Raw genomic sequence first — 144,179 nt, 5'->3', positions numbered from 1 at the left:
AATCACGTTACTCTTGTAATGACTATCCTTGCCAGAGACTTGAAACTAACATGTCTAACACAAACTCAGACATGTCAAACTAACACATCTTTAGGTCTCAGGCAAGGTGGCTCATCAAATGAGCATGAACCACCAAACATGCTCTTTTCATGAGTAACCTGAGTTCGAGTCTCAGTATGAGCTGAATCATTGGGAAGCAGTAACGTTAAAGGAAAAATCCACCTAAAAACAATATTTTTGTATTTTTTTCAATAATACAGTCCCAAAATGTTTTGCATGTCAGCTGTTAACTTTTCTTTCAAGATATTGGACTTTCAAGAAGTAAAGTGTCACTTGCCACATCATCATGATGATGCAAAATGCATCATATGACGCAAAAGACATATGGCATGTGACACTTTGCTTTTTGAAAATCCTATATCTTGTAAACCTGACTGCTGACATGCAAAACATTTTGGGATTGTATCAACAGTGGACTTTAAAAAAAAAAAACTAAATATTTTGGGTGGAGTTTTCCTTTAATAAGCCAGCAGCCAGCAGCCAGCAGCCAGCAGCCAGCAGCCAGCAGCCAGCAGCCAGCAGCCAGCAGCCAGCAGCCAGCAGCCAGCAGCCAGCAGCCAGCAGCCAGCAGCCAGCAGCCAGCAGCCAGCAGCCAGCAGCCAGCAGCCAGCAGCCAGCAAATCTCAGTCGTCCTTTACATGAACTTTTTGAATTTTTACTTATAATCAAATCAAAATCTATTCAAATTTCTAGGCTTTAGCTAAATGGGCTAACACAGTCTTGTGACATGCAGGAGATCTGTTTCAAACCTTTTCACTCACAAGAGAAATATTAAATAGGGAGCGGAAAGGCTATCCTAAAAGGGCTATGACCGGGGCTATTCAACTATATATTCTTATGGGGCCAAATTGTGTTTTTTGTGACACTCCTTTCTTACGTGTCCTGCGCAGCCTGTGATCATTATAGAGGTGAACAGAAGGCACGTCCATGTTCCAGACTGTCTTAGCTTTCAGGAACCGGGTCATAATAGCTTATAACCAAAAATTATTCAAACGCTAGAGCCAAATTCATAGAAAGAAAATCAATTCAACATGTCACATTGGCTCTAGAAGCTTCCGTTTACCACAGAGAGTGTTTGATTCCATCTGTTCTCCTCTACCTTTCCTGGCTGGGAAAGTACCAGAATGTTGTCTCTGGTTTTGAATCTGAATTTAGAGAACTTCTGCCCCTGAACAAGGCAGTAAACTCACTGTTCTTCGGGCCGTCATTGAAAATAAGAATTTGTTCTTAACTGACTTGCCTAGTTAAATAAAAGTAAACTAAAATGTGAAAAAATGAATTTGAAAACTAAATCTGAATGCATCTGATCATTTGAATGTATGAAACTTTGATACCCTTGAAATGCTACTTTGTCAAATTGATACACATACTATTAATGTCTACCATATTGAAACTGAATGTATAAATGTTGAATTTTAATATTCAATTCAATTGAAATAGAATTTAAAACGGAATGCAATATTCATTCAATTCAGTGTCAAATCTTGAAATACAAGTTCAATTTATGAATTCACTGATTACATTTGTGCATTACAAATTCAAAAATATTCAATTTAAATTAAATATCCTAATACAAATACAAAAGTATGGAATTCACACACAATTTCTGTTGACACTGAAATCGCTCCATATTCTGGACTTTAGCTCCAATCCATTTGCCTTCTTGAATTGCAGCACAGTATGTGTCAACACGAGAAACACTATACTGTGACGTTTTGCATGGGCATGCTTCTATAGGTCTAGCAATTCTGACAGGCTAGAATAGTGGCATATTATCACATACACAGTAGATTAGAAACCTTTGTTAGTTTCATGCTACTTGATCAAATAATGACTAAGTTTACTCCACTTCTTGTCAGTACTGTTCTATACTGCCTGAGTAGCAGAATATTTAGTTATTGATGTTATTTGTTATTTCAAAACCACCTGAATAACATGTAGACTTGATCAATCTGAAATATATATCACACACTCAACAGTTATCACCATGAATGATCACAGACTGGAAAGGCTTTAAATGAGCCATGGAGTAGGCTACAGTAGTACAAACTTTACCCATAGGAACACTTGTTTTTATACATTGTCTTTGTTTAATGCTTCAACCTGTTTATATCTGATTCACTTCCAGCCTGCCTTACTGCATCTGTTGTACCTACATCTTTCCAAGCCACACAACAAAAAATGGGGTCGAAGTTATAAATGAAATTATGCTGCGCTAGAAAACTGAGTGAAACTCAGAGAATGTTGTGGCTAACCTAAAGAGAGTGAGCTCTGTTTGTGGTTGCTGAAAAGAATGCTGTCCCATATGTATGTAATATAATGTTCTAGTTTACAATGTTTACTTAGTGTAGCACTTTGCTATTTCTTCAAATAGAGGCCTAATCTGAAACGGCATTTTAGTCCAACTTGTCCAACAAAACTGTATGAACACAATGAGCAGGAAAGATTGTGGGATTGTAGCGAGTGGGTGCTGAGGTCCACCAATTTGGCAACGCGCTATGGAAGGTCTGCACACAGTAGCCTACACTGAGCTGTTAAGTGTTCCCCGTACCAACTGCTCTGTGTGCCATTTGGTTACCCAATTCCTACAGAACCCACTTATACAGTGCTCATTCCTCTAGTGTGGTGGTCATGGAAGGAGAGGTTCTACACTAACTACAGGTCCTTTCGTATGGATTGCCGATATGATGAAATCCGTCATGAAATCCCTGTGTGTTTCTTCTTAGGATCAGTGACGAAATAACAACAGGTCTTTGTTCAATGACTGTAATATAATGCATGCTGAAACATTGAGACGCCCATTAAATTAGTCCTACGTAACTGAGTCCATGATCTAGACACACCATGCAATTAATTTCAAAGGTATATCAGGCTCTTTGCTATGGTCAGCTCTGAGCCTAGGACAAAGAAAAATATCATATTTGAGTGCATTTTGTCTACCGGTACAAAACCTCCTATTGACCGTTTGCATAAACCCACCCAGCTTACAGAAATTGTAATAACTACAGTAAGGCTTGAGGTATCGTAAGACTGACTACTGTAATGGATGTGCATGTGAACCTATAGACAGACTCGGAAAATAACTGCACTAAGTTTGTTTGTTTGTCTTTGAACATAATGCCAGCACTTTAGAAATAATAAAATAAAGAATTCTTTCAAAATGTAAGAGTGAAGGTTGGAGGACAGTCTTAAGTCTCTGGGAGCAACCTTTAAAGCCATGTTCTTAGAGCACTGACAATCAGAACAGGGAAGACCCACCTGCACTATGGGAGATGTGTCATCAATAACTGGGCTCCTGCTAATTCCTGCCTTGTTGCTTCCAGCTTTGCTATTGGTCCATGTGAGCTACCTACTCCAGAACGGAGGCCTGTGGCAGTGCCAACTCTGGCCCTCAGGGTTGCCTAGGCAACTGCATGTTCTCTGTGCACTTCTCTCAGCTACTGTAGATTTGACTGAGAACCTGATTGATCTAGGACCTGCTGTGTTTTTTACTCCTAAATGTCACGGTCAGGATGTGGATAGTTTAAGTTGATCCTAGAGCAGCACTTTGGGATAACTTAGCTTACTTGACAAATCTAGGCCTTTATGACAACCCACAGGGCATACACTGCTTGAATCAACGTTGTTTCCACATCATTTCAATGAAATGACATTGAACCAATTTGGAATAGACGTTAAATTGATGCTTGTCCCCAGTGGGAAGTGACTTTTGACATTTGTCGATGTCTGAGAGATTGAGTTCCATTAAGCTGGAACCTGGCCAAAATGGGACAGGAGAATGGGGTTGGTTTTAATGGGGGTGGAACTCTGTGACCACTTTATATTTGAAAAGATAATGATTAAAATGTATATGCGCCTTCTGACTCAAGCATCAATAATATATACAAGAGAAACACAAGATGCTACTTTTGATGTTGCATAAAGAACAAACAAATCTCCATTCCAAATATGTTTTTTCCTTCCACCGGCAGTTTTAGTTGAGGTTGACATTGTGTAGTTCACGAGTAAATTGATTTCTTTCAAATGCAATACTTTGAAGTCTGCCTTCTAATAAAACTCCTTACTTCAACATATATTCCAGTCTTCTTGTTTTATATTCCCTGTTTGTCGTTATTGTTCTTCTTTAAACTGGCCACTTCAACATGTACCAGTCCTTGTTGAACTGGTATCAACACGAATAGAGCAATTGGCATGGTAGTCCAATACAGTGTTCAGAAAACTCTGGAAACAAATAGAAAAGGTTTCTCAAAATGATTAGTAGTTACTCTAGGTCCCTCAAATTATAATCTAGACCTCGAAGCGGTTTCACTGCTTCTTTTATTATTCTTATTCCTTCCCTCTAATCAAGGTCTGATTTAGACCTGGGACACCAGGAAGGTGCAATTCATTATCAGGTAGAACAGAACCAGCAGTACTCCCCACCTCGATCATAGGGTAAGATAGGAATACCCCTGCTCAAGTGTATCACTTTTAGTCACACAACAGTATGGAAAATAAAAAGCTATTGGGACAAAGCCAAGGCCAATGGGGGACATGATCTCCAATCGAAAATCTCCATGATCTCCAATCGAAAATCAAATCAAGAGTCGGCTTTCTATTCCGCAACAAAGCCTCCTTCACTCACGCCGCCAAACTTACCCTAGTAAAACTGACTATCCTACCGATCCTCGACTTCGGCGATGTCATCTACAAAATTGCTTCCAACACTCTACTCAGCAAACTGGATGCAGTTTATCACAGTGCCATCCGTTTTGTCACTAAAGCACCTTATGCCACCCACCACTGCGACTTGTATGCTCTAGTCGGCTGGCCCTCGCTACATATTCGTCGCCAGACCTACTGGCTCCAGGTCATCTACAAGTCCATGCTAGGTAAAGCTCCGCCTTATCTCAGTTCACTGGTCACGATGGCAACACCCATCCGTAGCACGTGCTCCAGCAGGTGTATCTCACTGATCATCCCTAAAGCCAACACCTCATTTGGCCGCCTTTCGTTCCAGTTCTCTGCTGCCTGTGACTGGAACGAATTGCAAAAATCGCTGAAGTTGGAGACTTTTATCTCCCTCACCAACTTCAAACATCTGCTATCTGAGCAGCTAACCGATCGCTGCAGCTGTACATAGTCTATCGGTAAATAGCCCACCCATTTTTACCTACCTCATCCCCATACTGTTTTTATTTATTTAGTTTTCTGCTCTTTTGCACACCAATATCTCTACCTGTACATGACCATCTGATCATTTATCACTCCAGTGTTAATCTGCAAAATTGTAATTATTCGCCTACCTCCTCATGCCTTTTGCACACAATGTATATAGACTCCCCTTTTTTTTCTTTTTTTCTACTGTGTTATTGACTTGTTAATTGTTTACTCCATGTGTAACTCTGTTGTCTGTTCACACTGCTATGCTTTATCTTGGCCAGGTCGCAGTTGCAAATGAGAACTTGTTCTCAACTAGCCTACCTGGTTAAATAAAGGTGAAATAAAAAATGATTTAAAAAATAGGTTCTATCACCCAAACCAAAAAATAAGATAAGATTTTATAAGATAAGATAATAAGATATTGGTGAAATTACAAGAAATTTGTTCTAAAACAGCAAAATTCCCCACTGGGCATATGCTTTGTTGATTCAATGTTGTTATGACATTGAAACAACGTGGAATAAATAAAAAAAAAAATTGTCACATGCTTCGTAGACAACAGGTGTAGACTGACAGTGAAATGTTTACTTAGGTGTCCTTTTCCAATGCAGAGTTAAAGATAAGATACACACATATATATATATATATATATATATATATATATATATATATATATATATATATATATATATATATATATATATATAGGAATAAATACAAAGTGAATAAATACAAAGTGAATAGCAAGTAAAAATAACATGGCTATACCAGTGCCTTCAGAAAGTATTCACAACCCTTTCTCCACATTTTGTTGTGTTGCAGCCTGAATTTAAAATGTATTCAATTGAGATTTGTTGGTCCTACACACAAAGTGTGCCAAAGTGGAATAGTTTACATTTTTTTAAACAAATTAATTAAAAATGAAAAGCTGGAATGTCTTGAGTCAATAAGTATTCAACCACGTTGTTATGGCAAGCCTAAATAAGTTCAGGAGTAAAAGCACGAGATGACTACCTCATCGCTGTACTACACACATACAATTATCTGTAAGGTCCCTTAGTTGAGCAGTGAATTTCAAACACAGGTTCAACCACAAAGACCAAGGAGGTTTTCCAACGCCTCACAAAGAAATGCAACTATTGATAGATGGATTAAAAAAATTACAAGCAAACATCGAATAACCCTTTGAGCATAGTGACGTTATTAATTACACTTTTGATGGTGTATCAATAGACTCAGTCACTACAAAGATACAGAAGTCCTGGCCTCCCGAGTGGCGCAGCGGTTTAAGGCACTGCATAGCTGTGCTAGAAGCATCACTACAGACACTGGTTCATTCCCAGGCTGTGTCACAACCGGCAGTTATCGGGAGTCCCATAGGGCGGCACACATTGGCCCAGCATTGTCCGGGTTAGGGGAGGGTTGCCAGAGAGGAAGGAAACCGCTCAGTGATTTTACCATGAGGCCAATGGTGATGTTAAAACATTTAGAGTTTAATGGCTGTGATAGGAGAAAACTGAGGGTAAATCAACAACATTGTAATTACTCCATAATACTAACCTAATTGATAACCTAATAGAGTGAAAATAAGGAAGCTTGCACAGAATAAAAATATTCCAAAACATGCATCCTGTTTGCAACAAGGCACTAAAGTAATATTACAAAACACTTGGCAAAGCAATTCACTTTTTGTCCTAATACAAAGTGTTATGTTTTATTGGATTTGCCACAAACATATCTCCATATATTCAAGCATAGTGGTGGCTGCATCATGTTATGAGTATGCTTGTAATCGTTAAGGACTAGGGGAGTTTAAGGATCAAAAATTAACGGAATGGAGCTAAGCACAGGCAGAACACTAGAGGAAAACTTGATTCAGTCTGCTTTCCACCAGACACTGGGAGATGAATTCACCTTTCAGCAAGACAATAACCTAAATCACAAGGCCAAATCTATACTGACGCTGCTTACCAAGAAGACAGTTGTTTTAAAAAAAATGTGTAGTATTGTGTGTAGATGGGGGAGAAAAATATAAAATGAATTCATTTTGATTTCAGGTTGTAACACAACAATATGTGAAATAAGGGGTATGAATACTTTCTGAAGGTACTGTATATAGGGAGTGGAAAAACATGGCTAAATACAGGGAGTACTAGTACCGAGTTGATGTGCAGTGGTACGAGGTAATTAAGGTAACTATGAACTGTACATATACAGTAGGTAGGGGGTAAAGTGACTAGGCAATATGATAGATAATAGACAGTAGCAGCAGCGTAAGTGGCTCTGGGTGGCTCTGAGTCTTTGATAAATGTTGGGCCTTCCTCTGACACCGCCTGGTATAGAGGTCCTGGATGGCACGCCGTACGCACTACCCTCTGTAGCGCCTTGCGGTCGAATGCCAAGCAGTTGCCATACCAAGCGGTGATGCAGCCAGTCATGGTGCAGTTGAATAACTTTGAGGATCTGAGGGCCCATGACAAATCTTTTCAGCCTCAAATAACATAAAATGGTATTTCTCACATGCGCCAAATATAACACCTTACCGTGAAATGCTTACTTACAAGCCCTTAACCAACAATGCAAAAATGGTTTTATATTTACTAAATAAACTAAAGTTTAAAAAAAGTTACGCAATAAAATAACTGTAGTGAGGCTATACAGAGGGGGTACCGGTACCGAGTCAATGTGTGGGGGTACAGGTTATTCAAGGTAATACATACATGTAGGTAGAGGTAAAGTGACTATGCATAGATAATAAACAGTGAGTAGCAGCAGCATAAAAAAAACGGGTGGGGGGGGGAATCAATGCCAATAGTCCAGGTAGCCATTTGATTAGCTGTTCAGCAATCTTATGGCTTGGGGGTAGAAGCTGTTAATGAGCCTTTTGGACCTAGACTTGGCGCTCCGGTACCACTTGCCGTGCGATAGCAGGGAAAACAGTCCATGAATAGTGTGGTTGGAGACTTTGGTAATTTTTATGGCCTTCCTCTGAGGTCCTGGATGGCAGGAAGCTTGGCCCCAGTAATGTACTGGGCTGTACGCACTTCCCTCTGTAGCGCCTTGCGGTCGGATGCCGAGCAGTTGCCATCCAAGGCGGTGATGCAACCAGCCAGGATGCTCTCAATGGTGCAGCTGTAAAACTTTGAGAACCCATGACAAATCCTTTCAGTCTCCTGAAAATAGGTGTTGTCGTGCCTTCTTCACAAGTGCGTTACTTCATTCAGTTCAATGTGTGATTACTGTAGACTGGCATGACTTAGCTAGCTACAGTAGCTTACTGGGTCTCCAACCATTTTGATGATTCTGTTGTTAAATAAAATGTCTAACTATCAGGGCACAAGGCCAGACCCAGATGCAGAGACAGGAGGCAGATGGTTGGAGTCTTAGATGCTTATTGAACCAAAAAGGGGTAGGCAAGAGAATGGTCGTGGACAGACAAAAGGTCAAAACCAGTTCAGAGTCCAGGAGGTACAGAGTGGCAGGCAAGCTCGAGGTCAAGGCAGGCAGGTGAGTACAGAGTCCCGAAACAGGCAAGGGTCAAAACCGGGAGGACTAGCAAAAAGGGAATAGAAAAGGCATGAGCATGTGGAAAACATGCTGGTTGACTTGGACATACAAGACGAACTGGCACAGAGAGACAGGAAACACAGGGATAAATACACTGGGGAAGAAGAAAAAAACGACACCTGAAGGGGCTGGAGACAGTCACAAGGACAGGTGAAACAGATCAGGGTGTGACAGTACCCCCCTAGAGGCGCCACCTGGCTTCCTACCCGGGCGCATACTTGGCTGACCGGGGTGTCGACGGTGAAAATCAACAATGAGGGCCGGGGGGACAAAATGGCGCCGTAGAGAGAACACGTGTTTCAGCGAGCTCTCGTGGCATTCGTAAATGTATATTCTTACATTAATCTCCTAGCTTGAAAAAGTGGTAGAATTGGCTAAATAAGTTACCATATAATGAGTCTTGACGACTATTTCGCAAAAATCTCCGACAACATGCCCAATAGAACTACTAAGAAGTCGACCAAAACCACCACCCCTGTGGATGTGCATGAGGAGCTAGCTAACGTTAGCGAAGCTAACACCATTGCGGATCCAGGCACAATGGACCTGATGATTCAAAAGATGACTGATAACATTACTAAAGTGATCGATGCTAAGATAAGAACGGTCTTGGAAGCAATAGCAGGCCATTCAGCTGAAATACAGAGCGTTGTGAAACGTGTTGTTGAGGCGGAAGGGAGAATTGCTGCAGTGGAAACTTCAACTACATCTATGGACGCTAAGATAAAGGCACTTGAGGAACAGGTGCGCGAAATGGCGGAGCACATTGACGACTTGGATAATCGAGGACGCAGATGCAATATTCGTGTTGTGGGACTCCCGGAAAATTCTGAAGGGACACGTTCAGTAAAATTCTTTGAGGAATGGATCCCTGGCTACCTACAAATGGACACTAAGGCTGGTCGTGTGAAACTGGACAGAGCCCATCGCTCTCAAGCACCGATACCCGGTCCCAATCAGCGCCCACGGCCGGTGGTTATAAAGTTCCACAACTTCACCAACAAGCAGCGCGTCATGGATGCGGCTAGAAACATCGGCTCTGATGGTAGTCAACATAAAGGTCCAAAGGTCTCATTCTTCAATGATTATTCCACAGCGGTTGTATGAAGACGCAAAGCGTTTGATGAGGCGAAGGCTCGACTCAGGAGAATGAAGATGGACTACGCACTGTTATACCCGGCCACATTGAAGATTATGGTCAACGGATCACCTAAAAAGCTCTACACACCTGAAGAGGTTGCTGCGTTTATTGACTCTCTCGGGTAAATAACTTTAAGCTGCACCTCCACAGCATTGAATAACTTTGTTTATTTTTGGTTGAATCTGATCATGAAACAGTGGTGTGAGTCCTCCGTCCTACGTACTCCGGCTCAGTAATATTCGTATCTTTATTATTTTTCTTGCTAAAGTAATAGCCGCTATAGCTCAGGCTGAGATATGTGTGAATCCATATTGGTGCCCAGGCTTGGTTTTAGGTGGAAGAGCCTCAATCTTCTTCTATTGATTTTCTTTTCCATATATATAAAGGATGAGGCTATTGAGCGGCAATGCGGACTTAAGAGTCTACATTGGAGAGTTGAAATCCCCTGCATGTTAGCTAGTGGGAAAACCCCTTTTGGATTTTTACATGTTTAATTTTTGGGTTTAGTATAGTTCGAGTTCAGGGTTCATATTTTTTGTTTATGCTCAGTGAGATAGAGGAGAGTTCAACACATGGAAAAAGGTACCACCCCACTTTTACAGTAGGATCCAGTCTGGATATTGAATGGTCAAGATACAATGGCAGATAACAGACTGCGTGTATGTACGTGGAACATTAGAGGGAGCCATAACCCCATTAAAAGGAAGAAAGTACTGTCTTTTTTGAAAAAGAAAATATTGATATTGCCCTGTTGCAAGAAACTCATTTGGATGATAAGGAGCACCTGAAATTACAACAAGGAGGGTTTGGTCAAGTGTTTTTCTCATCATTTACATCCAGAAGTAGAGGTGTAGCAATTCTGGTGAAAAAGAACTTACCACTTAAGGTCTTGAATTGTGTGAAAGATAAATTTGGTCGCTTTGTTATAATTAATGGTACTTTACAAGGGCAGAACATTTCCATAATGAATATTTACTTCCCCCCTGCTCACCCCCCTGATTTCCTCACTAAGGCATTTCTAGACTTTTCAGAATTAAACTCAGACACTGCAGTGGTTGGAGGAGATTTTAACTGCTTGTTGAACCCCCTTATTGATAAGTTTCCCAGTGGTATAGCTTCACTCTCTCCTCAAGCTAAGTCACTTAAAGTTATTTGTGATGATCTGGGGTATGCGGATGTCTGGAGAGCTTTCCATCCCTCCAACAGAGAGTTCACTTTTTTTCTCTGCACCTCATGGATGTCAGACTAGAATAGATTATTTTTTTATGCCCAAGACGTCTTTGCAGTCTGTTTTATCCGCTAGGATAGGAAGCATAGTCATATCTGATCATGCTGAGGTGATCCTGGACATAAAACTCAACGGGGCATTCAATCGGTCAAGACATTGGAGGTTGAACACAACCATTCTTAAAGACCATACATTCACATCATATTTTACAACAGAGTTTAAAGCATTTTTCTCTATTAACTCTCAATCAACAGATAACCCCTCGCTCCTTTGGGAGACCTGTAAAGTGTATGCCAGGGGTCTGATTATGTCATACACAGCTACTAAGAGACGGAAAAAGCGGGAAAAGCAAAAATGTTAGAGGGTGAATTAGGAAATAAAGAGAAGGACTACATTAAAACGCCCACTCCTGCCCTATTAAAGGAAATATCAGTCATTAGATCAACGTTAGACTCTCTCCTAACACAGGACGCTGAAAAGAAAATGAGATTTGTCAGGCAAAAGCTATATGAACATGGCGATAAGCCAGGAAAGTACTTGGCATACCTAGCTAAAAAGAGGGCTGACTCTCAGTCAATTGCTACTATTACTGATTCTGATGGTAATCATTTATATGAAAATAAATTGATAAGTGACTCATTTAAGAAATTTTATACAAACCTTTATGCCTCAGAACTGCCAAAGGATGCACCCAAATTAATGGAGAACTTCTTTTGTAAGATTGAGCTCCCTACTATCTCCAAAGAGCAGAGGTCCCTCCTTAATGCCCCTATTACCAAGGAAGAGATAATGTTCGCAATTAAGAATCTGCAAAATGGTAAGGCCCCAGGACCAGACGGGTTTATAGTGAGTTCTATAAAGAGTTCCATGGCCTGATCCTTGAGCCATTGCGTGATATGTTTAACCACTCATTTTCAAATGACCAACTCCCTCAAACGCTGAGAGAAGCCAACATTTCACTTATTCTCAAAAAGGGAAAATGTCCAGAGTCTTGTTCCTCATACAGACCAATTTCCCTTCTGAATGTGGATAGAAAATTGCTTTCTAAAATTCTAGCCACAAGATTAGAGGACTCACTGCACTAATTGTGAAAGGAGACCAAACTGGCTTCATTAGGGGCCGTAAGTCATGCAACAACGTCAGGCGGCTTCTTAATGTAATTCAAGCCTACCAACAAAGTGCTGTGGATGGTCTTGTGCTCTCCCTAGATGCTGAGAAAGCATTTGATCGTGTGGAGTGGTCTTACCTATTATTTGCTCTAAATAAATTTGGTCTTGGGGACAACTTTATAAAATGGGTGAAAGTTTTATATGATGATCCTCAGGCTGCTGTCCTTAATAATGGGCTAAGGTCAAATAGCTTCTCTATACACAGAGGTACCAGACAGGGCTGTCCTTTATCCCCCCTCCTCTTTGCACTCGTTATGGAACCACTGGCCGAGGCCATCAGGGTAACGCCTGCTATACAGGGGCTGCTCATTGGTGATGTTCACCATAAAATAAGCTTGTATGCTGATGATGTCCTGATATTCATCTCTAGTCCCGAGACTTCAATTACATCTCTTATTAATATTATTGAATTATTCAGCGAATTCTCAGGCTACAAGATTAACCTTACTAAGTCAGAGGCTATGCCACTTGGTAGCCTACACTCTGTACCTAATACTTCTCCCCCCTTCCCTTTTAAATGGTCTCCCTCAGGTTTCATGTATCTGGGTATATTTGTAACTCCTAAATTCCAGCTAATGTACAAAGCCAATTTTGTTCCCTTGTTTGATACAATAAGACAGGATCTGGAGCGCTGGAACTCTCTCCCGATTTCTTGGTTGGGTAGAATATCCCTCTTGAAAATGAAAATTTTACCTAGACTACTTTACCCAATCCAAATGATCCCAGTATTACTCTCCAATAAGGTAATAAAGGATGTAAATGGATGGCTAAGTTCCTTTATATGGAGTAAACGCAAGCCAAGACTTAAGATGGCAATATTGCAGCTGCCAAGTTCTATGGGCGGCTTGGACCTGCCCAATATCAGGTTCCATCAATGGTGTGCCCACCTTTGTTATATTTCTGACTGGATCACAAATGATGACTCCTCTATTTGGTTAGACATTGAGACTTCTCTTTCAAAATACCCCTTACAGGGTCTTTTATTTTTCAGAAGTTTCAAGTCTGTAGAAGATCACTGCAATAATCCCGTTACACTTAACACCCTCAAAGTATGGAGGTCAGTTCAACGCTTCCTGGGAAGGTCCAAACTAACCTCTGCTCTTACCCCAATTCTTAACAACCCAGATTTCAGTCCAGGATTGCTGGATGCTGGCTTTAACTTATGGCTTAATAAGGGCATACGCAGGCTAAATGACTTATTTGCTGATAAGATTTTGTTGTCATTTGAGCAGATGGTCGAGAAATATCGACTCCCAAAGCGGGACTTTTTCCGCTTCCTACAAGTAAGACATTATATTCTGAAGAGCACCACCTTAATTGGTAACCCTGATGTGTCTGTCATTGAAAGAATGCTTTTTTTCCCACAAAGGAAAATGTCTGTAAGTCTGTTTTATGATACTTTAAGGTCCTTTTCTGTTGTCAACACACAGAGGGTGAAACAAGTGTGGGAGAAAGAATTGTCTGTTACTATTGACGAAGAGATGTGGGAGGACATTTGGAGATATGCAAAAACAATATCTATATGTAACCGTACTAGAGCAATCCAATTAAGAATAATCCACAGATTGCATATATCCCCAAATCGCAGACATGCTTTTAGCCCCACTTCCTCTTCCCCTCAGTGTCTTAAATGCAAAACTGATACAGGCACCCTAACACATTGTTTATGGTCATGTACCAAAATACAAAGATACTGGTCTGGTGTTCTGCAAGAAATTGAAAAGATCCTAGGGGTTGATCTAGAATTGGACCCAGTTTCTTTACTGTTAGGTCTCCCTAGTAGGAATGTTACTTCTGTCGGTAAAAGGAGGCTTTACAACATCCTTACCTTCGCAGCGAGGAAAAACATCCTTTTACAGTGGATTAGTGATTAGTGATAGAAGGTTCCTTCTATTAAAGATTGGCATAAGATACTATTTGAATGGGTGCCTCTGGAATATCTGACATGTACATTGCATTCTAAAACAGACCAGTTCTACAAAGTATGGGAACCTTATCTAAATTACCTAGAACCTGAGGTATCAGCTATTATGCTGCAAGGATTCTCTTAGAATGGCGGGGATCTATGTATTTCAGAACTACACTGTACGTTCCATGTGTGGAACCTAACCTCTTGGTTTAAACTGAGCTTTTTTGTTTAATTTCTGTTTGTAAGTTTGTTTAAAATGTATGTATTGAGAGACGCAATGATGGTGATGGGGTGAGAGAAGCACCGAGCGGGAAGAGGAAAATGGTGTACGTATGTATGGGTGTGTATATGTGTGCGTGTGCGTGCATGTATGTATGCGTATGTGTGTGTATATGCATGGGTATATGTATGTGTATATATATGCACGTAGATATGTGTAAGTGGGTGCTGTTTTTCTTGTTTTTGTTCTGTGTGCTTTGTCTCTGTTGTTGAATCTCTTAATATGGGTGAAAATTGTGAAATTCCAATAAAAATACTGTTACAAAAAAACAACAATGAGGGCCGGGTCTAGGATGTCTTTAGCAGGGACCCAGCACCTCTCCTCCGGGCCATAACCCTCCCAGTCAACCAGGTACTGGAAACCCCTGCCCCGTGTTCAAACACTCAGGAGGCGTCTCACCGTATATGCTGGCTGGCCATCGATGACCCAGGGGGGAGGGAGGGGCCTACAAACAGAAGAGAAAGGACTGTGAGACACGTGCTTAATCCTAGACGCATGGAAGGTAGGGTGAATACGGAGGGTACGGGGTAACACAAGACAGACAGCAGTGGAACTAAGGACTCTAATGATGGGAAAAGGACCAATGAAACAGGGGGACAGTTTGCGGGACTCCACCCGAAGGGGCAGGTCCCGAGTGGAAAGCCACACCCTTTTCCCAATGCGGTAGCGGGGAGCTGGGGTCCGATGACGGTCCGCTTGTCGACGATACCTGGAGTTGGTCTTGAGAATTGCCGCCCGAGCTCTTCTCCAGGTACGCCGACAGCGGCGGACAAACATCTGGGCCGAGGGTACGCTGACCTCCTGCTCTTGTTCCGGGAAGAGTGGAGGTTGATACCCCAAAAAGCACTCAAAAGGAGAGAGTCCTGTGACCGAACAGGGAAGAGTGTTCCGGCCTTACTCCACCCAGACCAGTTGTCGGCTCCAGGTAGTGTGGTTGGTTGAGACCAGGCATCTCAGGGTGGTTTCTAGGTCCTGGTTGGCTCGCTCCGCCTGGCCGTTGGATTGGGGATGAAATCCGGAATGCCTTCCAGAACTGAGGACCCCGGTCGGGACCATGTCCATGGATCAGGAAGACGTGCTGCACCATAAGCTGGGCCGTCTCCTTGGCAGAGGGTAGTTTGGGGAGAGGGATGAAGTGAGCGACCTTAGAGAATTGATCCACTACCGTCAGAATGACAGTGTTGTCATCAGACAGAGGGAGCCCAGTGTCAAAGTCCAGAGAAATATGGGACCAGGTAGTGGCTGAAGGAGGCCAGAAGGAGCTTGCCGTGGAGTCTTGTTCTGAGCACACACTCTGTGCACGCGGTGACGAAGGCAGAGATATCAGGAACCATTGTGGTCCACCAGAAACGTTGTCGGATGAAGGCTAGGTACGACGGGAACCTGGATGACAGGTCAGCCTTGAGGAATGAGCCCATTCCAGGACCCAGACTGAGTTAGGAACAAATAACCGTTTAGCTGGGCCCCCTTCAGATTCAGGCTGGGAACGTTGGGCCTTGCGAACCAAGGTTTCAATACCCCAATCCACTGAAGCAGCAAGGCGTGAGGTAGGAAGAATAGTTTCGGAGACAGAGGGTGTGGCAGAGGAACTGTATATGCGGGAGAGGGCATTCGGCTTCACGTTTTTGGACCCTGGGTGGTAGGAAATGGTGAAGTTGAATCTGGTGAAAAACAAAGCCCACCGGGCCTGCCTGGAGTTAAGGCGCTTGGTTGAACGGAGATATTCCAAAGTTTTATGGTCGGTCCAGACCACGAAGGGCTGTTTTGCTCCTTCTAGCGAATGCCTCCACTCCTCCAGTGCCAACTTGACAGCCAGGAGTTCTCTGTTGTCAATGTCATAGTTCCTCTCTGCCGGACTGAGACGATGAGACAGGAAGGCACAAGGATGGAGCTTCTGGTCCTGTGCAGATCACTGGGACAGGATGGCCCCCACTTCAACATCAGAAGCATCAATCTCTACCACAAATTGACGGGATGGATCCGGATGGACAAAGATGGGTGCTGTGGTGAACCGATGTTGCAGGTCCACGAAGGTTTTATCAACCGCTGGAGACCATGTGAACGGAACTTTGGGAGAGGTGAGTGCTGAGAGGGAGGCCGCCAGAGGGCTATCGTCCCGAATGAAAAGGCGGTAGAAATTAGCGAACCCCAGGAAATGTTGCAACTGCACCCTGGACGTAGGCTGAGGCCCCCCCACCACCGCTTTCACTTTATCCTGATCCATTTGGACATTCCCATCCGCGATGACATATCCCAGAAAGGAGATTGTTGAGCGGTGAAACTCACATTTCTCATCCTTCACAAACAATTGGTTCTCCAGGAGACACTGAAGGACTTCTCTGACATGAAGAACGTGATCTTGGGCAGACTGGGAAAAAAACTGGATGTTGTCCAGGTAAACGACCACGAAACGGTTTTGCATGTCCTGGAGCACATTGTTTACCAGAGCCTGAAAAACAGTGGGGCATTGGTGAGTCCAAACGGCATGACCTGGTACTCATAATGTCCACTGGCTGTATTAAAGGCTGTCTTCCACTCATCTCCTTTGCGTATCCGAACCAAGTGGTAGGCATTCCGAAGGTCCAGTTTGGAAAAAATGGTGGCTCCCTGGAGATGTTCGAAGGCCGAGGAGTGGTAGGGGATAAGGATTCTAGATCTTTATATCATTAAGACCCCTGTAGTCAATGCACGGACGCAGGGTCTTGTACTTCTTCTCCACAAAGAAAAACCATGCACTGGCAGGAGATGCAGACGGACGGATGCCTCCAGTAGCCAGAGATTCCTCAACATACACCTCCATGGCCTTGGTCTCTGGGCCGGATAGAGAATATAGACGACAACGAGGTGGTGTGGTACCTGGGATGAGATCAATGGCACAATCATAAGGACGGTGCAGAGGAAAAGAAGTAGGCCGTGCCTCGAGGAGGTCATGGTACTGGCTTTGCTCAGGTCCTGAGGGGAACATCTCAAGGACAGCTGTGTGCCGTTTTAAGGCAATGAGAATAACGAAACGGACTCCAACCCTGGATGGAGCCCGTGGTCCAGTCAATAATAGGATTGTTTCTGGAGCCAAGAAAATCCCAAAACCACAGGAACATGGGGTAAATCGATGAGGAGGAGCTGTATAGTCTCACTATGGTTTCTTGATACCCAAATATGAATGGGCACAGTGCTATGGGTGACTCTTCCAATAGAACGGCCATCCAGTGCCCTTGCATTCATGGGGACAGAGAGAGCTTGAGTGGGAATACCCAATTCAGAAACCATGGTAGCATCCATAAAACGTTCATCAGCCCCAGAGTTAATGAGCACTCGGAGAGACTTAGATTGGTCTCCTCACAGCAAAAGCACAAATAAAGGTGTGGGTGATAGGAATTAAGGAATTCCCAGTCTGGCTAACCAGAGTACTTGTACCGACCAGATACAGAGGTTTCCTAATAGGGCAGTTAGCTATATAATGTCATGCCTCACCACAGTACAGACAACAGTTAGAACTCAACCTTCGTGAGCGTTCCCTAACCGATAACCGAGCTCTTCCCATTTGCATTGACTCAGGAGTATCCAACTCACCCGTCGATGATGATTCACGAGGGGACTCAGGTGTCGTCGGATCCTTTCAGAAAAACTGCCTTTGGAAACTTCTGGATTTCTTCGAAGGTGAGCCAGCCCTAGCGAATGAACGAGTGTGCCCGAGGCCAGACTTCTTCTCACTCTAGCGTTCCCTTAGACGTCCATCAATTCTAATGGTGAGAGCGATGAGGGAGTCGAGGTCCACCGGTAATTCCCGAGCAGCTAGCTCATCTTTAACCACCTCAGATAGTCTGTGAAGAAAGGTATCGAAAGAGACTCCGGGTTCCAGGCACTCTAGGCGGCCAACATACGAAAATCAACCATTTAGTCTGCCACACTACGGGAGTTTTGACGTAATTTAAGAAGCTTACTGGCAACCTCCTTTCCGGATACCGGAGAATCAAATACCTTTCTCACCTCTGCCATGAATTCCTCCAGATGACGACAAAGGGTGGATTATTGCTCCCAAAAAGCCATGGCCCAGGAGAGCACCCTTCCCGACATTAGCGTAATAATATACGCTATCTTCAATCGGTCCGAAGGGAATGAAGATAGCTGTAACTCAAAAATAAGAGAGCACTGAGAAAGAAAACCCTGACAGGTACCAAAATTCCCAGAATGTCTCTCCGGAGGAGGTAAGCAGGGTTCTTGGGGAACCGGTGTAGGCTGTACCAACTCACCGCTAAAAGGAAAAAAATGTACCGGGAGATTGGGGATTCTCAGGGATGGCAGACAGCCTATGAGTTAACTCCATAATTAGCTCCATGGTACCCTTAAACCCTTGGTCGTGGCATTCCGTCAGGGAATTAAGCCCTTCCAACAGGTCCTGTAGTAGCTCCTCATGCCTGCCAATAGTGGCTCCCTGCAGGGAGACAGCGTGGCAGAGCTAGTCCAAGTCTGCTGGGTCTGTCATGGCCAGTACGTACTATCAGGGCACAAGGCGAGACCCAGATGCAGACACAGGAGGCAGATGGTTGGAGTCTTAGATGTTTACGGCCTGCAACGGAAACATGCGGTCTCTCCTTCACTGCAGCCGAAGTGAGTAAGACATTTAAACGTGTTAACCCTCGCAAGGCTGCAGGCCCAGACGGCATCCCCAGCCGCGCCCTCAGAGCATGCGCAGACCAGCTGGCCGGTGTGTTTACGGACATATTCAATCAATCCCTATACCAGTCTGCTGTTCCCACATGCTTCAAGAGGGCCACCATTGTTCCTGTTCCCAAGAAAGCTAAGGTAACTGAGCTAAACGACTACCGCCCCGTAGCACTCACATCCGTCATCATGAAGTGCTTTGAGAGACTAGTCAAGGACCATATCACCTCCACCCTACCTGACACCCTTGACCCACTCCAATTTGCTTACCGCCCAAATAGGTCCACAGACGATGCAATCTCAACCACACTGCACACTGCCCTAACCCATCTGGACAAGAGGAATACCTATGTGAGAATGCTGTTCATCGACTACAGCTCGGCATTCAACACCATAGTACCCTCCAAGCTCGTCATCAAGCTCGAGACCCTGGGTCTCGACCCCGCCCTGTGCAACTGGGTACTGGACTTCCTGACGGGCCGCCCCCAGGTGGTGAGGGTAGGCAACAACATCTCCTCCCCGCTGATCCTCAACACTGGGGCCCCACAAGGGTGCGTTCTGAGCCCTCTCCTGTACTCCCTGTTCACCCACGACTGCGTGGCCATGCACGCCTCCAACTCAATCATCAAGTTTGCGGACGACACAACAGTGGTAGGCTTGATTACCAACAACGACGAGACGGCCTACAGGGAGGAGGTGAGGGCCCTCGGAGTGTGGTGTCAGGAAAATAACCTCACACTCAACGTCAACAAAACTAAGGAGATGATTGTGGACTTCAGGAAACAGCAGAGGGAACACCCCCATCCACATCGATGGAACAGTAGTGGAGAGGGTAGCAAGTTTTAAGTTCCTCGGCATACACATCACAGACAAACTGAATTGGTCCACTCACACAGACAGCATCGTGAGGAAGGCGCAGCAGCGCCTCTTCAACCTCAGGAGGCTGAAGAAATTCGGCTTGTCACCAAAAGCACTCACAAACTTCTACAGATGCACAATCGAGAGCATCCTGGCGGGCTGTATCACCGCCTGGTATGGCAACTGCACCGCCCTCAACCGTAAGGCTCTCCAGAGGGTAGTGAGGTCTGCACAACGCATCACCGGGGGCAAACTACCTGCCCTCCAGGACACCTACACCACCCGATGCTACAGGAAGGCCATAAAGATCATCAAGGACATCAACCACCCGAGCCACTGCCTGTTCACCCCGCTGTCATCCAGAAGGCGAGGTCAGTACAGGTGCATCAAAGCTGGGACCGAGAGACTGAAAAACAGCTTCTATCTCAAGGCCATCAGACTGTTAAACAGCCACCACTAACATTGAGTGGCTACTGCCAACACACTGTCAATGACACTGACTCTACTCCAGCCACTTTAATCATGGGAATTGATGGGAAATGATGTAAATATATCACTAGCCACTTTAAACAATGCTACCTTATATAATGTTACTTACCCTACATTGTTCATCTCATATGCATACGTTGATACTGTACTCTATATCATCGACTGCATCCTTATGTAATACATGTATCACTAGCCACTTTAACTATGCCACTTGGTTTACATACTTATCTCATATGTATATACTGTACTCGATATCATCTACTGTATCTTGCCTATGCTGCTCTGTACCATCACTCATTCATATATCCTTATGTACATATTCTTTATCCCCTTACACTGTGTATAAGACAGTAGTTTTTTTGGAATTGTTAGTTAGATTACTTGTTCGTTATTACTGCATTGTCGGAACTAGAAGCACAAGCATTTCGCTACACTCGCATTAACATCTGCTAACCATGTGTATGTGACAAATAAAATTTGATTTGATTTGATTTGATTTGATTTGATTTATTGATCCAAAAAGGGGTAGGCAAGAGAATGGTCGTGGACAGACAAAAGGTCAAAACCAGTTCAGAATCCAGGAGGTACAGAGTGGAAGGCAGGCTCGAGGTCAAGGCAGGCAGAATAGTCAGGCAGGTGGGTACAGAGTCCAGAAACAGGCAAGGGTCAAAACTGGGAGGACTAGCAAAAAGAGAAAAGGCAGGCGCACAGGAAAACCACACTGGTAGAAATACAAGACGAACTGGCACAGAGAGACAGGAAACACAGGGATAAATACACTGGGGAAAACAAGCGATACCTGGAGGGAATGGAGACAATCACAAGGACAGGTGAAACAGATCAGGGTGTGACACTAACAGCATTTTATCTGTAACTTCCATCCTTCTACCAATATATGTGGATTGTTTTTCTGGCTCTTACAGACTCAAGGTTGGTTTGCTCCATCAGAAGCTCCTGTCTGATTTGGACCACAGATTATTTTGTATTCATTATACAAAATTATCAACAACTTTACATCCCTACATCAAAACATTATACTGAATACATACATATATAGAAATATATATTAAAACATTTTTTTAAAATATGATAATTCCAGTGCAATTGTATTCACTCAGAAAAACATCTCATTATAATGATTCAGGAATATGTTATTATTTTTGTTATTCACTCTGGATAAGTCTTTACAAAATTGTTAAATTCAATAAAAAATATTTGGTATGGAATTCTGTAATCATTGTTTATGTATAAAGTATTTGGCAACAACAATAAAAAAAACATGGGTAGTGTTCAGAAAGGTAAATAAGTATTCTGCAAGGTTTTTCCAAAAATCTATCACAGATTTACATTCATAGAACAAGTGAGTCAGATTTTCACCGAAAATGCAGATATCATCAATATCAACAAATTTGGACAAAGAATTACAAGGATATATCTTATGTAGAATCTTAAAGTGCACATCCTTAAATTTGTTTGGTATACAATATTTGTAAGGGATCAAGAAAGCTTTTTTTCCAGACAATGTCAGGAATAAGCATGTTCCAGAAATGTTTTCCTCCAGGTGTAAATTGATTCTGTGAATGCAAAATGTGTCTTATGTATTTGCTACAAGATTTCTCAAGTACGCCCACGCCTTCCAAACTGAGTTCTGGATAAACTCTGTGATCATCACCACAGTAAAGCAAAACTCACTAAGATGAGTTTTCATTCGTGTAGTTAGACCACTAGGAATGGCTTTGATCACAGAAATAAACTCTCTGAAAGGTATTGGAAACCCATTCAATGTTATAAATTGTTTATATGAAAGAATATTACCCCTGTTGTTGATAAACATCAAGAACAAAGTTAATATTATTATCATGCCAGCTAGGGTAGAACAATGATGTATTCCTTACAGTTATGGTATGTCTGAATTATTCCACAAAATGTGGGGACAAATTGTGCCGGAAACACATTTTCCAGGACATTAGAGCTTGCTGGTGAAACCTAGCCAATTTATCGGGTAATCTTTCGGGAATGTAATTATTTTTCAGTCAAAATTGAAGACCTCCCAATTTATTAAACATTGTTTGGAATGAAATAACAAATTGATTCAAACATCTATTCAACCAATTGATCTTGAAAGTGTTATTTATGTGAACAAAATCCAACACTTCCAGACTTCCTTCAGATCTTTGATTTGAGAGGACTGACTTTTTTAGTTTGTGAGACTTATTTTTCCAGGTGAAGTCAAGAAATGTCTTGTTGATCTCTTTACAGGTAGAGGGATTTACAAATAAAGATCACGAGGGGTATGCAAAGCGAAGACAGTCCCTCTGCCTTGGACAGAAGCCCTCTCCCAAGTATAGAAATATCCCTTTGTAGCCAATTATTAAATATATTCTTGGGTTTCTTCGATTGACATAGGTAAATCGCGACCTGAGTGGAAATCATCCTCAATTACAGGGATATAATTCTGAATGTGGCAAATGTAGCTTTCACAACCATCTTCCTGAAATTGTGAGTTGTAAAACCTTCATAAAAGGAATTGACCAATGTTGATATTGTAATGGGATCCTTGCATAATACATAATTCGTTTTGAGTGCCGTTAGATTTTCTTTTGTAGCTGAAACAAGTTATTAGTTCATTTCTTGCTACATTGATAGCCAATATTAGACTGTTAACCACCTAACCCTCAAAGTTGCTTGGACAAGTGAGAAAACAGTCCCTCTCACAGCGACGCCATCTTGGCTTGAGATCATTTCTTCTTCTTCTTCTTCTTCTTCTTCTTCTTCTGTGAGTTTTATGATGGACTACAACCCAAAAAGGTGTATTGCCACCACCAACATTACCAAAACAAACAAAACTCCCACTTCTTCCTTCTTTTAATTCTCCATATCTCCCTTCTCAGGCTCTAGGACCCGAGAGGGTGGTATGGCTTGTTCCAATATTCCATGTAACTCCTTCGCTGAGAAATCTTTCAGCCCCAGGAACCGCTCCGCCGCATCCACTATGGTTTCTATCCTCCTGGACCTTCTCTCCACCTTGGCAGAGCCATTAATTACCATAGCTATAAAGGCCACAAAGTCCAAACCTTTAAAATGTCAGGATCCTGCTGATGAAAGGCCATCCCTGCAGCCTGCAGTGTAGGCCTATCCACCACCATGGACTCTTCTGGTGCACCATTCAAACTCCCAACCCAACCCGGCTGCTGCATATGAAATGCTCTGTTCAACCCTGACTTTGGCCACCTCATTCTCCTTCACCCTTGTGGGGCATTTGAAAGACGTGGCTTCATGGTTCGCAACGCAATTGCAACATGTCACATTTTTATCACTTTTAAAACACATAATATGATATTTTCAACTTGGACATCTCGGCTTATCCCTTCTGCAAACACTTGATACATGACCAAAAGCTTTACAATGATCACACTGCATTGGGATAAATGCTCTGACTCTGTAGTTAATATACCCTAACTGTATTTTTTATTTTTTATAACCTATATTTAACTAGGCAAGTCAGTTAAGAACAAATTCTTATTTACAATGACAGTCTAACCCAGCCAAACCCTAACCCAGACGATGCTGGGCCAATTGTGCGGCACCCTATGGGACTCCCAATCACAGCCGGTTGTGATACAGCCTGGAATCAAACCAGGGTCTGTAGTGACGCCTCTAGCACTGAGATGCAATGACTTAGATCACTGCGCCACTCGGGAGAGACTCCATATCAAAAAACAAAAGAACAGATAGATACTTCACTTGTTCACCATTCACCACACAATTCATCCGACATGCTTCAATCACTCCAGAATATTTTTCATCTCTTCAAAATTGACTTCCCACGAGACGTCAGATATAACCCCCTTGAGGAGGCCTGACACACACGACACTTCAAACTTGTCAAATCGGTTAAGACACAATGCACGTTCCCTCTGATCCGCAGAAGCACAAAAAATCAAAACAAGCCCACATCTCGTGATCCTTACAACCTTCACTTTACCCAGCAATCTCTCCACCAGTTTGAATAACTCAAATGGTTTATTTAAGAGTGGTACTATGCTCAGCTGCTCCTCATTAAGAAACAGTACTCGATACGAAGGATCATTCTCATCACTGTACACTACTTTGCTTTGTTTTCCATTCTTTTGGGTAATACTTCAATTCTCCTTGATTCTACAGCAATTGTATTCAGAATCCACTTCATCATCCGATTCCGCCATTTTTCCATCGGCTCTAGGGTTTATGATCGACAGTAATGTTATCCTGTCCCGCTCTTCTAGTCACCTTTCCCCAGTAATCTGACTGCCAAGGCCTTTTGAGATCATTTAATGTTGGATCATTGATTTACACTTCCAAATTTGAAATCATTGAAGTCACGTCACATGTGAGTCTTAGGCCGATTACTCTTGTCTGAATTGAACAAGCAAGCCAATCGCTCTGGGATGGATTATTCTGCCTTGCAGATTAATTTTGTGCGTCACTTCCTTATTGTATTTCGCAAATTCGAGCGCGGTATGATTTCGTTTCATGTGGAAAGGAAAGGCTAGAACCAGCCCGTGTATATTTCGTAAAGTTCTGTTTTAGCTGAAATAATTATATCTGCTGTTAATTTCAAAATGAGTGAAGACCCTGACTCTCCTCCCGAAAGGGAAATGAAGGTAAGGCAAACTATTGTAGCTACGTAGCTAGCAAGTTAACAAGCTTGTAGCATTAGCTTGCTAGCTAGCCTGTCAACCAGCTAGTGTTTCTGCTAGTTAGTTAGATAGCGATTTGGGGATAACCTTCCAACTGAAGCAACGTTACGTTATTGTCTGTTTCTTACTGCCCAATTCTCATAATGTTACTAGCTAGTAGTTATCCTATATTTTAGTCAAAGATGGCTAGCTAAACCAGAATCAACTAGCTAACAACAAAGTCAGGAACATCAAACAACTAAACGATGTATGGATTAACAACAGTGTATAGCTAGCTAGCTGTATACATTTGGGTGTCTAACACTGACTTTCTTCAACAGTAACTAGCTATGTCAGATCATTAGCTACCTACAAGCTAACTAGTTAGTTACATCCATTTATGAATGCTATTGTGCTCTACCTAAATAATATTGTTTTCGCTATTAGTAGCATTTATTCTAGGAGGCATTCATTCAGCTGCTAGCTATCCCAACGTAATTTATTTCCAAATCCACCTCGTCTTGTCAACAATATCTTGTTGTTAACATAGTCAAAATGGGCTTTACAGATATTAACCCTTGTGTTGTTTAATGGGTAAAAAAAAGAAGACCGCCACTATGTTTAACAGCAGAGAAACCACCAGGGTAGGGCTGGGCAATATGGCCAAAATATTATATCACGGTATTTATATATATATTTTTTAAAAGGATGGTATGAAGGTATTTTTAGTTTTTGAATAATACAAGTTTTACATTTGCTTTATGGGTAGTGAGTGATCCTAGGGTGGCAACACATACATTCTAAGTGATTTCATTGAGTCTTGCTCCATTCTGATGGTTTTATACTGTTCAATTCAACTTCAACCAAAACAAATTTCAGCATTTTTGCATTTCCTGCACTATATTGCAGTGGTGAAAAAAGTACCCAATTGTCATTCTTGAGTAAAAGTAAAGATATGTTAATAGAAAATTACCCAGTAAAAGTCTAAAAGTATTTGGTTTTAAATATACTTAACTATCAAAAGTAAATGTAATTGATAAAATGTACTTAAGTATCAGAAGTAAAAGTTTAAATAATTTCAAATTCCTTATTAAGCAAACCAGATGGCACCATTGTCATTTTTTTTACCCCCCTTTTTTCTCCCCAATTTTGTGGTATCCAATTGGTAGTAGTTACAGTATTGTCTCATCGCTGCAACTCCCGTACGGACTCGGGAGAGACGAAGGTCAAGAGCCATGCGTCCTCCGAAACACAACCTAGCAGCACTGCTTCTTGACACGATGCACATCCAACCCGGAAGCCAGCCGCACCAATGTGTCAGAGGAAACACTATACACCTGGCGACCTGGTCAGCGTGCACTGCACCCAACCCACCACAGGAGTCACGAGTGCGTGATGAGACAAGGATATCCCTGCCGGCCAAACCCTCCCTAACCTGGGCGACGCTGGACCAATTGTGCATTGCCCCATGGGCCTCCCGGTTGAGGCCGGCTGCGACAGAGCCTGGGCTCGAATCCAGAATCTCTGGTGGCACAGCAAGCGATGCGGTGTCTTAGACCACTGCGCCACCCGGGAGGCCGGCACCATTTTTTAAATTTACGGATAGCCAGGGGCACACTTCAGCACTCAGACATAATTTACAAACGAAGAATTTGTTTCGTGAGTCCTCCAGATCAGAGGCAGTAGATGACCAGGGATTTTCTCTTGACAAGTGCGTGTATTGGACCATTTTCCTGTCCTGCTAAGCATTCAAAATGTAATGAGTACTTTCAGGCGTCAGTAAAAATGTATGGAGTAAAAGGTACAGTATTTTCTTTGGAATGTGGTGAAGTAAAGTACAGATACCAACAACAAAAAATATTAAGTAGTACTTTACTTTTACTTAAGCATTGTTTACTAATGGGGAATGCAGTCAGAGGCTATCAAGGTGCTTCTGATGACAGTCCCCCCAGTACTCTCTTTGCTGAAGAAATAAGTGCACAATTCAGTGCCCAACAAGTCTTAGATCTGATTTTTTTTAGATGTCCAGGAGGAACAAAAGAACAATGATTTAGATGTGCAGGTGGTATCTGAAGAAGAAGATGGGGAAGAATACAACCCAGAGTGCAATGCATCATCTTCAGATGAAGAAATCCCCCAAGCTGAAAGAGAGAAGTTTCTGTCAAAGAAAAACAAAATAACATGGTCCTTGTCACCAAATGACAACCAGGGCAGGATGGCAGCACAACATGGCATAAGGATGAAAAGGATGGATGAGATTGACCTGCATGCCTACATAGGGCTGCTAGTCTTAGTGGGTGTGTATAGGTCCCAAGGTGAGGCTACATGTAGTCTCTGGAATGCAGAGAGTGGAAAGGTGAATTTTTGTGCCATGATGCCACTGAAAGTCTTTCACACTTTCTCAAGAGTGCTGCGATTTGATAACCATGAGTCAAGACCTGCAAGACATGTGAGAGACAAACTGGTGGCCAAAAGAGAGGTCTGGGAGAAGTGGGTGGAGCGTCTGCCATACCTCTACAACCTTGGGCCTGAAGTAACAGCGGATGAGTAACTGATTCCATTGAGGTACATTTTTATTTTCATATCTGTAATGTAAGTGATTTTGACAGTTAATTTGATTATGTATTGCTGTAATATCATTGATTTATGTGATTGTTTTCTGTGACACTGATACTAAATACTGATAGTAATCTCTTTGTCAAAAGGTCACTGTCCTTTCCGGCAGTATATGCCCAGCAAGCAAGCAAAGTATCGCATCAAGATGTGGGTGGCCTGTGACGCACAATCCATCTACGCTTGGAAGACGCAAGTCTACACAGAGAAGCTGACCAGTGGAGGCCTGGAGAAGAACCAGGGGATGCGGGCTGTGCTTGATGTGACTGATGGACTGAAGGGGCACAATATCACATGACAATTTCTTCAACTCTAATGAACTCAGCCAGCAGCTCCTGAAGAGGAAGATCACCGTGGTTGGCACAGTTAGAAAGAACAAGCCTGAGCTCCACCCTACACTCCTCTCAACAAGGGGGAGAGAGGCCATCTCATCAAAGTTTGCCTTCACCCCACCACCACTCTAGTTTCTTACCTCCCAAAGAGGAACAAGAATGTGGTCCTCCTGAGCACACTGCACAAAATGGCTGAGATCAGTGATTGTGAGGACAGGAAGCCAGCTATCATCCTGGACTACAACCACAACAAAGGAGGCGTGGACAACATGGACAAGGTGATTGAACTTACAGCTGCAGCAGGATAACTGCCCGCTGGCCCCTGGTCATCTTCCATAACATAATTGATGTGTCCTCATACAATGCCTTCATGATATGGAGCAAGATCAACCCTACCTGAATGCCTGATAAGCGGAACAAGAGGAGGGTGTTCCTGGAGCAGCTGGGAAAGGCACTTGTAACCCCACACATTCACTGAAGGGAGCACCTCCTCCCCACAGCAGCCTCTGCAGCGTTTGTGAAAGCTCTTCAGGGGTCTGAATCTTGTCCTGATCCACCTGAGGCTGGGGTGGGCAAGAGGAGGAGATTTCTGTTTTGCATCTATCTTATTTATTGTTGTTTATGCACTTTTTGGCTGGGGGCAATGGTTTAAAAAATGGGAGAAGACAAGTATTTTGTAGTTGAATTCCTCATTGTACAGTATACAAGAATATATTACTATTTTGCCAAAAAAGTTCAAGACTGTTATTGTTTCCCTTCAATAAAATGCATTCAAAACTACTTTCTGCACATTTCTGCTACTTTCTTAGGCCATACTAGTGCTATCTCTTGTTAAAAATTTAGGTTTACACCTATGCAGTACCTTTAGCAATAATAATTATGATCCTCTACTTTAGTAAAAAAAAAAAAATTATGACAGATGTATTGTAATAAAATCAAGTGGTGTCCACTGATTTTAAATAAATTCTTTCTGCATTGTGAAGAGGGAAAACCCAGATTCACAAAGTTTGAATTGTTTCTTCATGCAAAATAGATTTGGGGTTTAAAATTCAGTTAAAATGCTTTATTTTAGGGGATTAGTGAAGGCGGGTCTTTTTTTTACCCTTAGGACAAGGGGAGTATACAGAATGTTAAGATTAGACAAGGGTTAAACGAGTAGCCTACATGAGACTAAATTCAGTGCCATCACAGTCATGAAGTTTTCTATTATTTTATGCAGGATTTTCAGTTCCGGCAAATGAAGAAAACCCGTGTCTTTGATTCACCTGATGACCTGCCGAAGGATAGGTCAAGTCTGCTCGCCATCTCCAACAAATTTGGGCTGACATTTGTCGGACTAGACAGAAAGATCAAGGTGTACCTCACGGGGGACATCCTAGCTTCAGACAAAGTTGATGGAAACTCCAATGAAATAGGTACGATTTTCTGTACATTGGTCATTCTGCCTCGTACAGTTTTCCTAAGCAATGACAGTTATGGCGTGCCTTGGCCAATGTAACTTGACTTTACCTTTTTCTCTCAATCTTACTCTTTCTCAGTTGAGGGGATAGCAGCCTTAGCTGATGTTCATGTGGAGTTGCCTGTGCACAACCTGGGACTCAGCAGTGATGAGCTCACCCTGTCAGTCAGTGGCATGTCAGAAGCATCAGGCCTGTCACTGGCCTTCTATGACGTCCGCACCTTCATCAACAAGGTGATTAACTCTCATAACAACCTCCCACTGCTAATGGAGTGGTACGGTTTCGTCATGGTGAAACAGAGTTCAGAGTCCATGCTTTGATATTGTTTGAAAGCACATCAAGACTAGTCACCCCAACTTCTTCAGTTCCATATTTTTCCCACACACCTAATCCCCTCACTTCTATGGCTGCCCCCTCTCTCCAGGCCCGACCGCAGAAGTTGCCATTTGCGACTCTGCAACTGAGAGCCGGCCTGGGCATTATTGTGCAGGACCTCAAATGGAACCCGGTGCAGGTGTCCATGCTGGCCACCTGTCTGTCTGACGGCAGCATGATGGTGCTGGAGGTCACAGACAGCATCACAGTGCAGGCCCAGCTACCCGCCACAGCGGGCATCACCTGTGGTAAGTGTGACATAGTGTAATAACTTTGAGGAATACATTTTTCATGTAATTGGAATTTTATACAATTTGTTTTCAATTTCTGTCATCTTCTCCCTTAATACAGTATGCTGGAGTCCCAAAGGAAAGCAAGTAGCAGCAGGAAAAATGAATGCAACAGTCAGTCAGTATACTCCAGTAAGTCTGTACCAACAACTCTCAGTATAATACATTAACGACGTTAGACACACTTATTATTCCTGTGAAGTCTGGAGTGAATGATGTATTTTGCCCACAGGAGGTTGGTGGCACCTTAATGACTGGAGCTGAAATAGTGGAATGGTATAAAGTACATCAAACGCGTGGTTTCCAGGTGTTTGATGCCATTCCATTTGCTCCGTTCCTGTGATTTATATTGATTATGCCCTGGTCTAACGCTGCTCTCCTGAACAGGGGCTTCAGGAGAAGAAAGTGATCCCCTGCCCATGCTTCTACAGCTCTGATAACCCTGTCAAAGGTAAACTTGACACAGATCAGGCTGGCCTGAAGTAATAAACCTGAAATTGAACATTTCAGTGCCTTTTATTTTCCTGCCTGATAACCTCAATTATATGTTTTCTTTGTGTTGTCCTTTCTCTGTCAGTGCTGGATGTGCAGTGGCTGAGTACGTTTGTGTTTGCTGTGGCATATGCAGCAGCCGACGGCTGTCCAGAAACACCTCCTGAACTGGTGGTGATCTCCCTCCCTGTGAGTAGTACCAGATGTCATGCATCTGAATGATGATGAGATCATTTTGCAGTGCTAATTGTTCATTGTTCTAATACTAATAGGGTCATTTCACTCTGACTGAAATGTTTTCTCTCCTAAATGATAATTTATGGGTTTGCCTTTTTCATTATTACTGAAACCATTTTGACAATTAACATTTTGATATGTCAGACAAAGACAGAGAAGAGGGAGGAGAGGTACCTGAACTTCAACGACCCGGTGTACGGCACCTGCACAGAGAGACAGCACCACTACTTCCTCAGCCACATAGAGGACTGGTGAGACGCTCCTCACTCTGTATTCTGCCCTGCCTGTCTGCAGATATTTTTTATTTTCTTGTTTGTAGAAAGTGGCTTTTGTATGCAAACTCAGTTGGTATAAGCTCCGTTCCATTTCCCTCTGGCTCTCAACTTCAATGTTCGAGGAACAGCTGTGAGGTTGGTGAATCACTTATGCTTATTTTTTCTTCTTTCAGGGATGTTGTTCTTGCCGCATCAGCAGCCTCCATTGAAGTCAGTGTCATCGCCAAGCAAGAAGATAAGGTAATATTTGTCAATCAGGCTTGATTCTAACTCTGGGCCTTAGAAACTAAAGCAGTTCAAGGTCGATGTGGATTTCAGATATCTTTGTGCAAACATAGTCTCATCCATTGGACAAGACATCACCTTAGCATCTCCTGATAAATGATTATGGAGTAGTAAAGCCCTAATCAAAGGCCAACTGATATTGATCAATTGAGCCCCTGAGTGTCTGTTGTCATGTAACCTCTCTGTGCAATGTGCTTTTGTGTTGTTCAGACCAACTGGGAGCTGTGGCTGCTGGAGGATGCCAGCAGGGGAGAGCTGCCTGTCTCTCAGAATAACGACGACACGCTGCCCCTGGGCATGGCCATCGACTACACCAGCCAGCAGGAGATCCACATCAGTGAGTGGTTGCTGCTCTCTCCCCTTCCAGCTTTCCACATTCTTCTGACCTCATTCCAAACTGGTCACTTTCTCCTTGATGGATTTGTAATTCTCCCCTCACTGAATGAAAGGACTTTGCCATATTGTTACCAGTTCATTCAGATCTAAGAGTGTGGCGTAGGCAGAAAGGGTCAAGCAAAAGAAGCTGGTGAACCATTTGGAATCAGCTGATATGTTTGTCAACAATGTAGGGCTGACCCCATTTCGTCGACTGGTCGATAGGCTGATGGTCGACCAAGATTTCTTTACTCGAGCAGTATCAACAAAAAAAAAAGCAAGACACCTGTCTGAGTGGACTGATCCATTGTGGAAGCCGTGGGGTTGGCCCAGTCCATCAGTCTAAGACATGTGCTACTGAAATTGTATATTGTTATACTATGTAAGAACAATGTTGCAACACAAATACAAATTATATTATTTTATAACAGATGTGCTTTCTCCCGCGTTGGATAGAGGTCGCTGTCTGCGGTTCTGAAACACATCGGTGCACTTGAATTGGCACCTTTTCCTAGACCTTGTTGAAATGTGCATAATAGCACATTTAACCAGCATATTGGTGTGGAGAACAATGCGCCGGAGGCAACAACAGAGCTAGGAGATGAGAAAACAGCCCTTGTCTTAATTGTTTAAGAAAAGCGAGGAGAGATGTAACACCAACTTAATTAGGTCTAGAATCAAAATCGCGTAACCGTGAAATGTGCCTGGATTTATATCATCATCATCCATATACACTACCTTTCATATCATCATCCATATACACTATCATTCATTACAGTTCCTATATCATCCATGTTCACTACCGTTCCTAGATTATCATCCATGTTCACTACCGTTCCTAGATTATCATCCATGTTCACTACCGTTCCTATATCATCATCATCCATATACACTACCGTTCATTACAGTTCCTATATCATCGATGTTCACTACCGTTCCTAGATTATCATCCATGTTCACTACCGTTCCTAGATTATCATCATCCATGTTCACTACCGTTCCTAGATTATCATCATCCATGTTCACTACCGTTCCTAGATTATCATCATCCATGTTCACTACCGTTCCTAGATTATCATCATCCATGTTCACTACCGTTCCTATATCATCATCCATGTTCACTACCGTTCCTAGATTATCATCATCCATGTTCACTACCGTTCCTAGATTATCATCATCCATGTTCACTACCGTTCCTAGATTATCATCATCCATGTTCACTACCGTTCCTATATCATCATCCATGTTCACTACCGTTCCTATATCATCATCCATGTACACTACCGTTCCTATGTCATCATCCATGTACACTACCGTTCCTATATCATCATCCATGTACACTACCGTTCCTATATCATCATCCATGTTCACTACCGTTCCTATATCATCATCCATGTTCACTACCGTTCCTATATCATCATCCATATACACTACCGTTCAAAAGTTTGGGGTCACTTAGAAATGTCCTTGTTTTTGAAAGAAAAGCACATTTTTTGTTCATTAAAATAACATCAAATTGATCAGAAATGCGGTGTAGACTTTGTTAATGTTGTAAATGGCAATTGTAGCTGGAAACTGCAGATTAAAAAAAAGGAATATCTACATTGACATTGAGGCCAATTTTTAGCAACCATCACTCCTGTGTTCCAATGGCACGTTGTGTTAGCTATTCCAAGTTTATCATTTTAAAAGGCTAATTGATCATTAGAAAATTTTGCAATTATGTTAGCATAGCTGAAAACTGTTGTCCTGATATAAAGAAGCAATAAAACTGGCCTTCTTTAGACTAGTTGAGTATCTGGAGCATCAGCATTTGTGGGTTTGATTACAAGCTCCAAATGGCCAGAAACAAATACCTTTCTTCTGAAACTTGTCAGTCTATTCTTGTTCTGAGAAATGAAAGCTTTCCATGTGAGAAATTTCCAAGAAACTGAAGATCTTGTACAACTCTGTGTACTACTCCCTTCACAGAACAGCGCAAACTGGCCTTAACCAGAATAGAAAGAGTGGGAGGGTCCGGTGCATAACTGAGCAAGAGGACAAACAAGTACATTAGTGTCTAGTTTGAGAAACAGACGCCTCACAAGTCCTCAACTGGCAGCTTCATTAAATCGTACCTGCAAAACACCAGTCTCAACGTCAACAGTGAAGAGGCGACTCCTGGATGCTGACCTTCTAGGCAGACCAAGATCTTTATTTTAGTCTGGGACAGCCCTACAACCATTCCAGGACAGGTTATAGTGGAGTACTCTTGTGATGGTTAGTGTCTATTAATTCCCCATGACATATATCACCAGTAGTAGCCTACATTTACCATTAATTCCCAAAATTTCTAATCTACAATGTTTGTTTGGTTATGGTAATTTCTCTTCGTGCATTCAATATTAACCGTATACAAAACATTAAGGACACCTGCTCTTTCCATGATAGACTGACCAAGTGAATCCTGGTGAAAGCTATGATCCCTTATTGATGTAACCTGTTCAATTTTCTTCAATCAGTGTAGATGAAGGGGAATAAGGAAGGATTTTTAAGCCTTAAGACAATTGAAACATGGATTGTGTATATGTGCCATTCAGATGGTGAGTGGGGAAGACCAAATATTTAAGTGCCTTTTGAACGGGGTATGATAGTAGGTGCCAGGCGCTCCGGTTTGTGTCAAGAACTGTACCGCTGCTGGGTTTTTCACGCTCAACAGTTACCCGTGTGTATCCACAATGCTCCACCACCCAAAGGACATCCAGCCAACTTGATACAATTGTGGGAAGCATTGGAGTCAATATGGGCCAGCATCCCTGTGGAACGCTTTCGACACCTTGACCAATTGAGGTATGGGGGGCTGCAACTCAATATTAGGAATGAATTCCTAATCTTTGGTATACTCAGTGTTATTATTATTACTACTAATACTACTACAGTAGTTTACCGTTCTGATTGTAGGAAAGTAAAGTATTCAGACCACTTGACTTTTTTCACATTTTTGTATGAAAATTTGAAGTGTACACCCTTATTCTAAAATGGATTCAATTGCTGGTTTTCCCTCAATCTACACATAATACCCCAAAATGACAAAGCAAAAGCAGGTTTTTAGAAATGTTTGCAAATGTGAAAAACAAATCACATGTTTAAAAAAATTAAATAGATTACACCCCGTTTTCTCCCCAATTTCCTGGTATCGCTTTAGTAGCTACTATCTTGTCTCATCGCTACACCTAAGAGACTAAGGTTGAAAGTCTTGCGTCCTCCGATACCCAACCAAGCCGCACTGCTTCTTAACACAGCGCGCATCCAACCCGGAAGCCAGCCGCACCAATGTGTCGGAGGAAACACTGTGCACCTGGCAACCTTGGTTAGCACGCACTGAGCTAATTTCAGGTCTCCAGAGATGTTTGATCAGGTTCAAGTCTGGGCTCTGGCTGAGCCACTCAAGGACATTCAGAGACTTGTCCCGAAGTTACTCCTGCGTTGTCTTGTCTGTGTGATTAGGGTCGTTGTCCTGTTGGAAGGGAACCTTCGTCCCAGTCTGAGGTCCTGAGCAGGTTTTCATCAAGGATCTTTCTCTACTTTTACTTTTTACATTGATCTTTCCCTTGATCCTGACTAGTCTCCAAGTCTCTGCCGTTGAAAAAATCCCCACAGCATGATGCTGTCACCACCATGCTTCACTGTAGGGATGGTGCCAGGTTTCTTCCAGATGTGATGCTTGGCATTCAGGTCAGAGTTCAAGAGAATCTTGTTTCTCGTGGTCAGAGTCCTTTAGGTGCCTTTTGGCAAACTCCAAGCAGGCTGTCATGTGTCTTTTACTGAGGAGTGGCTCCCGTGTGGCCACTCTACCATAAAGGCCTGATTGGTGCAATGCTGCAGTGATGGTTGTCCTTCTGGACAGTTCTCCCATCCCCACAGAGGAACTTTGGAGCTTTGTCAGTGACCATCAGGTTCTTAGTCACTTCCCTGACCAAGGCCCTTCTCCCCCGATTGTTCAGTTTGGCCGGGCGGCCAGCTCTAGGAAGAGTCTTCTATTTTAAGAATGATGGAGGCCACTGTGTTCTTGGGGACCTTCGATGTTGAGGACATTTTTTGGTACCCTTCCCCAAATCTGTACCTCGACACAATCCTGTCTCGGAGCTCTACGGACAATTCCCTCATGGCTTGGTTTTTGCTCTGTTTTTGCTCTGATGTGCACTGTCAACTGGGGGACCTTATATAGACTGGTGTGTGCCTTTCCAAATCATGTCTTGTCAATTGAATTTACCACAGGTGGACTCCAATCAAGTTGTAGAAACATCTCAAGGATGATCAGTGGAAACACCTGATCTCAATTTAGAGTCTCATAGCAAAGTGTGAATACTTATGTAAATAAGGTATTTCTGTTTTCTTTTCTTAACCTGTTTACGCTTTGTTGTTATGGGGTATTGTGTGTAGATTGATGATAATGATTTTTTTTAAACCAATTTTAGAATAAGGCTGTAAATGTAATAAAATGTGGAAAAAGTCAAGGTTTCTGAATGCTTTCCCGAAAGCACTGTATAGTTGATTTTATTAAAACACATATGGTTTGTCTGTATATGGAAAAAATATACATTTTAAAATTTCTACCAATCGATTGGTCGAAAGAAAACACTACTCGTCTGTGAAGTTTTTTTTTTTTAAGCACTGCAATGTTCCGCTCCTCAGTGTCAGTCAGTAGCATTTGGTATGCGGCGCTGGTTTGCACGTTCTTTTTGGCAGCTTTTTGGCAGCTGTCAGATGAATAGTGATAAGCTACTGTCTACTGTCTCGGTATCTACTGGTATCTGGTATCTGATGTTGCTGTCTGGGCTCCCTGCTTAAAAGACTCCACCAGCAAACCAAACTATCAATTTGAGTAGCATTTTTAAGTGATTGTATTCTGATCAAACCCTGTCTCGAGAGACCTAGGCTGTATTGGATAGAAAGAGAGGGGATGGAGGCCCACGTTCATTACAATGACTCGGACGAATGAGAGAACATCAACAAACAACAGAACCAGACAAGCATGTCTGAGAATGCTGATGAGGTTTACCTTGAGCTTTACAAACTGTTCTCTCTGGAGAGCAGTCTCAGGCAAGCAGACTCATTATTTGTCTCATCACACTGGCTTTAGTGCTGGTTTTTCTCCAAGTGCTCTGGGCTTTGTTTCTTACTAAGAATTCAAGGTCTCTCACGTCTCACAGCAATATAGCAATTCATATGCTCTGTCCTTGTACTTGTCTCGGCTTTTGTTAATGTCCTGGGTACTTGTGTGTGGGTGTGCATCTTCCATGAGCTTCAGTGTGTGTGTGTCTGTCTGGCTGGGTGTTTGCCTTTTTTGTTTCAGTTAAAGTGTGTGTATTCCTGTGTGTTTCTCTCTTGCTACCAATAGTTATACTTAGTTAGTTATACTGGGCGGCAGGGTAGCCTACCGGAAGGTTGCAAGTTCAAACCCCCGAGCTGACAAGGTACAAATCTGTTCCTAGGCCGTCATTGAAAATAAGAATTTGTTCTTAACTGACTTGCCTAGTTAGATAAAGGTAAAATAAAAAAATATATATAAACAAAATACTGTACTTGATGTCTCTTTTCCTCGCTATGTCACTACAGCCGATGAGAAGACTTTGCCCCCGGCGCCCACTCTGTTGCTGCTGTCTACAGACGGAGTGCTGTGCCCCTTTTCACTGCTCAACTTCAACCCTGGGGTCAAGCAGCTGGTCGCTGCCCCCACCAGCCTGGCCCTGGACGGAGAGAGACTGCCCCCTGCAGGTCTGGAGGACCTCCAGCTTCTTCACATTTAATATTGTGTATTTTTTTTCTATCTCACTGAATACATTTGTCTTATGAAACTTGCAATACCTATACTACTATCATACTGTAAAGTATTTATAATAGTGTTTTGATAGGATCCACTAAAAGCAGCTCTCCTCTCTGCATTGCAGGATCTGCAGCTCCCCCACCCCCTTACCCTACCTCCTCTCTCCCATCAGCCCCGGCGGCGTTCCCTCCGCTCCGCCTCCCCTTGGCCACCACACCAAACCCTCCTCCCCCTGCCTCCTCCCCTGCCTCTGTTTCACTGTTCACCGCAGCCCCAGCTCCAGCCTCCTCATCCGGCTTCTCGTTCTCCATGCCCCCCTCTTCCACTGCTCCCCCCGCCTTCTTTCTGGGGGGCTCTACGGCCTTCAGCGCGAGCCCAGCCTTGGGCACCCCGGGTAGCTTCTCCTTCTCCTCCAAGCCCCTGACAGAGACTCCAGCCGCAGCTTTGGCCTTCTCCGTCAGTGCCCCCAAACTTCCAGTGGTCGAAATGGCTCCAGTTCCGGCCCCCACTCCAAAGCCCATCCCCCAGCGCCTGGCCACCACCTCCCCCATCATGGTGCTCCGAGGCACCCCCGAGCCAACCACTCCCGCTGTGAAGATGAACCTCAATGACAGGTGAGCGGTTGATATAAGTACCTGAATAACTTTGACTGTTTACATTTCACTTAGAACAGGTATGAGTAACTGACGGCCCCCCTTCTGTAGGCTTGCTGACCAATTTCAACTCAGTTAAAAACAACTCCGTTAGGGTCTCAACTTACTGTTGAGAGTTCAAGTAATAGAATACACAAGGTGCAGTTTTGAAATTTGTTTGTGCATCAGCAGTAACTTAATTAGCCCATGTCGGCAAATTTAGTTTTATTTAATTTATTTACTTATTTATTTACTGTTAAGTTAGTCTAGTGGCCCGCTATCTAAACTTGTAGTAAGCATGGATGAATTACCGACTGGGGTGGGGCCCATTGATCATCAGTTAACATCCACCCTATTGCAAAATGTGCAGATTTGCATGAAATTAGTTATCAAATTGCTAAATCTTCTCTCCGCCCCATCGCAAAAATCTTTCAAATATACTTTCTATCCTCTTTGATGTCATGAGGAGTGTCACAGAAATATTTTGTTCGCTAGGTGGTGGTGGGGGGGGGCTGAATTTGCTATTTTATTAGGATCCACATTAGCTCTTGCAAAAGGAGCAGCTACTCTTCCTGGGGTCTACATAAAACAGGAAGCATGACATAATACAAAACATTAATACACAAGCACAGCTCAAGGACAGAACTACATAAAAAAAGTATAAAGGCACACAGCCTACATATCAGTACATACACACAAACTATCTAGGTCAAAGAGGGGAGAGGCGTTGTGAGGTGTTGCTTTATCTGTTTTTGAAACAAGGTTTGCTGTTTATTTGGGCAGTATAAGATGGAATGGAGTTCCATGCATTAATGACTCTATGTATGCTTTTTGAATTTGTTCTGGATTTGGGGGCTGTGAAAAGACCCCTGGTGGCATGTCTGGTGGGGTAAGTTTGTGTGTCAGAGCTGTTTGTAAGTCAACACATTTAATGTTTCTTATTAAAAGAAGTGATGCAGTCAGTCTTGTATTTATATCAGCCCTCTGATTACAATGAAGAGCAAGACGTGCCACTCTGTTCTGGGCCAGCTGGAGCTTAACTACGCCTTTCCTTGCAGCATTTGACCCCATGACTGGACAATAATCAAGAAAAGACAAAACTACAGTCTGCAGAACTTGCTTTTTGGAGTATGGTGTCAAAAAAGCAGAGCATCTATTTTTATTACGGACAGACCTCTCCCCATTTTTACAACCATATGTTTTGACCTTGACAGTTTACAATCTAAGGTAATGGCAAGTAATTTAGTCTCAACTTGTTCATCAGCCACACCGTTCATTACCAGATTCAGCTGAGGTTTAGAACTTAGGGAATTGATTTGTACCAAATACAATGCTCTTAGTTTTAGAGATGTTCAAGACCAGTTCATTACTGGCCACCCATTCCAAAACAGACTGCAGCTCTTTAAGGGTTTCAATTACTTCATTAGCTGTGATTTCAGATGTGTATATGGTTGAACATCGGTGTATTTGGTTGAACATCAGCATACATGGACACACATGTTGTTTTAATGCCAGTGGCAGGTCATTGGTAAAAATAGAAAAGAATAGAGGGCCTAGAGAGCTGCCCTGCGGTACACCACACTTTATATGTTTGACATTAGAGAAGCTTCCATTAAAGAAAACCCTTTGAGTTATATTTTGTAGATTGCCATATCCTGGATTCAGAGCTGAGGTTGAAAAGCCATAAAACACAAGTTTTTTTTTCAACAACCGGTTATGGTCAATAATATCAAAGGCTGCACTGAAATCAAACATTACAGCTCCCACAAGCTTATTATCAATTTCTTTCAACAAAACATCTGCCATTTGTGTCAGTGCAGTACATGTTGAGTGCCCTTTATTAGCATACTGAACGTCTGTTCTTCATTTGTTAACAGAGAAATAGCATTGTATTTGGTCAAACACCATTTAAAAAAAAAAAAAGAGTTTGCTAAGAGCTGGCAGCAAACTTATAGGTCTGCTGTTAAAACCAGTAAAGGCCCCTTTACCACTCTTGTGTAGCGGCATTACTTTGGCTTCCCTCCAGGCCTGAGGCTGAAGACTTTTCTCTAGGCTCAGATTAAAGATATGACAGATAGGAGTGGATATAGAGTCAGCTACCATCCTCATTTGCTTTCCATCTAAGTTGTCAACGCCAGGAGGTTTGCCATTATTGATCGATAACAATAATTTTCCCACCTCCCACACTAACTTTACAAAATTCAAACTTGCGATGCATGTTTTTTTTTGTTGTTGCATGAATACGATGGCTCACTGTTCATTTGCCCACTTTGCCAATGAAATAATCATTAAATTAATTGGCAACATCAAATGGCTTTTTGTTTGGGCCTGATTCGATGAAAGATGGAGTTAAATTTCTCTTTCTGCCCATTTCATTTAAAGTGCTCAAGTTTTTTTCCCCATCATTCTTTGTCATTGATCTTGGCTTCATGATACAGTTTCTTCTTCTTCTTTTTGTTGAGTTTAGTGACATCTTTTCTCAATTTGCAGTAAGTCAGCCAGTCAGATGTGCAGCCAGACTTATTATCCGCTTCTTTTGCCCCATCTCCTTCAACCATACAGTTTTTCATTTCCTGATCAATCCATGGAGCCTTAACCCTTCTAACAGTCAGTTTCTTAACAGGTGCATCTTTAATAATATTTGGAGAAGCAATTTCATAAATTCATCAAGTGCAGCGTCTGGATGTGGGTACGCAGACCCACGAGCCACTGCCGGCCCCTCATGATGAGTTCTGTGTTTTATGGCCCCTACCCCCATCAAAGTTGTCCATCCCTGACTTAGATGTTTGTTGGCTGGATTAGCTAGATATGCTTATGTTTCTGTCCCTCAGATTCCTGGCAGTAGAGACCCTTGCTGCAGCTCCAGCCTCCCAGCCCTTCTCCTTCAACTCCACACCCAAAGCTGCCTTCTCTGAGCCCAGCAGCCATTCCGCTCCTCTGCCCATAGTCACCAAGTCTGCAGCCATGCCAGGTAAGGAGAATAATAAGCTTTGTTTATACAGCATAATTCATACAGCTGTACAGTGCCTTCAGAAAGTATTCATACCCCTTGACTTATTCCACATTTTGTTGCAGCCTGAATTCAAAATTTATTAAATATAAACATGTTTTCACCCATATACACACACAACACCCCATAATGAAAAAGTGAAAACATGTTTTTAGAAATGTTAGCAAATTTATTGAAAATTAAATGTAATTTACGTACATTTGGCAGTGATTACACCTTTGAGTTGTCTTGGGTATGTCTATCAGCTTTGCACATCTGGATTTGGGGACTTTCTCCCATTTTTTTCCCTTGCAGATTTCCTCAAGCTCTGTTGAGTTCGATAGCGAGCGGCGGTGAACAGCAATCTTCAATTCTTTCCGTAGATTTTCAATGGGAATCAAGTCCGGGCTTTGGCTGGGTCACTTAAGGTCTTTCACATTCTTGTTCTGAAGCCATTCCAGCGTTGCTTCGGCTGTATGCTTGAGGTCATTGTCCAGTTGGAACATGGATCTACGCCCCCGGTCATTTTTACACTGAAGCAGGTTCTCATCAAGGATTTGGCTCTATTCACTGTTCCCTCTATTCTTACCAGTCTCCCAGTGCCTGCCGCTGAAAAGCATCCCGTAGCACGATACTGCCACCACCATGATTCACGATAGGGATGGTGTTAGACAGGTGATGAGCTGTGACAGGTTATCTCCAGAAATAGAGCTTTGCATTCAGGCCAAATGGTTTATAGAAAATCTCATCAGACCACAGAATCTTTGGCCTTATGCTCTGAGTCTTTCACATGCCTTTTTGAAAACTCCAGGTATGCTGTCATGTGCCTTTTTCTCAGGAGTGGCTTCTGTCCGGCCACTCTCCCATAAAGCCCAAAATGGTGAAGTGCTGTAGAGACTCTTGTCCTTCTGGCAGATTCTCCCATCTCTGCCAAGGATAGCTGTAGTTCTGTCAGAGTGGTCATTGGGTTCTTGCTCACCTCCCTGACCAAGGTCATTCTTGCCTGGTTGCTCAGTTTGGTCGGATGGCCATCTTTAGGCAGAGTCTGGGTAGTTCCATATTTTCAATTTCCCAATGCTAAAGAACACTGTGCTCTTGGAAACTTTCAGCACTCTAGAAATTGTTTCATAACTATCCCCAGATATGCCTCATTGCAATTCTACCTTGATGATCTACGCACAATTCCCCTGACCTCATGGCTTGGTTTTTGCTCTGACATGCACTGTCAACTGTGGGACCTTATATAGACAGGTGTGTGCCTTTCCAAATCATGTCCAGTTAATTGAATTGTCCACAGGTGGACTCCAAGTTGTAGAAACATCTCAAGGCTGATCAAATGAAATTGCATGCACCTGTGCTCAATTTGGAGTGTTATACGGTTGAATTCGGAAGTTTACATACACTTAGGTTGGAGTCATTAAAACTTGTTTTTCAACCACTCCACAAATTTCTTGTGAACAAACTATAATTTTGGCAAGTCTGTTGTGTCATGCACAAAGTAGATGTCCTAAGTAATTTTTCCAACAATTGTTTACAGACAGATTATTTAACTTACAACTCACTGTATCACAATTCCAGTTTGTCAGAAGTTTATATACACTAAGTTGACTGTGCCATTAAACAGTTTGAAAATTCCAGAAAATGATGCCATGGCTTTAGAAGCTTCTGATAGGCTAATTGACATCATTTGAGTCAATTGGAGGTGTACCTGTGGATGTATTTCAAGGCCTACTTTCAAACTCAGAGCCTCGTTGCTTGACATCATGGGAAAATCAAAATAAATCAGTCAAGACTTCAGAAAATAAATTGTAGACCTCCACAAGTCTGGGTCATCCTTGGGAGCAATTTTCAAACTCCTGAAGCTACCACGTTCATCTGTACAAACAATAGTACGCAAGTATAAACACCATGGGACCACGCAGCCGTCATACTGACAGCGTTCTGTCTCCTAGAGATGAACGTACTTTGGTGCGAAAGTGCAAATCAATCTCAGAACAACAGCAAAGGACCTTGTGAAGATGCTGGAGGAAATGGGTACAAAAGTATCTATATCCACAGTAAAACGAGTCCTATATCGACATAACGAAAGGCCGCTCAGCAAGGAAGAAGCCACTGCTCCAAAACCGCCATAAAAAAGCCAGACTACGGATTGCAACTGCACATGAGGACAAAGATAGTACTATTAGAAGAAGTGTCCTCTGGTCTGATGAAACAAAAATAGAACTGTTTGGCCATAATGACCATCGTTATGTTTGGAGGAAAAGGGGGGAGACTTGCAAGCCGAAGAACACCATCTCCGCCTTGGAAGCACAGGGGGTGGCACATTATGTTGTGGGGGTGCTTTGCTGTAGGAGGGACTGGTGCACTTCACAAAATAGATGCCATCATGAGGAAGAGAAATTATGTGGATATATTGAAGCATCATGTCAAGACATCAGTCAGGAAGTTAAAGCTTGGTCACAAATGGGTCTTCCAAATGACCCCAAGCATACTTCCAAAGTTGTGGCGAAATGGCTTAAGGACAACAAAGTCAAGGTATTGAAGCCCTGACCTCAATCCCATCGAACATTTGTGGGCAATGCTACCAAATACCTATTGAGTGTATGTAAACTTCTGACCCACTGGGAATGTGATGAAATAAATCATTCTCTCTACTATTACTATTTCGCATTCTTAAAATAAAGTGGTGATCCAAACTGACCGAAGACAGGGAATTTGTACTTACATTAAATATCAGGAATTGTGAAAAACTGAGTTTAAATGTATTTGGGTAAGGTGTATGTAAACTTCCGACTTTAACTGTACATTTGCACCCCAAAAATGTGACATGTTTTCACTTTGACATTATGGGGTATTGTGTGTGTGTGTGTGTGGTGGGTGAGATTAAATAAATTAATGTTAATCTATTTTGAATTCAGGCTGTAACATAACAGAATGTGGTGAAAAGTCAAGGGGTATGAATCATTTCTGAAGGCACTGTACTTATTTTTTCAACATTAGCATCTTTATTGTTTTGGTTTGTGATATTGTTGATATCCATTCTGTCTTTCTGTTTCAGGCCCAGTCCAAACCGGTACACCCCCCACGGTTGTACAGAAATGTTCCCCAGCCACCCAGACAAGTGCAACCACAACACAGGTACTAAAACATAATCTGCCTTTTCAAATAAATAAGATATTAGACCAGCAATCAATGTCTTGTAGTACAGGTCATAATAGTAGAGACAAATGCAGTGTCTCGAGACATCTGTCTGTTTGCCGTCCTCTAGGCAGCGCTGAGTGTGAATGCCCTGGAAAGGCAGCTGCAGCAGAGGAAGGGCTCAGACCCAGTCATGGCTGGAATACTGGAGGAGGTAACAGATTAATCCAGTAGTATTTCTCTCAAACTACTGCTACTTAATAACATTTTTATTTGATTATGAATCCTATTTATTATCATAACCACACACATTCAGTGGAGTTAACCCACAAAGGAATCGAACCCAGCACCATGCTCCAACCAATTTACGCAATATGGGTCTTGCTATTAATAATGTGTGACGTTGGTATAAACATTTCAAAATGCTTTGAAACAACAACAAAACATTTTTTTTATGCAGTTCCACTTGTGTACTTGGGGGAATATATTTGCAAATTGGCCCATAATTCCACCTTTACAACATGGGCCTAGGACTATACATCCTTTAAGCAGGGTTCATACAGACAAGGACTTTTAGTGATTATTTTTTATCAAGCTCTTAATTTATGTTTTCAAGGACTTCAATGTTATACAATTGTATAATTTATATAATTGTACATATAGGGCCTAATATAGACCCCCCCCAAAAAAAGGCATGCAAAAAGCAGGCCTTACCAATGCGTTGATATTCAAATTATTATTACATTACGAAATATGTGAAAATATTGTCGACTTCACTAAATACACTGAAAGAAAATGCAATATGCAACCATTTCTAAGATTTTACTGAGTTACAGTTCATATAAGGAAATCAGTAAATAGTCCTAATGTATTTATTTCAATCTATGGACTGGGAATATACAGTGCATTTGGAAAGTATTCAGACCATTGACTTTTTCCACATTTGTTACATTACAGCCTTATTCTAAAATGTATTAAATAGGTTGTTTTCTTTCATCAATCTACACACAATACCCAATAAAGATGTATTTTTATTTTATTTTTAATATTAGCAAATTTATATGACATTTACATAAGTATTCAGACCCTTTAACTCAGTACTTTGTTGAAGCACCATTGGCAGCAATTACAGCACACCTGTATTTGGGGAGTTTCTCTCATTATTTTCTGCAGATCCCCTCAAGCTCTGTCAGGTTGGAATGGGAGCGTCTCTGCACAGCTATTTTCAGGTCTCTCCAGAGATGTTAAATCGTGTTCAAGTCCAGGCTCTAGCTGGGCTACTCAAGGACATTCAGAGACTTGTCCCGAAGCCACTACTGTGTTGTCTTGGCTGTTTAGGGTCGTTGTCCTGACCTCCTGTCAGAGGTCCTGAGCGCTCTGGAGCAGGTTTTCATCAAGGATCTCTCTGTACTTTGCTCCATTTGTCTTTCCCTCGATCCTGACTAGTCTCCCAGCCCCTGCCACTGAAAAACTTTCCCAGAGCATAATGCTGTCACCACCATGCTTCACAGTATGGATGGTGCCAGGTTTCAGACAGACGTGATGCTTGGCATTCAGGCCAAAGAGTTCAATTTTGATTTCATCAGACCAGATAATCTTGTTTCTTATGGTCAGAGTCCTTTAGGTGCCTTTTGGCAAGCGTTGAGCGTATTGCCAAATTGCCTAAAATGACATTAGAGGTGATTTATGATAGAGAAATTAAATTCTCTGGCGACAGCACTGGTAGACATTCCTGCAGTCAGCATGCCAATTGCATACTCCCTCAACTTAAGACATCTGTGTCATTGTGTTGTGACAAAACTGCACATTTTCAGAGTGGCCTTTTTATTGACCCCAGCACAAAGTGTACCTGTGTAATGATCATGCTGTTTAATCAGCTTCTTTATATGCCACACCTGTCAGGTGGATGGATTATCTTGGCAATGGAGAAATGCTCACTAACAGGAATGTAAACAAATTTGTATTCAAAATTTGAGACCTTTTGTGCGTATGGGATATTTTATTTAATCTAATGAAACATGGGAGCAACATTATACTTGTTGCATTTTATATTGTTGTTGAGCGTAAATTGGATTTGTGCCGATTTTTCTGTAGCCTATGTGGCCAACGCAGGCACACATAATAAAACCATGACTTGCTGTAGCATTAATCTCACCATTTGAATCTCACCATTGCTGTTTTTATAATGAGAAAGTGACCAAAAACCAGGTTCCTTTTTTAATGGAAGGATTTGTATGTATGGCCAAGTTGAAGCCAACATTAATGTTGTCCTCATAATAACCACATGGTTTTACTGCAACAGAGTAGCGCAACACCCTTCATATGAAGCGTTTTTATTATGAGAAAGTGATGTTGTTGTCCTCATAATAACCACATGGTTTTACTGCAACAGAGTAGCACAACACCCTTGGGAAACAAATGAAAGTGGTCACATCTCTCACAAAAACGGATCAAAACTGAAAACAAGGACAATTATAAGGGAGCAGGAGAACTTATAAATTGGTTACAGTAATTACAAGGACTTTTCAAACACCTATCTGAGGACATGTCTGATTTTCAAGGTCAGCCTTTTGGAGTACTTGAATTTCTGAGCTCCAAGTTCAGGTAGGCTACTTCAAGCCCCTTGTATTGTTTCTAAAAATGACTGGTGTAACATGGACACCAAAATGTATTTGTCATGTTATTTAATTACCATCATTTTGTGAAGAAGCCCACTAGACAATGTAATTATATCCAGGGTAATTAAGCATTGTGTTGTGCAAAAGTCTATTCTACACAATTGCGCACAGTAGACTCGTCGTCCTATCCAAGGCACAAGAACGCATGAAAACATGAACTCGTTACCTTGATGTTAAGTCTAACGAGACCTGACTGTAAATAAAGCAAACAACAGATGTTCAAGATCAGTTCATAAGGGATATTAGCTCCAACGTGGATCCAGGCACAACTGTCCTCACCAGCGTAAAGAATGAGACTGCAAAATATTCTGGACATTCCTCATTAACACCTTTTTTCCAGCACTTGGGCTGTTGCGTTGCATGCGCTATCACATCAGCTGTTTGTCACTTGACTATCAATGAGAAAATATCTTCCTGGATAAGATGAATTTGTGTGAAAATAGCTCTACACCAAATGCGCGTCCAACAAATATTGTGCATAATTATTGAAGAACCACGTTCATGACGGTGTTGATTTCGGTTTTAAGTATGATGGTAAGGTGACTCGTTTAGAAGACACTCGTTCAATGGCTAATTTGACTGATTAATGCCTAATATAATGATAAACGACAACTTGCACTGCCATAATTGCAAGGACTGGAGAGTAATGTTTTATCACGTGATTTTAGACACATCCGTCAAGACACCAACCATGAGAAAGGGTTAAACAGGTTTTAAATCAACACTTACATTTGATTGAATGTAGCTGGCTCCCCCTTATATCTTAATGTATTGACATAAAAAATAAAATGGCAGATTATCAACAGCTGTAAGAAGTTGTTCAGTGTAGGAAATCCTCACATGTACCCGAGTTTACAGAAAGACCCATATGGTTCATCAATGTAGCTTCATGCAGGTTGTGTTCCTCTCAGATCGCCCACTTCCAGAAGGAGTTGGATGACCTGAAGGCACGCAGCCACAAGGCAGACTTCAGAGTGGGCACCACAGAGGAGATGAAGGAGCTGAGGAAGGAGTCTGAGGACCTCCACGTCTTCACCCTGGAGATCAAAGACACCACTGAGGTACAGTACGGATTTAATTTCATTTGATTAGATGTTATTATCTCAGACATAAGGCCCGCGTGAGTCAGAATATGAACCTCTCTGTAGTTGCCATTGTTAATTAATGTACCCAGTCGTGTCAAATTCAATCAGCTGCATTCAGGTGGCCCATGAACTCACACCCCCTGGTGTTGCCAGGTCTATGACAACCAAATTTGCCATTTCAACTTAAGTACAGCCACCTAGACCTTGTAGGCTCTTACCATGTGTATGTGTGCTTGTTCTCCCCAGTCTCTCCACGGGGACATCAGCACTCTGAAGACCACCATGCTGGAGGGCTTTGCCGGGGCGGAGGACGCAAAGGCCCAGAGTGAGCTCAACAGACACCGGGGCTACCTGCAGCTGCTATACAAGAAACCACTGGACCCACGCAGTGAAGACCAACTCAAGGTAAGCCTCTGGATAGATAAGGAATGGATGGTTAGATGTGTATATCGAACGTCTATCATTCCTCAGGGTGGATGTGGTAGAAATGTCAAAAGCAGAACACTATTGAAAATCATTCACCGTGTAGAAGACTTTTTGTTGGACCGTCATTTATTGTTGGGTTTTCTCCCCATAACCAGGAGATCCGCAGGCTGTACCAGTATGTAAAGTTTGCTGTGGAGGATGTGAACGACGTGTTGGATCTGGAGTGGGAGAAACATCTGGAGAAGAAGAAGAAACAGAAGTGAGTGAGAATTCTCTTTCACTTCCTGTGTCAATTTCCAATTGTCATTGTATGTTTCCTTTCTAACCAGTTTCCTCTGTCTCTCCCAGACACATGATTGTCCCAGAGAGGGAGGCTCTATTCACAGCCCTGGCCAACAACCTGGACATCATCAACCAGCAGAAGCAGAGGCTGGACACACTGGTCAAAGACCTCCACGCCCTGCGGCTCTACAACAAGACTGCAGCCTGGAGCACTCCTGCCCCCAGCCAGCCCTGCCATCCTGCTGCTACCACCCCCACTGAACAGGGGTATGTACAAGGGTGTATACCTGAAATACAATGGGCAGATTTATTGTAGCATGAGGATCTGTTTAGAGGCAGTAAGTTTTTTCAAAGTTTTTTATGTCAAATTTTTCACTGGGGTATGTGTGTTGCAAAGTAGTGTTTTATTTATTTATGCATAGTGGCTTAAAAATCAATGGTCACTTATGAATTACCTCTGTGTTTACTAGTTTGGACAATGAGCTGGAGAGTTTGAGGGATGCACTCCTGAAAGCCAGTCTGGAGACCATTCCCAAGACCACCTCGAAATCGCCAGGCAAAATACTTACATTTTCCAACACGTGTCACTGTTAACTATTGTGCTTGAGTGATGTAAATGTAATTTGACTCCTTCAACTTCTGCAGCCAAAATGTCTCCGATGAAGCAGTCTCAGCTGCGTAACTTTCTCTCCAAGAGGCAGACACCACCAGTCCGCTCCACCGCTCCAGGTACTCCCAACACCAACACACAGAACACAGTGACCAGTGCTGAGCAGTGAAGTATAAGTAACGTGTGGCGTTTACCCCTCCTGATTGTCCTCTATCTTTCCCCAGCCAACCTGTCCCGCTCGGCCTTCCTCTCTCCCAAATACTACGCGGACCTGGACGATGTGAGCTCCACCTCCTCCCTGTCTCAGGCTCTGGACCCAGAATACTCCCATTATTTTGCGGAGGAAGAACCTGAGCCTGCCCCCCTCCCCATGCTCCCCCTCTCTATGCCCCGCCACCCCACGGTGGTACGCACCCCCTCCATAGCCCCGGGGTTTGGGGCCATCCAGTCCACTCCCTTCAGCAAGGTGTGCCAAGGCCTGGGCCTCAGCCCCATCATGAGCCCAGGTAGGAAACTATTGAGCTTATTTGACTTTTATTTAACCAGGTTGGTCGAAGAACAACAGGTAATACAACTTTGCTCTTGTGAAGTAGTATGTCATTTATATTGTATGTTTTACCCTCTAGTATCAACCGTCAGGTCACAGAGAGGACAGCCAACCTTATGTCAAAGTGCTGTACTATGTGGATTTAAGAGGGCTATTCTGTAGTACAGTAAGTCATCAATTTTTTTCTCCAGTTCCAACCAATAAGATCAACATGGGAGGTGCCGACAGCACGGCACTAGCCACTAAGACGGTGAAGCACGGGGCCCCGCCTACTGAGAAGGCCACACCCGCCCCCCTTCCTGCCCAACAGGCTGCTGCCAAAGCTGCTTTCCTCAGACAAATGGCCAATCAGAAACCAGGTAGGTGGGTTGCAGTTAATGGGAAGTACATTGCATTTGTGATCGTTTTTCTGTCACTGTAACAACATACAACGTTGCCTTGAGACCTATTATGAAATTTATTGACATTTTTTATTTTCTGCTCTGCAAAGGACATGGGCTGAGGGACCTGTTTCTGTGTTGTGACCATGTTAGGCTGTGTTACCTTAACAGTATAACGTTCTAGTTTGAAAAAAGAACAAGCTAGTAAGAAACTTTCATTGTTAATCTCGCTACAATAAAACAGTTTGAAGACCGGTAGAGCGTCTTCTGCTCACTGTCAGTTCACTTTGAACAGTAAAACTCAATGCTATGTTCATACTCAGACACCAGGGGGAGACAAAGACCTCAGGATCAGAGGTGAACTGACAGCCTCATGACTTTACTATGCAGAATAATGGTTGACAATAGTTTAATCAATAAATTCAATTATTACATTAAATTATTTAAACAGTACGTTTAAAGTTTTAATCAATTGAGACTATTCGTCTGAATATAGTGTACATCAGTCTGTTGGTAACCCAAAATAACATGACCGGTATGATTTTGAATTGATTGAATGAAAAGGTGACAAAATATGTGCGTCTGGTTGTCCCAATGTCAGTTGTAATGTCAGATTGTCATTGACGTTTCTTCTTTGTGGTCAACCAGCAGTCAGTGGCTCTCTGACAGAGTCCACCCTGAAGACTGTTCCTCAGGTGGTCAACGTACAGGAGCTCAATGACAAAGGATTGCCACCGCCTGTCTCCACTGTGATCAGGTAATCCATCATCATCAATATTACTATCCCTCTTCATCAGGGCGTCACCTTGGGTCTAGGCTCAAGAATGCTTGGCACCTTTTCTGATTACAATTCCCAAAAGGTAGAAAGAACATTAAATGAAACAAAATATTATGTAGATAAGAAATGTGTACAGTGAATACATTTCTTTAGGAAGGGCTGAGTGGATCCTATCTAATATCGTTACAATAGTTGGCTGATTCCAATTGAACCATTACTGTAAAAAATAACCTACAGTCCACATAACTACTGTACACTGCAGCTTTTTTGTTTGTCTAATTTTAAAACTTCTGTGTGCTGCAGTGTTAGGGTCTGCTGACAGTGCTGTGACCCTCAGGGTCTGCCACAATGACTGTCTCTTTAAAAAACAAACATGTTTTTAAAGTCACGGAAATACAAAGTCTCTCTTTGTAGTCTAATAAATGTAAGGTGTACAGTAAATACTGTATTTTAGTTTGAACCATGCAGGGTCTTCTGATAGGCAAGGCTTTAAAATGAGGTTCTGCTGAGGGCCAGATTACTCCATGGTGGATGGAGAGAGGGGTTATCGCTATTTTAGCTTGGCGAGGCAAATTTACAATGACTCGCTGATGCAGAAAGAGACAGCTACACACACAAATAAGGGCGATAGAAAGAACAGGGTGAGCGGGTGTGCTGTACAGACAGTGACAGGACTACACTGGTGCTGCATGAAGGGTCCATGTGTGTGGGGGATGGGCACACACATGGGCAATGGACCGTGTTATAAAGTGTGTGGGTGAGTTTACGTCCTGAGAGACGAGGGCCCACTTCAGCACGAGCCTATGCTGGTTGTGTGTGTGGGGCTGCATACTGTACTTCAGTGTACAGTGTGAGTGGTTCCCAACGATGCAGAGAGAAATATTTTACAAATGATATAACACAAGGGGAAAAATACACAATGAGTAACGATAACTTGGTTATATACACGAGGTACCAGTACTGAGTCGATGTGCAGGGGTACGAGGAAATTGAGGTAGGAATAAAGTGACTAGGCAACAGGATAGATAATAAACAGAAACGGCAGCGTATGTGATGAGTCAAGAGTTAGTGGAAAAACAGTTAATGCAGACAGTCCAGGTAGCTATTTAGTTAACTATTTAACTATGTAGCACTAAATAGTTAAATAGTCCCTGCCATTGGTGATAAAAGGGCTGTTGATGACATCTGTGCATGTCATGTCAATACCAGAGTGACTAAGGGGCGCCAGGATGGACAGATGTTGGCACAGCCCTGTATAACTGTTCCCATAAAGTGACAGAGGGAGAATGTCAACGTCCCCAATGTCAGTCAGACTGGAGGGAGAGGGGCCCTTTAATTGGCACCGTCAGCAGTTTGTTTTTATAATAAATGTTATTGGGGGAAGGGGTAAAGGAAAGTTCATTTTATGCTTAAGTGCCGATAAGAAATAAATGCACACGTTCTGTTCTTTCTAGATAATATCTGGTATTTCGGAATGAAATTGTTTGACTGCACCAAATGTCAGTTTATTCAGAAGACCTTCCTTGCTTAGAAATAGAGTTTTGAATAGTTGTTAGTCTTACATTTGAGTGTGAAATGCACTTTACCCATCATCCTTATCTAGGGAGATCCTCTTTCTCTCTTAGTCTCACCCTGGTCCCTTATTTTTCCCCATGACATCACATTAAATCACCCATAGCTAATAGTCACCCATAACAACCGGTCTGATTACTTCTCAGACGAGTTATATGCAGGAACAGCCTGTCCTGTCTTCACTGCAGTACTGTTGTCCTGCCCCAGCCACGGTGTGGAACTGGGGTGGAGAGTATAGATTATCAGAGGCGCTGCCAGCTAGATGCCTACATCCGGACAGAGAATGGGATTTGGTGTATGGGGGAAAACACAGCCGCAGCAGTATAGGGTTTTCTCTCACACAACTTCTCTCTCTAACTCCTGTCTTTTCTGTCTTCCGCTCTCCCATTCTTTCCCTGTCTCTCTCTTTCGTGTCACGTCTGTCATCTAATGGCCTTTTACACACACACACACACACACAACATGACTTAAACAGAGCAGAATACCTCAAAGCATATAGCCAGCTGTAGCATCCTTCCTATTAAGATTTACTTCAATTAATTCATTTAATTTTATCTGTGGGTGGTCTTTCCATTTCTAGGCTTCAGTGGCTGTGTGATAGAGTTATAGTGTGTTAGCAGCAGGAACATTGCACTGGAGAGGGTGGTCACTGGTGCCTGGCCTAGCCTGCCTGGCAGTGATGAAGCCAGCCAAGTTGTAAACCTAGGTTGATACATGGCAGTGCTTCTAAATGTCTGTTGGTGCCAGGTTACAATGCGTGCGCGTACTTATGTTTGTGCTTGACCTCTAGTACCAAGGAAACAGCAGACAACAGCAGAGCGCTCTTCCATCTCTCTGAGTTAATGCATGGGTAAGGCCTGCCCATGCAACTTTGATGGAGAGATACTGAATAATTGACAGCGTGTGTTGCTGACCCAAGGCAATAGGCCCACACTGCACAGGGGGAGTGGTCAACACACAGACGCCGCTCACCAAACGGACATGTTTGTAACTATGGAAATGTTGTAGCAAAGAGAACTTGTTCCTGTTCCTAAACAACTCCTAGCCCCCACCTTTGCAGATCTGAAAGAATAAGATGGGTATAAGCAAAATGATGGAGGTGCCAATTGAAGACCATTTCGATTACACCTTTCCAATTCCTGCAGTGTGTGGAGCTCTGTTGTGTCTGGTGTTTGAGTAGTTCTAAATTGTATAGCTTGCTTCAATGTTTGCTGACTACTACTGTTAACAAGGCTAATCTGAAAACAAGACTCCCTAAATTTTATCAGCATATCGATTGTGCAACCAGGGGTGGAAAAACCTTGGATCATTGTTACTCTAACTTCCGCGACGCATATAAGGCCCTGCCCCGCACTCCTTTCGGAAAAGCTGACCACGACTCCATTTTGTTGATCCCTGCCTACAGACAGAAACTAAAACAAGAGGCTCCCACGCTGAGGTCTGTCCAACGCTGGTCCGACCAAGCTGACTCCACACTCAAAGACTGCTTCCATCACGTGGACTGGGATATGTTTCGTATTGCGTCAGATAACAATATTGACGAATACGCTGATTCGGTGTGCGAGTTCATTAGAACGTGTGTTGAAGATGTCGTTCCCATAGCAACAATTAAAACATTCCCTAACCAGAAACCGTGTATTGATGGCAGCATTCGCGTGAAACTGAAAGCGCGAACCACTGCTTTTAATCAGGGCAAGGTGACTGGTAACATGACCGAACACAAACAGTGCAGCTATTCCCTCCGCAAGGCTATCAAACAAGCTAAGCGTCAGTACAGAGACAAAGTAGAATCTCAATTCAACGGCTCAGACACAAGAGGCATGTGGCAGGGTCTACAGTCAATCACGGACTACAAGAAGAAATCCAGCCCAGTCACGGACCAGGATGTCTTGCTCCCAGGCAGACTAACTTTTTTGCCCGCTTTGAGGACAATACAGTGCCACTGACACGGCCTGCAACGAAAACATGCGGACTCTCCTTCACTGCAGCCGAGGTGAGTAAGACATTTAAACGTGTTAACCCTCACAAGGCTGCAGGCCCAGACGGCATCCCCAGCCGTGCCCTCAGAGCATGCGCAGACCAGCTGGCCGGTGTGTTTACGGACATATTCAATCAATCCCTATACCAGTCTGCTGTTCCCACATGCTTCAAGAGGGCCACCATTGTTCCTGTTCCCAAGAAAGCTAAGGTAACTGAGCTAAACGACTACCGCCCCGTAGCACTCACTTCCGTCATCAGGAAGTGCTTTGAGAGACTAGTCAAGGACCATATCACCTCCACCCTACCTGACACCCTAGACCCACTCCAATTTGCTTACCGCCCAAATAGGTCCACAGACGATGCAATCTCAACCACACTGCACACTGCCCTAACCCATCTGGACAAGAGGAATACCTATGTGAGAATGCTGTTCATCGACTACAGCTCGGCATTCAACACCATAGTACCCTCCAAGCTCGTCATCAAGCTCGAGACCCTGGGTCTCGACCCCGCCCTGTGCAACTGGGTACTAGACTTCCTGACGGGCCGCCCCCAGGTGGTGAGGGCGGGGTCGAGACCCAGGGTCTCAACATCAACAGACCCAGGCAACAACATCTCCACCCCGCTGATCCTCAACACTGGGGCCCCACAAGGGTGGGTTCTGAGCCCTCTCCTGTACTCTCTGTTCACCCACGACTGCGTGGCCACACACGCCTCCAACTCAATCATCAAGTTTGCGGACGACACAACAGTGGTAGGCTTGATTACCAACAACGACGAGACGGCCTACAGGGAGGAGGTGAGGGCCCTCGGAGTGTGGTGTCAGGAAAATAACCTCACACTCAACGTCAACGAAACTAAGGAGATGATTGTGGACTTCAGGAAACAGCAGAGGGAACACCCCCCTATCCACATCGATGGAACAGTAGTGGAGAGGGTAGCAAGTTTTAAGTTCCTCGGCATACACATCACAGACAAACTGAATTGGTCCACTCACACAGACAGCATCGTGAAGAAGGCGCAGCAGCGCCTCACAAACTTCTACAGATGCACAATCGAGAGCATCCTGGCGGGCTGTATCACCGCCTGGTACGGCAACTGCTCCGCCCACAACCGTAAGGCTCTCCAGAGGGTAGTGAGGTCTGCACAACGCATCACCGGGGGCAAACTACCTGCCCTCCAGGACACCTACACCACCCGATGTTACAGGAAGGCCATAAAGATCATCAAGGACATCAACCACCCGAGCCACTGCCTGTTCACCCCGCTATCATCCAGAAGGCGAGGTCAGTACAGGTGCATCAAAGCTGGGACCGAGAGACTGAAAAACAGCTTCTATCTCAAGGCCATCAGACTGTTAAACAGCCACCACTAACATTGAGTGGCTGCTGCCAACACACTGACACTGACACTGACTCAACTCCAGCCACTTTAATAATGGGAATTGATGGGAAATTATGTAAATATATCACTAGCCACTTTAAACAATGCTACCTTATATAATGTTACTTACCCTACATTATTCATCTCATATGCATACGTACATACTGTACTCTATATCATCGACTGCATCCTTATGTAATACATGTATCACTAGCCACTTTAACTATGCCACTTTGTTTACATACTCATCTCATACGTATATACTGTACTCGATATCATCTACTGTATCTTGTCTATGCTGCTCTGTACCATCACTCATTCATATATCCTTATGTACATATTCTTTATCCCCTTACACTGTGTATAAGACAGTAGTTTTGGAATTGTTAGTTAGATTACTTGTTGGTTATTACTGCATTGTCGGAACTAGAAGCACAAGCATTTCGCTACACTCGCATTAATCTGCTAACCATGTGTATGTGACAAATAAAATTTGATTTGATTTACTCCGGTTCCTGCACAGTACTGGCTGACGGGGAGAACCTGCACTACCTCTTTCTCCCTGGAGGGGGCCCTGTTGTCAGGGAGATTTCAGTGGCCATTCCTGGCCTGACTTGGGCATGCTTGAGTAAGTGGGGGCTCAAGATGACAGCATTGGTACCTCACAGTTCAAACTCATCAACGGTTTGATTGAACCTGTCATAGGATCAGCCGTTACTTTACACTACACATCCTCCTCTCTACTAACTCACTGGCCTTAGCGGCTTACATCTGTAGTGGAAGATCTAGGATCTGTAGCGCTTCCCATTAGCTTTTTGATCACCTCTTATCTGTCAGGCCTGTTCAGTGTGCCTGTTTCTTTTGTTTAGTGCTTAGGCCATTTCTTCAACACACTCATTCCTTTTGTGTGTGTGTGCCTGTGCGTATTGATCGATGCGGGCTGCCCAAGGCCCTGTGGTGATGCGGTGCTCATACTGATGCAGCACTGAGACGGCCGTGAGTAGAGTTGCTGATGAGCGGCGTAATCATCCCCAGCTCTGCCACCTGCTCTGTGCCCCCTCATCCAGAACTACAAGAATCAACAGACAGACACCCACATTGAAAGAACCACTAAACACACACTTAACCCAAATATTATGCATCTATACACATACATACATACTCATCACCACTACCTACCTCATAGGAAACACAGTCACTTTACCAAATACACACACCTCCACCAGAGAGAAGATCCACTGTGTCCCTAGTCAGGTTGATGTCCCCTGTACAGTAGTTCTCTGATGTGGAGTCCTAGCTTATTGGAGGTGAGTCCATCACATGAGATGAGAGCCATCAGCCCTGGTTTGTGTATGTGGGCCTCAGCCGAGAGAAACAGACTCCAGCTAGGCGGCTTTATCAGGTCACTGCCTCCATCACATCTGATTCACTGCCGGCAGAGGCTAGCAATCTGAGTGAATCTTTGTCTCGCCATCCCCCACGGCACTCACTGCCCCAATCTCCCTCTTTTATCACCTCTCTCACAAACAGCTCCCTCTCTGTCCTCTATCTCCATCCCTCTTCATCTTTAGTTCTCCCATGCCTCTCTCCCAATCGGTCACTGTCTGCCATGCTCTCTTTCCTTCTCTGCCCTCTCCCAATGTCTTTGCCTCCCTATCTCACCCTTGCTCGTTCTCTAACCCTCTGCCCCCGTTTCTCTGAGAGGATGTAATTGATGGTCCTCACTCTCTACTAGGCCTTGCTCCTCTATTGTGATGCGGTTGAATATTTTGGCAGGATTCTCCCTGGGGCCATTTTCCAAATTAGCCCTGCTCACAATAACGAGTCCACCACAGCCAGACAGTCTGATAGGCGGCTTATTTTAGAGATGCATTCCCCTGCCAGTCGGTCTCTCAGACACAACACTGGGCCTGTATTGTGTCCATCCACGCCAGTATGGTTTTGGTTCAGTTGTCTATAGTCTGTCCGTGGCAGTGGTTGATGTTGAAGAATATTTAGTAAGGCAGTGCAGGCCTATTGTTCTATGGCTTTTGTCTTCTGTATTCTATCCACTACTGTAGGTATCGTACATGGCCTTGGCTTTTGTCTGGGATGAGACTATCCTTGGGTTATGCAGCGTGTTTGCAGATGGGGTAGTAAATTATAGGCTGATGCAAAGCGCTGATGCACACACTCAAACACCCCAATTAATCACTTGTGGCGTGAATAGCAATCACACCTCAGTTGTAAGTATGTGCATGTCTCCTCATCACTGACTTGTATACGTTAACTTTCGGAAAGCAATTCCTGATGAAATGGAGTGGAGGAGATGAGAAATTAGGCTGTATTTGAAATGTGATGTCTGCTTTGAATCCAACTCGTTTCGCACGGTTCTTTTTATTTCCTCTTTCTCCCTCTCTCAGCTCCTCAGTCCCAGCCCCGGTCGGTCAGGTTGTTCAGCAGGTTTTGGCGACAGTGGCCAACACCAACCAGGCCAAACGAGTGAGTATCAGCAGCCCGTATGGCATCCTCCCAACTGTCAAATCCTGTGAACTACATCACACTCCCATACCTTTAAGCCAGCTGTCTGGGTATTACTAGCTAGAGGCCTCATTTCTCCCTGCTCTAAGAAAGTCAAGTCAAGGTAAAACGTCACCAACTTGCAGTCGGAACCAACTGAATACACGTGCAAGAGATATTCAGCTACAACCGGAGGCAAATGGAAGGTCAATGGAAAGTTATTGTTTATTTATAAATACCAAGGAGTTTCATCTGTGTGCTATCAGTGGCCGAATATCTCTCCTACACCCCATCTCTAAGAACTCAGCAACTCTGTGTAGTTCCTGGAGTTCCAGTGTAGTTGGCTGACTGCTGGGCTGCGTTGTTATGGGTTAGAGTGCACAGGGCTGTGAAATGCCCCAGGTTCCTCCCATGTCCCAGCGGTGGATCGATAGAAGTGGCAACTGGGTGGGAACTGAATCATGCAGGGGAACTCTTACACACATCACACCCCATTCCGAAGCAGGTTCAAGTTTACGGGAAGACCCAAGCACTCATGACGCATAGCCTACACACCGACACTCACAGAAAAAACACAGAAAATGTTAACACTAAAACACTGTTTTGTGATAAACAGTTTCCAAAGTCTGAGTACTGAGATTAACTAAATTACATTTTTCTTTGACTTATGATAAACATGAAAGTAGATTTTGTGGTTCTCTAAAATAACATGGCTTTTTCATTTTTGGGGGTTGTTTTTCGCCTTCTTATTTTCACCCTCTTTGTTAATAGTTATTTTTGAAGCCTTGGCAAAGAGAGACGTTTAAACTGTCCTTCTGCTGTTTTTCTTGTCAGAATTCTACTCAAGGCATACTGAAGGTGTCCGCTGAGAGTGTCTGCTCAGCTTCCCCCCAGGGTTTTGTGTTTGGTAAGTACACACTGTAAAGATGAGATGTTTTAGATGCTCATCAAAACATGCTGGAAAACACCTTCCACCTAGAGTTGATGTATTTTTCCCAGGGTTTTTATATACTAGAAATCTACAAAATATCTGAGTGAACCATTCATACATTACATCCATTTGATTACATTCCGTACATTACATATTTGATAAGCTCTTAAGTAAGTATAAAATAAGTAAATATAAGTAAAAATAAGTATAAAAAGGTGTACTGAACCTAATTATCATGCTTCATTTAATGCCATCTCCTCTCCCCCAGGCGGACCCCCTAAAGCTGATGCCCTAGTCTCCCTGCCCCCCTCCAGCTCAGCCCCGTCACTGGGGGAGCAGAGCAGCAAAGCCTTCTCCTTCATCGCAGCGTGAGTCTCTGGGGTCAGAGGTCAAAGAGGGACACTTCATATCAGACCTTGATTAGAAAACAGGGAAGTTGAATAAAAGAAATAGACCAATGGCTGACTGTGTTTTCTCATACTATATGATGCTTTTGGACAGGTCTGCCGGGGGCTTCAGTTTCTCCTCTGCGCCCCAAGGAGCTCCACCAGGTAGCTTTCTCGCTCATGCACAGCCATGTATGCCACACATCAGTTTTAGTAGACAGTAAAGTCAGTGTTATAGTGTGTTGAATGCCATATCAATGAAGTAATAATCTATTAAATCCATTACTCGAAAGAGTTGGGCGTAGTTTGTAAATCTGCTGTTCATTTCTCTCTTCCCAGTAAAGGATGTGAGTAAATTCTCCTTCAGCAGCGCTGGCGGCAGCACAGGCAAGATGATGTTTGGCTCCTCTACCGCGGAGGAACCCTTCTCCTTCACCCCCAAATCCACCTCCCCCGCCCTGGGGGCCAACGGCTCCCCCACCCCTCTTCCCAGCATGTCAGGCGAGCCTGTGAAGCCCACCTCCATCACCCCCACCCTCAGAGTGGAGCCCCAAGCCCCCAAGGTGGTAGGAGGAGAGACCCTGGGGAGTTTCTCAGGTCTACGTGTTGGCCAGGGGGACGAAGAGAAGCCCTCAGCAGCCGCATTTAGCTTTGGTCAGCCGGACAACGGAGCGGCGCTAGGGTTAGGCACGGGGGCAGCCCAGTTTAGTTTTGGGTTGGCCCTCCAGCAAGGGAAGCTAGCTGAGGCTGCATTTGGTGAGGCAGATTCTACCCTGACAGACTTATCCAAGGCTGCATTTAAGCCTCCCGAACCAGCCGCCCTGTCTGTCACTAAACCTGTGTTCTCCACATCAGCAGCCACCTCCTTCAGCAGCCTCCTAGCGGCACCCCTCTCTTCCCCCTCAACCACCCTGGAGAAGGAGCACCACAAAACCCCCACCACCCCGGCAGACTCCACTCCATCCCTAGAGCCTTCTTCCTCACAGCCCAGCCCCTCCGTCAGCCCCCCTATCGCTGAGCCTGAGGTTACTACCTCCCCAGAGTCATCAGTCACCCCCACCCCTACCATCCCTGAAAAAGTCCCAACGCCCCCAGCTCCCCCGCCACCTCTACCACCTCTTTCCCCCTGCCTCCATCACCCCACCAGCCCAGGCAGCCCCAAGCACCACCCCAGAGCCTGTCCATGAGTCCACGCCTGCCCCTGAGGCCTCACCACCCGCAATCACCCCCACCCCAGAGGCCCCACCACTAGCCTACCCGGCCCCCAGCTCGGACAAACCTGGCTCCATCTTCACCCAGCCACCGGCCGTCATCGCAGTTAGCACAACTGTAGCCGTCACCAGTCTCACCCCGGTCATCAACACTGCAGCCCCCGCCTCCACCACCCCTACCAACTCCAACTCTGTATTTGGGCAGCCCGCTCCAGCCTCAGCAGCTGCCGGAGGCTTTGTTTCCACCGGCTTCGGTGCTCCCCTTGCTACAGGCGCAGCAGCTGGCTTCGGGAAACCCGTATTCGGACAGACAGTAGGCGGGTTTGGCCAGCCTGCTGCTAATGTAGCTGGTGGCTTCGGTTTTGGCCAGTCTGCATTTGGGGCCAACCCCGGATTTGGACAGCCCGCAGTGGCCTCCCCTGCTGCAGTTGCCAGTACCGCTGCTAGTGGAGGTGGTTTGTTTGGAGCCCTCAGTGTCAGCAATGCAAGTGGCTTTTCCTTTGGCTCCCCCAGCGCCAGTACTGCCAGCAGTACAGGCACAGGCCTGTTTGGGCAGCCGAGCGCCACCCCGGCCTTCGGGCAGCAGAGTGCTGGATTTGGACAAGGCTCTGCGTTTGGAAGCAACACCACCACTACATCCTCCACTGGTTTCAGCTTTGGACAGACTGCAGGTGAGTGTGTTTGTGTGTGTGAAAAGGCACTAATACTGGTTCGATCCTAGAATTCATCACCAATGTATTGTATTTTCTAAGTGGCAGACAGCTCAGGTCAGCGTCTTATTGGAATTTGGTCCGTCCCTTGGACATCACCACGAAACTGTATGAGGTTGTTTTAAGCCAGTCTAGTATTTACATAGATGGCATCTCAAGCTGCCATTCTATCTCTTCTAGACTGGATTTACAATCTGTTTAGGGATCAGACAATACCTTCAATGCTTCAGGATTGGATTACCAGATTCTAGTTGATTTTGACAAATACTCTCCAAATTCCGTATTTAGGACTACTATAGTTTTAGCAATACTATGTTCACCTATACAAACATAGCAAAGGTAGGGAAATAGGCAATGGGGCATCCTTGACGGTCATAGCGGCGGCCAAAGTGTTTAAATGGATGTTTTCCATCTGGGACTGAACAGCATCATTATGGGGTTTATCACGGCCATTAGGATAATGCTGCTAGGAGAGGAGCCCTCTACTCTCTGATACAGCCTCATCCAGTCCATCCATCTGGGCCTGTTAGGATCTGCTGGGACTGGCAGGCCATACTGCTCCGTATGTTCATGGGTCATAGGTACAGACACACATGATAACAGGTACAGACACACATGATAACAGGTACAAGACACACACATGATAACATATGCACTGTACACACACATACACATGGATTTTGTGTTGTGGATATGTGGTAGTATAGTAGTGGCACACACTTAATGTGTTGAGAAATGTAATGGTGTTTTATTGTATATAACTGCCTCAATTTTGCTGGATCCCAGGAAGAGGGGATCCAATATAAATACAAATAGGGACTCTGTAAACTACTATGTTGGAGGAAGTTGGCACTAAACACAGGTCTAGGGTCAGTTTTGTGTTTCACCTGGTACAGATGTGGTTAGGGTTGGAATGGTGGTTAGCTGATTCCCGATCTGTACATATAGGGGCAAGTTTGTTCGACCTTGACACTGTAACCCCCAGTATGATAAGGTGCACACTTTGGGCTACATGCAAATTACACTACCACCAGTGATTTTCGATGTACACATTCCATGGCACATGGTTTATGAACTGATGTGCAAAACAAAGCCGGATTCATAACTTCGAATTTTTCATTTTAAATTACAATACAAAATTCTTGCAACCAATAGAATGTTATATAAATGGGGGATACAATATTCCCAGCTCTGCAGATTTTGCTGTGAGGAGGCAGAGTCATTAGATCATTTATTTTGGTACTGTCCATATGTAGCTCGTTTGTGGTCACAGGTCCAGGAATGGCGGAAGAATTGCAACGTTTGCCTAGAACTAATGCTGCAGATGGCAATACTGGGTGATTTGAAAAGCCATAGTCAATCAATAATAAAATAATTATTTTAGCAACAATGTTTATTTTTAATTTACAATCTGTAGAAGCTTTGAGAATAGAAAGGTTCAGTACTTTTGTGAAGCATCACAGCACAGTTGAAAAATGTATGGCACATAGAAATCCAAAATGGATGGTGTTGAGAGATAGATGGGAGGGGTTGAATGGAGCTGAAGGGTGGGACTAATAACAAGATAACCAATGTAAAACATACGGGGTCTGTAAAATGTATTTAGGTTCAGACATTTTGTAAAATAGCACAGTTACAAATAGAATCAAACTGGATGGACATCAGAAATAGAGGAAGGCCTGGACTAAAAACAAACAAAATATAACTATTGTAAAATAGATTGTCTGTAAAATGTGTAATAAGATGTATAAACTGAAGGTAGAAGCCTAAGTGTTATTGTTTATTAGTTTACTCCAATTGAAAAAAAAGAATCTATATAGGTATGTGTATGTATGCATATGTGTATGTACATGGATATACAGTGGGGCAAAAAAGTATTTAGTCAGCCACCAATTGTGCAAGTTCTCCCACTTAAAAAGATGAGAGGGGCCTGTAATTTTCATCATAGGTATACTTCAACTATGACAGACAAAATGCGAAAAAAAAATCCAGAAAATCACATTGTAGGTTTTTCTATGAATTTATTTGCAATTTATGGTGGAAAATAAGTATTTGGTCACCTACAAACAAGCAAGATTTCTAGCTCTCACAGACCTGTAACTTCTTCTTTAAGAGGCTCCTCTGTCCTCCACTCGTTACCTGTATTAATGGCACCTGTTTGAACTTGTTATCAGTATAAAAGACACCTGTCCACAACCTCAAACAGTCACACTCCAAACTCCACTATGGCCAAGACCAATGAACTGTCAAAGGACACCAGAAACAAAATTGTAGACCTGCACCAGGCTGGGAAGACTGAATCTGCAATAGGTAAGCAGCTTGGTTTGAAGAAATCAACTGTGGGAGCAATTATTAGGAAATGGAAGACATACAAGACCACTGATAATCTCCCTCGATCTGGGGCTCCACGCAAGATCTCACCCCGTGAGGTCAAAATGATCACAAGAAGGGTGAGCAAAAATCCCAGAACCACACGGGGGGACCTAGTGAATGACCTGCAGAGAGCTGAGACCAAAGTAACAAAGCCTACCATCAGTAACACACTACGCCGCCAGGGACTCAAATCCTGCAGTGCCAGACGTGTCCCCCTGCTTAAGCCAGTACATGTCCAGGCCCGTCTGAAGTTTGCTAGAGAGCAGTTGGAGAATGACATATGGTCAGATGAAACAAAATATACCTTTTTGTGTTTGGAGGACATGCTGAGAATGCTGAGTTGCATCCAAAGAACACCATACCTACTGTGAAGCGTGGGGATGAAAACATCATGCTTTGGGGCAGTTTTTCTGCAAAGGGACCAGGACGACTGATCCGTGTGAAGGAAAGAATGAATGGGGCCATGTATCGTGAGATTTTGAATGAAAACCTCCTTCCATCAGCAAGGGCATTGAAGATGAAACGTGGCTGGGTCTTTCAGCATGACAATGATCCCAAACACACCGCCCCGGGCAACGAAGGAGTGGCTTTGTAATAAGCATTTCAAGGTCCTGGAGTGGCCTAGCCAGTCTCCAGATCTCAACCCCATAGAAAATCTTTGGAGGGAGTTGAAAGTCTGTGTTGCTCACAACAGCCCCAAAACATTACTGCTCTAGAGGAGATCTGCATGGAGGAATGGGCCAAAATACCAGTAACAGTGTGTGAGAACCTTGTGAAGACTTACAGAAAACGTTTGACCTCTGTCATTGCCAACAAAGGTATATAACAAAGTATTGAGAGAGACTTTTGTTATTGACCAAATACTTATTTTCCACCATAATTTGCAAATAAATTCATTACAAATCCTACAATGTGATTTTCTGGATTTTTTTTTCTCATTTTGTCTGTCATAGTTGAAGTGTACCTATGATGAAAATTATACAGGCCTCTCTCATCTTTGTAAGTGGGAGAACTTGCACAATTGGTGTCTGACTAAATACTTTTTTGCCCTACTGTATATACACTGCTCAAAAAAATAAAGGGAACACTACAATAACACATCTTAGATCTGAATGAATGAAATATTCTTATTAAATACTTTTTTCTTTACATAGTTGAATGTGCTGACAACAAAATCACACACAAATTATCAATGGAAATCAAATTTGTCAACCCATGGAGGTCTGGATTTGGAGTCTCACTCAAAATTAAAATGGAAAACCACACTACAGGCTGATCCAACTTTGATGTAATGTCCTTAAAACAAGTCAAAATGAGGCTCAGTAGTGTGTGTGGCCTCCACATGCCTGTATGACCTCCCTACAATGTCTGGGCATGCTCCTGATGAGGTGGCAGATGGTCTCCTGAGGGATCTCCTCCCAGACCTGGACTAAAGCATCCGCCAACTCCTGGACAGTCTGTGGTGCAACGTGGCGTTGGTGGATGGAATAAGACATGATGTCCCAGATGTGCTCAATTGGATTCAGGTCTGGGGAACGGGCGGTCCATAGCATCAATGCCTTCCTCTTGCAGGAACTGCTGACACACTCCAGCCACATGAGGTGTAGCATTGTCTTGCATTAGGAGGAATCCAGGGCCAACCGCACAGCATATGGTCTCACAAGGGGTCTGAGGATCTCATCTCGGTACCTAATGGCAGTCAGGCTACCTCTGGCGAGCACATGGAGGGCTGTGCGGCCCCCCAAAGAAATGCCACCCCACACTATGACTGACCCACCGCCAAACCGGTCATGCTGGAGGATGTTGCAGGCAGCAGAACATTCTCCACGGCGTCTCCAGACTCTGTCACGTCTGTCACATGTGCTCAGTGTGAACCTGCTTTCATCTGTGAAGAGCACAGGGCGCCAGTGGCAAATTTGTCTCCTGGTAGCGCCTCCATGCTCTGGACACCTCGCTGACAGACCTTCTGCAAACCTTCTTGCCACAGCTCGCATTGATGTGCCATCCTGGATGAGCTACACTACCTGAGCCACTTGTGTGGGTTGTAGACTCAGTCTCATGCTACCACTAGAGTGAAAGCACCGCCAGCATTCAAAAGTGACCAAAACATCAGCCAGGAAGCATAGGAACTGAGAAGTGGTCTGTGGTCACCACCTGCAGAACCACTCCTTTATTGGGGGTGTCTTGCTAATTGCCTATAATTTCCACCTGTTGTCTATTCCATTTGCACAACAGCATGTGAAATGTATTGTCAATCAGTGTTGCTTCCTAAGTGGACAGTTTGATTTCACAGAAGTGTGATTGACTTGGAGTTACATTGCGTTGTTTAAGTGTTCCCTTTATTTTTTTGAGCAGTGTATTTACCAAAATAAATAAATGGGGTATTGGAAATGATGCAGACAATTACATTGATGGAAGCAACAATCTTTCTGCAATATTAAGCTGATCCACCCCTTAAAATAAAAAAATTACACTACCACTAACCAAGTGCCATAATGATGATGAAATAAACCAAGCCCTTGTAATGTGTTTTGAAGAGATTATATACTGAACCTTTTTAATTAAGCAGAAGTGGGCTGTCAAAGTGTGGGTTTGACTGCTAGGGAAAGTAACCCAGGTCAGAGGTTAGTGTGTCCCAGACAGCCCAGCAGCTGGCTGGCTTCTCTGGGTTACTGGAGTCAGTCAGATGGAGGGGGTGGGAGTGATGGGATATGTGGGGTGGCTTTGGGTTGGAGACTGTTGGGTGGGTAAAAGGAGAGGGTGTGAATGTTGTCAGCAGTGTATGCTAAGGCGTGGCAGTGGGTGAGAAAGTTGGGGTGTTGGGCTGAGAGAGTTTCCCCATTCCCAGGGATTCTCTGAATTCTCCCACGTGCCAACAGGATGGGTTGGCCGCAGGGAGAGACAGCTGATCTCTATGTGGTACAACTCCGCAGTTACAGGACCAAGTTCACTGTGTCTGTCCTAGGGTTAAGTGTTCCCAACCAGATAGGTTAATTCTGTTTTACCTCAGTGTATCTGTCTGGCCGTAGGCCTACATTGCAAATAGTAGAGAGAGGCTTACATTCCATGATGTGATTACTTTTTCCTTTTATCTATACAAAGCTCTTCACATTTAATCCCCCATAATTGTTCCGGCTAACTGGACATAATCAGATCTACCTAGAGGAAGTTGTGCCTGACGCATGCATTATGTTGATATTGTTTGGAGGAAGCAGGGTCACACGGTCTGAAAGTCATGAGGTGAAGAGAGAATATGTTCCTATTTATCTGTAAAGGAGGAGGTTGTGATGGGGGTTAATTGAACTAAGGTGTGTGTGCTCACTGGTTCACATGCCTTTGTCAGTTTTTACTGTTTAAGCAAAGCAATCGATGCAGTGAGGAGAGCAGACCTGGGTCAGACGGTCATTTGTCTGCACTGCAGAGCCTATAGAATGTTCAACATTAATTACATTACCCCGCATCAGAGCAGGCCTGGTCCCTGTCACACTTAACAGAGCTTGATTGAGTAAGACATAGCCGAAGACCAGACTGTGGAATCTGTCATGAAACCGAGGAGTAGGCTTAACCACCTGAACTTGTCCAATAAGAATGCTCCATTTTGAGGAAATCAGAGATGCATTGCAGTGTATCCCAAGGGGTGATTTTTATGAATTCATTATGTAGAGAGACGCTGAGTGATATCTAAGGGAGTCTTAATAGCCAGGGTCATAGTCTGTCTGTTTCTAAATGTCTTTGTGTGGGCCTGAGGTGACAGCAGGCTGTGTTCGATCTACAATAGCCAACTAGCCACGCCAGTACAGCAACATGTCACACTGTAAATGTCCCTAGAATTCCTGTTGAGTCTGGATGCGTGTTCTTCATTCCCATGTATTATGTCTGTCCCCTTCATGGCTGGTGAGTTATGACACTCAGCATATTGTCAGTGTAGATACGGTATGTGAACTTGCCAACGGACTGTTAGGTTTTTATTTTGGAGCACGTTTTCAAACTGTGCCTATGAGCACTCATGCATAAACTGTTAATGCCCCATTGACAATGAGTGTTACTTTTTAGAAATTGTGTATACAGAGTCAGAAGCATTTATTTTACGCCTCTGCCTGTTTAAAAAAAAAAAAAAACACCACACATGGACTAACTCGAGCCACACACAATGTTGTGGGTGGGTGTCTTGAATTAGTTTTGTAATTTCAGAGATGGATGAGTTCCATTGCCAAGTTCCTGGGCCCAGACTAAAGGCAGTCACAGCATTCATTTGAAGGGCAGTCCCCATACGCTGAAAAGACAACATTTTCCGATGGATTATTATGGGGGAATTGACTCTGGGCATGAGGGATTTATGGACAGTCGTACAGCCAGCTTTCTAAAAGATGCCAATTTTAAACAGGGAATGAGCAGAGGCCCAGGGATATGGGGAGTTGGGAGATATCCTGGGATCCGCTGGGTAGTGTGGCTGGCTTTCTCACACACAGCACACGCTTTGCCGCACACACAAAAGTTCCATCCATCTAGAGTTTGTCAGAAGGCTGATCACACTTCATACATTTCCAGTGTACCCAGGGGCATTGTGTCAGAAATATATTTAGAGAGTAGGGTTGCAAAGGGTCGTAAACTTTCCGGTAAGTTTCTGGAATTTTGACTTAAATTCATTAAAAAGTTAGCTTATAACAGTGAACCTTTTTTGTGAGATACACAAGGCAATTCTAGGTCTTGTGGCATATTTTGGTTAAAGTATCCTGCATCCAATGGAATTGCAACCCTCTGCATGCACAGTGCACTCTGCCATCACATGTACACCTGATTCTCAAGATCTTGCACACTAATGAGATGCTTTTGAACCCACACTACTACACTGTCTGAGCCAAGGACTACATGCTTTCTGGTAAGGTTTGATTACAATGGGTGGGGTGAATATATTTTAGACGACATACAGGATTTGTTTTGTTAACTAGTAAATAGTAGCCTGCAACAAAGTTTTTAAATCATTTCTAACTTTTTAACAATTTCTATATTAGCTGCAGTGAAATGTCTCCACATATCAGATAGTGCCAGTGGCATTTTCCTGTAAAGATTAGGGAAAAACAGTTGAAAAAAACAATTTAATATACAGATAAATAGTTAAGCAGTTAAATTTTAACAACTCCTTAGTAAGATACATGTTTAAGATAAATGTTTTAAAATGAAACATGAATGGAAACAGGTGAATTAACACTCCTCAGTTAGCAGGCTCAAACAAGCTAAAACCCACATGGTAGCAAAAACTAACTGCTGCTTGGTCTAAAGTGGAGGATTCCTACCCTCACATCACACCCATTGGCTGTGCTGCTCATGCATTGAATCTGCTCCTCAAGGACATCATGGAACTGAAAACAATGGATACACTGTACAAGAGAAATGGTTAGGTATGTGAAGGTTCATCAAGTTTTTGCAGCAATCTACCTCACCAAGCAAAGTGAGAAGAATAAGAGCACCACATTGAAGCTGCCCAGCAATACCCGTTGGGGTGGTGTTGTCATTTATGACAGTCTCCTTTAGGGAAAGGAGCCTCTCCAAGAAATGGCCATATCACAGTCTGCCGATATGGACAGCCCCATCTAGAGGATCCTCCTGGATGATATATTTTGGGAGAGTGATAAGCAGCCTGAAACCTATAGCATTAGCCATTGCACCGATTGAGGGAGACGATGCCATCCTGTCTGATGTTCAGATTCTGCTTGCAGATGTAAGAGAATAAATCCGTACTGCCCTTCCCACTTCACTGTTGCTCCAAGAAGAGGAAACTGCAGTTCTGAAATGCATCAAAAGTCTTGAAGACTTCTGCCTGAGGCCCATACATGCCACAGTGTACATGTTGGACCCCAAGTATGCTGGCAAGAGCATCATATCTGGTGCAGAGATCAACAAGGCCTATAGTGTAATCACTACCGTGTCTCGCCTCCTTGGCCTGGATGAGGACAAGGTTCTTGGCAGTCTGGCGAAGTACACTTCCAAGCAAGGGCTTTGGGATGGAGATGCAATATGGCAGTTGTGCCAACATATCTCATCAGCCACTTGGTGGAAGGGACTTTGCATCTGAGGCTCTTTCCCCTGTTGCCTCCATCCTCCAAATCTCACCAACATCAGTCGCCTCAGAGCGCAACTGGTTCTTGTTTGGGAACACACACACCAAAGCACGCAATAGGCTGACCTGGCCATCCAGGCAAATTTGAGGCTTTTTGAGCCCGACAACGAGCCATCCTCAAGGTTGGAAAGTGACAGTGAAGATGAGGCTTCAGAGTCTGATGTTCAAAAGGTGGACATTGAGGAGGTCCAGGGAGAAGACATGAAAGCCTGAGAGGAAGACAACCAAAGCTTTAGTTTCTAGACTATAATTTTACAGATGTATGTTGAAAATGTTTTTGGGAGATGCAATGGATCATTGGGGATCATTCAATAGTCCCTTTTGTTGTTCAGTGAAATCATCCAATGTGGAGAGTTGACTCATTTAATTAAAGTTCAATTCGTAACTAAATCTTTTTTTTTAAATTTCTATTGGAAGGATTTAATCATTTGCAATTGTCTGCTTATGATAAGGTAAAAGGTCTGTTTCTGTCTCCATATGATATGGTAAATATATCCAATGCAAAAAACATCTACATTTAAATGGTATGAATATTAGTTTGCATATATTTCCGTTAATTCCCATATATTCCCTTTAATTCCCACGGAAAGTTTCCACCTCTTAATATTCCCCAAAATGTGCAGCCCTAGTGGAGAGGGTGGGAATTTGTCTCTTTCTGCTCCATCGTCTACCCCCCCTCAGTCATCAATAACCTGTGAGGAAAAGGGTTCTCTGTCGCCTTAGTCTAATGCTACTGGAACGAGACCAGCCATCAAATGACTGCACTAGCAGTGTACACACACCCACATTTCTTACTTCCTACCACTGTCATCATCGCTAACCTTAAAAGACTGCACATCCCAAGCGTAATTTGTGATGTTGTGGATTTATTGGAGAAGTGCATAGCCTACAAAATACACAGAGTACAAGACATTAGGAACACTTTCCATGACGGACTGATCACGTGAAAGCTATGATCCCTTATTGATGTCACATGTTAAATCCACTTCAAATCAGTGTAGATGAAGAGAAACAGACCGGTTAAAGAAGGATTTTTAAACCTTGAGACATGGATTGTGCCATTGAGGGTGAATGGGCAAGACAAAATTATTTAAATGTCTTTGAACGGTACTAGGTGCCAGGCACACCAGTTTGAGTGTGTCAAGAACTGCAAAGCTTCTGGGTTTTTCACAATCAACAGTTTCCCGTGTTTATCAAGAATAGTCCAACACCCAAAGGACATCCAGCAAACTTGACACAACTTGGAGTCAACATGGGCATTGGAGTCAACATGGGCCAGCATCCCTGTGGAGCTATTTCAACACCTTGGAGATTCCATTCCCTGACTAATTGAGTCTGTTCTGAGGGCAGAAGAGGATGAAACTCAATATTAGGAAGGTGTTCCTAATGTTTTGTTCACTCAGTATATATCTAATTTATTTTCTGTCTTCTTTGCTCCCAGCTTTCGGAAGCTCCTCCACTACCTCAGTGTTTGGTCAACAGCCCAGTGGTGGGAGTGTCTTTGGACAGGTAACATTCACATTTTACTATGTGTGTAAAATTATAAAACCTTCCTACCATTTGATATGTAACACTTCAGTGGAAGACCCCCAAATATCCCTCTTCAAATGCGACCACACCACTCACATACACGGTAGATGTATTATTGCATTTGGGTAAGAACTCAGCCGAGAGCCCATACACTAACTACTGCATAACCAATTATGATCATTATGACCTTGTTGTGACTGTGCCCCCCCTCCCTTCTCCCCTGCAGCAACCATCCAGTGGTGGGGGTCTGTTTGGGTCTAGCTCTGCCACGGTAGCAGGCTCCCAGCAGGCAGGGGGAGGCTTCTTCAGTGGCCTGGGGGGGAAACCCAGTGAGGACGCCGCCAACAAGAACCCCTTCGGCACAACCGCCGCCACCGGGGGCTTCAGTCAGCCCAACCAGACAGGTGAGAAGACCCATAGGGGTGGCGAAGTTGTAGCAGAAAGGATGACTCCTCTTATAATTAAACTTCCTGTGCAATTTTAGGACAGTTATCATTAGCAAGAGACCCTTTGATTGACAGGATGATAAAGTTGATTGATATACTCACTTTTATTGCCGCTTCGTTTCATACCAGCAAGCAATACAATGAGAATCACCAGAGCTTTGATAAGAGCACAAATATTATCACGGTAAATATGTTCATGTAAATGTAGGGAAGTAGCCAATATAATCAATTTAGTTTATGAACACAGTGTCACATAGCGGTGTGATTTAACCTGTTGATGCCAGAGGCACTGACAGCGTATGTGTTGTCCTATCTGTGACAACACGAGTCTGCACCATCCTCTATAGCTCCTGGTCATGTTACTGCTCAACAGACTGACTGGCATAGTTTTACATAGCAAATAGGCTTCTATCTGCATGTTTTCTTATTCTAATGCACACAAACAGCATCTAATCATCCATGTTTGTTCTGTAGATTAATGCAAATATGTTCATATTTTCCCAACCTTGTGGTGGTACATGATTAATTTCTGTTAAACATGTAGGCTAGATGAGTAGAAATATCCACCTTGATAGGCATTTGAGCCGCCCCCCGTACCATTCTACTGTACCCTCTTTTGTTCCAAATTGAAATGGGGCAGAATTCTGATTATGGCTATCTGAATATGTATGACCCATTTCAAGGGGACTATTTGATAGGATAGTATTCCCTTGCATGCCCAAAGCTTTGATTCTTATGAGAAATGTCATTCTCTGCCACTCACGTATTGCCTTCTATTACATTTTCCCTGAACACATATCCCAACCCACATTGTTTCACCCATGTCTTCACCCATGTTTATTTTCTCAATGCGCTGCATGACATGCATGTAGACTATTTTAGCTTTTAGTCAAATTCCTAAATTCCATTAGTTCTTTGACACTCACCTTTGGGAAGATGACTGCAAATGAGTATTTTCCTTGAGTAGCTCTTAACGGACAGTAGGCATTGTGCCATGCTGCGTAATACATCAAGTGTCCATACCAATGTCTTCCACACACACCTAATACCATTCAGCCCACTGTGGCAGTCACATATCCATTTCTTCCTTCTGCCTGTTACTGATGAAAAGTGAAACCCTTTATCTGATATTGCTGATCAAGCTCCTTAATGCCCAAAGATGTCTTCTTCTCCTGCCCCCAGTTATTGATTGGCATCATAGTCAGTCAGTCATGTAACTTGTCCACGTAATCACCCAACTCTTTGAGAATCCATTTTGATTTGAAAGGTATTTCTTTTCTTTTCTCTCACATTGGTTGCCTTCAAGTTACTGTCTTGTAAATTGTTGGAGCGTGAAAGTGCTAAATTGCTGAAAGTGGATGTGATGTTTGGAAATGTTCCACCTGTGCTGAATCTCCAATGAGATTGCAGTGTTCTGTGTCATTTACACCTTAAATGTAGTGAAGTACTTGCCATGAGCAGTATTACCATATGGCCAATGCATTGTGCAAAAACACTCAGCCTTGGAAAAGTATGAAAATGGCCCCTAGAAAATAGCCTCCTCTATGAACGCGAAAGGCCATTTCCAGTCTGTCACCAGCAGACTCTCACTAGCACCTTGCTAAAAGCCCAGAGAGGATTTAACGATAGAATCCTTATACATCTCTCCAGTGGTATAAAAAAGAGAGACTGGACTGTCGTTCCTCTTGCCTTATTTGAGCTGTTCTTGCCATAATATGGACATCTTCTGGATACTTACCCCTACCTTGTCAGAACACAACTGATTGGCTCAAACGCATTAAGAAGGAAAGACATTTCCACAAATGAACTTTTAACAAGGCACACCTGTTAATTAAAATCCATTCCAGGTGACTACGTCATGAAGTTGGTTGAGAGAATGCCAAGAGTGTGCAAAGCTGTCATCAAGGCAAAATCGGTCGAATTACCGACCCATTGATTTTGTTAGTTACTCTCACTCAGATATCAAATTAAGAACTGCAAACATTTCTTTCCACCCTATGCAAAAATTAGTAAAATTGCATAAAATGTGTTATAAAGCTGCTAATTATTCTCTGCCCAATCGCAAAGTCTTTAGAATTGCAGGAAATTAATGTTTCAAGACCCATTTAATCTTTCCTCTCTTTTTTTATACCACTGGAGAGATGTATAAAAGCCAGGTCAGATGAAGAGACCGACATTCCCAGCCAATTAAAAGTGAAACGCGCTGTAAAGATAAAAAAGACTGAGGGAGACCTGGGTTAACTGTAAAGTGTGTTGCTGTCATGACACCCCTGAAACGATATTCCACCACATCGTTCTGGAGATGAATATCTAATGAACGTGGAGGGAGAGAAGTTGACATTTTCCTTGCATGATTGAATTTTGGAGTGATGACTCATGGCTGGAAATTCTGTAAAATGTCATCCTCTTCATGCTCAGTAAACTGTAGAGCAGGGATTGGCAACAGGAGGCCTGCGGGCCAAAACCGGCCCACCAATATCACATTTTTTGGCCCACAGTTTTTTTTATTTGTTTGTTTATTTTGGTTAAAAAAACTAACAAATTTAAATCAGCTAAAATGTGTTTAATTTAGGAAATCTGTTCCCAAGTATTCACACACAAAAAGACACTTGATCATGTCTGAATGTAATCAAAGTATGAAATGATTGTATTTGAAAATAATCTATTTTGGGGCTTAGTGGAATGGCGCCGGAGAGGATGGCTGACATTTTACGTGCTCCTAACCAGCTGTTATTTTGTTCGTTTTTTTTGCATAGTTTATAACTTTGTACAACTTTGTATTTTGTACATAATGTTGCTGCTACCAAAAATCACTTCAGAACAGAGATTACCTACCAAGAACTGGTAGAAGCTTTTTCCTTTTACGAGTCCGACGTGAAGGATATACTGCTTTGCCGGGAACAGGCCCAAATCTTCGTCATTTGCGTGAAGAGAAGACTGAGAAAAATGGGGCGGAGGTCGGGCTGCCTTCTGAGAATTCAAGGGCGAGCGAGTAAATCCTCACTGCAATCCGTTCTATTGGCTAACGTGAAATCAATGGAAAATAAAATCGATGACCTACGAACCAGATTAAACTACCAACGGGACATTAAAAACTATAGCTGAACAAAGACATAACATACAGCTGGCGGTTTTTACATTGTATCGGCAGGATAGAACAGGATAGTATGTCTTCCATTTCCTAATAATTGCTCCCACAGTTAATTTATTCAAACCAAGCCTCTTACCTATTGCAGATTCAGTCTTCCCAGCCTGGTGCAGGTCTACAATTTTGTTTCTGGTGTCCTTTGACAGCTCTTTGGTCTTGGCCATAGAGTTTGGAGTGTGACTGTTTGAGGTTGTGGACAGGTGTCTTTTATACTGATAACAAGTTCAAACAGGTAACGAGTGGAGGACAGAGGAGCCTCTTGAAGAAGTTACAGGTCTGTGAGAGCCAGAAATCTTGCTTGTTTGTAGGTGACCAAATACTTATTTTCCACCATAATTTGCAAATAAATTCATAAAAAATACTACAAAGTGATTTTCTGTATTTTTTTCCTTCTCATTTTGTCTGTCATTGTTGAAGTGTACCTATGATGAAAATTACAGGCCTCATCTTTTTAAGTGGGAGAACTTGCACAATTGGTGGCTGACTAAATACTTTTTTGCCCCACTGTATGTGAGAATGCTATTAATTTACAACAGCTCAGCATTCAACACCATAATGCCTTCAAAGCTCATCACTAAGCTAAGGACCCTGGGACATAACACTTCCCTCTGCAACAGGATCCTTGACTTCCTGTTGGGCCGCCCCCAGGTAGTAAGGGTAGGTAACAACACATCTGCCACGCTGATCCTCAACACGAGGGCCCTTCAGGGGTGTGTGCTCAGTCCCCTCCTATACTCCCTGTTCACTCATGACTGCATGGCCAAGCACGACTCCAACATCACCATCAAGTTTGTCGATGACCGAACAGTGGTAGGCCTGATCACCGGCAACAACAAGACAGCCTATAGGGAGGAGGTCAGTGACCTGGCCAAGACAGTCGTGAAGAGGGCACGACAAAACCTATTTTCTCTCAGGAGACTGAAAAGCTTTGGCATGGGTCCTCAGGTCCTCAAAAGGTTCTACAGCTCCACCATCGAGAGCGTCTGACTGGTTGCATCATTGCCTAGAATGGCAACTGCTCGGCATCCGACCGCAAGGCTCTACGGAGGGTAGTGCATAAGGCCTAGTACATCACTGGGGCCAAGCTTCCTGCCATCCAGGTCCTTTATCCTAGGCGGTGTCAGAGGAAGAAAAATTGTCAGAATCCAGCCACCGTAGTCATAGACTGTTCTCTCTAATACCGCACGGCAAGCAGTACCAGAGCACCAAATCTAGGTCCAAGAGGCTTCTACCCTCAAGCCATAAGACTCCTGAACATCTAATCAAATGGCTACCCAGACTATTTGCCTTACCCCCCTTCTACGCTGCTGCTCTCTGTTATTATCTATGCATAGTCACTATAATAACTCTAACGACATGTACATATTACCTCGACTAACCTGTGCCCCTGCACATTGACTCTGTACCGGTGCCCCCTGTATATAGCCTCGCTGTTGCTATTTTACTGCTGCTCTTTAATTATTTGTTACTTTCTTATTTTAAAAATTATATTATACTGCATTGTTGGTTAAGGGCTTGTAAGTAAGCATTTCACTGTAATGTCTACACCTGTTGTATTTGGTGTATTGCAGAATTTTATTTTTTTGATTAGTTGATTTGATTTCTTTGTTCCGATAAAAATGTCTGTATTTAGGTGCCCTACCCATGCAATAGAGGATTATTCAGGTTTGCTACATCTCTCTTGTCCTCGCACTCATCCTCTTGGAGGGGACCAATAGCCAATTTGATAACTTGTTTAGGGTTTCCCATTCCATTACTTAGGTGAGAAGCTTAGCTCAGTGGCGCCCTGTCTAGGAATCTTTTGGGATCCTTTTACGTTGATTTTAAAGGCACATTTGCGTCAAAATTCAGTTTTTTCTTTGTTTTATATCATATTGTACAACAGAGGATGAAGCGAACTGTTAGTGAAAACATTTGATAATTTAAAAATACAATCTACACAGGACCTTCTAATCAGCAGGTTTGCATGTGCGGTAGTTTCGACTTTCCATGGCAACATCGTGTTAAATTAGTTAATAGACCCAATAACAAAGCGTTCCAGACCTCTCTGAGGTCCTGCATTTGCTATAGAATGTTAGCTCAACAATTGCAGAGTTCCTGTACCTGAAGATCATTTGGGAAGTATTCAGACTTTTCCCACATTTTTTTTTTTACATTTCAGCCTTATTCTAAAATTGATTCAATTGTTTTTTTCCCCTCATCAATCTACACACACTATCCCCATAATGACGAAGCAAAAACAGGTTTTTAGACCTTTCTGCAAGTACTTTTTTGTACTTGGTCCTTTCCCTGACCAAGGCCCTTCTCCCCTGATTGCTCAGTTTGGCCGGGCCACTGTGTTCTGCAGAAATCTTTTGGTACCATTCCCCAGATCTGTGCCTCGACACAATCCTTTCTCGGAACTCTACAGACAATTCCTTTGACCTCATGGCTTGGTTGTTGCTCTGACATGCACGGTCAACTGTGAGATATTTCCAAATCATGTCCAATCAATTGAATTTACCACAGGTGGACTCCAATCAAGTTGTAGAAACATCTCAAGGATGATCAACGGAAACAGGATGCACCTGAGCTCAATTTCGAGTCTCATAGCAAAGGGTCTGAATACTTACATTAGGTATTTCTGTATTTTGTTTGTAATATATTTTCTACCTTTTTAACTGTTTTCACTTTGTCATTGTGGGGTATTGTGTGTGGATTGCTGAGGAAAACAAATATTTAATCAATTTTCGAATAAGGCTGTAACGTAACAAAATGTAGACAAAGTCAAGGGGTCTGAATACTTTCCGAATGCACAGTAAATATGAACAGGACCGGCACAAAACATTTGCACGGCACCTATTTCTGTCTACATGCTATACTGCTATAAATCCACTTTTAACCTCTGTCTGTCCTACAGGAGGACCCACCCTGTTTGGGAACAGCGGGGCCAAAACCTTTGGCTTTGGCTCTCCAGCATCAACATTCGGAGGGGGTGAGCAGACGGCCAGTGGGACCTTTAGCACGGGAGGCGGGAGCGTGGCCGCTCAGGGGTTCGGCTCCTTCTCCACCCCTGCCAAACAGACAGGTAGGCTACACCCTCAACCCAAAATAAGTGACAATAGTCACACAGCTCTGTCAACTACAGACTTTTGTGTCCATGGTTATTTTCAAAAGTGTTGTCCAACGATGTCACAAATAACCCATCTGTTAATAAACTTTGGGTCTCAATACCCTATCTTACAAAATATATCACTTTGAAGAGTATGTCGATTCTAACTTTTTCAAGCAAGCATCTTTCAATTGCGAAATTTCTACAAGGTAATATCACACCTGCCGGCCTAACTTACACAATACAAGGTGGTACAATAGGGTAGTTGTACTTTATTCTGCAATACCTCTTTAAACACATTCCCCATCACTAGCCCCTCTAGTCTTTTTGACAGTGATAGTAACGGCCCTTTACGTTCTTGGCTCCGTCTCCGATGTCGTCCTGTCTTCCTCTGTCTGTTGGTGCGGTGGTTGGCTCAGTGTCGTGTGAGGGTCAGAGAGTGGGGCAGGTGCTGATGGATGAACACTCCACACACGCATCACTTCCTCCCCAGCGATGCGGTGGGGGTGGCTCCACTCCCTGCAACCTCAGCTGCCCCCAGCTCTAGCTCCCCAAGGAGAGACTCACTCTGTCCTCCTTTATCATCTGAGCTACAGTGAGAGTCACCTTATCTCTTTCTGCCAGTACAGCACTAGTGGAACATGGTCAGGCTACATTCCACAATGCTGCGTCTTTCATAGCTAGTGAACAGTCTTGGTGTCTATTTGGCCAGAGCAGTCATAGCATACATTTTGTCAACGCAGTTCTAATATTTCCTCAAGCTTGCTAAAATTATAGCATGTCTTAGCAAATAGAAAGTCATAGCGTTCCCCAAAAGTTATTACCACTGCAGTTTTGGCTTGGCATTTTACTCAGCTAGCTATCTGGCACTGCCAAAGGACATCACCTCTCCTAGCTTTATCATAGGCATCTACCCCTAAACTCTTGGGCCCATATTCACAAAGCCTCTCAGAGTAGGAGTAACTGATCCTAGATCAGCACTCTTACTCTGAGAGGCTTTGTGAATACGGGACCTGGGGGTTTTCAGTGCTGCTCCAAGGAATGTAATCCTATTACATTAGCTCAATCAATTATTCACTGGGCCGTGCTTGTCTCGTAGCCAGGCTGTAATTTCAGTGCTCCCCTCTCTTTAACTCCTCCTCCTTTCTCAGCCCCAGAGAGTGTGTGGTTGGCAATCAATTCCCGTCAAGCCCTCCTAGCCCTTATGCTATGTGTGTGTGTGAGAGCAATTGTCCCTGACCGGAAATGGATTGTTGTAGAGCAGATGATAATACAACATTATTAATCATGTTCGGATGTTAGTTTTAGGGCATCACCAGCTGTGACATATACACATGGCTCAAAATGTAGGAATAAGGTAAACGGTGCCTCTATTTTTGAAGCCTTTGCTTTTATGTATGGTTAGTGTCCCCTGAGACGTTCTTCCATCCCCCGTCTCAACCAATACAACAATATTGCTTATACACATGTCAAGCGTATTCATGTAACCATCCCTCTCACATGTATTTTATCAAATGCAAAGTCAACCACCTGACCCTTCCTCACACACCCCTCTCTCTGTACCCCTACAGGTGGTTTTGGGAGCGCCCCTGTGTTCGGTAGCCCTCCTGCTTTTGGGGGCTCCCCAGCTTTTGGGGGGGCAGCAGCGTTTGGCTCGGCACCCTCTTTTAGCAGTCCCATGGGCTCCTCAGCCAGCAAGGTGTTTGGAGAGGGAACGGCAGCCGCCAACGTGGGAGGATTCGGGTAAGAGAGACACCCCTGTTAGACCTGTATTGGATATGAAGAGTGAAGACTTATAGAATTGTACTGAAATTACAGCTGAATATTCTTGATAATACTGACCATACAGGCTTCAGAATGTCTTTAAATGTTTTTCTGCATTTATTGCTGTGTATGTGATATTGTCTGGGTTGGTTGTCGTGTATATTAAAAAGGTTGACTAATAAAAGGAAAGAATTATGGGCAAGGGTTTCAGCCACCTGAGGGGCTAGTTATGCAACACCTCACGTTCCAGCTGACAGCACGATAACACATCCCTGACAGTGTTTTCTTATTCACACCTGGTAAATAAGCAATTGCAGGCTAACCCCCGACCTCATTTCTCAACTTGGGCATAACGCCCTAAGCCCTGCTCAGCTACAGTAGCCAGGTTTCCATCCAATTGGTGACAGATTTTCATGCAAATATTAAAACATTAGCATAAAGAATATGTGTATTTTCCTACCAGTGGTGTTTCCACCAAACTGACTTGTTGTGGATAAAAATCAGTGCGTGATGATGTAGTGCACACAAGGTACTTTTTTGCTTAAGTTTTCATGTACAGTGCCTTCAGAAAGTATTTACCCCTAAATGACAGTGAAAAGGAAGCCTGTCCAGAGTAAAAAATATTCCAAAACATGCATCCTGTTTGCAATAAATCACTAAAGTAAAACGGCAAAAAAAACTTTTTTTAACTTCATGTTCTGAATACAATGCGTTATGTTTGGGTAAATCCAACACATCACGGAGTACCACTCTTCATATTTTCAAACATGGTGGTGGCTGCATCATGTTATGGGTATGCTTGTCATCAGCAAGGATTAGGATGTTTTTTGGGATAAAAATAAATGGAATAGAGCTAAGCACAAGCAAAATCCTACAGGAAAACCAACAGACACTGGGAGATTAATTAATCTTTCAGCAGGACAACAACCTAAAACACCAGGCCAAATATAGACTGGAGTTGCTTACCAAGACGACATTGAATGTTAATGAGTGGCCTAGTTACAGTTTTGACTTAAATCTGCTTGAATATCTATGGCAAGACTTGAAAATGGCTATCTAGCAATGATCAAGAACTCATTTAACAGAGATTGAAGAATATTTTAAAGAATAATGTGCTAATATTGTACAATCCAGTTGTGCAAAGCTCTTAGAGATGTACTCAGAAAGACTCACAGTTGTAATCGCTGCAAAAGGTGATTCTAACATGTATTTTTGACTCTGGGGGTTGAATACTAACATACTCAAAACAATGTTTTATGTTTCACCCCCCCCCCACACACACACTTTAACATTAGTATTTTGTGTAGATTGTTGACACAAAAAGACCATTCAAACCATTTTAATACCACCTTGTAAAACGTCAAGTGGTTAGTATTGTGGAGTAACTACAATGTTGATCCATTGATACACCATCCAAAGTATAATTAATAACTTCACTATGCTCAAAGGGGTATTCCATGTTTGCTTCTTTTTTTTTTACCCATCTACCAATAGGTGCCCTTTGTCAAGGCATTGGAAAACCTCCCTGGTCTTTGTGGTTGAATCTGTGTTGGGAATTCACTGCTTGACTGAGGGACCTTACAGATAATTGCAATGTGTGAGGTACAGAGATGAGGTTGTCATTCTAAATTCATGTTAATTAAGACATAAGGCACAAAAGGCAGTGATGTAGCATGAATATAGTCACAGGTATATGGCGTTGTTAAACGCGATAAGTAACCCATTTACTTATTGCTTTTATAAAACCGACATTTACTTGGATATGTCCATGATAATGACGTTGATGCGTGATTTCGACTGGCTCAGAAAAAGTTCTCATCTGGGCACTGTTCATGCAACATGGAGTGTACAAAACATTAGGAAAACCTTGCTAATATTGAGCTGCACCCCCTTTTGCCCTCAGAACAGCCTCAATTTGTCGGGGCATTGACTCTAAAAGGTGTCAAGTGTTCCACAGGGATGCTGGCCCGTGTTGACTCCAATGCTTCCTTCTCACAGTTGTCTGCATGTCCTTTGGGTGGTGGATCATTCATGATACACACGGAAAACTGTTGAGCATGAAAAATCCAGCAGCGTTGCAGTTCTTGACACTCATACTAGTACTCCTGGCACCTATTACCATACTCCATTCAAAGTCACAAATCTTTTGTCTTGCCCATTCACCCTCTGAAAGGCACATTTTACACAATCCATATCCCAATTGTCTCGAGGCTTAAAAATCCTTCTTTAACCTGTCTCCTCCCCTTCATCTACACTGACATCAATAAGGGATCATAGCTTTCACCTGGATTCACTTGGTCAGTCTATGCCATGGAAAGAGCAGTTGTTCCTAAAGTTCTGTACACTCAGTGTATGTACGGTACTACAGAGATCAAAATTAAAAAGTGAAACATTGTTTCCAGGTTGGACAGACAGACAGCAAGGCGTATATTAACCCCCGCTGTACCAAACTAAATGCTAAGCTGGAAGCGAGGGGAAATGATGTGCGAGTTGAGATGAATACAAGAGATGATTCAGACGGCAACATTAACATGACATTCTTATGGCGGTGCAGTGATAATGTTTAGATGGTACTGTTAGCAGGGATAGGTGTGTCTGTGATGGCCAATACAGCACGGCTTGGAATGCTGCTCATCCAATCAGCATCCAGGATCCAAACAACCAGTTTTATTAACATTGTCTTGAACACAAAGTTAGTCCATGCAATGTATTATGTGACTTCTTAAGCGAAGTCTTACCTACCATAACAAAGGGGTTGAATACTTATTGACTCAAGACATTTCGGATTTTGATTTATAATTCATTTGTAAAAATGTCTCCAAAAATAATTCCTCTGACATTATTTGTAGGCCATTGACACAAAATCTCAATTTAGTCATTTTTCAAATTCAGGCTGTAACTCAATAGCGTTTGGAAAAAGTCAAAGGGTATGAATACTTTCTGAAGGCACTGTACTGAATAAAAATCTAAAGTTCAATGTGTTTCCATTTCATTTTCAACCAATAGTTTTGTCACAACTGTTGCGTTAAATAACAAATGTGCCCAGTCTGGTCTTGGTATGTGCGCTTTACCCAACAGCTCACAGATGCAGTGTGGGTAGTCTACATGATGACATTATTATGGATCATTTAATGACATTCAAGCATCAATCATCATGTCACCAGAATAGAGACCCTGGGTCTGTCTATTGGAGAGGAGCATAAAGCTCATCAATTTATACTTTCACCGCTCTGTAACATTCATCATGACTTATTTCATCTGTAGGGTAATAAACTGCATGGTTTCCAGATTTGTAGTGGGAGGACGACACACCATGTCATCGGGTGACTCCAAGTTTACTTCAATATGATGGTTATTATATCAATATTTTCGCATTAAGGCCTTTCCACTACCGTTTCTCGCATAATACATTTTTCCGACACAAAAAGTTCCCTCCATGTCGAATGAACAAATTATCTGTCAGCATTTATAAAATTGTACTGAAATGTCCTGTTTTTCTATACGGTATGACTTGAGAATATGGTTACTGGCACACATTGTGTGCTTCGTCTTGCCTTCAATGAGTATGAAATTTAGTTTAGAAAAGTCCACAATAGTTGAGGGCAAGCATTGCTGGTATGTTTTAAACACAATTCATCAGGGGATGGGATTCAGTCAGCTCTAACCACCCAGACCCCCTGCTGAGTCAACCTCTATTCCGAGTTTAACTGCAACCCTCATTGTAAGATTACGGGAGAAAATGGGATTATTCCTCCATCCCCTACCGTTCAGCCCCCCCCACGTGCAGGCCTGCTGGGGCGCTGTGCACTTCTGCCAAGACCCAAACCACGGAGCCATGCAGAGAGAGATTATTCCACCCAGATAATCCCACTCTGGGGTCATACTGCCAGATGATTTTAAGATGGGCTGGTTCCTTCCTTCTATCTACCCCTGGGGGTCGTGTATTGGGCACAAGTTGTCAGGAGGGGATTACCGGCTAAATCCCCACCCCTCAATCCTCTACCACCCCCTACTCTCACTCGCGCGCACACACACACTTTACACCCTCTGCCTTAGGTCCTGTTGGTTTCAGGAAGACCAGCTAGCCTTGCCCTGAAGTCATTTCTCAGTTCTGTCTTGTCAGGGTTTAATCCCATGGGACTGTCAAATGGCAGCAGGCTTAGGGTTTTCAGTCATTCCTTTCCTCAGTTCAGTCAGTTTTTTTCAGTCTAGTTCTTTTCATAATGTCAGGACTCGTGAGGCAATATTTTACCGCTCTTTATTTCGCTTGTTATCACCCCTCATCCTGTTCACAAAGATAAATATTGAAGTTGTTTACGAATGCCGGTCCTAGTTTAGTTGTTTTCCAAACCTCTGCAGAGATTTATTAAAAGATAGTTCAAAGATAAAACGCCTCAGGACTCCCTACAGCCAGTAAATGTCACCCTCCCTATCTTTAGAAGTGGTTCCTCAATTTAGCCGTGGGGCTGTACAAAGTGGGCTTGGGCGATATCCAGATTTTCATACCGTTTCTGTACCCTACCGCGGTGTAAGCTATTACCGGAAGTACACACAAGGGGTGCTATTTCCAAAAAAATATATTTTTTGTGGGGACGCACAAAACAATTTAGGCGACAGGGATCTTGATCCAGGAGGGTATTAAATGTCCCTGCTGTAACCAAGAAGCTTGATTTTGACATCTAGGCAGTAGGCAAGTTAGCTAACCTAATGCTTAGCTGGAACCCTGAGTTGGATATCATTTATTTGACACCTCTTAGATTTATTATAGTTGTAATCAACCTATAGTAATAAGCAGTGGCTTATCTCCCAAGCCTAGTAGTTAAAGATGAACCTGGTCCCGGATTAACCCAAGAGCGGGTAAAGACAGCCGGCAGGCCGGCCGGCAAGTGATTGGCTCCCGTATTAAGGTCAGAGGTCAGCCTATATTTCGGTCCAGGGGTCTGCTTCCCAGATTAGAACCAGCAGAGCAGCTGAGCTGGCTGTGGCCTGGACTATTCTCTACCCCTCTCTTCATTACTGTCTCACTCTCTTCTTTAATGTCACTATCTTTTTGCCCTTGTTTCTGTTATCTTCCCCTCTTTCCTTCTCTCTCCTCTCTGAACGGCCTCACACACACACACACACACACACACACGTTATATTCTACGTCAATTCCCCTTCCTCCTCCCCTCGTCTCTGCTGATGTTTGACTCTCAAACTAATCCTGGAGGTACAGCTGTGTGACTGGTGCTGCTCTTGTATCTCACTCAGGACAACTGAAGCCTCCATGTCAAAATATAATAATTTAAGATATGCCATTTATCAGACGCTTTTATCCGAAACGACTTAGTCATGCGTGCATACATTCTACATATGGGTGGTCCCGGGAATCAAACCAGCTATCCTGCCATTGCAAGAGCCATGCTCTACCAACTGAGCTACAGAAGACATCTAGCTTTCATTTAGACTGTTCTACTACACATTTAAACTGAATAAAACATTAAAACACACTCCTCTCCCTGACAGTGACCCAGCCTCCACATACAGATCCCAGATCAGTAAGGGAAGTGCCGTGGGAGCGTCAGCGACGTATTCCATTGTAATTCAAATAAACTATTATTGCAATATGCTTTGATGTAATGGGCTCTGATATTTTTCCAGGCAAGGCTGTTTCTCTGCATATTTTAGGAACCTGTCCTCTGGGTTAGAATGGTAATGTGAGCAGAGTAGAGGGACTGGGGCAGTGTGCTACAGTGACTATACTAGACAGTCTGTAACCTGGAGGAGAGTGGAGCGCAGGTCATAGTAATTCGACCTCCCTCTGTATGGCGTCAGGGGGTTCAGGACTGATGTAGTATTTAGGGTGGATGGAAACTGACCAGCATATTTCCCAGTTTGTGTGTCAATAATGTAATAAATCAATTGTACCAATGGTTTTTCTAAGCAACACATCTTCCTGAATTTTGATTGGGTTATTGTTAGATCTATTAAATCTGAATCTATTTTTAGTCGTTTGTTTCTCTCTCCCCTCACAGCTTTGCCTCCACTCAACAAAGCACACCGTCGTTTGGTGCACTGGCCAACCAGAGTGCCCCGTCCTTTGGTAACCTGGCCCAGCAGCAGCAGGGGTCAGGGTTCGGAGCTCCTCAGCTCAGCGGCTTCTCTGCGTTCGGACAGCAGGGAGGAGGAGGTGTGTACTACACTCTCACCCATTCAGCACTTTCAGATCAGTGCAGAGGATGCCACTCTAGAGGATGCACTCCAAGTCTTCATTGACATGGTCCCTTCCCTCCCTCTTCTAGTGACTAAAACTGTACAAAGCATATGAAATGATTCCAACACCCGGCTTAGTCTTATCTGCCCCTACGGTCTCCTCCCCACTCTCCCAGCCATGCTAACAAGGAACAAACAAAAGAGCTCAAGTCTTCGTTTGAAGTCCTGCCAATGAGTCTCTTCCCATATTCCCCTGAAGCAGAGCCACTGGTTAGCTCAACTCATTAGTGGTTGGATAAATAGCAGTCAGTTAGCCTAGTGGCTAATGCTATCCCCCAGCACTCTGTCTGCTGTGCAGTACAACAGGGCCACAAGATGCAGTGCTAGGCTAATGCTAGGATAGCCGTGGGGGTGGTGGAATCCCACCAGCGGCTTCCTTATTAACCCAAATACCTGCTTTGGCTGCATGCCGCCAGCTACTTTCTGTCAGAATAATGTTTGTATATGGCCCAGTTTTCTCAAAACGGGAAGAGGAGGGTGGGAAGACCTCTTTTACCATCTTAGCCTCTTACCCTCTCTCCCTCTTCACTCTCGTTTTCTCTTTTTCTTCTTCTCTCACTATTTCTCTCTCATTCCTCTACTCCCTCACATGCTTGCCCTCTCTCCCTCTTGCTTTGTGTCTAGCTCTCAATATGTCACTCTCTCACACACACTTACACACACACACACACACACACACACTTTTTACTTTTCAATCGTCCAGCCTCCCTCTTATTTTTCCATCTGTCTCCCTCCACTCCTGCTCTGGAGCCCTGGATGGTGCTCTTTGCGTATGTCCGATCGTTAGGTTTATGCTGTCTTATGTGCTTGACTGGCTCTGTACCAGAGGTAATACGGTGGAAATAGTAGTAGTTTTCTCTCTGATTCAGTCTACATTATACAGAGGTGTTTTAATTTTTTCCACTGATACGTCTTTATCTACATGGTTAATTGTGTTTGTTGGTTTTCTTGCAGGCTTTGGGTCTGCTGGTGGATTTGGGTCCAATCAGTAAGTATCACTCATCGTTGGGCTCTTCTGTGTGGGGGTACGTGTTTCGGTGTTGTGTTCACATTTGTTGTGTTCACATAAGAGTGTGTCTATCTTTGTGCTTGAGTGTATACATTTGTCTAAGTGTTTGAACCTTCCCTACATACACACTCGCATGTGTGTGTCTGTCAGTAGTGTGTGGAGGAAAAGTGTGTGACCACAGCACACTTCTGAGAATCTGAAGGGCAGCATGAAGTCACAGCTGGCTTTCCTACTATATCATCCCTCCTTCCCCACCATCCCCCCTCCACTCTTTTCTCCCCCTCTAGTCTTCCTCACTCCTTTCTCTTCTCCCTCCTGTACCTTTTTCAACCCTCGCCCTTCTCCTCCCTTAAACCACTGATCTCTGTACCCTTACCCCAGACACTCGCCCCCACTATCCCCTAATTGCTCTCCTTTTCCCCCTACCTCATCTACCACTACCTACACTCTACCTCCTCCCTCTCTCCCACTCCCCTATTTTTCTCTGCCCTCCTTTTCCTCCTCTTCCTCCCCTTCCTCCTCTCCCTGTGCTGCTGTGTCACATAGCCGCTTCCCCCAAGGTGCATTTTAGTGGAATGCGATCTGAAGTGCTCAGGAGAGTGGCGACGCAGCCCGGGCTTTGTTAGATAAGCTCCTCTCTCTCCCTCTGTTCTGCTTCACCCTCTCCCCCTCCTGCTCTTCTTCCTGTTCTCGTCATCTTCTATTCCTTTCTCTCCCCTCCTTATTCCTCCCCATTTTGCTTCCTCCATCTCCCCCATCTTCCTCTTCCTTCTCCACTCTCCTCACTCACTCTCCTCTGTCCCTTTCTTCCTCATCCTCTTCCTCTCATCATACCCATTTATTATTATTGATGAAAGCAAAATGCTGTGCCAACATGCTCTGAGAAGGGATATCTGTGTATGTTTTATACTGAACAAAAAAATAAACGCAACATGCAACACTTTCAATGATTTCAGTGCATATAAGGGAATCAGTCAAATTAAATTCATTTAGCCCTAATCTATGGATTTCACATGACTGGGCAGGGGCGCAGCCAATCAGAATTTGTTTTTCTCTCACAAAAGAGCTTTATTACAGACAGAAATACTCCTCAGTTTCATCAGCTGTCCGGGTGGCTGGTCTCAGATGATCCCGCAGTTGAAGAAGCCGGATGTGGAGGTTCTGGGCTGGTGTGGTTATACGTGGTTTGCGGTTGTGAGACCAGTTGGACGTACTGCCTAATTCTCTAAAATGACGGAGGCGGCTTATGGTAGAGAAATTAACATTTAATTATCTGGCAACAGCTCTGGTGGATATTCCTGTAGTCTCCATGCTAATTGCACTCTCCCTTGAGACTATTTTATTTATTTTTATTTCACCTTTATTTAACCAGGTAGGCAAGTTGAGAACAAGTTCTCATTTACAATTGCGACCTGGCCAAGATGAAGCAAAGCAGTTCGACACATACAACAACAGAGTTACACATGGAGTAAAACAAACATACAGTCAATAATACAGTAGAAACAAGTCTATATACGATGTGAGGAAATGAGGTGACGTAAGGGAGGTAAAGGCAAAAAAAGGCCATGGTGGCAAAGTAAATACAATATAGCAAGTAAAACACTGGAATGGTAGATTTGCAGTGGAAGAATGTGCAAAGTAGACATAAAAAATAATGGGGTGCAAAGGAGCTAAATAAATAACATATATACAGTAGGGAAAGAGGTAGTTGTTTGGGCTAAATTATAGATGGGCTATGTACATCTATGGTGACAACTGCACATTTTAGGTACACTTGTGTAAGGATCATGCTGTTTAATCAGCTTCTTGATATGCCACACCTGTCAGGGTTATCTTGGAGAAAGAGAAATGCTCACTATAAGGGATGTAAACAAATTTGTGCACAAAATATGCTTTTTGTGCATATGGAAAATGTCTGGGATCTTTTAGTTCAGCTCATGGGACCAACACTTTGTATGTTGCGTTTATATTTCGTTCAGTATAGTTTAATTTGTTCAAAATAGAATGTATGTTTAAAGAAACTAGGTTTATATTAATACACTTCAACACAAGTAAACATGACCTTTCGAGTCACTTGACTTTGGTGCATATTATTTAGTAAGTTGTTCTTAAATATCATTCTGAATACATTTTTATGAGCGGCAAAGCATTTTCATGTAGACAGAACGTATAGTACATGACAACTACAGCGGAAATGTACTTCTTAATTTTAGTGCATTTCATTCTCTCCTCCGTTTCCATAGAAACAGATACCACTCTTCATGTATCTGCTTAACAGTGTTGACTTTATCTGGACAGATCTCATGTCTGAAGTCCATCTCATCATTCCTGCTTTCCTCTCTTCCCTCTCTTTCCCTTTTCTTCTCGTCCCATTCCTATTTTTCTTCTCTCTACTTCCCTCAGCTCTACACTCCCTCTCTACTCAGCTCTACACTCCCTCTCTACTCAGCTCTACACTCCCTCTCTACTCAGCTCTACACTCCCTCTCTACTCAGCTCTACACTCCCTCTCTACTCAGCTCTACACTCCCTCTCTACTCAGCTCTACACCCCTCTCTACTCAGCTCTACACCCCTCTCTACTCAGCTCTACACTCCCTCTCTACTCAGCTCTACACTCCCTCTCTACTCAGCTCTACACTCCCTCTACTCAGCTCTACACTCCCTCTCTACTCAGCTCTACACCCCTCTCTACTCAGCTCTACACTCCCTCTCTACTCAGCTCTACACCCCTCTCTACTCAGCTCTACACTCCCTCTCTACTCAGCTCTACACCCCTCTCTACTCAGTTCTACACCCCTCTCTACTCAGCTCTACACCCCTCTCTATTCAGCTCTACACCCCTCTCTACTCAGCTCTACACCCCTCTCTACTCAGCTCTACACCCCTCTCTACTCAGCTCTACACCCCTCTCTACTCAGCTCTACACCCCTCTCTACTCAGCTCTACACCCCTCTCTACTCAGCTCTACACCCCTCTCTACTCAGCTCTACACCCCTCTCTATTCAGCTCTACACTCCCTCTCTACTCAGCTCTACACCCCTCTCTACTCAGCTCTACACCCCTCTCTACTCAGCTCTACACCCCTCTCTACTCAGCTCTACACTCCCTCTACTCAGCTCTACACTCCCTCTCTACTCAGCTCTACACCCCTCTCTACTCAGCTCTACACTCCCTCTCTACTCAGCTCTACACCCCTCTCTACTCAGCTCTACACCCCTCTCTATTCAGCTCTACACAACTCTCTACTCAGCTCTACACCCCTCTCTATTCAGCTCTACACCCCTCTCTACTCAGCTCTACACCCCTCTCTATTCAGCTCTACACCCCTCTATTCAGCTCTACACCCCTCTCTACTCAGCTCTACACCCCTCTCTATTCAGCTCTACACCCCTCTCTAAACCCCCTCTATTCTTTTCTGTTCCACCCCTATATTTACACCTACATCTTCCCTCTACTGTAGTATGTGTGGATATGTGTTCCGTCCAGGACTCCCTCCTTATATTTTGTGTGTATACAGCAAGGTTATTATAGTAAATGAAAACTGAAACAAAAATAAAAACAAACATTGGAAAAACAATTTAGTGATGAACTATCCTGAGACTCAGTTAAATGCTGCCAGTAGATGGCATTGTTTCAAATAGGCCTAGCTTGTGTATCAGTAGCTAACGGAAGAAATCCGAGGGCGAGTGCGGAGCGTGAGCGTGAACATAAACGATAGGCTTGTACATTGGCGGCAACAAAAGGTAAAGCCCTGTATAGGATTGTTTGGAGTATATTGCTGGAAAGGACAAAAGCAACTGGATTGTTGTCAGAAGATGGCAGCCTGTGTGGAACAGAGATCAAAGGGAAAAACCCAACGAACCTCAAAGTTCATCTGAACAGCACCAACAGAATTTCAGGCTAAAGACAAGGTTAAAAAGCCAACAGCTGTTAGTAGCTGCAAGTCAGGATAACCAACTTGAGCAGTTTGTGTGAAAAGAGCAGAAACATGGCAACCTGATTCAAATGAATAAATAAAAAGAGAAGAAGCACTGGTTAATTTATTAATCCAGTCTGGCAAGTCCACGAGACTGTGCAATGAGCCACCTTTCAGAAAATTCAACCAAACACTTGATCCCAAATGTAAAACTCAAGGCGCTGCTAGAGTAATCAGGTTGATTGCTTTGCAAATGGATACAGCAACCCAGAAAGTTAAGAATATTCTGAAAGAGGCATGAAAAATAACCCTGTGTTTACGAATGAAGCAAGAAAGGACTGACTGTTTTGTTTATGGGTGGCGCACAATTGGCCCAGTATCGTCCGGGTTAGGGGAGGGTTTGGCCGGTAGGGATGTTCTTGTCCAGTCGCGCACTAGCGACTCTTGTGGGGGGCCGGGCGCAAAGCACGCTGACATGGTCACCAGGTGTACAGTGTTTCCTCTGACACATTGGTGCGGCTGGCTTCCGGGTTAAGCGGTCATTGTGTCAAGAAGCAGTGCGGCTTGGCTAGGTTGTATTTCGGAGGACGAATCTGAGTCAGACATCGACGATTATCCTTTTAAATCCAAGTTACATTAAGATAGGTTTGGTTAGGTTTATATCAATGACCAGACCATCACCCCCAGTGGCAAACAGTGACATGCCAAAAAAGCTGACTATTGGCCTACAACACATAAATGGCTCCTAGCCTGCCGCACATAGGCTAGTTTCTGTCCCTAAAACTAAAATAATATAAAAACAAAATAGAAATAATTGTATTAAACTCTAATTAAATAAAAACTAGTAAATCAAGTCTATCTACCTGAAACTAACTGAATTTCATATACACATCTAAAAACTATAAGAACAAAAAATATATCGGGTGGGTCTAATGCTGGTTGTGCATTCCAGTCGGTGTCTATTCTACAAGTTACCACCGGCTAAATCTATGACGTTAAATTGCCTATTTACTCTGTTCCATCTCACTGCGCAATCTACTGTCTCATCAGCCCAGCCAGACAATTTATAAACTTGATCTCCACTATAAAAAGCATCTAGACATTATCTCATTTCTTTTAGACTAACATTTCGGTTTCAACAGCGGAGATTTAAATAACCCTTGTGTCTCCGCCATTTGCAACATTGTTTTCCATATTCAAATTCGATCTCCAGCTTTCCCATAGTAATGAACGTGTAGGGGTCGGGACAAGACAGGCAGGCAGCGTTTCTCAGTCACTCGAAATCATGAATCAGCTGGCATCATTTATTTTTGCAGTCTTTACAGCTTCAATGTTTGAAGTGATTGTGTTAGCTGTGTTGTTGGCTAGCTCCTCTGAACAATTTGTGTCGGGACTAATGTTTTTAATGAAAATATGTCAATCATTATTTGAATATGTTGGTAACCGTTGTATAAAAGTGATAATGCCCTCGAAGCCGGTGTTTAGAGCCTAACAACACCCATGCTAATATATCCTCCAAACACCGGCTTTGAGGGCATTATCACTTAAATAGAAAATCTCAACTACAATAACCTTGGTATACAATACTTACTTACATCCCTCACAGTACTGTCAGAAACCACTAGTACTCCTCATATTGATCAGTCGGGGCCAGGCAGGGGCTAAAGGGAAAGTCCAAACCATCACAAAGGTAGCTAGCTTCCCAACCAGCCTCCCATTTTCATCAACCTCTTTTTATATATATGTTGGTTTGTCTTCATTTTTATCCTCCAGATCTTCTCAAATGTTTGGAGCCAGTTCGGGTTGGAGAAGCTAGTTTTTGTAGACCCCACCCCCCATTGGCAAGTGCAGCCATGCTGTGTGTGGCCAGTCAACACTGCTCTCTGCAATCAAGCTCTCTGAGTAGACGTCTGTTAAAGGGGGAAGGGTGGGTGGGGTGGTTGAGATGACAGTCCAAAACTAGTTGTATAGTATGGAACTGACCTTACAGACCATCGCAATAAGCTTACGTGAAGTACATCAGTGGCCAACTACAATGTGGAATGTGTAGTTGGATTAATTAATTGGCATTTTGTTTATCAATTTTTAAAAATCAGTACAGTAATTATTTATTAAGTTTAACATCCACTAGGAAACATCTCTAAGGGCACCTAATGTAGCAAAATAAAATAAAAAGTTTTGGTCATAATTCAATAATGTATCATGAACTTTCTTGGAATAACACCTGTATTCATATGACAGAATACTGTTTGTATATATCTGTTATCCACTGTGGACTGTAACTCTAGTGTAGATTTATGTTCATCCATCTGGACTTTGCTTTGCTCTATAAAATAGTAATGAAGCCTTGTTGTTTGCACTTTGAATCAGGGAAAAGTTCTAAGCTTTCATTTGAAGTTTTAAGATATCATATTTTCCAAGCTTTAGCAATTATGGTAAGAAACATGTCCTCTGTTTCTCAAAACTCGTGTATTTTCTTAGCAAAGAAAGTTTTTATGTTTTATACTGTAATCAGTAACTGACTCTAGGCAAGACTTGGACAGGTCGTTGATAAAAGTATCCTCTCTTGATTGCATACAATGAACTGAAATATTAGGAAAAAATGTATGCTGCTTTTTAAAATCCATACTGCTGGAACCCCCTATTCCTATAAATGTGTATATTTTATACATGGAAAATGGGAAATAAACTTGGCAATTCTAAAATCTGTATCTAATGTAGTCCCTTTCTTTTTTTTGGCATCCTACTGATGATGAGCACTAATTGATCGCCTGTGTTGTTTTAATGATGACAGCCTCTGGCTATTTTCCTCTTGCCTTTGTGTCTGGCTGTGTGCTTATTAAACAGAGATTTCATTTACGATTAGCCTACTGTTTAAAAGGCCCAACAATTAGACCTCTGGACTAAATGTTGATGTATTTAATGAGTCAACCTTTGATTAAGAGTATTTGAGTCATTAGTCCAGAGAAAAGAGGTGCTGAGGGGTTTTGTCTATGGCATTAGCAGGCCGGTTAATGTAATAAATGTAATCATTTTAACGCAGCATGGAGAAAGGTAAGGAAGCTCTGGGCTATGTTTAGACAGTGATGGGGGCTTTGCTAGCTGCTAATTAGCATACCATCTTTGACGTGGAGCAGCCTTCGTATGGTTTTGTAGCCCTCTCCTTCAAGGAATTCACTGGCCCTTATTAATTAATAGACATTTGGATGTAAGCCTAAGACATTGCAGGAATGAGGGTATATTGAATAGAGGGGTGCTGGTCTTGTGTAGTGGCATCTTTTCTTTGGCATGTGGCTGTCATCAGATTGCCATCAATGGTCACCGCCATGGAGAATGTCACTGTCGCCCTGTCCCCTCTGGTGTGCCTGGCGATGGATGGAAATGTTGCAGGCCCGCTGGCCCTGCCAATCAGACACTGAAGTGGTTGGGGAATGTTGGGTTCACAACATGTGACCAAGAGTCCTCGCTTCCCACTGTAACAGTGGAATTCTCCTCCCAGGCCCGCTATGATATGATTGGTCACACACACTGTTTTCAGGGCAGCTAATATTAGAGATGGTATTAGTGGTGGGCAAGACTAGAGAGAGGGAGTTACATTTGTATTGGGCTTCTGGATGTTTTTCTACCGCTTGTCCTTCATACTGATGTATGTTTTCCCGGTTCAGGGAGGCACAGTGCGTGTGTGAAATGTGAATCATAGGTATACATATGTGGAATAGCTGATACGTTTTGATGACTCACTTGGCAATGCATTATAGATTTTGCGACGCAGCCTGTCATGGAGCTAAAACTCTGCACTGTTGTGATTTGTAGCTAAAGAGGTTAAGCTGAAGAGGTTTTCAGCACAGTACCCTCTCTCCTTCCCGCAATTGACTCATTTGAACACGTCAAGGACCGTCTACTTGGTGTTGTAGCTGTGCAGCACTGATTCATACTCCCGTGTCATGTTGTGCTCAACAATGACAACTCCGAGTGCAGCACTGTCTTCTCTCTCTTTTCTCGCCGTCAGTGCATGGCTCTGGCAGAGGGAGCAGGCCAGTCACACAGACACTCGTGGGGATGGCAGCTGTTTGAGGAATCCAGATAAAAAGAACCATTCTGTTTCTCTCTACCTCTCTTTTTACGGAGGGATGATTGGCATTGTTCTCGCTGCTTTGTCAGTCCGGCCTTCACAACTCACTGGCTCGTCTACAAGCCGTCTGAGACTGTAATGCAGTCAACCTGCTGAAGTGATGTGTGGGGGGTCAACCTATGTTAATTTACCCAAAGACATTCTATGTAGTATTTAGAGCTATAAGCCCTGAAAGGACTTACTTGCTTTACAACCCGTTCATCCCTGGAGAATTGGAATTGATTGTCTTCACACAAAAAAACTATTTTTGAGGGGGGTGACAGAGGCACGGGTGCCAGGTGAGGGTAGAGTGGTGGAGTGATGGGTAAAAACGACCCACCACACAAATTAGACCGGGAGAGCAGACATTTTAGAGGCTGGTTTGGAGAGTGTAATCACCATAGTCTCACTGTGGCTGGCAGCTTATTTATTGTGCAATGAGATGCAAGCAAACAGGAGCACATCAGAGGCTTCATATGTAAGATTATTGAGAGGTTTGCAAATTTGCACTATAAACTTCTGTCATTGTTTTCCTATTGCCTAATATACAGTGGCATTAGAGGTGTAGTTAGATGATGAGTGTGTTTACCATACAGTAGAGTAATTCTGACCATGGAGGCTGTTTGACCTGGTTGACCTCCAATCTCCAAGCTGCCCAGTGCTATCTATCCCAACAACATCATGTCAAGTGCATGTAGCCACTGTTCCTGGTCAAAGTTCCCTTCACGTGGTCAGAGGTTTTGAAGTACTGCTCTGTGTGTGTATGCATCTGTGTGCGTATATTGTTTAGTGTGTGTGATAGATACTTGTCTGTATGGCCTTGTCTGATTGGACGGTAAGTGCAGGCATCAGTCTCTGTGCCCTCTAGGGCTTTTACAGTAATTACATGCGAACATTTCATATTTGATCGGCGTCTGTGTGAGTGTGCGCCAGTGAAATCAGCCAATGCTGTCCGACACGAACATCACAGCAGCCAGCCAGTTATCTGACAGATACATAATCCACTGACTGAGGACAGAGAAATAATTTTCCGTATCTCAATCTGTACTGTTTGTGTTTCTCTATGGATGTATCGATTTTACCTCCGTCGAGAGAGGAGTGTGGCGGACATCGTAAATGAATATGAATCAACATTAGTGTCCACTGAAGGCTGCAGTAATCTTGTTTAAGAGGCTCTCAGCCTTAGCTCTATTAGCGGAGACTAGTTATTTATGCACAGAGTGGAAACTCTCGCTACTATGAAAACATCTTCATCTCTTTTTTCTCCCCTCTGATAATACAGTACTGTGTGTGTGTGTGTGTGTGTGTATGTTTTATATATGCCCTGGTTGTAGACGGCTTACTGTGAATTCAGCCTCTGATTGAATCCCATGTGATTATAAAGTATTAGCTTAGTGATGAGTGAATTTCCTCTTATTTCAGCCAATGATTTAACTCCCCCTTTTCGGTTGGTGTTAGTTAATGGTGTCCCCCACGTTCATTGTTTGGACATTAACCTATCAAGTAGGAAATTGTGTTTAAACATGAATACCCTAAAAAGTTGTTTCTTTCAGATGATCCAGTGGGGTCCCCTAATCCAGGAGGAAACAAAATGGTGTGTTTTCAAGTTGAGAACAAACCTGCTACAGTTGATAATGGATGCCAGTGCAGCCATGCCGTGTCTAACACCGATGTTTCTGTGCTTTCACAGACCAAGATGGCCTGGACAACAATAAAGAATATACCCTTTTTGTCATTTTTTTGGAGAGGGTTTTCTGTTTTTGATTTTTTGCCTACAAAAATGTTTGATATGAAAGTTTTGTCCACAGTGTCTGTTTTAAACATGTATTGTTTGTTTACTCACAGTAAAAGAGCTTAATAAAACTCTAATTTGATCTTTGTAGCCATCATGTTTTACTGTACCTTCATCGTATTGCACATTATTGACCTTTCCATGACACCAGAGTAAAAAAAAGGCTTTTGAAGTATGTCATTTCCACTTACACTTTTATTTCTATCTATCCCTATAAAAATAACCATTAATTGGGGCCTCCCGGGTGGCGCAGTGGTCTGGAGCACTGCAGCGCTAGCTGTGCCATCAGAGACTCTGGGTTCGTGCCCAGACGCACAATTGGCCTAGTGTCGTCCGGGTTAGTGAGGGTTTGGCCGGTAGGGATATCCTTGTCTCATCGTGCACCATCGACTCCTGTTGGGGGCCGGGTGCAGTGCACGTTAACCAAGGTCGCCGGGAGCACGGTGTTTTCTCCGACACATTGGTGCAGCTGGCTGCGCGCTGTGTTAAGAAACAGTGCTGGCCTGGACAACAGGGGAAGTACCCCAAAAATGGCAGTAAACGGGTTGGGGCTAACTGTTGTATGACACATATGTGAGAGTGCCTCAAAAATGGGTCTTTCGACCTTCATACGGGAGTTGTAGCGATGAGACAAAAATATATATATTTTCCTGCTATGTCAAACTGGCTCAAATTAAGATCCTACTTCTGTACATAGGGGTTTTTCTAACCTTTTTGGTGACATGAAGATTTCAGGATGACTACAGAGGTCAAATCATGACTTATTGCTCTCTAACTGCGGTTGTTTACCACGATTAAAGTGCTATGGATGTTATTATTTTTCTTTTTTGGATATGGAAATTACACAGGACTAATACCCTCCCAGTTTCCCCACATCATTAGTAATGCCCTTTTGGCAAATTCCAAGCAGGCTGTTGTGCCTTTCACAGAGGAGTAGCTTCTATCTGGCCACTCTACCATAAAGACCTGATTGGTGGAGTGCTGCAGAGTAATCTCCACAGAGGAACTCTGGAGCTCTGTCAGAGTGACCATCAGGTTCTTGGTCACCTCCCTGACCAAGGTCCTTCTCCCCTGATTGCTCAGTTTGGTCGGGCGTCCAGCTTTAGGAAGAGTCTTGGTGGTTCCAAACCTCTTCCATTTAAGAATGATGGAGGCCACTGTTTGAGACCTTCAATGCTGCAGACATTTTTTGGTACCCTTCCTCAGATACAGTGCCTTGCGAAAGTATTCGGCCCCCTTGAACTTTGCGACCTTTTGCCACATTTCAGGCTTCAAACAAAGTTATAAAACAATTTTTTTGTGAAGAATCAACAAGTGGGACACAATCATGAAGTGGAACGACATTTATTGGATATTTATATTTATATTTAGTTATGGTGGGAACTTTTTTAACATCAAAAACTGAAAAATTGGTTCTTCACAAAAAAATACAGTACAAATCATAAAATCATAAAATCATGTCCCATCAATTGAATTTACCACAGGTGGAATCCAATCAAATTGTAGAAACATCTCAAGGATAATCAATGGAAACAGGATGCACTTGAGCTCAATTTTGAGTCTCACAGCAAAGGGTCTGAACACTTATGAAACTAAGTTATTTCTGGGTTTTTTATTTCTACAAACCGGTTTTTGCTTTGTCATAATGGGGTATTGTGTGTAGATTGAGGAAAATGTTTAATCAATTTTAGAATAAGGCTGTAACGTAACAATGTGGAAAAGTGAAGTGGTCTGAATACTTTTTGAATGCACTGAAAAGGTACATTGAAAGCAGATGCTTCCACTTAGGTATGATTCCTGAGTAAATTAAGCAATTAGCATCCCATCATGCTTAGGTCCATACATGCAAATGCTGGCCATTATTTTGGCTACTGTAGCTAGACGAGATCTCAGTGACTTTGAAAGTGGGGTCTCAAAGGAGTGTAGGGTGTTTAATTGAACACTTCTGGAGAGGTGCCTGAGACAGCATTTTCCACTACCATCAACAAAACACCCTTCCAATAGAGTTCCAGAAACTTGTAGAATCTATGCCAAAGCGCATTGAAGCCGTTTTGGCGGCTGGGGTAGCCCAACGTCCTATTAAGAAACTTTGTTGGTGTTTCCTTTATTTTGGCCGTTACCTATATTTCCAGTCAAAAGTTTGGACACGCCTACTTATTGAAGGGTTTTTCTATTATTATTATTACTATTTTCTACATTGTACAAATAATAGTGAAGACATCAAAACTATGAAATAACACAAATGGAATCATGTAGTAGCCAAAATGTTTCAAAAAAATGAATTATGTTTTAGATTGTTCAAAGTAGTCACACTTTGCCTTGATGACAGCTTTGTACACTCTTGGCATTCTCTCAACCAGCTTCATGAGGAATGATTTTCCAACAGTCTTGAAAGAGTTCCCACATATGCTTTTCCGACACTCAGCAGTCCAACTCATCCCAAACCATCTCAATTTGGTTGAAGTTGGGTGATTTGTAGAGGATCCAGCACTCCATCACTCTCCTTCTTGGTCAAATAGCCCTTAAACAGCCTGGAGATGTGTTTTGGGTCATTGTCCTGTTAAAAAACATATGATAGTCCCACTAAGTGCAAACCAGATGGGTTGGCATATCGCTGCAAAATGCTGTGGTAGCCATGATAATTAAGTGTGCCTTGAATTCTAAATAAATCACAGACAGTGTCACCAGCAAAGCACCATCACACCACCTCCGCCATGCTTCACAGTGGGAACCACACATCCGTTCACCTACTCTGCGTCTCACAAAGACAGATTTCACAAAGGACAGAATTCCACCCGTCTAATGTCCATTGCTCTGGTTTCTTGGCCCAAGCAAGTCTTTTCTTATTGGTGTCCTTTTAGTAGTGGTTTCTTTGCAGCAATTCGAACATGAAGGCCTGATTCACGATGTTGAGATGCTTGATTGTTTGTTTTTGTGACTGCACTTGAAGAAACTTTCAAAGTTCTTTACATTTTCCGGATTGACTGACCTTCATGTCTTAAAGTAATGATGGACTGTCGTTTCTCTTTGCTTATTTGAGCTTTTCTTACCATGATATGGACTTGGTCTTTTATCAAATAAGCCTATCTTCTGTATACCACCCCTACCTCACACCACAAATGATTTGCTCAATCGCATTAAGAAGGAAAGAAATTTAACAAATTAACTTTTAACAAGGCATACCTGTTCATTTAAATGCATTCCAGGTGACCATGTCATGAACTGGTTAAGCTGTCATCAATGCAAAGGGTGGCTACTTTGAAGAATATCAAATATAAAATATATTTTGATTTGTTTAACACTTTTTTGGTTACTACATGTTTACATGTTATTTCATCATTTCCATGTCCACTTTTATTCTACAATGTAGAAAATATTCCAAATAAAAACCCTGGAAGGAGTAGGTGTGTCCAAACTTTTGACTGGTACTGTATATACAGTGCATTCGGAAAGTATTCAGACCCCTTGACTTTTTCCACATTTTGTTACATAACAGCCTTATTCTTAAATCATTTCTTTCATCAATTTAATACGTCTACACACAATACTCCATAATGACAAAGCGTAAAAACAGTTGTTTTTTTTTAGAAATTGTTACAAATTTATACAAATAAAATAAAAAACAGAAATACCTTATTTACATAAGTGTTCACACCCTTGGCTATGAGACTCGAAATTGAGCTCAGGTGCATTCTGCTTCTGTTGAGCATCCTTGAGATGTTTCTACAACTTGACTGGAGTCCACCTGTGGTAAATTCAATTGACAAGACATGATTTGGAAAGACACACACATGTCTATATAAGGACCTACAGTTGAGAGTGCATCTCAGAGCAAAAACCAAGCCATGAGGTCAAAGGAATTGTCTGTAGAGCTTTGAGACAGGATTGTGTTGAGGCACTGATCTGGGCAAGGGTACCAAAACATTTTTGCAGCATTAAAAGTCCCCAAGAACACTGGCCTCCCATCATTCTTAAATGGAAGTTTGGAACCAACAAGACTCCTTGAGCAGGCTGGTCACCCATCCAAACTAAGCAATCGGGGGAGAAGGTCCTAACAGGGAAGCAGTGAAAACACTCGGGGGTCAGTAGAGATGCAGTGAGATGGAGCTATAAGCCCCATAGGGCCAGAGAGGCTGAACGATAGAGATCCATGGCTCAGTGTCTTGCTACACACAGCATTGTTTGAGGGATCAGGGTACTAGCACACTGCTATTGCTAGCGTAATATTAGCACAGGCTGGTATTAATAGTTTGAGGCTGGTGCCAAAGCTACAGTACAGGGAAGTCGCAATGTGATTACTTCGTATTACAGAGAAGGACAGGTGTGCAGCCTGGTGTAATAGAGAGTACATGGTGAGTGTGTGTGTGTATGGGGCTGTGACATCAAGGACACACATGCTACACACAGTTTACAGTATATAAAGCGCTGACCCTTATGAATATAGCTGTGAATGTGAAAGCGAGGAATGCTGGCAGGGCCAGATAGAGTATACGGCAGCCATACTCAACTGGCGGACCGCGGTCCGGATCTGGCCCCAGAACAAGGTCAGTACAGACTTTTAACTTACCGCTTTTGAGAGACGAAATCGTAAAATGCGCAGGGTTCAATTTGTAAATTTGGTAGTGCATCGCCAGTTTTCCGCATGATATGTCATTCACTGACAGACCTTAGAGAGCTATTATTTTTAGAAATGGCCAGTTGATCAACTACTGGCCATATTAGCTAAATGGGTCAATTAGACGTACCAGCTTTCTAAATATTGTTTGTAGTTTTCAAGGCCAGATTACATGCCCAGAGCCCTTGACCCCGAGGGGGCCCCCATTTGATTTTGTTGAGTCACTCAGGTATCATAACACACAAGACATGGAAAAATGTATAGAATTGCAAGAAATTAGCTTTAAAACATCGAAATGTTCTCTCCGCTCCATGGCAAAATGGTTAGAATTGCAGCGATTGAGCTTTAAAATGGCAGTATTTTCTCTCCGCCAAAAAGTGGGTTGGGAACAGTTTCAACAGTTTGGGGTCGCATGGGACGCGAGTTGGGGGTTTGTTGCTACGCAGGTAAATTAAAATAATCATCCGGACCTCTGCGATCTAGGAAATATGTGTGACCTTCTCAAATTGTAGTTGAGTACCTCTGGTATACGGGGTTGAGGAGGGCATTTTACTGAGCTATCCAGATGGGGCAATCTGCAGTTGGGGTCAAATCTAGATTCCCCCCTCAAAGAAAAGACACATTCAGTACTAAGATGCACTACAAACTCAAACAATAAATATGCTATGACATTCTTAAGGTGATGACTTTATATGTAAATATATTTAAATCTTTACATAAACAGTGCATTTGGAAAGGACTCATACCCCTTGACTTTTTCCACATTTTGTTACTTTACAGCCTTATTCTAAAGTTGATTGAATAAATGTTTTTCTACATTAATCTCCACACAATACCTCATAATAGAAACTAAAATTAAAAACAAATACCTTATTTACATAAGTATTCAGACCCTTTGCTATGAGACTTGAAATCGAGCTCAGGTGTTTCCTGTTTCCATTGATCATCCTTGAGATGTTTCTTCAACTTGATTGGAATCCAACTGTGGTAAATTAAATTGAATGGACATGATTAGGAAAGGCACATACCTGTCTATATAAGGTCCCACAGTTGACAGTGCATGTCAGAGCAAAAACCAAGCCATGAGGTCAAAGGAATTGTCCTTAGAGCTCCGAGACAGGATTGTGTCTAGGCACAGATCTGGGGCATTGAAGGTCCCCAAGAACACAGTGGCCTACATCATTCTTAAATAGCTGGGTGACTCTTCCTAGAGCTGGCCACCCGGCCAAACTGAGCAATCGGGGGAGGGCCTTGGTCAGGGAGATGACCAAGAACCCGATGGTCACTCTGACAGAGCTGCAGAGTTTCTCTATGGAGATTGGAGAACCTTCTAGAAGGACAACCATCTCTGCAGCACTCCACCAATCAGGCCTTTATGGTAGAGTGGCCAAAGTTGAACGCACAGCCTTGCAATCTCCATAGACAAACATTGGTAGTAGATGGGCTCAGTGACTTTGAACGTTGCACCACCACTCTCAAGTGGCGCAGCGGTCTAAGCTACTTCATCTCAGTGCTAGAGGCGTCATTACAGATCCTTGTTCGATTCCAGGCTGTGTCACAACCAGCCGTGATTGGGAGTTCCATTGGGCGGCGCACAATTTGCCCAGCGTCGTCCGGGTTAGGCTAGGCCGGGGTAGGCCGTCATTATCAATAAGATTTTGTTCATAACTGACTAGTTAAATAAAGGTAAAAGATAAAAATAAATATTAAGCCACCAGCAAGACAGTTTGTCAAATTCCTGCCCTGCTAGAGCTGCCCCGGTCAACTGTAAGTGCTGTTATTGTGAAGGGGGAAACAGCTAGGAGCAACAACGGCTCAGCTGCGAAGTGGTTGGCCACAAGCTCACAGAACGGAACCGCTGAAGAGTATAGCACGTAAAAATTATCTGTCCTCACTACAGAGTTCCGTTCTGTGAGCTGATGGCTGCAGTACAGCGCCCTTAACCACTGCGCCACCCGGGAGGCCCCTGGAAACGCATTTTCTGGAGTGATGAATCACGCTTTACCATCTGGCAGTCCGACAGACAAATCTGGGTTTGACGGATGCCAGGAGAATGCTACGTGCCCGACTGCATAGTGCCAACTGTAAAGTTTGTTGGAGGAGGAATAATGGTCTGGGGCTGTTTTCATGGTTTGGGTTAGGCCCCTTAGTTCCAATGAAGGGAAATCTTAACACTACAGCATATACATTGTAGACGATTCTGAGGTTCCAACTTTGTGGTCACAGTTTGGGGAAGGCCCTTTCCTGTTTCAGCATGACAATGCCCCTGTGCACGAAGCGAGGTCTGCACAGAAATGTTGTTGTTTTTTCGAGATTGGCATGGAAGAATTTGACTGGCCTGCACAGAGCCCTGACCTCACCCCATCGAACACCTTTGGGATGAATTGGAACCCCGACTGCGAGTCAGGCCTAAACGCCCAACATCAGTATCTGACCTCACTAATGTTCTTGTGGCTGAATGGAAGCAAGTCCCCGGAGCAATGTTCCAACATCTAATGGAAAGCCTTCCCAGAAGAGTGGAGGCTTTTGTAGCAGCAAAGGGGGACCAACTCAATATTAATGCCCATGGTTTTGGAATGAGATGTTCGACAAGAAGGTGTCCACATACTTTTCTGGGGGGGGAAGGGGACAGGTAGCTGACTAGTGGTGGTTATTCAGCAGCCTGATGGTCTGGGGTAGACGCTATTGGCCAGTCTGTTAGTTTTAGCCATGATACTGCTATACTGCGTCTGAGTGATGGAAGTAGGGAGAACAGGCAGTGGCTTGGGTGGCTGAGGTCCCTGATGATCTTCTTGGCCTTCCTGCAACACCTGGTGTTGTAGGTGTCCTGTAAGACAGGCAGTGTGCACCCAATATACCACCCCCTGTAGAGCCTTGCTGTTCACGGCAGTGGAGTTGCTGTACCAGGCTGTGATGCAGCCCGACAGTGTGCTCTCGAGGACAGGCCGAGGTTGAAGAGTCCCTGTCATATCTTCCTGTTGTATCTCCCCTGTTTGTCTGTCTGGCTAGCTATATCTATTCCTCTCTGTCAGTCTCTACTCCAGTCTCTACTCGTCTGTCATGTGACATGCATCCACACCCCACTCCCAGTGGAATGGCCTAAGCCAGTATCAGCCGTCTGATTGGTGACCCACGGAGCAGACCGTTCCATCCCAACGCTCCTCTCTCTCCATGGGTGACACACGGTGGGCTTTGATTGACACACATAGAAGTCCATGTTCCGTGCCACTTCTCATTCCCCACACCACACTGGCAGCGCTGTGACAGACAGAAAGCAGAGGGCCCGGTGTTACAAGTCCAAGGGGAGAGGGACTTTCAGACAACAGACAGGTGGGGGGGAACTGCTATTTCTCTTGCCTTGTGTCTGTCTGCCTTTACTTCCACTTTACTGTGATACTGTAACCTTTGAGAATCAATATTGTCTACCCATTTATATACTTGGTTTTTTTTGTTATGGTGGGAACAAGTTGTTTGTACATTTCTTATATGTTGCTTTATGTGCATTATTGGACAAAGATTGTCTATTCCCTTAGGAAAGAGACCAACGGGGCCAGTAGAGGAGTTGATATTCTGCTCACAGCAGCGGACAATACCACACACACCCCTGGTCCCAACCCTGCATCAAAAGCACCAGCCAGTCAGTCAGTCACATAGACTCGGCATCAGTCAAAGAACATCCATCATTACTATTTCAGTTATTTACTTCATCACCCAGAGATGAAAGGATTGAATTCTCACAACCTGGGCTGTCAATTAATTACCACTGATGGCTAAAAGAAGGTAGTTGATGAAGAGAGCTGCAATTGGATGAAATGACTGATCATCCCTCCCAGATTGAACCCATTGATGTTCACACACCATACATGCCTTTATATCACTCATGCTGTGTGGTTATATTGAAGCAGGGTAGAAAATATGCACATGTCAATTAAACATGTACAACATATAAGTAAGTTATGAAGTTGGTGAAAGGAGCTATTCCATACAAATGTAATTCATAATTCATGAGCACGTGGCTTCAGCAAAACTATATAACATTGAATATTCAGAAGTCATACTTTTGGGAAAACTTGCTGACGGTGCAGTGGCTGTGATTCTATTTGCCTGCCCTTTCATATAATTTGTCGAGATGTCGCAGAGGAACAGCCTTGGGATCCAATCTAAATGTCACCTCTCCCTCTAATACCATAAGCCCCAAGGCTGGTCTGCTTGATGTCATATTTCAATCAGTCTGGACTGCTGATTGCTCCTTGAAGGAGGCCTGCCAGAGATACTCTCTCACACATACACACACACACACACACGAGGAAAGTCGAAATCAATCAAGTAAGCTTTTTTATGTTGCTTGCTGATCTCATTCTAGGTCATTCTAATTGAAGAATTGGTCTTGAATTCTCTTCACAAAATCAGCACTGTCAATAGAAATATGGGTGAAGTCTGAGATTTCTCTTCCTCAGACTGATGCATATAGTTTCCAAATTACCCAGGACAATTATTTAGAGTAATGGAATTATACAATGAAAGGGGGCTCATTTGAAGAACTTACATTTCAAAAGTCAAATTTTACTTACCGTAGAGGCATTCCTTCAAATATTTACAATTGAGAAGCTTGATTTTTTTCCCAGTCTAAAACGGTCTGCCCCACGACCTCCTACATGTGGTATGTAGCCTAGGGGTTAGACCATTGGACCAGTAACTGAAAGGTTATTAGTTTGAATCCCAAAGCTGACAAGGTTAAAAATTGTCAGTTGAGTAAGGCACTTAACTCTAATTGCCCCAGGGTCGCAATTGATAATGGCGGACCCTGGCCGTGACCCCACTCTCTGAGAGTGTCTCGGGGAGTTGGGATATGCAAAAAAACATTTTTTCCCCCTCCAAAAACAGGACAAATATTAGCACCCACCAAATTCTCTTTTGACCACATTAGAAACACTCTTTTATGCGTTTTAGGAGAGGTCAATTACCTTCCTACAGTTGAAGTCGGAAGTTTACATACACTTAGGTTGGAGTCATTAAAACGTGTTTTTCAAACACTCCACAAATTTCTTGTTTACAAACTATAGTTTTGGCAATGACACAAGTCATTTTTCCCCCCAAAATGTACATACAGATTATTTCACGTATAATTCATTGTATCACAATACACTAAGTGGCTGTGCCTTTAAACAGCTTGGAAAATTCCAGAAAATTATGTCATGGCTTTAGAAGCTTCTGATAGGCTAATTTACATCATTTGAGTCAATTGGCGGTGTACCTGTGGATGCATTTCAAGGCCTACCTTCAAACTCAGTGCCTCTTTGCTTGACATCATGGGAAAATCAAGAGAAATCAGCCAAGACCTCAGAAAAAAAGTGTAGACCTCCACAAGTCTGGTTCATCCTTGGGAGTAATTTCCAAACGCCTGAAGGTACCACGTTCATCTGTACAAACAATAGTATGCAAGTATAAACACCATGGGACCATGTAGCCGTCATACTGTTCAGGAAGGAGACGTGTTCTGTCTCCTAGAGATGAACGTACTTTGGTGCGAAAAGTGAAAATCAATCCCAGAACAACAGAGAGGGACCTTGTGAAGATGCTGGAGGAAACAGGTACAAAAGTATCTATATCCACAGTAAAATGAGTCCTATTTCGACATAGCCTGAAAGGCCGCTCAGCAAGGAGCCATTGCTCCAAACTGCACATGGGGACAAAGATTGTACTCTTTGGAGAAATGTCCCCTGGTCTGATGAAACAAAAATAGAACTGTTTGGCCATAATGACCATCATTATGTTTGGAGGATAAAGGGGGAGGCTTGCAAGCTGAAGAACCCCATCCCAACCATGAAGCACGGGGGTGGCAGCATCATATTTTGGGGGTGCTTTGCTGCAGGAGGGATTGGTGCACTTCACAAAAGATGGCATTACGAGGAAGGAAAATTATGTGGCTATATTGAAGCAACATCTCAAGACATCAGTCAGGAAGTTAAAGCTTGGTCGCAAATGGGTCTTCCAAATTAACAACGACCCCAAGCATACTTCCAAAGTTGTTCCAAAATGGCTTAAGGACAACAAAGTCAAGGTATTGGAGTTGCCATCACAAAGCCCTGAGCTCAATCCTATAGACATTTTGTGGGCAGAACTGAAAAAGCATGTGCGAGCACGGAGGCCTACAAACCTGACTCAGTTACACCAGCTCTGTCAGGAGGAATGGGCCAAAATTCACCCAACTTATTGTGGGAAGCTTGTGGAAGTATACCCGAAATGTTTGACACAAGTTAAACAATTAAGGCAATGCTACCAAATACGGAGGACGCATGACTTTCAACCTTTGTCTCTCCCGAGCCCGTACGGGAGTTGTAGCGATGACAATTGGACACCACAAAATTGGGGAGAAAAAGGGGGTAAAATTCAACAACAAAAAAATGCTACCAAATACTAATTGAGTTTATGTAAACTTCTGACCCACTGGGAATGTGATGAAAGAAATAAAAGCTTAAATAAATCATTCTCTCTACTATTATTCTGACAATTCTTAAAATGACACATTCTTAAAATGAAGTGGTGATCCTAACTGACCTAAAACAGGGACTTTTTACTAGGATTAAATGTCAGGAATTGTGAAATGTTTAAATGTATTTGAACTGTATATGAAAAAAATGGTAGCTACTAATACAGAGAATTCCAATAGTAAGAGATTTGATTGGAACTCTGTGAATAATTTTTTGGGCTGCAATCTGAGGTGCAGTTTACTCTAATGAACTTATCCTCTGCAGCAGAGGTAACTCTGGGCCTTCCTTTCCTGTGGCGGTCCTCATGAGAGCCAGGTAACTCTAATGAACTTATCCTCTGCAGCAGAGGTAACTCTGGGCCTTCCTTTCCTGTGGCGGTCCTCATGAGAGCCAGGTAACTCTAATGAACTTATCCTCTGCAGCAGAGGTAACTCTGGGCCTTCCTTTCCTGTGGCGGTCCTCATGAGAGCCAGGTAACTCTAATGAACTTATCCTCTGCAGCAGAGCTAACTCTGGGCCTTCCTTTCCTGTGGCGGTCCTCATGAGAGCCAGGTAACTCTAATGAACTTATCCTCTGCAGCAGAGGTAACTCTGGGCCTTCCTTTCCTGTTGCGGTCCTCATGAGAGCCAGGTAACTCTAATGAACTTATCCTCTGCAGCAGAGGTAACTCTGGGCCTTCCTTTCCTGTGGCGGTCCTCATGAGAGCCAGTTTCATCAAAGAGCTTGATGGTTTCTGCGACTGCACTTGAAGAAACTTGAAAAGTTCTTGAAATATTCCGGATTGACTGACCTTTATGTCTTAAAGTAATGATGGACTTTCACTTCTCTTTGCTTATTTGAGCTGTCCTTGCCACAATATGGACTTGATCTTTTACCAAATAGCCCTATCTTCTGTATACCACCACAACCTTGTCACAACACAACTGATTGGCTCCAACTCATTTAGAGGGAAAGAAATTAAACAAATTCACTTTTAACAAGGCACACTTGTTAATTGAAATGCATTCCAGGTGACTACCTCATGAAGCAGGTTGAGAGAATGCCCAGAGTGTGCAAAGCTGTCATTAAGGCAAAGGGTTTGAAGAATCTCAACTATAAAATATATTTTGATTGGAAACTTTTTTGGTTATGACATGATTCCATATGTGTTATTTTGTAGTGTTGATATCTTCACTATTATTCTACAATGTAGGAAAATTGAAAAAATATAGAAAAACCCTTGAATGAATAGGTGTGTCCAAACTTTTGACTGGTACTGTAACTCCTAAATTTACCCCTAACCCCTGGTCTAGCTAACGTTAGACAGCTAGCTAATATTAGCCACCTAGTCACCTAGCTAGAATCCGTAACATGTCATATATTTAGCAAATTTGTTACATATAGTACATTTAGCAAATTCATATAATAATATAATATGAATTGTAATTTGTAACATATTATACAAAATGGGTTATGGAGATCCACAAATGAATACGTACCATATGAAACATAACATACAGTATCATAGCAAATGTAGTGCCTCGGATTTACATACAGAATAATCCGCTGATGCCAGGTTGGCCAATAACCTCTTCTCCTTTCTCTCTCTCTCTTGCTCTCTCTCTCTCTTTATTTCTCTCTTTGGCCATCTCTTTCTGTCTCTTCGACCACCATCTCTCTCTCTAATCCTCCCCTATACTTTCACTCTCTTTCCACCCCTCTAGTTTGTATACGACTTACATAATCAAAACTGATACAATCAATATAAGTAATGTTCAGCAATGTGTTTGCTGTGCACAGCAAGGTGTCCAACTCCTGTCCCTAGGAGGTGCATACAAGGTTCTTTCCCTTGACACTATAGGTAAATGAATGAAAGCCAAGGATTGACTGAAGTCATGGAGGTGTCTACTCACCTGGTTTTGCTCTGAATCAGCAGTTCAGCAGTAAGAGGAGGCAAAAACCAGCAGACACGTGACATGGTCCTTGTGACTTTGAATAGACTGATTCCCCCACTTATTCAGGGTGGCGCAACGTTACACAGATAGAAATGTATTGTGTAGAACAGAAATGACTCTCCACCTTGTAGAATAGGGAATTGTGTCAGCTCTATACATTGCATTTCTATCTGCAACATTTGAAACTTTGTACTCCAGTGTTGTGAGTAAAGCTAGCATATACAGTAACACATTACATCATGGACTTGTCTCTACTTTTCCTAGGCTTGAGTCACGGGGCACAAATGAGAACAACTTCCTTAAACAAGTGTAACACTAGATTGAGGTTGAATTAGTCAAATACTTACAGTGATAAAATGGCCCATTATGACTCTGGCTTTCTGATCAAACGCCTTGGAAGTCCATCTTAGCAGGGCCAGAGCAGAGGGAAAGGATGAACGCCTATGGTCTTCAATAGGGATTTCAGTTAATGCACGTAAGCTCTAAAACAAGTCAACCTTAGTGGAAAAAAAGTGATAGGAAATGCACCACATCCTTTTTTTCAGTATGACTTTATTTGACGATAAACTGCTTATAAACTGCCTGTAAATATGACTTGTTAACCATGCAAGTACATGTATATGGATTGTTGTTCGTGATTTGTATATGATTGCAATAAATGGTTTATTTACTGTATTTACTTTTGTTCATAGATTATGTATTCCAACGTTTACGAATGGTTATTATTAACTATTGATTATATATTAAGCAGTTTATAAGCAGACCTTCAAATAAAGTGTCACCAACTCTTTTTCCTCATAAAGAAGGGAGAAAGTCTCAGTGTTAAAAGTGTGATTTTTCAGACACAGTTGATAAAAGCTAAGGTGTTGGTGGTGTTTGTGAAGCATCTTGACAAGGCGCTTCTGTAGAAAGAATCCCCATATGTTACAGGATGCATATTTCCCCATCACACTGCTGAGGTGAAAGCCAGGTCTATCCACACAGGTCTATCCACACAGGTCTATCCACACAGGCCTATCCACACAGGCCTATCCACACAGGTCTATCCACACAGGTCTATCCACACAGGTCTATCCACACAGGCCTATCCACACAGGTCTATCCACACAGGTCTATCCACACAGGTCTATCCACACAGGCCTATCCACACAGGTCTATCCACACAGGTCTATCCACACAGGTCTATCCACACAGGTCTATCCACACAGGTCTATCCACACAGGCCTATCCACACAGGTCTATCCACACAGGTCTATCCACACAGGTCTATCCACACAGGTCTATCCACACAGGCCTATCCACACAGGTCTATCCACACAGGCCTATCCACACAGGTCTATCCACACAGGTCTATCCACACAGGTCTATCCACACAGGTCTATCCACACAGGTCTATCCACACAGGTCTATCCACACGTTTGGAGAAAAGTGACAGGGAACAGATAACATTCGCACATTCTTATTTATTCATGAAAAATACTCATTCCATTTTCTTCATTTTTTTTTTAAACATTGTGCATTTTCACAGTTTTAAATATTTGCCAGTACTGTTCTGTGTTCAAGTATCAAGTATCAGTGTCAATGACAAATACAAAAAAAACATACTGTATTTTTGTTTCAGTGCTGCAAAATATATTAGATGATTTTTCAGAAGACAAATCAAAAACACCCAACATTTGAAATACATTGTAGCCAGTTGTGTATAGTCTGCTACAGTTAGTCATAAGGCTACTCTACTGAAAACCTAGTCAGAGTTGCAGGGAGCGAATGGCAAGATAGACGGACAACTCTTTTGTTTATATGGGGTAAACTAATAGTAAAGGATAGGAAACAACGATGGGTGATCCTGAGAGTGAGCTTGGGCTTGTTATTTGTAACTAAAAGAGAAACCTTTTCTGCTGGTCTATGATGTGTAGTGGGCTGTAGTTTACATTACTCTTTTACATAAAGATCTATAGAAAAGGTGGGCGCCCTCAGAACTAAGAACTGTGGGTTTAGGAATGGAAGGCTACTCAGTGGCACAACCCCAGAAGGAGACATGAAGTCCATGAATTTCACTTGTTCAATGATGGAATCGAAATCTCATGAATATTTACGTAAATGTCCATTTGTCCATTTGTAAAAACAGAACTCGGTTAGAGATGTGTTTTGAGCAAGTAGTTGTACATGAGATAGACTCATCAGTAGCACATAACACTGTCAGAGTGAAGACACAAATCGAGGCAATCGCCTTCCCGTGACCTCCCTCTCTCTAGTGTGTGTTTGTGTTGCTGGGGGCCACGTGCTCTGCTGATAAACGCTGTTAACACTCGGCCCCAGTGTGATGCTGTGATGATCAGATAGCAAGGAGAGACCGCCCCTGCTGTCTTATGACAAGGATGTGCCCTGTGTGAGTGAACAGACGGAGCCATAGTTCAACAACAGCTACAGCTGCACCAGATCAATGAGAGTATTTAGGTCATGCAGTGACTAAGGACAGCTAGCCAGCTACTGATGTGTCAAGGTGTTTTATACATGGTAACAAGCAATCCCTGCTGGGCTTTCCAATAAACCACTCAGCAGTGTGCAGATTGTGACACCAACCCACCTCCTTGTCACTCTATCACCCTGACTACCACCATTACCCCCTTCCACCTCAATCCCGACCCCTTCTAACACTGACCTTTGTCCTCTAGCCCCAAGAGGCCATCATATATTACTATAGCCAGCCTTGGCACAGCACAATGCATCTGAAGGGTGCTCAGTATTTCACAGACAATCTATTAATGACAGCACTTCTCCCCACTAGACCCCTCCTCCCTCCTTCCCGGCCCAGATGATTGAGTCCAGAGCAGGCTATCAGTCTCTCTGGTTTCTGAGCCCTGTTTTTTCTTAATTATATTCAGCTGCTACTGACCTGCTGCTCTGTCTTTTCTAACCAGGTAAAGATATCAGATAAATTACGGGTGATATTTGGTTGAGATGTCAATAGCTTTGAGTTTAATTTGAAATAAACCAAACCACAAAAACCTGTCGACACTATTTGGTTATATCAAGACAAAATGTCAATGACTTTTGGCAAATTCAATCAAGTAGCCAGGTTGATGCAGTGCGATAACGTTGATAAGGTAGGTTGAAATAACGAGCAAACAATGTTGCCCATTTGTTGGTGGCATTTGATGGAAATGCTATTCCTCTACCAAGGAAGCTTTGAATCAATAAAATATCACATCATCATAACTAGCATAAACTTAATGAAAAAACAATACCTTCAGTGACAGAAGCAGAGATGCAGTTTTCTTAACCACTTCAAACATCAGTCTGTTCCTTTTTTTTTTTAGCTCATACTGCTGATGCTGTTGTTCTTGTTGTCGTTGATATTATAAGGAGATAAAAAGCCTGATGCCAAATTCTATCCCCCAGCTATCCCTCTAAACCCCCACCCCCTCCCGCCCTCCTCCATGAGAGATTTCAGCTCTGGGTAAAGCTGCCCTGCCCATAGATTAACGAGTGGCTGGGCATCGTCACGTTTATGGAGGTATTTAGCTAGCCGGGGCTCTGAGAGAGGAGAAAAAAAAGCACCACATTTCTGCAGCAGGCTACAACTGGTAGTGGCAACCCCAGAAGTGGGTCATCTATATGCCAGGCTGAGCCTCACATGCCTACTGCTGCAAAGAGGACAGAGGACAGAGCACAGGGTGAAGGGTGGAGGGATGGGATGGATGGAGGAAATAGAGACCAATCAATGGGAGCAGAGAGAGAAAGATGGATCAGAGAGGAGAAAGTAGGGACAGGGTGAGAGAGTATGAATGGGGATGAACATCAGAAGAGAGAGTGCGAGGAGAGCAAGGGGGGACTACAGAAAGAGAGCAGAGATGGAGGGTGGTGCGCTGCAACCATCTCTGCACCATGTGGATTCACACACAGGCACCCTAAAGCCGAGATTATTTATCTCCCATAGCATCGCATATGGACCAATTTTTTATTCCCCCTGTTATGAAATGCACAGTCATTTCCCCTGGCTGCTGCTTGCTGTAATAACAGTATTGATTAGGTGCTAGCAGGGTTGTCCCCTCCGACATCTGTGGAGAGGAGAGAAGAAAGGCAGAGGGAGAGAGGAGTACAGCGACAGGGCTCTGAGATGGAGGGAGTGGTAATAAAGCAAATGAAAGATAACATGATGAAATACTGTTTTCTTTCTGTAAAGGGAGGTTGTTGACAACTCTAAAAGTCAGCTGAATATCAGTCTCAATGGAATTGAATGTCAGAAAAACCTTCTCCACAGCCATGCATGATGAGATGACGACCTAACTGACTATTTGAAAGGGTTTGTTTGAATGTCTATTCTCTTTTGTTCTGTGGTAGAAAAAGGGTTCCAGCAGTTTTAGGACCCAATTTGGTTCCTGATAACCCATTGTCCACAAGCCACTGTTCCGTTCCTAAACCCACACACACCAGCACCAACAGTCTGGATGGAAGAAGAGAGAGGACAGGTGAAGGAATACTGCATTGCACTTGGTTTAAGGCTAAACATTTGCAGTGGAAAGCGATTTAAACTTAAGGCAGCATGGATTGAATGGCTCTTATGTTTAAAAAAGTACTAAAACTACACGTCACCCCGATACGGTTCGTATTCACATATCACTCATGTGGAGCACAAAATAGCGCTTATTCACAAAAAATGCTCTCTCCCAGCCCATAAATAAAAACTCAACTGGTATACGCAAACTTTGTGCATGTATACATGTATGTACCATGTACATAAATATGAACATAAATACTATCTTTTTGTCAACCCACACACACTCCCCATCCATTCCAACCCCAAACCCCAATCCCAAAAAGCAAAGTTTCTTATTTTAGATTTTTTTTTGCAATGACTTTATCTAGCACAGTGAAACCCGACCCCGTTTGAAGGTAGAATGGTTGCAGTTTGTTCACTCCAGTTTTTAAAGTCAGCTCCAGCTCCCACTTATAGGGGACGTCCTCTTTCTCCAAACTGCTCTTGTCCTTGTTTCACTCTCTCCCTCTCCCTCTCTCACTCTTTTGCTCAGTTCTTACAAAAAAAAGAGGAGAGGAGAGAAACAGAGGCAAATAGAGGCAAGGAGCTTGAGGGAAGGAGAAAAGGAGAAAAACGGAAAGTAGGTAAAGAGAGAGAAAATGAAAAGTGAGAGTAGGTAGAGGAGTGGGAGAAGAGGAGGAGTGTTTAACCCCACCAAGGTCATTCAATATTTGGGCGGGATGACCACGATGGGGTCCCCGGTCTTTGGCCGCCACATGAGCACTTGAGCGTCGTTGGCGTTGGGCTTGACCATGGCATTGGGCGGGATGGGCTCGTTCTTGCCCAGGACATGGGGCTGCTCCTGGGCCACAGGCTCACGCAGCGTGGCCCTCTGGCCCAGAGGCTTGTCCGGGTCCACCTCGATGTGGAGCTGCATCCTCCAGCGGATGGTCTGCAGCACCAGGGTCTCGGCCGTGGCCTGATTGATGGCCACCAGCCAGGTGGTGAAGCTCTGGTCGCGGCGGATGCTGCTGAGCTGCGGCAGGTTGCTATCGCTCACAGGCACACCCCATGTAACGCTGGGGTAGAAGTTGTCATTCATGCTAACCGTGAACTTGGTGGCCTTCTTGGTGGGGCCCACGATGGTGCACGTCTCCGTGGTGTTTCCATACCACGGGTAGTTGACGCCGTCCGAGTCGCTGATGGCCTGGATCTTGCCATCCCGTAGGTCAGGGAGTTCCCAGCTCGACCTGGACGTGGAAAAGCAGGCAGTGAGATTTAACCCGGAAGGGAAAACAGAGTGAAGCTTAAAGGGATAGTTCACGACAAAATTAAAAAATGATGCGAATCACTCCCATTCATATGGGAATAAAGTATCCTAATATATAGCTAAATCTACACAACAGGTGATGTGAACTGTCAACCAAACACAGTTTTAGACCACTTTTATGGTGTGAAAACAGGAAGAAATTGTTGATTTTGGGTGGACAAATCCTTTAACGTGGAAGTGGAAACAAAAGGGTGAGACTTGTTTTACAAGTGAGAATCTCTCTGCATGTTGCTACTGCTTTCCTGCCTAGAATCGCTTGAGAGAGATATCAATCGTAATAGGCTCCTACCCACTGTTAAATAAAAGCTGGAGGATAAGAAGAGTGGAGGAGACTATCTATGTCCATGAGAGGCTCAAACAGCCTGACTGAGTGGGTTTGCTCTACAAACATCAGCTCAGTAGCTATTGCGATTCAGGTTAGGGCAGCACAATCACAGCACACCACAGGTTCCCATTGTTAAGAGCCTCCCATCTGTCTAACCTGTGTAGTAAGTCACTATAGGTGCATCTCAATAGTGTTACGTGGCTTTCTTTTCTCATTTCCTTTACCACCTCTGCACTGACCACTGATCTGTCAACACAGGATAGGTGAAAGCAATATGTCCAAAGCCTATCAGGATCTGAGTGAATTAAGTGAAGGAAACTATGAAAGGAGGCCCCTTTGGAGTATTGAGACGCAGTTGGGGACAATGTGGGACAGAGGCACCTCATAAACACTCCGGTCCGTCCGCCTATCGATTCCCCCTCGGCAGGAAGAAGTAAAGGAATCAGCAGAACTACTACAGATAACAGTGATCACCAGACACATGACAGGCCTGCATGGCCATTTATTCACAGAGGAGCTAGATTATGATCTCTAGAATAATAATACTAGTAAAAGGTAAGCCCCAGTCTGTGTGTTGGGGGGGGTTAAAGTGTGTGTGTTTCAGTTGAAAGTTTTATTAGTTGTGTACAGTATCCACATCGTATACACTGTCTTTTTAATTTCACCTCTATTTAACCAGGTAGGCTAGTTGAGAACAAGTTCTCATTTATAACTGCGACCTGGTCAAGATGAAGCAAAGCAGTGTGACACAAACAACAACACAGAGTTACACATGGAATAAACAAGCGTACAGTCAATAACACAATAGAAAAAAAAGAACGTTTATATACAGTGTGTGAAAATGGCGTGAGGAGGTAAGGCAATAAATAGGCCATAGTAGCGAAGTAATTACAGTTTAGCAAATTAACACTGGAGTGATAGATAAGCAGATGATGATGTGCAAGTAGAAATACTTGTGTGCAAAAGGGCAGAACAGTAAATAAAAACAATATGGGGATGAGGTAGGTAGATTGGGTGGGCTATTTACAGATGGGCTATGTACAGCTGCAGCGATCGGTTAGCTGCTCAGATAGCTGATGTTTAAAGTTAGTGAGGGAAATATAAGTCTCCAACTTCAACGATTTTTGCAATTTGTTCCAGTCACAGGCAGCAGAGAACTGGAAGGAAAGGCGGCCAAAGGAGGTGTTGGCTTTGCCTGCTGGAGCGCGTGCTGCAGGTGGGTGTTGTTATCGTGACCAGTGAGCTGGGATAAGGCGGAGCTTTACCTAGCATAGACTTATAGATGACCTGGAGCCAGTGGGTCTGGCGACGAATATGTAGGGCCAGCCGACTAGAGAATACAGGTTTGGAAGCTATTGGAAGCTATTTTGTAAATGACATCGCCAAAGTCAAGGATCGGTAGGATAGTCAGTTTTACGAGGGTATGTTTGTCAGCATGAGTGAAGGAGGCTTTGTTGCGAAATAGGAAGCCGATTCTAGATTTAATTTTGGATTGGAGATGTTTAATATGAGTCTGGAAGGAGAGTTTACAGTCTAGCTAGACACCTAGGTATTTGTAGTTGTCCACATATTCTAAGTCAGAACCGTCCAGAGTAGTGATAGTCGGGCGGGCGGGTGTGGGCAGTGAAAGGTTGAAAAGCATGCATTTGGTTTTACTAGCGTTTAAGAGCAGTTGGAGAACACGGAAGGAGTGTTGTGTGGCATTGAAGCTCGTTTGGAGGTTATTTAACACAGTGTCCAAAGAAGAGCCAGATGTATACAGAATGGTGTCGTCTGCATAGAGGTGGATCAGGGAATCACCCGCAGCAAGAGCGACATCGTTGATATATACAGAAAAAAAGAGTCGGACCGAGAAATTAAGGATGACAAGGATATCCCTACCGGCCAAGCCCTCCCTAACCCGGACGACGCTAGGCCAATTGTGCGTCGCCCCACGGACCTCCCGGTCGTGGCCGGCTGCGACAGAGCCTGGGCACGAACCCAGAGTCTCTGGTGGCACAGCTAGCGCTGCGATGCAGTGCCCTAGACCACTGTGCCACCCGGGATGCCACAGTACTGTCTTTTATCGATGGTGGTTATGGTATCGTTTAGTACCTTGAGCGTGGCTAAGGTGCACCCGTGACCAGCTCGGAAACCGGATTGCACAGCGGAGTAGGTACGGTGGGATTCGAAATGGTAGGTGAGCTGTTTATTAACTTGGCTTTCGAAGAATTTAGAAAGGCAGAGCAGGATGGCTATAGGTCTATAACAGTTGGGGTCTAGAGAGTCACCCCCTTTGAAGAGGGGGATGACCGCGGCAGCTTTCCAAACTTTAGGGATCTCGGACGATACGAAAGAGAGGTTGAACAGACTGGTAATAGTGGTTGCAACAATGGCGGCGGATAATTTTAGAAAGAGAGGGTCCAGATTGTCTAGCCCAGCTGATTTGTACGGGTCCAGGTTTTACAGCTCTTTCAGAACATCTGTTATCTGGATTTGGGTGAAAGAGAAGCTGGGAAGGCTTGGGCAAGTACCTGCGGGGGGTGCGGAGCTGTTGGCAGGGGTTGGGGTAGCCAGGAGGAAAGCATGGCCAGACGTAGAGAAATGCTTGTTGAAATTCTCGATTATCGTGGATGTATCGGTGGTGACAGTGTTACCTAGCCTCAAGTGCAGTGGGCAGCTGGGAGGAGGTGCTCTTATTCTCCATGGACTTTACAGTGTCCCACAACTTTTTGGAGTTAGAGCTACAGGATGCAAATTTCTGTTTGAAAAAGCTAGCCTTTGCTTTCCTGACTGACTGCGTGTATTGGTTCCTGACTTCCCTGAAAAGTTGCATATCGCGGGGACTATTCAATGCTAGTGCAGTCTGCCACAGGATGTTTTTGTGCTGGTCGAGGGCAGTCAGGTCTGGAGTGAACCAAGAGCTATATCTGTTCTTAGTTCTACCTTTTGAAATGGGCATGCTTATTTAAGATGGTGAGGAAATTACTTTTAAAGAACGACCAGGCATCCTCAACTGACGGGATGAGGTCAATATCCTTCCAGGATACCCGGGCCAGGTCGATTAGAAAGGCCTGCTCGCAGAAGTGTTTTAGGGAGCGTTTGACAGTGATGAGGGGTGGTCATTTGACAGTGGACCCATAGCGGATGCAGGTAATGAGGCAGTGATCGCTGAGATCCTAATTGAAAACAGCAGAGGTGTATTTACAGGGCAAGTTGGTCAGGATAATGTCTATGAGGCTGCCCATGTTTATGGATTTAGGGTTGTACCTGGTGGGTTCCTTGATCATTTGTGTGACATTGAGGGCATCTAGCTTAGATTGTAGGACTGCCGGGGTGTTAAGCATATCCCAGTTTAGGTCACCTAACAGAACGAACTCTGAAGATAGATGGGGGCAATCAATTCACATATGGTGTCCAGGGCACAGCTGGGAGCTGAGGGGGGTCTATAACAGGCAGCAACAGTGAGAGACTTATTTCTGAAGAGATTCATTTTTAAAATTAGAAACTCAAACTGTTTGGGGATAGACCTGGAAAGTATGACAGAACTTTGCAGGCTATCTCTGGAGTAGATTGCAACTCATCCCCCTTTGACAGTTCTATCTTGACGGAAAATGTTGTAGTTGGGTATGGAAATCTCCAAATTTTTGGTGGCCTTCCTAAGCCAGGATTCAGACACGGCAAGGACATCAGGGTTGGTGGAGTGTGCTAAAGCAGTGAGAAAAACAAATTTAGGGAGGAGGCTTCTGATGTTAACATGCATGAAACCAAGGCTTTTTCGGTTACAGAAGTCAACAAATGAGAGTGCCTGGGGACATGGAGGGCCTGGGTTAACCTCCACATCACCCGAGGAACAGAGGACGAGTAGGATGAGGACACGGCTAAAGGCTATCAAAACTGGTCGTCTAGTGCGTTGGGGGCAGAGAATAAAAGGAGCAGATAAAGGAGTTAACTGTGGCATGTTGAGTGGGACTAGGGGCTCCGCAGTAAACAAAGACAATAATAACTATCCTAAACAACAGTGTACAAGGCATATTGACATTTGAGAGAGCCATAAAGCGAGGCATAAAGTAATCACAGGTGTTGATTGGGAGAGTTGGTTAAGGCAACAATGGGTAAGACAACAACAACAGCTAATCAACTAAGACAACAACAACAGATAAAATGGCGATGAATGGGCAGAGAGGGTCGGTTAACTACACACAGGGCCTGAGTTGGGGCCGACAGATAAACGAAATGCTTACTTGCAGGTTCCTTCTCGACAATGCAACATCAATAAGAACTAATAAAAGATAAGAATATGAACATAAAGTTAATGGCTCAGTAGAATAGAATATACATTTTAGCGTGTGTGTGTGTCTATGGGAGTGGGTGTGAGTGGGCAATATTGTTTTTCTTTGTGCGTGTGTGTGTGTGTGTGTGTGTGTGTGTGTGTGTGTGTGTGTGTGTGTGTGTGTGTGTGTGTGTGTGTGTGTGTGTGTGTGTGTGTGTAAAGAACAAGGATTATGTTTCATCTATGTCCATTCTTGTCGCTACAAATCACTATATCCTCTATCAATCTGTCTCCAAAACAAGTTGAACAATCTTTCTATCTATAAATACTGTATATCTCAGACAGGAGCCAAACTGTTACATCAATTCCACTGTGAAGGGCCAACGACTGCAGACAATGGCAATAAAGCACTCTCCTCGTATTTTTATCTTGATAACACATGGTTTCTTGAGAACAGAACATGCCCAAGCGCAAGAACATTTGCCTTGTGTTCATCATGCTCCTTTTCTCTCTCCCCCTATTGGAGGTCTAATGATACTACAGGATCTACCTACTCTTTATTGAAGGCATTTTCATTACAGTACTATACTATTTTCAGTGTAGTGCTCTCGTTCAAAACCATGGGAGGTGCTCTATTGAAATAGATCCTACAGATGTAGGATCTTAATTTGATCACTCTGTTGTTGCTGAGAATTTTCCAGGAAATGCAAACTTGTAGTGTATTTGACATTTAAAAAGGCTTTTAAAGTTTGTCATTTCCACATAGAAATGTCAGACCTGATTTGCCCTTGAGAAAAAAATGGTCCATTAATTATTTTGCCCTACAAAATGCCCATTAATTATAATCCACATAGTAATTCATATTTCCTGTTGCTGCAGGATTATTTTCCTACTATAGCAAACTGGCTACAGAAGGAAAATGAAGATCTTACATCTGTAGAAAGGACCCAATGGACTAAACGGCCAATCAACTGTAGTGGTGAGCATTGCTTCTTTTGATGTTGAGTGACGGACTAGACACATGACAAGCAGAGACACCAACAATTTGCTATACCCTCTTATAAAGTGACACAGTTGAAGTCAGAAGTTTACATACACTTAGGTTGGAGTCATTAAAACTATTTCTCAACCACTCCACACATTTCTTGTTAACAAACTATAGTTTTGCCAAGTCGGTTAAGAACATCTACTTCGTGAATGACACAAGTCATTTTTCCAATAATTGTTTACAGACAGATTATTTCATTTATAATTCACTGTATCACAATTCCAGTGGGTCAGAAGTTTACATACACTAAATTGACTGTGCCTTTAAACAGCTTGGAAAATTCCAGAAAATTATGTCATGGCTTTAGAAGCTTCTGATAGGCTAATTTACATAATTTGAGTCAATTGGAGGTGTACCTGTGGATGTATTTCAAGGCCTACCTTCAAACTCAGTGCCTCTTTGATTGACATCATGGGAAAATCTAAATAAATCAGCCAAGACCTTAGAAAAATAATTGTAGACCTCCACAAGTCTGGTTCATCCTTGGGAGCAATTTCGAAACGCCTGAAGGTACCATGTTCATCTGTACAAACAATAGTACGCAAGTTTAAACACCATGGGACCACGCAGCCATCATACCGCTCAGGAAGGAGACGGGTTCTGTCTCCTAGAGATGAACGTAATTTGGTGTGCAAAGTGTGAATCAATCCCAGAACAACAGCAAAAGACCTTGTGAAGATGCTGGAGGAAACAGGTACAAAGTATCTATATCCACAGTAAAATGAGTCCTATATCGACATAACGAAAGGCCGCTCAGCAAGGAAGAAGCCACTGCTCCAAAACTGCCATAAAAAAGCCAGACTACGGTTTGCAAATGCACATGGGGACGAAGATCATACTTTTTTGGAGAAATGTCCTCCGGTCTGATGAAATAAATATAAAACTGTTTGGCCATAATGACCATCATTATGTTTGGAGGAGAAAGGGGAGGCTTGGAAGCTGAAGAACACCATCCCAACCATACCAAATGGGTGGCAGCATCATGTTGTGGGGGTGCTGTCACGGCCATGGTAAGAAGTTGACCAAGGTGCAGCGTTGTGAGCGTCCATTTTCCTTTTTATTTTGGAATGACACCAACGAAACAAAACGAACAACCGTGAAGCTTAAGGGCTATGTGCCACAAACAAAGTTAACCACCCACAAATGGTGGGAAAAAGGACTGCCTAAGTATGGTTCCCAATCAGAGACAACGATAGACAGCTGTCCCTGATTGAGAGCCATACCCAGCCAAAACAAAGAAACACAAAACATAGAAAATAGAACATAGAATGCCCACCCCACATCACACCCTGACCTAACCAAATAGAGAAATAAAACAGCTCTCTAAGGTTAGGGCGTGACAGGTGCTTTGCTGCAGAAGGGTCTGGTGCACTTTAAAAAATAGATGCCATTACGAGGAAGGAAAATTATGTGGATATATTGAAGCAGCATCTCAAGGCATCAGTCAGGAAGTTAAAGCTTAGTCGCAAATGGGTCTTCCAAATGGACAATGACCCCAAGCATACTTTCAAAATGGCTTAAGGACAACAAAGTCAAGGTATTGGAGTGGCCATCACAAAGCCTTGACCTCAATCCTATAGAAAGTGTGTTGGCAGAACTGAAAAAGCGTGTGCAAGCAAGGAGGCCTACAAACCTGACTCAGTAACAACAGCTCTGTCAGGAGAAATGGGCCAAAATTAACCCAACTTATTGTGGGAAGCTTGTGGAAGGCTACCTGAAACGTTTGACCCAAGTTAAACAATTAAAATGTAAACTTCTGACCCACTGGAGATGTGATGAAAGAAATAAAAGCTGAAATAAATAATTCTCTCTCCTATCATTCGGACATTTCACATTCTTAAAATGAAGTGATGATCCTAACTGACCTAAGACAGAGAAATTTTACTTGGAATAAATGTCAGGAATTGTGATAAACTGAGTTTAAATGTATTTGGCTCAGGTGTATGTAAACTTCCGACTTCAACTGTATATCTCAATTGTGCTAGTATAAAGGAGGTTTTATTGCAAATTTTTACCAAACAGTGAAGGGAGAGATTATTTAGACGGGATACTCAGACACATTGGTGGCGAGTTGACTAATTCAGGGTAATCAATCATAGCATCCTTGAGCATTTGTATGCGTGTCTGCGTGTGTGTGTACACATAAATGGGTTTGATTGTGTCTGGGCTTCTTGACATATCCTCAACAAACAATGTGGGTGTGTGAGTATGTCTGCTGGATGTTGTGGGCGAGTGGATGTGATGTGTCTGAGCCTGTGTCTCTGTGCTGATGCGAGTGTGCACAGTCTGGAAAAACTGCTTGGGACAGCCCCCTTGAGTCTTAGCACAGTGTGTGGGGTCTGTGTGTGTGCATGTATACAGCATGCGTGCCCACCAGTGGAGGCTGGTGGAAGGAGCTATAGGAGGACGGGCTCATTGTAATGGTTGGAATAGAATAAATGGAACGGTATCAAACACATCAAACATATGGAAACAACATGTTTGACTCTGTTCCATTAATTTCATTCCAGCAATTATCAAGCCTCCTATGGTGCCCACCTACAGTGCCTTCAGGAAGTATTCATAACCCTTGACTTATTCCACATTTTGTCGTGTTACAGCCTGAATTCAAAGTGGATTAAACATAATTGTTTTCTCAACCATCTACACACAATACCCCATAATGACAAAGTAAAAACATGTTTTTAGAAATGTTTGCAAATGTATTGAAAATGAAATTTCATTTACAAAAGTATTCAGACCCCTGAGTCAATCAATACATGTTAGAATCACCTTTGCCAGCGATTACAGCTGTGAGTCTTTCTGGGTAAGTCTCTAAGAGCTTTGCACACCTGGATTGTACAATATTTGCACATTATTATTACATTTTTATTCAAACTCTGTCAAGTTGGTTGTTCATCATTGCTAGACAGCCATTTTCAAGTCTTGCCATAGATTTTCAAGCTGATTTAAGTCAAAACTGTAAGTAGGCCACTCAGAAACATTCAATGTTGTCTTGGTGAGCAACTCCAGTGTATATTTGGTCTTGTGTTTTAGGTTATTGTCCTGCTGAAAGGTGAATTTGTCTCCCAGTGTCTGTTGGAAAGCAGACTGAACCAGGTTTTCCTTTAGGATTTTGTGCTTATCTCTATTCCATTTATTTTTATCCTCAAAAACTCCTTAGTCCTTGCCAATGACAAGCATACACATAACATGATGCAGCCACCACCATGCTTGAAAATATGAAGAGTGGGACTCAGTGATGTGTTGTGTTGGATTTGACCCAAACTTAACACTTTGACCCAAACTTAACAATTTGACCCAAATTGCCACACTTTTTTTCCATTTTTACTTCAGTGCCTTATTGCAAACAGGATGCATGTTTTAGAATATGTTTTATTCTGTACAGGCTTCCGGGGGCGGCAGGTAGCCTAGTGGTTAGAGCGTTGGATCTAGTAACTGGAAGGTTGCAAGATTGAATCCCCGAGCTGACAAGGTAAAAATCTGTCGTTCTTCCCCTGAACAAGGCAGTTAACCACTGTTCCTAGGCTGTCACTGAAAATAAGAATTTGTTCTTAACTGACTTGCCTAGTTAAATAAAGGTAAAATGAAAGAAATCCTTCTTTTCACTCTGTCATTTACACTACCGGGCAAAGGTTTTAGAACACCTACTCATTCAAGTATTTTTCTTTATTTTTACTATTTTTACATTGTAGAATACTAGTTTAGACATCAAAACTATTAAATAACACATATGGAATCATGTAGTAACCAAAAAAGTGTTAAACAAATCAAAATATATTTTATATTTAAGATTCTTCAGCCACCCTTTGCTTTGATGACAGCTTTGCACACTCTTGACATTATCTCAACCAGCTTCATGAGGTAGTCACCTTGAATGCATTTCAATTATATATTCAATGTCTGTGGGGTATTGTTGTAGTGTAAAAAATTGAATTATTTTTAAATTCATGCTGTACCACAACAAAATGTGGAAAAAGTCAAGGGGTGTGAATACATTCTGAAGGCACTGTATGTGCTTGTATGCTTGTGTGTGTGTGTGTGTGTGTGTGTGTGTGTGTGTGTGTGTGTGTGTGTGTGTGTGTGTGTGTGTGTGTGTGTGTGTGTGTGTGTGTGTGTGTGTGTGTGTGTGTGTGTGTGTGTGTGTGTGTGTGTGTGTGTTGCATTACATCACTGTGTCTATACACCTAACACTCCTATACCACTAAAAGTGAATAATAGACTACTGCTGATCTATTCCGCAGCTGTAAGACTGGGTGTCTGGCAAATTCAGAAACCAGGGCACGCACCTGAGCTGACAGAGAAATCATCCAGGGTATTATCCTGAGTCACTCTGTCCAATTAGACCAGAGCATCCTGGAAGTTTACCGCAGTAATTGACAGAACTCAGAACAGGAGTCTCAATAGAGGGAGAGCTTACGTCCTGCATCTGAACTAACTCCTCAAACATGGATGACACAGCTCTGGGTTATTAAGAAGCTACTAAGTACATTTTGTCTTTCTCTGAGATTGCAGTCAAAAGGGCAACACTGAATGATAATGGCAATGAGCTTAAATGTATGAAGGCATTTGTCAAGACTAACGACAAGTTTTACAGGGAAATCATGGTTCTCTCTTTCAGAGAATAGGCTCTATACTACACAGAAAAGCATAAGGGGGAAATGCTACTATATTTACAAATCTGACTACCGGGGCATTTTTTATACCTCAAATCAGCAGAAATGTGTCGCTTTGAGGTCATAGCTGCTCTGAGAAAGAGAGAGGTTGTTAATGCCTGTTTCATCTCTCTCGCTCTCTTTTTCTCTTACTCTAGTCTCTCTTCAAATTAGGTTTTGTTTGCAGAGCAGAGGGACATGTCTCTCTAATCTCACACAGCATTAATATTGTTTTTCTGATTCAGTGTCTCTTTAGGCCCAGAGCGAGAGATTAACAGACACACACACAGAGACAAACACGCACAGACAAACACACGTAGCCAGACTAGTGAAAGGGGAGAAGGCAATGTAGGGGAGGAGATCGCAGTATTGGGATGGTGTGTGTAATCTGTGACATGCAGACCCAAACATCACATGCTGTAACGGGTGAAGATAAACCCTCAGCAGTCTGGGTATACGTCAACTTGTGGTCGCCTCCACAGGATGTGGGACAAACTGAATTTGTGTGACATTGTGTAAGTCACAGACATCTGTAAACAGTCACCGAGCTGAACGAAAGGGGTATTTTAATTAATTGTCTGGCCTTTAATTAATTTCCTAATATTTTGAGAATAATATGATTTCTCATACCACACAGTTTTTGTTGACTCCAGTAGCCTACCTCACAATGAAACCCAGCTTGAGTTGATACATTTTACAAATAGTGTTTGTGAAAGCCTTCTCACTGGGAAAAAACTGGTTGAGTCAAAGGTGTTTCAATGTAATTTCAACCCCAAAAATGCATGTAATAACTTGGAATCAATGTGGTTAACTGATCGCATTTTCAAAAAGTAATAAACATAAGAATTTTGTATTCTTTTTAACCAACTTTGAATCTAAATCCAATGATATGGTGACCTTTTTTGTTGATTTCACTTTGAATTCACATTAGTTGACAACTCAACCAAACGTAAATCAAAATTATACTGAACAAAAATATAAACCCAACATGCAACAATTTCAAAGGTTTTACTGAGTTACTGTTCATATAAGGAAATCGATCAATTGAAATCAATTCATTAGGCCCTAATCTATGGATTTTACATGACTGGGAATACAGATATGCATCTGTTGGTCACAGATACCTTTTCTTTTTAAGTAAGGGCGTGGATCAGAAAACCAGTCAGTATCCGGTGTGACCACCATTTGCCTAATGCAGTGCCTCACATCTCCTTTGCATATAATTGATCAGGCTGGTGATTGTGGCTTGTGGAATGTTGTCCCACTCCTCTTCGATGGCTGTGTGAAGTAGATGGATATTGGCGGGAACTGGAACACACTGTCGTACACGTCGCTCCAGAGCATCCCAAACTTTTATTGTCCCCAGCACAAGGTACACCTCTGTTATGATCATGCTGTTTAATCAGCTTCTTGATATGCCACACCTGTCAGGTGGATGGATTATCTTGGCAAAGGAGAAATGTTCACTAACAGGAATGTAAAGACATTTGTGCACAAAACTTCTGAGAAATAAGCTTTTTGTGCATATGGACAATTTCTGGGATTTTATATTTCAGCTCATGAAACATGGGACCAACACTTTACATGTTGCATTTATATTTTTGTTCAGTATAATAATTGATTTGATTCTGCAATAGAGGATGGATTTGCAGTTTGAATAAAAATGTACATCTTCGTTCTAATTATCACTAACTCTTCATGACGCATGGTTCAGTGATCCAGCTACGAGGAAGCCTAAAGTTGACTGTTGATGTTCTAGAATTAACACCTCCAATCTATCTGAAAATACAGTGCATTCGGAAAGTATTCAGACCCCTTTATTTTTTCCACATGTTGTTACATTACAGCCTTAATCTAAAATGGATTAAATAGTTTTTTTTTCCCTCATCAATCTACACACAATACCTCATAATGACAAAGCAAATGAAATAAATATCACATTTACATAAGTATTCAGACCATTTACTCAGTACTTTGTTGAAGCACCTTTGACAGTGTTTACAGCCTCAAGTATTCTTAGGTATTACGCTAAAAGCTTGGCACACCTGGATTTGGGGAGTTTCTCCCATTCTTCCCTGCAGATCCTCTCAAGCTCCGTCAGGTTGGATGGGGAGTGTCGCTGCACAGCTATTTTCAGGTCTCTCCAGAGATGTTCAATGGGGTTCAAGTCCGGGCTCTGGCTGGGCCACTCAAGGACATTCAGAGACTTGTCCCGAAGCCACTCCTGCGTTGTCTTGGCTTTGTGCTTAGGGTCGTTGTCCCGTTGGAAGGTGAACCTTGGGCCCAGTCTGAGGTCCTATGTGCTCTGGAGAAGTTTTCCATCAAGGATTTCTCTGTACTCTGCTCTGTTCATCTTTCCCTCAATCCTGACTAGTCTCCCAGTCCCTGGCACTGAAAAACATCCCCACAGCATGATGCTGCCACCACCATGCTTCACCCGGGATAGTGCCAGGTTTCCTCCAGATGTGACACTTGGTATTCAGGCCAAAGAGGTCAATCTTGGTTTCATCAGACCAGAGAATCTTGTTTCTCATGGTCTGAGAGTATTTAAGTGCCTTTTGGCAAACTCAAAGCGGGCTGTCATGTGCCTTTTACTGAGGAATGGCTTCCATCTGGCCACTCTACCATAAAGGCCTGATTGGTGGAGTACTGCAGAGATGGTTGTCCTTCTGGAAGGTTCTCCCATTGCCACAGAGGAACTCTGTAGCTCTGTCAGAGTGACCATCAGGTTATTGGTCACCTCCCTGACCAAGGCCCTTCTCCTCCGATTGCCAGCTCTAGGAAGAGTCTTGGTGGTTCCAAACTTCTTCCATTTAAGAAGGATTCCATTTAAGAAGGATGGAGGCCACTGTGTTCTTGGGGACCTTCAATGCTGCAGACAGTTTTTTGTTACCATTGCACAGATCTGTGCCTTGACACAATCCTGTCTAGGAGCTCTATGGACAATTACTTCGACCTCATGGCTTGGTTTTTGCTGTGACATGCACTGTCAACTGTGGGACCTTATATAGACAGGTGTTTGCCTTTCCAAATAATTTCCAATAAATTTAATTTACCACAGGTGGACTCTAATCAAGTTGTATAAACATCTCAAGGATGATCAATGTAAACAGGATGCACCTGAGCTCAATTTCGAGTATCATAACAAATGGTCTGAATACTTATGTAAATAAGGTATTTCTGTCTTTATTTTATATTGTGTGAAGATAGATGAGGGAACATTTTATTCAATCCATTTTAGAATAAGGCTGTAATATAAAAAAAAATGTGGAAAAGGTAAAGGGGTCTGAATACTTTCCAAATGCCCCAGCGCAATTGAGAGGTGAACATGAATAATAAAGTAGATTGCGGGTGGCAGGTATTGTCTGCCATTTTAATTCTGAGTTATTTTTTATTAGGCCTTTGTCTAATCAAATGTGATAATAATTTAATTGTAATGTGGGTTGGGTTTAGGTTTAGGTTGATACTCACATCCCTTTGGTTCCATATTTGTTGTAGAACTCCATGTGGTTGCATGCTTGAATCCAGCCAACGGTCCACGTCTCTTTTCCGGCCACGGGCGGCACTAGTACCCGAGCAGAGGCTCGGAAGTGCGGTGTCCGATAGCGCAGAACCACGCTGGATGACTCGTCGATGCTGGTTGGCGTGGAGTCAATGGAGGAGTTCACCTCGAGAACGATGATACTTTCACGGAAACTCTTGGGCTTACACCTGATACTCTGGATACAGCCCATTGCATTAAATAGCAATACAATCCACAACAACGTCCCGAGGTCTGGAGGAGAAAGACGCATGGAAACAGCAAGAAATTCACAATTGCATCCACATTTTCAATAGTCAAAAAAGACAAAAAAAACGAAAAAGGGTGGCACTGTCAAATGGCCAGTGTTCTCCGTTGAGAATGACTAGGCTATCTCTTTGCTGACATGTTCATAAAAGCCATGCACTTTGCAACCAGTTCTGTATTCCAACACTATGATGGAAAATGTAATAATTTACTCAATAATGGAAGAGTTGTGATTAAATTCATATCAGCATGCTTTCTGCTTTTCATTGGCCATCAGATCACATCACCAAAACAGAGGCGATGCAACTTTCTTTTCCGTGTCTTGAAGCTTCCTCCATCAATAGAAGTGCCTCCAGATGTGTGCTGTGTGCTCTCTCTCACCTCCACAAGCAGCGCGAAATCGACCGGGATTACTGGCAATTTGCGACCGTTGGATATGTGCAACAGCCACTGCTCACATGTGCCTTGTGGTCTAATTAAGCAGACTTAATTGATAATTGTGACCTAAGCATAATTTACAAAAACTGCTAACATAGCATTTCGACGTCATATTGGCCGAGCTCAGCGCCACTCATTTTTTAGCCTATTCATGTCAATTTTCATTCTGAACATGCGTAAAATCAACTTTTGCCTCAATTAAGCATTTTGACACTGGTGAAAGGTTTCCATTCCAAAAAAAAGTAGTTTTGGTGTGGATAGGAGGTCAGCAATGGCTTGTGTTGAACAACGTCTTAATTATGTAACAATATACTGTTGACGTTTAATACCATAGTAGGCTATAATAGGCCCCCTTTGCCACAATGCCACATAAAAATGGACTACATGAGGAGCACGTGCACATTAATTTAATCATATGTATCAAAAGTATTCCTTTATACATATTATATAACCCCTCTAGAATATGTTGCTTAAGGTTCACACTACAATAGATACACAGCCCGCGTGCAATCCCACAATAACTCTTTGCACGGGGACTATATGAGGGATAAGAATAAATCTATCATAAATATTGCTGTCCTTACAACGCCGCAAATTGTAGACATGGTATGCAAAAGGAAATTGGTAAAGTGGCGTTTAGCCTACAATAAAACAATTGGAAAATATTACTTTGCTGAATGAACTAACACTCGCACTGGACTTTCCCCTCCACCTTACTAACTCTGATTTTGCTGATAGCTACTTTACTGAAGAGAAATGTACTTACTATGACTGTGATTTGTGGTTGTCCCACCTAGCCATCTTAAGATGAATGCACTAACTGTAAGTCGCTCTGGATAAGAGCATCTGCTAAATAACTCAAATGTAAATATAAATGTAGTCTCGTTGCAAAAAGCCTGTTGTAGCATAAACCAAATCTATTTTTTTTATTTTTTTAGAAATAGAGGTTTACCACACATTTGTCCAATGCAAGCCCGTCTTTGTGAATTGTCCCCTCAAGACAGTTTTTAGGACTGCCCTAGATGCGTGCGCGCATAGTTCGAGTGGTAATTCCGTTATCTTCCCAGTTGGTTCCCTTCTCTTTTATTGTTGCATTCAATTTCAAGGTCCGGTAGTGTTATCATTTCAACTTACATTTATTTAATCGTGGGTTACAATGAACACCGGAAATATTCAAAGGCAACCAGGTTAACTTTCCCCTCTCCGTTTGGATCCATATCTTCTTGTAGATCAACTAATAAAAAACTATTTTAAATCATGGAATGTCCGATAACACAACCAGGCTCCCTCCTCGATCCCTGTCCTTTGAGTATAATTTAGTCCCAATTCCAAGACAGACTGTCATTTCTGTGTGCTGGTCCCACCGCGGCCACAGCAGGTTCGCCCTCCCGCATTGGTCTATTCTAGCGGTTTGAGCTTCAGCTCCTTTATTTAAGTACCTTTGAGACGACACTTCCCCTCGCCACTGCAAGCATTCTGGGAAATGTAGTGATGGCTTCTCGCTACGCTTATTAAATATAACATAATTATAGGCTATAATAGGCCAATTATATATGTCAATGTTAAGCGAATAGCTGTTTTGGATGATGTTATAGGCTATAGCTCACATCAGTTTGGCTGCATGTCTAATTATAAAAAATACAGTGGTGAATATTTATTAAAAATAAAATAATATACATTTAGGCCTACTTTGAATTAAATTGCTTCCCATGCTTTTCGCCTGATAATAGTCCCACTTATGTATGCTCCTCAGTCCTCATGAGAAGAAACCTTTTAAGAAATTGATCAAGTCAATTTTCATAATTTAATGTTTGTTATTGCTTCTTGATTTGCGGTTTATTTTCTTCTATTTTTGGTCATTGCCAAATTGACGAAGACGTGCCATGGGTTCGTGCTGAGAGTGTGTGTCTCTGTTGCTGTCAATTTAAGAACCTTGGAGAACTCCCATCCCGAAGAGCGTGTCCGTGAATGAGCACGGTTGCGTATGCTACGTCATGTCCACGACTGACTCGGCCCTAAGAGCTCTCATTGTTTTCTAAATATTGCATTTATTTTACCTGGCTCACCGAGATGACTATGGATTTGTTGATTGCCTTTAATTAACTCGACACTGTCTAGCTAGAATTCTTTCCGCATTCTCTAAATTCCAATCCAAGAGCCAGTGTTGTGCAGCGCGCGAAAGGGATCTGAACGATAGCCCATTCCTATACTTCGGCCTGGTAAGATGATACCATTTGTCTTTCTCCTTGAGCATAACAGACGTACAATATAGCCCATCTATTTATGCATAAAACCAGTGTCTTCAGTTTCTGTTCGTGATAGGCCTACTGCACCACTGCACCTGCCGTTCAGGATTAAGACAAAACCTCTATGCCATTCCATGTTAGTTGCTCATTATTGTATATTTTAGTTCATGACATGTTAAAAGCTGATGATGACATTCTGTTTTCGCTGTAGATTGTGTCTCGTTCGATTGGCCCAGGCAGATGTCAGTCAAGACTCTTCATGCCTGCATGGATCCCGTTGCAGGCTAAACACAGCAGCATGGGCTGCGCGCATTCCAACCGGCTAAATATATCTGATAGGGCCACAGGAGGGGAAGGACAGGGCGACAGGGCTTAGCTTTGGACATTTAGACTTCGTGCGTAAAACGAGAAATTGTCCTTCTGAAACGTAGTAAAGTGAGACCAATCCAAAAATGCCCGCAATTCCGAGTTCTAGGTCCAGGACGCGGGATCGGAACAACGTCCTGAGCAGACCCGAGTTCATGTCCCTGAATCAGCCTCTCCGGTGCGTTAACTCTGAGACCCGTGGCACCGCAAGACGACCGGCCCAACCCAAACACCAAGCAAGCCAACCGTGCGACCCGCAGGAACCTACCGACAGTGCCAACAAGGATCGGAAAGAGCCCGCGAAACTGCCCGATGAGGACTGTATCCAGCTGAACCCTTCCTTCAAAGGGATAGCGATGAGCTCCCTCCTCGCCATTGACATTTGTCTGTCCAAGCGCCTGGGGGTCTGCGCCTACACGTCGTCGTCTTGGGGCAGCGTTCGTTCCATGATCACCCTGCTCGCGCTTACAGGGCACGGAATCACGTGGATCTTTGGCACTATCGTGTGTCTGACAAGGAGTAATACGCTGGCCGGACAAGAGGTCTTGGTCAATCTATTACTTGGTAAATGCACTCCTCACTCTTTACCCAAAACACATTGTGTAATAATTATGTTATTGAATTGTAAGCTACATGTGTGACTCAGCTCTTCTTTAATGGCTTGGTTATTATAGTGTGTCTATCAGTGCATTTGTAATAGGTGTAGCCCAGGGGTCCCCAACCTAAGGGGCTCGCTCACCCTCATTTACTTAGAAAGTAATCTTATACAATGTGTGACTCTGTCACTATCAATTTAATTGATTACTTTCTGTAAAAAACAATATGTATAATTCAATTGGGTTTTCATATAAATGATCATAATAAACTATATTTGGTAGCAGAATACCATTTGGGAAATTATAATAATGATAATTATTAATATTATTATAATTATATAGCCTACCTAAATTATGTAATGCATCTTGTTAAACTATGTAGAATTGCAGGAATTGAGCTTCAAAACAACCACATTTTCCTAAGGGGGAGTGACATTCTTCAAACGTGAAAAAGGGGGGCCTGGGCAAAAAAAGTTAGGAACCTCTGGTATAGCCTACTGATATGATCACATTTCCCTCTACTTCCTTATCCTTGGACCCAGGCCCTGTATTAGGCCTATATAATCCATGTCAATATAGGATATATTTAAAGCATCGTTGTTAACAGCATCTCACCAAAGGATGTCCTTGTCCACCAGAATATGATTTTAGAGCATTCTAGAGTATCATTTTAGATTATCAGAAGCAGGTCATTATGAAATCCTAGCCCTCCATGGTCTCTACTCTCTCCATCACCCAGCACAGAACCAGGCCTGGGGAACAGGTGCAAGGCTTAAGGCTCCACACATCATGATTTGACTTTGGACTGAAGAACTATAAGTAGACATTTTAACAAGCCAGGGGCCTACATCGAAAGACTCAGTGAAGTCAGTATCATTAGTGTCAAGCATCGGCCTATATGAAGATACAGGCCTACACACTGCTTTGCACTTCTTATCCCCACTATGGCAGCTACTACAGACGCTACAGTAGAATAATTTTCCAAAGTACCTTATGAAAGTAATAAATACTTTATGATACTTACCTCCTTGATATAGGATCAATAGGTTATTTCCCTACAGTTGCTTTAGTCAAACGAATGTGACATAGCCAACATAAAGTACGACCCTGATTTCTCTAACTAGAGGTAATGGAATCCTCCTAGATGGTGAACTCATTTTAGGTGGTTATTTTTACACACTTCTGTGAAGGAGAGCAGCAGACTATCCCCCAGATTGATTTGAGTGAATTATGCATTTCTCAGAACAAATTGGGGCCACTGTGACAAATTGTGTGTGTGTGCATGTGTGTGTTTGTGTGTGTACATCTGTGTGTGCGTGTGATACTTCAAAAGTGCTATAGGCCCACACACATCCAACAGATTGCCACAGGTGTGTGTATTATTCTCATTCAGCTATGTGTACTACTACACACCCCTTTGCTATCTTAGGCCCACCATGTTGACTGGTTCATACCTGTGAATTCACCATATCCCCCCTGAGGGATTTTATTTTTACTCCTGTGCCGGATGTCTGGTTTAGGTGGAATTACTCAGAAAAACACTGCAAATCTGTGGACTGAAGCTGTATTGTGTTTAGTCTATAATCTGTTTAATTTGGGACCGTTTGGGATACTGTGTTTGGGGCATTGTTCAGGTCATTGTTCAGGTCATTAATAGTGAACCAGGGTGGGATAGGGAACCACTGTGCTTAAACAAACATCCTGATTAAGGCGAGCTGTGAATGCAGTATAATTCTCAATAACACTTCTCTTTGACTTCATTTTGCAAGGAATAGACAGGCGTAGTCAAATAGACAGATACACTATGTGGACACCTGCTCATTGAACATCTCATTCCAAAATCATGGGCATTAATATGGAGTTGGACCCCACATTGCTGCCATAACAGACTCCACTCTTCTGAGAAGGCTTGAAACTAGATGTTGGAACATTGCTGCAGGGACTTGCTTCCATTCAGCCACAAGAGCGTTAGTGAGGTAGGGCACTGATATTGGCCGATTAGGCCTGGCTCGCAGTCTGCGTTCCAATTCATCCCAAAAGTCTGATTGGGTTGAGGTCAGGGCTCTGTGCAGATTAGTCAAGTTCTTCCACACAAATCTTGTCAAACCATTTCTGTATGGACCTCGCTTTGTATAAGGGGGCATTGTCATACTGAAACAGGAAAGAGCCTTCCCAAAACTGTTGCCACAAGTTGGAAGCACACAATCATCTAGAATGTCACTGTATGCTGTAGTGCTAAGATTTCCCTACACTGGAACTAAGGGGCCTAGCCTGAACCATGAAAAACAGCCCCGGACCATTATTCCTCCTCTGCCCAAACTCTACAGTTGGCACTATGCATTGGGGCAGGTAGCGTTCTCCTGGCATCTGCCAAACCCAAACTGTAGATGGTGAAGCATGATTCATCACTCCAGAGAACTCGTTTCCACTGCTCCAGAGTCCAATGGCGGCAAGCTTTACACCACTCCAGCCGACGCTTGGCATTGCACATGGTGCTCTTAGGCTTGTGTGCAGCTGCTTGGCCATGGAAACCCATTTCATGAAGCTGCCAACGAACAGTTATTGTGCTGACGTTGCTTCCAGAGGCAGTTTGGAACTCGGGAGTAAGTGTTGAAACCAAGGACAGATGATTTTTACACATTATGCGCTTCAGCACTCGGCGGTTCTGTTCTGTGAGCTTGTGTGTGTGGCCTACCACTTCACGGCTGAGCCGTTGTTGATCCTAGGCATTTCCACTTCACAATAACAGCACTTATAGTTGACCAGGGCAGCTCTAGCAGGGCAGAAATTTTATGAATGACTTGTTGGAAAGGTGGCATCGTTGAAAGTCACTGAGCTCTTCAGTACGTGCCATTCTACTGCCAATATTTGTCTATGAAGATTACATGGCTGTGTGCTCGATTTTAGAAAAGATACACATCTTTTTGCTTTGAAGGGCATCATACAGTACATAACATTCTAGACTGGTGAAATCCATGGGTCTCCTCCCTTACCTTCAGTAGTGCTGAGGTGGGCTGTATCAAAGAGCAGAGCTGGGTCCTATAGGTGGTACCAATTGCTTTTTTCCAAGCGACTCAGCGCTGTGTCCCCACTGTCCCAGAATGACCCCAATGTACCACCTACTCACTTCCATGCTGTCCATTTTCTTCTCTTTGCCTTCTTTAATTTTCCCCACATTCCTTTTCCTTTTTCATCCTTAACCCAGTTCTTTCGTCCTATTCAATGTTATGTAATGTTAATGTCGGTGACCACAGTAAATTCTTTAATTGCTAACAGTTTACTTTAGTCCAGAACTAGGGGGTTATGTGTGTGTGGGTGTACAGGAAGAAGACAGCGTAATCAATGTTGTAATCCTGAGTCCTGACAGATTCCACAGGGTGGGGTGGTAGCTGGGTAATCAAAAATGAAAGGTGGTGATTGTGGGGATATTTTGGGCTGCACGAAGAGGGTTGGATGCTTCTCAAAAAGAGGTCTGCAGAAGACATGACATGAAAATATCAACTTTAGGCCTGCATCAAGTCAGACATATTTAAATCATTCATAGGTATCTATATCACACCCAAGCATGGTTAAGTAAGTCTATTATACATCTATTACCAGTTTATTACAGTCTTATTACAAGGGTTTGAGGAGGAAAATGTTTTTATCTCAGTATTTCACTTGCAAATACTCTCAGCGACAGTTGCCTCAGATCAAATGACTACACAGAGAGTGCACATAAATTAAGCCAAAGCTGAACTAACTATAAGCTAAGAACTCTCCCAGTCCTGTGCTAGCTTCCAGACCTATTTATAGAGTACCTAGGCTGCTAGCCTGATAATGTTGCCATTGGGATGCTGTAGCATAGAGGCTCATACATTCTGATCACATACAGGGAAGAGAGGGGGGGTGAGGCGATGCGCTACTGTTCCACAAACTCTCGGCTCTTCGTTAAATCCACTGCGGCATTGCTGAGGTACTGCCTGGCCTGCCTCTTTGCTTAACCACTGATGCTTAGCCTTGTAACAGATATTACATCATTGAGAATGTAATTAATCTCCATGGGTTTTTGACTACTGATATTGTGTGTTGTGGTTTACTGCCCTATGGTTAATTGATCTAATTGGGCTTTTTCATGCAACATTGTTTTTTTTTATTCCTCCCTCCTCAGCCCTCCTACTTGACATCATGACTGTGGCCGGTGTCCAGAAGCTAATCAAACGCAAAGGACCCTGGGAGATGACTCCGGGCTTCCTGGACTACTGTGCCATGGACGTCTACTCCTTCCCGGCGGCCCACGCCAGTCGCGCTGCCATGGTGTCCAAGTTCCTGCTTTCCCACCTGGTCCTGGCCGTTCCACTCCGTATCCTGCTGGTGCTCTGGGCCTTCCTGGTGGGCATGTCCCGGGTGTTGCTGGGTAGGCACCACCTAACCGACATGGCGTGTGGCTTCGCCCTTGGCCTGCTGCACTTCAGCCTGGTGGAGACGGTGTGGCTGTCGTCCAGCGCCTGTCAGACCCTCATCTCTATAGGGACCCTCAGCTGGAGCCCTTTCTATTGAGGGCTATCTATCAAGGCCCTCAACTCCTGTTTGAATCTGTAAAGCCTGGCTTTATGAAGCCATATAAGTAAGGCCAGGAGTTTTTCCTGACGAGAGTTTTTCCTGATCAGGGCCTACTGTCTAAGGCTGCGTTAGACCTACATATAAGCTTTATCTGTGGTGACAATAACTTCTATACACACAATTAGGTCCTATCTGGGTGACCTCATTTACAGTATTTGCAGTAAATGTTATTTGAGGGAGGTAAATGTGCTCATTGGAGTCATTTTGATCATTGATGACTCAAAGAAAGAAAATGTGGTAGTGTTGATATTTATTCATATTTACAAAGACTTCTGTAATGTCTCTACCACCTTTTCTCTTCCACTGAACTAATCATAATGCTTGAGAGCCCACACTGGCGTATATCTAATGTTATTGGTTCTCACTGCTGTCAGTTTCTTTCTTTTCTTTCTGCCTAATTCCACCACTCCTCACCTTCCTCTTTCTCTTCTGCATCCTTTTCCTCTTTTCCCCCATTCCTCTTTCCTCCTGTCTGTCAACCTTTACCCCTTTTTGTCTTTTGAAATGTTTTTAATTGTACTTGATCAAAATATTGCCCAGTACTTTGAAGGGATGAAATGGTTTTCTAAAGGTTTTGAAATGTGTCCACACATGATTGAGTCATTTGCATATTAAGAAAAGAGATGTTAGGAAGCTCTTTGATTTCCTTTCAATTATGTTGTTTGTATGTTTCTGCTGGAAACTACCAATTGTTGAGATGGACTGGACTCCAAATGAATATATTTCTGCTGTCGTTGAAATGGGCTATTATGTAAAATAAATAGCATCATTGTTGTCTAGATCAGGGATTTTTCTACTGGGTTAAATATTTATCTTATCCAAATAAGTTTCAAAAGTAGGTTTTGATTCGTTTGAGGCTAGCAGTTTCATGATAGATGTGTATGTGTATTCCATATTGTTTGCCTTCCCTGCAGCAATAAGCATTAACAAAACAGACACTGTCGGTTTGGTAATGATGCTTATTTCATGCCTCACTTACTGAACAACATCTGTGAGAAGTCTCCATCAGGTCTGGGCTTACCATTGACACTGTGTTTGTGTGTGTATGGGTGTGTGTGTGTGTGTGACGTGGGTATGTGCGGATGATTGTGTGTGTGTCTCTGTGTGTCTGTGTGTGTCTGTGCATGTGTGTGTGTGTGTGCATGTGTGTGTGCATTGCATGCATGCATGCATGCAAGATCTCTTATGTTTGTGCCTTTGTGAGCCAAATGTAATGTATTTTGGAGGGTTAAAGTCAATGAGTAAACCTATGCAGTCTGGGTAAAGTCATGAATGTTCACTGAAGTGTACAAAATATGTATTATACCTGATATCTTTATAAACTCAGCCAAAAAGAAACGTCCTCTCACTGTCAACTGCGTTTATTTTCAGCAAACTTAACATGTGTAAATATTTGCATGAACATAACAAGATTCAACAACTGAGACATAAACTGAACAAGTTCCACAGACGTGACTAACAGAAATGGAATAATGTGTCCCTGAACAAAGGGGGTGGGGTCAAAATCAAAAGTAACAGTCAATATCTGGTGTGGCCACCAGATGCATTAAGTACTGCAGTGCATCTCCTCTTCATGGACTGAACCAGATTTGCCAGTTCTTGCTGTGAGATGTTACCCCACTCTTCCACCAAGGCACCTGCAAGTTTCCGGACATTTCTGGGGGGAATGGCCCTAGCCCTCACCCTCCGATCCGACAGGTCCCAGACATGCTCAATGGGATTGAGATCCGGGCTCTTTGCTGGCCATGGCAGAACACTGACATTCCTGTCTTGCAGGAAATCACGCACAGAATGAGTAGTATGGCTGGTGGCATTGTCATGCTGGAGGGTCATGTCAGGATGAGCCTGCAGAAAGGGTACCACATGAGGGAGGAGGATGTTTTCCCCATAACGCACAGCGTTGAAATTGCCTGCAATCATAACAAGCTCAATCCAATGATGCTGTAACACACCGCCCCAGACCATGACGGACCCTCCACCTTCAAATCGATCCCGCTCCAGAGTACAGGCCTCAGTGTAACGCTCATTCCTTCGACGATAAACGCGAATCCGACCATCACCCCGGGTGAGACAAAACCACGACTCGTCAGTGAAGAACACTTTTTACCAGTCCTGTTTGGTCCAGCGACAGTGGGTTTGTGCCCATAGGCTACGTTGTTGCCAGTGATGTCTTGTGAGGACCTGCCTTATAACAGGCCTACAAGCCCTCAGTCCAGCCTCTCTCAGCCTATTGTGGACAGTCTGTGCACTGATGGAGGGATTGTGTGTTCCTGGTGTAACTCGGGCAGTTGTTGTTGCCATCCTGTACCTGTCCCGCATGTGTGATGTTCAGATGTACCGATACTTTGCAGGTGTTGTTAGACGTGGTCTGTCACTGCAAGGACGATCAGCTGTCCGTCCTGTCTCCCTGTAGCGCTGTCTGAGGTGTACGGATATTGCAATTTATTGCCCTGGCCACATGTGCAGTCCTTCTTGCAGCATGCCCAAGGCACGTTCACGCAGATGAAGAGGGACCCTGGGCATATTTTTTTGTGTGTTTTTCAGAGTCAGTAGAAAGGCCTCTTTAGTGTCCTCTAAGTTTTCATAACTGTGACCTTAATTGAAGCTGTTAGTGTCTTAACGACTGTTCCACAGGTGCATGTTCATTAATTGTTTATGGTTCATTGAACAAGCATGGGAAACATTGTTTAAACCCTTTTCAATGAAGATCTGTGAAGTTATTTGGATTTTTACAAATTATCTTTGAAAGACAGGATCCTGAAAAGGGGATGTTTGTTTTTTTGCTGAGTTTACCTAGTGTATGCCTTCATTCATATATTTCATTTATTGGTCTTCTGCTGATAATCTCTTTTAGTTGACTATTTTTTTGTGATATTATGGACTTGGGAACCAAACTATTTTAGCCGTAGCCTTTTTGCTGCCACAAAAAAAATATTTTTAATTGGGTTGGACCTGTATGTATAGATACAATATTGCATTTGTGCAAGTCAGCATGATTTGTTTTGCACAAGGATGATAAAAAAAGTCATTTTCATGCAGTGTTTCAATTTATCCAGTCTAATTTACAAAATGAAGAAGATGGATCGATAGCCTTTGTAAGATGTGGACTCTGAAAAAGTGGAATGTCTTGTTCAGTATTTCCTAGGTTGTTGCATGCTCATAAATACACCATTTGCCATGACTTATTTTCGTGTTGTTTTTCTCTGTATGAGTGTACGCATACGTGTGTGACATGTATGTTTTGATGATGGTGTATCAAATCAAAGTTTACTGGTCACGTACACAGTTTAGAAGATGTTATAGCGGGTGAAGTGAAATGCTTATGTTACTACCTCCTAACAATGCAGTAAAATGTCAAACAAGTACACAAATAATCACACAAAACAACACAAGTAATCAAGAAATGTCAAAACGAATCCAATTAACTCAAATTGCATTTGTAACAGTAATCAAAATTCAATCTAAACATACACTACTGTTCAAAAGTTTGGGGTCACTTAGAAATGTCCTTCTTTGTGAAAGAAAAGTACATTTTTCATTCATTAAAATAACATTAAATTGATCAGAAATACAGTTTAGACATTGTTAATGTTGTAAATGACTATTGTAGCTGGAAACGGGTGTTTTTAATGAAATATCTACATAGGCATATAGAGGCCCATTATCAGCAACCATCACTCCTGTGTTCCAATGGCACATTGTGTTAGCTAATCCAAGTTTATAATTTTAAAAGGTTAATTGATCATTAGAAAAGCCTTTTGCAATTATGTTAGCACAGGTGAAAACTGTGGACCTGATTAAAGAAGCAATAAAACTGGCCTTCTTTAGACGAGTTGAGTTCCAACTAAAATCAGGTTCCATTAAAAACAGCCGTTTCCAGCTGCAATAGTCATTGTGTGTCAGTGGCGGTCACCTTGTTCTGTTGCATCATCTTGGATGACTGTCATTCATATTCCATTCAGCCAGCTCAATGTAACATCGATAGGTTTAGGCTACTACATAATACTCATATTTTCCCTTTATCCATCATACGGTTGCATTAATCTAACCTATGAATGAAAGTTTACAATGAAGGTACACAGGTCGTGAGAATTGTGAGTAATCAATGTGACAGAGTGACACATTCAATGCCGCCTTGCACACTCTAGCCTGAATCTAGCTGATCTAGTGTGTAGTTGCAAACAAGAGTTTTGTTCCGTTTGCGTCTGTTAAAGAAATGTTTTTCAATAGAATCAGAGCAAAGAATTTTTATTATACCTTTATTTAACCAGGAAGGGCTCATAAAGATTTCAAATCTGTTTATCCAAGAGCGTCCTGGCCAAGATAGGCAGCACCAAGTCATTACAAAAATTACAGGCAAACAACATGAAAAACTACAAGTAATCTAGTAAAAACCATAGAATTCACAAGAGTATAACAAAATCAAAAACAGCAAATTAAAAACATTGACAGGTCAGGGAATCAGCCTCAAGATCATTCAACAGTGATTTAAAAATACCAATCGTGACAAGTTCTTCCAATTTAAAAGTATTTTGTTTGGCGTTCCAAGATGATGGCGCAGAGTACCTAAAAGCCCTTTTACCAAATTCAGTTCGGACATTTGGAACAGTTAGCAGGATAATGTCCAGCAAACGAAGAGAGTACCCACCACATTTCTGAACAATAAGAATACACCCCTGATCACACGCAAGCACACTTCCCTTTCATAGCAGCCACATACAAACAGCTTGTTGTAATATACACAATTCCTTCTCGGATCTATCTACTTCAGTGCACAACACATCAGCTGTCTGTGACCAGGCAAAAAAAACTTTCCAAACCAAACCTTCATATCCTGACCATTAACTGCTACACACAGGCTATATTGTTGTCATCATATTGGCTAACTTCATAGTCAACATAGATAGCTACTTGAACTAACATGCTGACCAGACCGCGCGTGCGTCTGCTTATGCCAACTCACGCATGTTGATTTTGTCCACCCACACCAGGCGAGATCAGGACAATTTCGAACCCTGAATTAATCTCTCCTCCTTCAGGCTTCTTCTTTGGACTTAAAATGGCAGTTGGAAACCAACTTTAAGGTGCATTACCACCACCAACTGGACTGGAGTGTGGACCTTAGTTAATCTTTCAATCACTCACATGAGTATATGCTCCTAAAAACCAATGAGGAAATGGGAGAGGCGGGACTTGCAGCCAAGTTCTATTTTAGCCCCTGGCTATGCAGACGCTTGTTGACATGCATGAGCAATCTGGGTGCAATGGTTGAATAACATGTATGTGTACATTTATTTTGCAAAGCTCATGCACACAAAGCAAGTGGAGTGGTCAGCATGTGACACGTTAGTAAAACCGCTCCAATCATGCAGTATAGTGTACAGTCAGCAGAAAGCAGTTTAGCACCTACACCGGCAGGCCCCAGTGGCAATACATTAATAAAACCAGAAGCTTACCTTGACTTGGAAGAGTTCCAGTATTGGATAGCCATAGCCAGCTAATTAGCATAGCATCCCTTTCCATTTGAGCCAGGTGCATTCGA

The 144,179-nt window shown here is 43.0% G+C and overlaps 3 protein-coding genes across 7 annotated transcripts; 2 read left to right on the top strand and 1 right to left on the bottom strand.

The window, feature by feature from the left end:
* Positions 1-24,968: 24,968 nt before the first annotated feature.
* Positions 24,969-97,553, top strand: nup214 (nucleoporin 214). The gene is given in 38 exon segments (XM_042302307.1): positions 24,969-25,148; positions 29,328-29,523; positions 29,647-29,801; positions 29,993-30,191; positions 30,295-30,365; positions 30,621-30,684; positions 30,811-30,914; positions 31,107-31,213; positions 31,411-31,477; positions 31,733-31,859; positions 37,496-37,654; positions 37,828-38,317; positions 41,167-41,306; positions 44,383-44,462; positions 44,593-44,676; positions 48,052-48,201; positions 48,472-48,630; positions 48,807-48,910; positions 49,000-49,200; positions 49,404-49,489; positions 49,579-49,662; positions 49,768-50,049; positions 50,282-50,449; positions 51,119-51,227; positions 58,586-58,664; positions 59,517-59,589; positions 59,882-59,981; positions 60,115-60,164; positions 60,339-61,051; positions 61,053-61,881; positions 71,853-71,920; positions 72,168-72,345; positions 78,435-78,602; positions 80,198-80,369; positions 86,405-86,559; positions 87,597-87,630; positions 93,342-95,978; positions 97,233-97,553. Coding segments are annotated over 37 exon segments (6,090 nt in total). The 5' UTR covers positions 24,969-25,106; the 3' UTR covers positions 93,385-95,978; positions 97,233-97,553.
* A 14,402-nt stretch (positions 97,554-111,955) lies between these two features.
* On the bottom strand, positions 111,956-133,791 carry fam78ab (family with sequence similarity 78 member Ab). 5 transcript variants are annotated; one of them, XM_024380494.2, is made up of 3 exons: positions 133,708-133,791; positions 130,074-130,377; positions 111,956-116,242 (listed from the first exon to the last, which is right to left on the bottom strand). In XM_024380494.2, the coding sequence occupies exons 2-3, from the start codon at positions 130,334-130,336 to the stop codon at positions 115,717-115,719; spliced, it is 789 nt and encodes a 262-aa protein (XP_024236262.1). In that variant the 5' UTR covers positions 130,337-130,377; positions 133,708-133,791; the 3' UTR covers positions 111,956-115,716. The 5 variants fall into 5 exon arrangements, with proteins under 5 accessions (XP_024236262.1, XP_042158240.1, XP_024236260.1 ...); XM_042302306.1 differs by lacking the exon at positions 133,708-133,791 and adding an exon at positions 131,594-132,253; XM_024380492.2 differs by lacking the exon at positions 133,708-133,791 and adding an exon at positions 131,780-132,253.
* On the top strand, positions 132,788-140,048 carry LOC112219336 (inactive phospholipid phosphatase 7). The gene is made up of 3 exons (XM_024380489.2): positions 132,788-133,046; positions 133,285-134,003; positions 138,186-140,048. The coding sequence occupies exons 2-3, from the start codon at positions 133,526-133,528 to the stop codon at positions 138,572-138,574; spliced, it is 867 nt and encodes a 288-aa protein (XP_024236257.1). The 5' UTR covers positions 132,788-133,046; positions 133,285-133,525; the 3' UTR covers positions 138,575-140,048.
* Positions 140,049-144,179: the final 4,131 nt, after the last annotated feature.

Source organism: Oncorhynchus tshawytscha, linkage group LG20 (genome assembly GCF_018296145.1).
Source record: "Oncorhynchus tshawytscha isolate Ot180627B linkage group LG20, Otsh_v2.0, whole genome shotgun sequence".
NCBI lineage: Eukaryota > Metazoa > Chordata > Actinopteri > Salmoniformes > Salmonidae > Oncorhynchus > Oncorhynchus tshawytscha.
The sequence above is the reverse complement of the archived record's forward strand: the minus strand, read 5'-3'. Positions and strand labels throughout refer to the sequence as shown.

Excerpts from the sequence above, each read along its gene's own strand:
- fam78ab (XM_042302306.1), bottom strand. The coding sequence starts at position 131,735 with ATGCTACAACAGGCTTTTTGCAACGAGACTACATTTATATTTACATTT. Across the intron at positions 130,378-131,593 it reads AACCACAAATCACAGTCATA|ACCTCGGGACGTTGTTGTGG; the intron begins GTAAGTACATTT and ends TTTCTCCTCCAG. Across the intron at positions 116,243-130,073 it reads AAATATGGAACCAAAGGGAT|GTCGAGCTGGGAACTCCCTG; the intron begins GTGAGTATCAAC and ends TTCCACGTCCAG.
- LOC112219336 (XM_024380489.2), top strand. The coding sequence starts at position 133,526 with ATGCCCGCAATTCCGAGTTCTAGGTCCAGGACGCGGGATCGGAACAAC. Across the intron at positions 134,004-138,185 it reads CTTGGTCAATCTATTACTTG|CCCTCCTACTTGACATCATG; the intron begins GTAAATGCACTC and ends CTCCCTCCTCAG.